The sequence below is a fragment of the Salarias fasciatus genome, chromosome 20, assembly GCF_902148845.1.
Source record: "Salarias fasciatus chromosome 20, fSalaFa1.1, whole genome shotgun sequence".
NCBI lineage: Eukaryota > Metazoa > Chordata > Actinopteri > Blenniiformes > Blenniidae > Salarias > Salarias fasciatus.
The window spans coordinates 11932953-12039621 of NC_043764.1; the positions used below are offsets into that span (position 1 = coordinate 11932953).

General features: G+C 41.7%; 2 protein-coding genes across 2 annotated transcripts; one reads left to right on the forward strand and one right to left on the reverse strand.

Annotated features, from left to right (window-relative positions):
• The first annotated feature begins 12860 nt into the window (after positions 1 to 12860).
• Positions 12861 to 20296, forward strand: olfml3a (olfactomedin-like 3a). The gene is made up of 3 exons (XM_030118713.1): positions 12861 to 13225; positions 16617 to 16926; positions 19483 to 20296. The coding sequence occupies exons 1-3, from the start codon at positions 13115 to 13117 to the stop codon at positions 20265 to 20267; spliced, it is 1206 nt and encodes a 401-aa protein (XP_029974573.1). The 5' UTR covers positions 12861 to 13114; the 3' UTR covers positions 20268 to 20296.
• Positions 20297 to 27278: 6982 nt separating this feature from the next.
• On the reverse strand, positions 27279 to 74122 carry syt6a (synaptotagmin VIa). Its single transcript, XM_030119562.1, has 8 exons — positions 74056 to 74122; positions 71885 to 71971; positions 46227 to 46617; positions 44718 to 45279; positions 32872 to 32992; positions 31822 to 31993; positions 29006 to 29156; positions 27279 to 27603 (listed from the first exon to the last, which is right to left on the reverse strand). Exons 1-8 carry the CDS (start codon positions 74120 to 74122, stop codon positions 27532 to 27534), a joined length of 1623 nt encoding a protein of 540 aa, XP_029975422.1. The 3' UTR covers positions 27279 to 27531.
• Between the last annotated feature and the right edge of the window lie 32547 nt (positions 74123 to 106669).

Below are 106669 nucleotides of genomic sequence, written 5' to 3' on the forward strand. Positions count from 1 at the left end.
TGAGCATTCAAGTTGAGAGACACTTTTCATTATGAAGCACCTCAGATATCATGCTGGAAAAAAAAAGAAGAAGAAAAAAAAAAGACATGTTTGCCAAGAAGCCCTCTTCTGTATGCAACAAATTAAAAGCAGACACACCTGTGTACAGTGTGTACACAATGCATACCTGCTTGAAATGTGGCCTGGATACACCTCACACCTCGGATCGTTTCACAATTCCCGGTAGCGCCGTGACTCACTGATGCTCTGTGGATCTTCCCGAAGTCGGTTTATAGTCACACTAAGCTGTTAACTTTCCGAGATTATGAAGCCAATAACACAAACACAGAATTCTGGCCCCGCATTGAGTTTATACAGACGAAACTTTGAAGGAAAAAAAAAAAAAAAATAACAACCTTCTTTGCAAAAGGCGAAGAAATGATTGAGAATAAGCACGGGCAAGCAAACAAACACAACCTATTAATCACAACAAATGAAGCGTGAGCCAAGTCACATTAAAGGGCAACACTTCAGTTTCTAAAGCGCCCAAAGAGAGCATCAAAAAGCTGATTGGGGGAAATGAGAGGCTTCGATAATGGCAACCACGAGAGCTTTTACAAACACTTTATCTGAGCAGTCAGCTAATGACAATGTGCAGGATGCTACATGACTGTCGTGTAAAGAAGAAGCCAGTTAATCACAGAGTCCTAAAAAACATAACAGAGAGCAAAAACACTCCTCACAGACAGAAAATAGCACGAAAAGATGGAAAGAGTGTCAAATAAGGTAATTAAATCCAACCCGAAAATGAAAAATAAATTCCTCTAGTCTGTATTTTGCATCCAAGGTGTAATTATTGTGTGTGATTTGCTAACTAATTATGACTCGTGTATTTCAACTTCAAATCCTGCCATTTTATCTTCCTGGAAAACAGCGTCAAACGCCTGATTACTCAGCAGCGAGCGTCTGCAACTCAAGAGCAGCATGACTGGCTACTGAAGATGTCAATCACATCCAAGACACACAAACAAACACACATTCAAAGTATTTTGAAAGGAAATATTAATTATGTTGTAGTTAGTCTTTATGTGACTTAAAAGTACATTTTTTTAATTTAAGCTTCATTTTTTTTTAAAATATACTTTTGTTAAGTCCTTCAAAATAACCTGCAGCGTCTAGTTTGATCTCTGGCAACAAGAACACAAGACACAGCACAAATAAATGGAACTGAATAACAACTACAATGAATAAACTGTGAGACGGACAGACTAGACGCCACACTGAAGCATCATAGACACCATTATTGCGGTATCAGTAGCACGTACTGCAATTCAAAATGTGTAGAAGCTAAGAGGAAAGAAATGGTGGAAATAAGTCAGCGTGTCGTCGGGCCTCTGGATGCTTTGGAAAGAACTTGAAGTAGAAGCATTTGACAGATACAACACTGGTGACTAGCTGCAGGTATCAACAAAGATTGATGAAAGAATAAATAACATAATGCGTCACGCTTTCGACACCTACAAAGTAAAAAATAAGTGCCCTGACTGTGAGAGCTGAAACTCGGACAGACTAGAAGCTACAGTGGCTTCTAATCATCCATTAGTTTCACATATCGTTCTTTCAAAATGCAATGAAGCTAAGTGAATTGTAACAGTGTAACATTAGTAGTGAGTTTATGGAGCGTCTAGTCTGTCAAAACAGATAAATGCAACGATTACTAAAGTTTGTGTAATTGCAATAATACAGAATAACAGAGAGCTGGACCTACAGTAGGACAGACTACTGAAAATCTACGTTCTCAATTCTTTCAGCAGCTTTTGTATGAAATGTAATCAATCTCTAAATACTCGGAAAATCTGAGAGTTAAATACAGATGGTTTAATTTTCAAAACAGATGTGTTTTTATTACACCTAATGTGCTGATTACCCATTATCCATTTGGGCATAAATAGAAACAACTGTAAAGTAAAAAAAAAACATTTCATTTATTTGTTCTCACTACATATGGAAAAAACAATAGTCTTCATTTACAAGATGTACACCGCTATAAAAACATTCTGTTATTATTCCCAAAGTTCCACTTTATTCACAGCTATTATGTTAGCAGTTACTCTGAAACTCATGTTTGCGTGATGCAGATCTTTGTTTTTGCTTAACAAGCAACACGTTTCACATATAAACAGTTTTTATCAGGGCGCTCCGCTGGAGGACAATCTTCACTCATTCTCCTCAAATCCAAAAAGCCTTTTTTGCACCTCTGTAAAACGGCTGAAGTCACCTCCCCTGAGCATTAGTCTGATCCTTGTGACTTACTGCAGATAAACAGAAGGGCTGGGATCGCAGGATTGTGCGTCGTCGGATCCCAGCTTGGAGCCGAGGCAGAGCAAGTGTGTCACTAATAAGGCCTTGACCATTACCTGGATTGACAGGCAGAGAATGGGAGGAGAAGGGCTGGCTCCACACTGCTCAGTCAGCCAGAAAGCCCCCGAACGGCGGGGCTAACGCAGGTCAAGTGATTTGGCGCCTCGGGTGTATTAAAGCTATTTACAAGGGACTAAAGGATTTACGTTGCTTCACCCATTCGGTCTGCGCTTTTATACGACCTGGCACCGGGCTGCTGCGCGTTTCTGACCCTCTCAATCAATACCGAAGAGCAGTAAAGAACGCTGCCTTTACGGGTGTTTGGCTTTTTGTTTAGTTGCAGAGGAAAGGAGGTTTTTACGGCCGGCTCCTGAAGCCTGGTGTGAAGCGGAGCGCGCAGACAGATTATATGAGATTGGCTGTGTTCTGTCACTAATACATAAACAGAAAAGAAGACTTGAAACTATGATCGGTCACTCTTACAGCACATTTGTACACAACAACAATAACAACAACAACAACAAGGAGGCAAGTTTTCTTCCTCTGGAAATGAATAAGTTAGATTCCACATTGATATCACATTTCATAGCTCGATGGGAGCCACATGTCCTTTTTTCACTGCCTAGAATTCATAGCTATACTTCTTTAGACCAAAAAAATTAAGGTAACAGTGATCTAAAAAGAAAAAGAATCCTCATTAGCTGATGCCATAGTGCCACAGAAAAGCACAGAAAACATGAAAAAGTTTACACAAAATTACTAAAGTTAAAAGAGCATGAGAAAGAGCACATGATCAGAAAAAGATAGAGCTAAAACAGAGAAAAAACACATTTTATCAATATGATCCACAAAATTGAACAAAAACAGATACATCAGATTGAAATGCCACTCAGGCACCTTAAGTTTCATCAGAGGATGGAGGTTTGCACGTTCTCCCTGTGCGTTTGTGCATTAGTTCTCTACACTGAATCCTTTTTCTGTTCGATTGAGGCGAACATGATTGCAGTCTTGTTGTGACGCATTAGTGGAGCCGTCATTACTGATCAGATCAGACTGATTCACTACAGTCAAAGTTTTATCTCTTACCGGGATGAAGATACTCTCTAACCTGTTTGTCAGTGTTTTCTCAAAGAAACGGACTGGGATCGGGATTATTTGCTTAAAGGCTGCTAATCCATCACAGGCACTGTGGATAAAGGCTACTGCTAATATCATGCGTGCATGTGCAGTTCTAGTTAATTAGTCAACCTATAGTTATTTGCTAACTGGCTCCATCCTTGCTGTAGTCACAGCCATTGCAGCCACCAGAGATCACAATGGACATTTTTTATTTTGAGCCTGACAAACGGACAGCTTTGCTCCGTTGTTTAACTGTTTTTAAGAAAAGATGCTTCAAAATGAGAGAAATAATGTGAACATCACTCTGCACATCAGTACTTCACTGCTTTTGTTCGTTTTGGGTTTTAATGAGTTCATAACAAGTCACAAAAAGGCTTTCAAGAAAATCACTTTAATGTGTGAGTTTGTGCAACTCTGAATCACTGGGACTTAAATGTCAGCCACCGACCAACATAAAGTTTAATATCCAGTCGTGGAAAATAGTGAAAACATTTACCGTAAGTCCTGTAATTAGTTATAAATCAGATGTACTTTTAATGCATCTTTGTGCTCCACTCTGACATTTTGGGGCAGCAATTTAACAAGCTCTGCAGGAGGGGAAAAATATTCATTATTTCACAATATTTATTTCAAAGCAGAGATTTCTTTATGCAGTTTTTTTTTCTCTCTCTCTCTCAAATGTACCCTGTTAGTCCTGCTGGGACGACATGAGTAGCTATAGAAGACCGAACCATAAGTTTCACTAAATTAGTTTTAAGAATGATCAGTTATTAAACAGCTTTATGATCCTATTTATGTCTTGATAACTGCTGCACATCCTCATTTCTTTATTAATTGCCCTCATCCAGAAGTTTTGCATCAACCTTCTCTGCTGAGCCACTGACCTGAACAGCCCTGCATATGGATGCCAACATCGCCACGCCTCCTCTCAACAGCGCTGCGATTGGTCTGCTTTCTGGGTAAAATATTGAATCCTTAGGAAAAAGTAATTTATTTTGGATGAGGGAACCAATAAAAATGTAGTAACTGATGTAAAAACACACAATGAATAAAGGGTAAGGTTGAGGAGAGAAGAACTGAATGCGATTTATTAGCCATTTGACACAAGTAATCATGGTTAAATGGATTGAAAGAATAATTAGAATAATATTGAAGGATAAATAATAAAAAAAAAACATAATGTATCCTGCACAGATTTTTATTTCTTAATGACCATTTACAGGATATAAGCAGATAATCTACATTAATAGCTTCAAACTCACACATGAAAATGGACAATTCAATCTCAAATAGAATCTTTCATTAATTTTGTATTTTTCTCAGATTTGAATACAGCAATTCCATAAGCGAGAAAAGTAAGGAAAAAATGTAAATGAAAGAGCACAAGAGAATAAAATTATATAACTTAAGGTAATAAAAATTGTGACTGAACAAACAGAAGGACTTATGCTAACTGATATAAAGAAAGAGACTAAAAACATGTATTTTTTAATTGGATGCATGAATTGGATGTTTTTCAACAGTGATTTATTGAAACTTTCATTTGTTACCAGTTCAAATGTGAAAATTGTCACCATATCTCCGTTACCTGTGCTCATTATGCAATATGATACGATACGATACTGGACTAGTTTTTGGAAAATGACTCATGGTCAAGCTGTTGTCCATTTTTGTTTTACCTGAATACAACAAAACCAACTATACACAGAGAAAACACCCTGAACTGTGTACATAGACTACATAACAGTATAAAACACTTGTAATAATTAATTTGGTAACACTTTACTTGAAGCACCCCTGTATAACACATTATAAGTACATTGTAGCTCTGTTTAACTATAGTTATAAACACTCATAAATGATCACAATGCTTTATAACATCAGGACCTAACCCTAATCCTATGCTGTAGAGTGGGTTATAAAGCATTATGATCATTTATGACTGTTTATAACTACTTATAATGTGTGTTATACTGGGTGCTTCAAGTGTTAGCAATAATTTTAAAATATACTCATAGGGTTCTGCTATTTCATTTTAGTCGAGGGGCCTCAGACAGCTCAGTTTGATCTCGAATTGGTCGGAAATGTAAAAATGCATTCTGGAAATGTTCACATTCAATTTAAATCCTACTTAAATACTGTGATATTCTGTATTTTCTTATCTTGCAATGCCTTCTGGTACAAAATCAAAATAACGTGATCTTAATGCCAATACTACGGCCATCCTGCAGACAGAATTGGACTATCTGGTGTGCCAGTGTTGGCCCCTGCTCCATATGTTTAGCACCCTTGTGTTAGAGCTCAGAGTATTTCTCCTTCCAGGAGGCTTTTTTTCCTACATGAAGACAAATGCTGCCATCTTGTGGATCCATCTGCAAAGTAACCATGCATGGCGGGGTGTGAGGTGAAGCTCGCCATAGGACACATCTGTCTTCTTTCCTTTGAATAAATCACATTAACACGACCCACCCTAAACAAACGTCTGAGCTGCAGATGCAGCCTTTCATCGCACAGCAGCCCCGAGCTAAAAAGGTTACGAGCCTGAGCTTAGGAGGACTTAATGAATCCTGAACGATGTTTCGCCCTTTGATCACATCACAGCACTCAATGGTGCAATTAAGCTGGTAATTAATAATAATGAAAAATCCTGACTGAGTGGCAGGAGCCATGAGAGGCAAGCCTCCAATCCATTCAGCACAATGGGAGCAAAAATTAGAAAAAAAAGGTTAAAACTGTAATTACTTTCACCGATCAGAAAAGTATGATTGAACAGAAACCCTGGGGCTTGAACACACACACACACACAAACACACACACAAACACACAGGGGCGATGTATTGCAGATTAGATCAAACTCCTTTCGTACCATGACAGCATTTTCTGTCTGGTCTTCTGTGTCCTGGAATAAAAATAGACATAAGGAGGGGTTGTGGTTCGTTTCAGGACTTGGTGGAGATGATGGCGGGCGGCAGACCAATCAAACCAAATGGAGATTAGACAGAAGTCGTGCTGCCGGAGGATCTGGCCGCGGCTCCTAATCCAACTTTGATGATGCAGCAACAAGCTGCAACAACTTTGCGGTCTGTTTCCTGAAGTGCACACAGCGGGCTTCACGGTTCACGGCTCAGGCTGCTGCTGCCGCTGCTGCGGAGGGAGGACCAGGGCCAACGCCTGCAGGGGCGGCCATGACACTGCACAGTGAGCGGACTCCCCCTGTGCCCGCCACCAGCAACCGCCGAGAAATGCAAAACAACAACAAAAAGGTCCAAAATGATCAGAGATGCACAAAGTGAGAGTCAGAACAAATGCAAATAAGTGCAAAACAATGCTACAGAGACAAAAGCCACTGAGAACAGAATAACTTGCTTGGACTGCTAAGTATTCTATTGATGCACTTTCCTAGGTTTCAAGGTTTGTTATTTAAAATCAGGTTCAAGACTAAAAATGTTCAGGTATACTTATTTTCATTCTCATGATTACTGTTTCATATTCCATTCTTGTTTATCATTTGTTGTCATTTCGGTTTTTAACACGTCTGAGGTGAAGAGGAATCTTGAAATTGGGCATAAATGTATGTAAATCTGCCATGTAGACAGACAAAATGAATAGAAGAAAAAAAAAGAACATGGAATATGAACATATTTCACACATAATTCCAATAAATGTAAAACACCTCAGGGAAGAGACATGGAATAACAAAGAAAGAAAAGGAGATAAAACAAGTTCAGAGCAACAGAAAACAACGCCAAGAGGCAAAAAAATAAAGGCAAGCAAAAATATACACAAAAATTACAATAAGAAAATACAAATTTAAAGCAGAAAAACAAAACAGAAAGACCAGCAATAGCTTCACACTTTACAAGAATCACAGACATAAAAACAAGAGCAAAGTACTGAAAAACAAGACAGTCAGAGAACTTCAAACCATCAACAATAAATAAAGATTAAGATGCAAAACCACAGAACCCATATACAACAGTGACATGTCTCTGCAATTATTAAAAAAGAAAACGTTAAAGCTTCTGTGAAGGATCACATAGTTAAAGTAAAGACAGTGAAAACTTCAAAGAAGTAAAACAACAAAAACGTAAAATGATGGATGGTGTAACTGCAAAACAACCGAACAGCCAAGCTGAAGCTAAGAGGCAAATATCAAGTGAAATAAGACTCAAATTATAACAAATGTATTGAAAAAATGCAGCAAGAAGACAATATAGACTAAATTAAATGAATACGGTGACACAAATGAGATGAAGCTGAAATCCCCCAAATAATCCAAAATAAATGCAAAATATTAAGTAGAGAAAAAAGATTCCGTCCAATACCGAAAGACACAGAGTGACTACAAGACAATGCAAAGCAACCGAGCATCAATCATTAAAATGACCAAAATGACAGTCAAAACAACTGCAAAGGGAAAAAACCAAAAGGAACCAAAGCCAACTAAAAACTAGGCATACATTATCATGACAACAAGGAAAATCTTCCCAAGCTGTTCCAAAATACAGCTAAAGACGCAAAAACACAAAATTACTTGCATTATTTAGCACAAGATGCACAAAACAACAAAAAATCTGCAATATAAATATTAAAAAAAAAACAGCAGGAATAACAACAAGCATAATTACCTCCAAAGAGAAATAAAATATCACCAAAAAATGGAAAATAATATAAAATAAATACAAAAAAGAACACGAGACAGAGCGACATCATGAAGAGTCAAATACCAAATAACTAAAACAGATAAAAGACAGTAACAGAGTATTTAAGGGATCGACACCTTCAAAGAAAAGCAAAACTGGAATCAGCACAAAAAGCACAAAAAGACAGGGAGTGAATCTGTTTATCTGCACGTCTCAGTTACCAACAATATTCATCAGAATGAGGTGTTCGCTCCATTTTTCCTATTTTATTTATTTTTGCTGAAAGTCTGGAATGCCACACATTTGTGACAAATTCAAAAGTCTTGAAGCCGACCGCGGGGGTCAAAGGTCACATGTTGCCAGTCAGTCAGTGTGTAATCAGCCCGTCATGCACTGCTGCTCCTGCAGTGAGGATAATCTATGATATACACGCTGTTTACTCACATCAGAGGAGCGCCGCCTCTCGCCGCGCAGCAGCGATGTGGGATCGACTTTCTGTCAGACTGGGAGGGGACCGCCGTGCTCGCACCGCCACGCCAAATCAAGCATGAACCACTGGAGCCGTAAATGTTTTAATCTTATTTCAGGGAGCAAATGCACCGCTGCAAATGTTTTTTTTTTTCTTTTCTTTTTTTCCTTTTAAAGCGTTACACTTTGGTACAAGCTCAGGGGGATTGCTTTAATATCTTAACGTTAGGTCTGATGGCAGAGTTGTTGTTGATGCACATTACCTGGAGCTCTTTCAGTCCATGGCTGAGGTGAAAACAGCCCATTTCAGTGCATTTAACCATTTACATGAAAACACACCCATTCATCCATCTTCTGTAATGCTCCATCCGCCGTGAGGTCCGGGGCTCCGGAGAGGATCCCAGCGGAGCGGGACTGAAGGCAGATTACATTCTGGACACGTAGCCAGTCTCTCATAGGACTTTTCATATTTTTATTTCATCGCACGGCCATCGATCGACCCATCTTAATCACCATCTTATCCAAACACCAACACTGCAGTTTCCACATGTTGGAGACGCTCACGTTTGGTCTTCCAGCAACTCTAAAATGTAAACCTCCTTTTGCATTTCCCAATATCACTGTAGTTTGCACGGTGTTTTCATGGTCTTGTGTATGTGTGTGTGTGTGTGTGTGTGTGTGTGTGTGTGTGTGTGTGTGTGTGTGTGTGTGTTACACCATAACCATACCTGTTAACCTGAAACCAATAAAATATGACTGTTTTGCTACTACATGGTATCAAAGAAAAAATAAAAACCACCTCGTAAGCACTTTTTTAATCTCTTATTTAACTGCACAGTGCAGATGGCAGAGCGACACACTCCCCCCTTTGGCGGAACAATATTTTTGCCATGAAAAGTACAACATGTGGCATTTTTAGCTAATGTGTTGAATTTGATGGGGACATACCCAAAGGCAGAAAATCTGGCCCAAAATGCCAGAAAACACCATAAACTTTGTTTCCGTGTTAAACTACGTTACTGAACATGTGACTGAATACAAACACTCGTCTCAGATTGTCGTTAACATCTGTTTGGATCCTCGCATTTATCTTCAGCTCTCGCTAAACTGCTGTTCATGGTATTTCATCACCATTATAAAAAAAAAAAAACAAAAACCCACTAGTGATGGCAGAAAGACTTAACTTCTCCAGACAGGCCTGATTTAACCCTGGACTATCAATATTAAGCATTTTTCACATGTTGGTTGTTTGTGGTGATGTGCAACATGTTTTAAATTCTTGTTTAATAATTCATCTCCTGGAAGTCTGCAGGTCAGCTTAGAGGCGAACAGCGAATGTGTGAACAGCAGTGCAACTGGACTTGATCTTTCACGTACGGATGCATGTGTGAAAGAAAATCAGACAGACTCGATTCATAATGCCATTACCAAAAAACAAAAGGCTTCATTCTTTAATTCTTCATTACTGTAATTGCAATACATGTCTGTGGTTTCATTTAAAGATTTGTTTTTCCATTATATTCAGTTGGACTTGGGGTAGCTACGGTTTTATACTTTGGTATCCGATATATTGTTGACTTTTAGTTATATTTTAACTGACATAGAAAATGAATGTCTTCAAGAAAAACACCCAGTCGTTTCATCCACAGGTCTTCTTAAAATACAAGACATTCCAGAATAATTGAAACTACAAAATAATACCATGAAGAAAACACTCACAAACAGAAGTGCCTTATTGTTAAGATAACATCCAAAAGGTGACTTGAAATATACATCATGTTGTACTTTATTAAGGCAAATTAGTCCCAAGGAGAATCAAAAATAGTATGCTTACAAGTATACTCCCAGTATTGATGTTAGCATACTTGTACATACGTGTTACTTAATAAAATGAACTTAGGGAATACTTATTTAGGTAAAGGTAATCTTGTTCTAACAAAACTCTTCCAGTGAAGCAGTAAAGCAGTCATCCGTGTCCATCAGCACACCTGATGTCAATTTTTGTTGCTCTTTGACTCCGTTCTGTTCCTATCCTGTAACTTTAACCCATTACAGCAGAGATGCTGCCACGTCTGAGTCTGGATCTGCAAAAGTTACTTCTTGGGGACTTTTTCCTCCCACCGTCCGCTGCTGGCTCGGGTGGGATTATGGGGTTTTATTTCGTAAAAGTGAGATTGCTGTGTTGTACTTGCTGCTCCGTAAATAGAGCTGAATTGCTTTGCACTGTCAGACAGTCTGTATATAGATTTTTTCCAACAGTTGTTCATATTGTCTGTTTTTTTCTTCTGTTTTTATGTTAGATTTCAGTTTCAAAGTTTGTGTTTTTGAGGTGAACGGATCCAACGATTCAAATTAAAGGACAAACTTGATAATTGTAACGATTTTCTTTCAGCAAAGTTCAGCTAAGCTTCGTATTTTCATCTCGTTTATTTCCTGGTATGCAGAAGTCACCGAGCGCCGGATCTGAATGCTGCGTCGCGTCTGCCTCCACTCTCACACAACCTCATATGTGAATGTCACTGATAAGAGAAAGTGATGGAAAAGCTCCTCTGAGATTCCGCTCCATGATTACATCCTATCTGCAGATTTGTCAGCTGTGCATTCAAGCTTCAAATCTTTCACGTCCTAAAGACGCTCCCGTGAACGTCCCGGGAGGTCAGATAAAACCTAGTCTGAGACCACTTCTCCTTTGAGATATTCGACGTTGTCCGGCTGGTCGCGGATGTTGAAGATGATTAATAGGGACGCTCGTGGTCGGCAAGGACGCTCGCAAAGGCCGGGGCAAAGATAACATGCTGATGTGCCACCGACAGCTGCCCTGGGTTCTGACGTCGGGCAGATAAGGCTCACGGTTTTCCTCCTGCCGATGCCACTTTCAGACTCCAACATCTGCAGCCTCAGCAGAAGCACAGACTCATTAGCAAAGGCCCTCCGCTGCTCAGTCTAGGTTGTTAGTTTGGTCCACTGAAGCCACAGAAAGCTGCTCGTTTTCTTGTCCGCCTCTCGTTTGGGCGTGCTGTTGACTCGGAGGTACTTTCCTGCTCTGACCCAACTGTAAAGAGAGCTTTTGTCCTCGCTTCTGTCTGTTTTCGTCCAGCCTCCTGACATCTGTCAACAAGGTATTTCTGTCCACAGGAAAACCCTCGCCCACTGTTTTCTCCTCCCAACATTCAACCCTATACAGTATATAAAGGGCTGTCCTCCACGGCCACCACATAACATTACTAATAGCTGCCTGATCTCATTTGCAATTAGATCTCAAAAGGACTGCAACTGTAGGTTTTAGTGCCTGAAAAAAATGTTTTTGAGTGAGTTATTAAAGGCTTCTGTTCTGTATGAGGGATCTTTACCCCACTGGTAGCTAATTACTATTCTCTAAGGAATTAACTCTTGATAGAACTCAAAAGAAAAAAACGCGACTCCATATTTATCATAGTTTTCATAAAACACGTGATTAGAATATAAGACACATTGAGGGAAATAACACTTTACATTAGAAGACACTACACTAAAAGTTTATCCCATTTTAATTCATTGTTAAACTATAAATCATTACAGTAATTATGATCCTCCTATTTAGAGATTTCTGAGAAAACTGTACAATCCTGTCAGTTTGGTGGATTTGATTTTTGTTTTAACATAGTTTACTTATACTGAAGATGTACAAACACGTGATGATGAGCTCGGTTTTCATGTTTCTATTGATCGCTGTGTTCTGTGTATGACAGCTGCACTGGGTGTGCATTGTAGGATTGTCAATAAGCATATTATTTGCATTATTGCACACTGATATGTTTTTGTTCAAAACCATATGAATAAACTGTCTCTATATTTAGAATACTGCTGCGTCACATCTAAATGCATCAATTATACCATCATCATAAACAGTAGCTCACCTTCACAACATCTGTCGTATTTCATTTCAGCTTTTTTTCTTCTTGCTTCTTTTCAGATTCAGTTGTTACACAAAAGAAGACTATGAAGATTTGACACAATTTGATACAAATTTTTGTAATGTTGTGCTCTTGTTTTCCTGTGATTAGAAGATGGTCATTCTCCGGTATGATTTTAGATATATTTGAACAAGGTCAAGCCCGGAGTGCTGCGAACATGTGTCCGATCCTCCAAATGGGCGTTTGGGGACGATCTGTTTGTGCAATAGCAGAAACGGTGTGTCTGGCAACATGTGCACCAAGCACACACACTCGCACAAAGTGAGCACAGCACATTTTGAGGACAGAGAGGGGTTAGAGGCACAAGGCTCCTCCCTGAGAGTTTGTGAAAACATTCCAGCAAAGTGAGAGCGGTCAAAGAATTGGAAACTCTCAGAGCGGCCTCTTAACTCTCTCTGTCCTTCACACACTTTTTTTTTTTTTTTTTTTTTTTTCTTGCATGTTTGGATTCAGCACAGTCGTCCACTGCACAGCGCTGGTCTGCAGGCTGAGGACGGTCCTGCTGAGGGACGCATCAGAAACAGTAACCTGAGGAGTCCTCTGAAGTCCGGACGGACAAAGAAACCCGACTGTCTCATTGATCGGCTCACAATGAAGCCGCTGTTTGTCCTACTCCTTTCCACTGCTTGGACTCTCAGCGCAGCTCAGCATTACTACCAGGGGCTGATGGATTATTTGGAGAACAGATTGTTGGCTATTGAGGTAAGAAGCGACCCTCTAAATGCGCTTTAAAAGCAGAGAAGATGTCTTGGTAGTTTGCTGGGCATTAGGGATAGCACTTGATTACCTCCTCCTCCTCCTTTTATTTGAATTTAATGTCTTAACGAAACAATTAATGCAATCTCTGCCCAGCTCATCAACTTTGCTGGGGCCTCTGGGGGAATGTCAGCTGATGCATGCCGAGCTCCTCGCACGGCTTCTGGTTCACAACACCGCAGTTTCAGAAGACAGTGACACACCAGTAATGAGTACAAGATTAACCTTTGCTGCAGCAGCATCAGACATCCAAACTCAGCCAGGAAAGATATGTTCTGCAAAGGTAGCGTGAAGGTGCGTTACAACAACAAGGCCTCAACGAAGACATCGAATTATGTTGTGTTTTTTGGATGGGGTTTGTAAGACATTATGCTGAATCAGTGTGATGCCAGACAGCGAATAAAGTGACACTTTTTCTTGGGGAATGAAATGGAAGAAGATTATACATCCACTCACCTCGGGGAGTCTTTAAAATAATTCTTTTAATGTTTTCTTTTGGAGTGAATTTACAGCGCTTGGATTTTGCGTTTTCATCCGCTGTGGCTGAGATGCAAAAGTGACGTTATTAAAAGTGTTACAAGCATGAAATGAATCGTGTGTTTACAGCTGAATCCCGCTCACTCGGACCCCCCGTGGCTTACCTCCAATCTCAGCCCCAATATGCTGCCTCGACACCTTGCAAGCGATATGAACGCGGCAATTCATCAGCAAGCTTTCATTGAACTTTCATTTCCATTTGACCACAGGCTCCCTCAGCAAGCAGAGAGGGAAAATGAAACTGAAGCCGAAGAGCCGTCGGTTATTACACCTCGCTCCGTATAATTCACCTGTCATCCTCGCCCTGTCAGTCACTTCGCTGGGAATCACGCCGCTGTTTCTTTGATTGAAAAAGGGGACATTTAGTCTTGTGATATTTGCTGGAGTAGGAGATGAGGTGATCGGCGTGGCCTGCAGCTCTTTCAGGAAAATTTACGCTAACAAGGCAAGATGACAACATGTTGACGTTTGACTTGTCAAAGACACAAGTGGGTGAGAAATGAAGGAAAAAAATGGTTTGAGTTTGTCTTAGAGTGGCGTTATGCTACCATGAGCCAACAAGATGTTGTGCATATACTGCAGGACCTGCCTCCCCACGACTTTTATTAGCAGACTTCATTAAGAGAGTTTCTGTGCTGAACCGAACTCTGTGACTTTGTGACCGACCACCTTCCATACCGTGTGAATCGCATGTTCAGTTTGTCTGCTGTGGCAGCAGTTCAGTACAATTAAAAACCTGATTATGTGTGCTAATTTTATCGACTAATACAGTAAGCAGAAACAGCACTGTTTTCAGATGATTGCTCTCATGTAAACAGAAAACCCTCCTTTGACTATTTATTGTACGTGAGCTTAGTTAAGCAGTTTATTCTACCAGCAAAAGACATGCAAACTAAAAGTGTAGTCTGTGTTCTGCAGATTAGCATTTTGTGTGAACAATGTTCATATTCTGGAGCTCAGTTGGATACACAACCAGTTTCTCCCAAAAGAACCCCCCAAAAACATTAAGATCACAGGGTTGTGCGGTCTGCTGCTCTGGAGCCACATCAGGCTCTTCAGCAGCGCCCCCCTGCAGCTCTGACAGGATTACATACGAATACAAATTATTTTTGAAGGTTTATTAGAAGTTTTGGCATGGTTAAATAAGTGATAAGATGTTTTAATAAAACATGCATTACCTCTGGTTACATTTTTAGACCTCGGAAAGCTAACTTTGAATGAAAGAAGAAAAAAGTCTCAAAGCTTTTTATTTAGTCATCTCAGGCTACACATTTAATTTTTTTAAAGGAATACTTCTTGTTTACCCATCTGTTTTTATCACTATTGTTATCATTATTGAAAAAAAAAGATTTATACAGTTTCGAATAGGCTTCCCTGAATAATTTATCTCATTGTATTGTTTTTATCTCACATGTAAAACAGCACAACATCTTCATACTTGTCATATCTTTCAGTGCGTTCAGTTCATAAATTATCATATCAGTATTTTTCTTTGATACTTTGTTGAGGCTGGATTCAGAGGGTTGGATTTGCACTGAAAAGAAAACGACTCAGCAGGTTAAAGTTAAAGTTTTTACTCAAGGATCACAGCAAGTATGATCTCACTGAATTTACAACATGAGCTACCACCTTTAACTTTTCAACCCAGATACTGCTGAACACCCCACGGGTTGTGATTGTTCAAATGAAAGAATCTAAGTCACATTCAGCAGAAAAAAACAGAAAATTCTCTATTTCCTCTCTGATGAAATTTTGTGAAGTAGGTAACTGGCATCTCTGTTTTTCACCATTGACGCTTTTCACAGATTAAATCTGCTTCATCTCTGCTTTTTGAGGGCTCAGTTGATAGCATGTAAGGATGTGTGCATATAAAGCTAATTAACAACTTAAAGTGCCCTCTTTTAGCATGATAATAACATTTGTGAACTCAGTTATCAACATTTCTTCACCAAGAACTAGAATGATTATCATAGATTGGCAAATGTTCACGGAAATGAAACCTACTGAATTTATGATTGGAAGATCTCTGCTTTGAGGATAAAAAATTATAACAGTTCAAACTTTCATTACTGAAGATCACTGTTGCACTGACCTGAACACTATAAATATAAATATTTAACTACTATAAAGCACTTAGATTCCAGGGAGACACTTGGGCTTGCGTCTCTGTTTTGAGAGTTTTTTGATTGTCAAGGTGATTTTATGCGGCGTGTGCCAGGTTGGGTCAAACCATCATGGTGGTGGAGGCACTTTTCTTTTTTTAGAATAATGAAACTGAATAACCTACTGACTATAAAGATCATTTTATGACCTGACACTTTTAATATTTGATAACTTACAATTGGAATATCTAAATGATTATTGTGGAGGATTTTTGAATGAAAGGTTTATTAATACATATATATTTTTAAATCTCAAGTGCCTCCTGGAGTGCCTTCAAGTACCCCCAGGGGACAGTGTATTCCCATTTGAGAACCAGTCTCATGTAAGACTCATGTTTAGGCTGGAGTCTTCATTTATGTCGATGACAATCATCATGTCACAATAGAGCACGAAGGAGGCGATCGGCCAGCCCCGCATCTAATTGATTGATTAAAACTGACAACAGATGAGATGTTGGAATCTTGTTAATCGAATTAACATGGCAGTCCGCATCAAGTTAAATAAGAATACTGCGAAAGCTGCTCTGGAGTCGCTGAGTGTCAGAGACACAGAGGAAACTGAAGTGTCTTTCCTGGTGAGGCAGTTCGAGGAAACTCATTTCACAGGCTTTTGTAACGTCTCTCCCTGGATTTCACAGGATCGCATGCTGCTGTGGCACGACGAGTCTCACCGCCATCACACGGAGATGAAGGACCTGAGAAAGCTGGCCGCCGAGGCTGTGGACACGCTGAAGAACCACCACGGCTCCCTGGCCAAAAACCTGGAGGGCGCCGCGGCGCGAGTGGACCGCATCGAGCGGGAGATGGACTTTGTGGAGAGCCAGACGTCCCCCCGGGCCTGTGCGAACACCGCCGACAAGGTGGTGGAGCAGGGGGCCTGGGGGCTGCAGGAGAGCCGAGGGGAGGCCGAGGATGAGGAGTGGGAGGAGATTTCCTCCACCGTCTCTGGTGAGCTACAAGGAAGTGCACGCACACTTGAGCCAAACGCTCCAGGCTGACTTTGATCTTTCAGTTTCATTCACGGCTGAGGCTTGGCACAGTCAGAAGCTATAGGATCCATAGTACGTATGATCCGAGCAGTTACTGTGACACATCCCTCCGACTCCCCTCCCTTTCTGCCCAACTGCTGTCTTGGAACGGCCGCGGCACTGGAAAATGGGAAACAAACGCGTCGCTGTTACAAGTCATTTAACGGAGCGCTTCGACTCAGTGTGCAGTCATGTTTTCCAGCAGCCATGTGGCTTCATGCAACTCATTTCTTTCTGCAGAGCGTCAACCCACCCCATTCCCCCCGAGCAGCTCCAGCTCAGCATTTGTCACAATAATCTCCGCATCCCAAGGCGAACCGCTGCAAACAATGCCGAGATGCATTTTGCAGCTCTGAGTCATTTACTCAGGTAACACAGAGACTTGCCAAGGCGCTGATAGGAAAACTTGTGAACTTGTGTTAATTCCTCACTGGCATATTTCACCGGATGATGTACATAAGCATCTAATTTTAACTTTTTGTCTACAAAAAAATATATTCATCATGGTAGATTGTTAACCATTTATTGGATTGAACATGATTTATTATGAACTTTGTTTGTGATTCCACTTCACATACATTTTGCAGGTGATTTACTCAGAATTGCACCACCAGGTGTTTAAATACAAATGATCTGCTGGAAAGCTAACAAAAAAAGAAAGGTAGGAGATGATCTGTCACAAAGTTAACATCTGAGCAAAGGCAAAGGGGATTTTAGGGTAAAATTCAGTGAATAAAAGTCATGGGGAGCCAGATGAGGAAATGTCTCTTACCACACTAACTCCAGCATCTCAGACACAATCAGAAACTATAGAAATGTTTTCAGAGGTTTCAAGTCATAGAATAAAACTCCCCACAGTACTGTGATCTGAAACGCATGTCCATTGTTCCATACACATGACAACAAATCTGCTAAACTGATGTGTGCTATTTGTACATCTTCCATCTGTTGATCGGCTTCGTATGGTAAGTTGCTCATTTCTGCCAAACAAACACTTAGATTAACAATCACTAGGCTTAAATTGTTGTTTCTCAGCCCTTCTGTAATTTGCCTGCTTTGTGTTTCTTGTGCCAGCTGTTTATAATGGGTTTTTTATTCCATTAATGTTATATCATATTGCACCATTGACTATAGTTTACTGCTGGGCCTGGGAGAGATTGTATTAAGAGATTTGTATTTTTGACATTTGTGAATGGCAATAACACCTCTTGAATCAAATTGTTACCCGCTCAAAACTAAAGTGCCGTTCAAGCACAAGATCGTCTGGTGTGTCAAATACAAAGAGAGCGGCCCTCGGTTGGCTTTTCATGTGTAATCTGTGCTTCTTCGTGGAGGAGGGACAGGAAACTGGCCTGAGGTCAGCGACTTAACTCTCCCAGCTCATGTTCTGCCTGCACAAAGTGCTCCATTGTGAATGTCCATGAAATGACCCAGAACGAAGTTCAGCGCATTGTAGGGACTCAATTCATATCTGTGTGCACAATGCTAATTTAGCTCCTGGGCACATTCGTGTGTGCATGTATGAGAGGAAGGAGGAGGAGACGGAAGGGATGCATGAGATTAGTTTTTTCTTTATTAATTTATTTTTGTTACAGAAGCATCTTCATGTTGCGCTCATGCTTCCTCTCATTATGACTGTGTCCAATTTCCTCCTGAATGGTTTGAATATTCTCTGAATTTGGAGCGCCGGGCAGCAGGCAGCTACGTTTTCCTCAGAGTCTCTTTTCATCCGAGCCCAGGCAGCTCACTGAAACCTGCAAATGGAACTAATTGTGACACGAGCTGGAAATCTCATTCAATTACTATAATCAACTTCTCATTTGTGAAACACTGCAGTCATAAATCTATAATTTTCCAGGTGATATGAAGTAATGGGGTGTTGGATGCAGCTTTTTGTCAGCAGCTTTCAGCCCCTAATTATGCAGTTTCTTCTATTGTTTTCTTCATATTTCTGAGGGGTTTTCCCACCTGGATTTAATACTTTCACATATTGAAGTCCAATAATGAGTATCAGTATAATTCAGGACATCAAACCATTAAAATATTAAAATTTGTAATAATACATTATATTCATTATCATTCCCTGGCAGGAGTAAAAATAAAAACCTTCATTTTTTTCATACATTTAATGTGTTTTCACTCTGAATCTTGACATACACATCCTTAGTTTCGGTCTTTCCACCTTTTTTTGTCCATTGTGTCTTGATGTGTTGTGTATTTTTCATGTCTAGGTCAATTCCCTCCTGTTTATTGATTCATCTTGTGCGCCGCTATCCTGTCAAATTTCTGTGAATTTCATTCCTTTTTTTCCTCTTGTTGTTGAATGTCCATATTTGAGTGTAATTTAAGGTCAGCAGTCCGGAAAGAAGAGTTTTTATTTGCTGCTTTCTGCAAAAACAATCATGTGCCATGTGAGAAGAGACATTTTCTCTCTTAGCATATAAATGCTCACATTTCCCCTTTTTTCCCCCTTTAGACTGTGTGGAAATCATCTCTGGCATCAGATCAGTGAAAATCCTGAAGCGAGTGGGCAGTCCCAAAGGAATGTGGACCAGAGACCCCAGATCGTCCAAGGTCTACGTCTTTAACGGCACATCGGGAGACACCGTCTACCAGTTCAGCTCTGTTCGGGACTTTTCGGGCTCTCCTGGTGTGGAAGGCAGCAAACCCTTCAGGCTCCCCTCTGAGTGGGCCGGGCCCGGCAGTGCCGTCTATAACGACTATCTGTACTATGTGAAGCAAGAGGCCGATACGGACGTTCAGGTGGTCAAATATGACCTGCTGGCTGGCGAGGAGACAGAAACGGCCATATTCCCCGTGGAGAGCCGGGCCACGGTTTACGACCTCAACCCGGAGACGGTCGCGGACCTCGCAGCTGATGATGAGGGTCTCTGGCTCCTGTATGCCCCCAGTGACAGCGAACCAAGCATCAGCCTGGCAAAGATGGACGCTGCCACGCTGGATATAGAGCAGATCTGGGACACCCGCTGCCCGCGGGAGAACGCAGAGGCCGCTTTTGTAGTGTGCGGGACCGTCTACGTGGTCTACAACACTCGCCTGGCCAGCCGCTCCCGGGTCCAGTGCGTGTTTGACGTCAACGACATGGTGGTCAGCGAGGAGGCTCCGCTCCTCTACTTCCCCAGGAGGTACGGCGCCCACGCCAGCCTGAAATACAACCCCGAGGAGAAGCAGCTCTACGGGTGGGACGACGGCTACCAAATCATCTACAGACTGACCATGAAGAGGAAACTCCTGGCTTAACAGCAGTGAAGCAGTGACACATTTTCTAAGGCAAGGATTAAAGAATAGAAACAGTTCAGTTTTCCAACATGTACCTTCACTTATTCAAACCAGTGTGTGCAGCAGTTGGTTAGGAAAACATCAAAACGGATATATGTACAGTTCTGCATGTGTCTTTATGATATTATTTGCTTGTTGTCATGTGAATACAAAACATACAGGTCAGTGGTTGGTCTACCTATTTTCCATCTATCTTCCACATTGCTTTATTCAACTTAAGGTAACACGAGGTGGGGCGAACGCTATTGAGCAAAACCACGGTGCATTATGGACAACTTTTCACCCTTACATGCATAAGGAGAGTGCAATTTCCAGATAGAAAGGCCTCTAAGTTCAGGATCAAACCGATGCAAGGATATGCTTTTCTGTTTGACATTCAGCCCTCATTCATCAATCCATTGATCTTCTGCACCTCCAGGCCTCAGTGGAGCGAATCCCACCCGTCGGTGAGTTAAGATGAAAAGACAGACAGTCATTCTCACACACATCAGCAGCTGAGAGCCGGCAGTTTATCGAACAGGCGTGTCTTTGGACTGTGGCAGGATACAGTGCATCCTGAAAAAATGCAACAGCAGGGAGAACGGAAATGCCTCGACCGGGGATTCAGACCAGGGCTTTCTTTCTTCTTACGATATATTCCAGCGGGCCTGACGCTGCAGCTTGTTATTGCTCCACTTTCCAGTATCTCTCTGAAACAAGTACCCTCATGTTTACATAATTACAGCTTCCAGTTCGTCCCAAAGCATAAAGCTCTCGAAGCAATCGAGCCGCAGAGGACAGAGGGTGACCTGTGGAATTGGCTTTGGAAAGCCGCAATAAATGAAGTCAGCTCAGAGTCAGATGATTTGGGGACGTGCGCCTTCGGAGTCAGTGCTATTTTTGCTTTGCGATAAAACAGGGTTTATGTTTCACCTGCTTCAATAAGATGTACTCGTTGTGTTTACTGTGCAGGCAGGCAGGCATGACTTCGAAGATGTAGCATCAACTGATACTCCTTTTCACCACGAGCTCATAAAACAAATAGATGTGACTGCTGGTTTCAGCTTCAGATGGTAATGGGTCATGTTTTCTGTTTCAGTAATCTGCACCAAACTGTAAAATCTTTAAAATAACATCAAGGTTCACCTGCATCCTCATCAACACTGGTGTCTGTTTTGTTGTGAATAAACATGAAAAATGTAAGCTTGAAATTCATGCTTTGTTAAAACACACCGTTCTAGAACTGAATAGGATAAATGTGTGTTTGCAGGGGCGTTTGTAGACACTGGGGGCTCCAGACTTGAGGCACTCCATAACGAAGGAGCAACTATTTATAATCATTATGTTCAACGATTTTTATTTTCAAAGATAAAGAGAAGCAGAAGCCACTTGTTCAGACCCGTTGCCAGACATTCGTCTCAGGGGATGCCCCTCTTGCTCCTACATAGACCCGGCCCTGCACTTGATATCAAAAGACAAAGCAGTTTTTGTTAAAATCAGACAAAAAACAACTTCATGACTTCATCGTAACTCCTCATAAAGCAGGGGGGCTCCATGACTGAGAGTCTGAAGATGTTGTCAGAATGAAGGGACTCCAGCGCTGACGATCTCTGGGTGCCTCCTTTTTTGTCTCTATTGGCATGTGATCATTTTTCTTTGGATCAATGTTGACGTTTAGGTGAGAGAACGGTTCACAATCCTCTCACCATAACATCAATGTTGATATTTGAAGGTTGTTTAAAGAGGGCTATTCAAATTTGTTGCCTTGTGCACATTTTATTGAAATATAGTTCTACCATGTTTGCTAAATGAAATAATTAAAAGTTAAAATCATAGGGTCAGGTTTTTTTTAAATTATTGTTTATAGCTCTCACTTCAGTCAATGTATATTTACAAATCTTCCAATTGAATCCTTTCCTCCTACTCACACTCTGATCACAGCCAAACAGAGTTGTTGTTTTTTTAAACCTGAAAATAGCATCATTATCCTGCCGATGCTTCGGCTTCTGTCAGCCTCAGCTGGTCTTGGAGGGTCAGTAGTGATTAGTAAATGTGACACTCAGGATGCAATTAGCTGAGAAGGATGGATGTCTGTCAAGCCTCCCGCCGGTTGACACATCCTCCCTCTGCTGGATTATCTTCATCACAAGGTGGGATGAAATCTATCTCACTCCTTTGATTAAAACTTCTTTAAGCATACAAATGAGCAGAGTTGTTAACATTGACATCCCAATGCTAACACAAAAGAGCTGAGAGAGAAGATACACAATCATCGACAAATCATCAGCAAACAAGTAAATCGGGAGTGAAAATAGGAAGGAAACTAATGGGGAGGCAACCAGCCAGCGAAGCTCCCTGCTCCTCTCCTTCCTCCTGAACTGCTGTAGCTTCCGAGGGATTTTAGAAAACCTTCAGTCGGTCTGATACCGAGCAGCTGTCACACAGCTCCATGGCCCCACCGATCAGCTGTCTGGTTCTGCAGTGAGGAAGTAATCTCCTACCACTGCTACAATGACGACTCTCCAATTGACTTAAACACGACCCTCGTCTATCTCTGCGGCTTCCTCTGCTGCCTCATCCCCACCTTCACTCTGCACTCATCCTCTGCTGGGAGGAGATAAAAAAAAAAAAAAAAGAATGAACTGTAACTTCAGCTTAAAGTGGAGTGATATTTGTTGGTGCCTCATCCAATCTGGTCAACCAAACCCACCGTAACCTCACCAAACCTCAGTGTGCAGTTAATCCCAAACTCTCCTGCCTCTCCCACATTAAAGTACACTGCTAAACATAATTTTGTAGATATAATAAGCATTGGAAGTCCCCATTTATCACTTGACCATGGCCGGGTGGTGCAATTCAAGTTTGATTCCATTCAGAAGAGTGCTGCCAGACTAATTACAAAAACTGAGAAACACGACCGCATAACACCAGTGCTGGGTTATTGGAAAACACTATTATATCTGCCCTTCCTCCAACCTGTGCATCCACGGTAACACCCCTCCCACCACAACACACTCCTACGTCTCCACAGCTGCCGACCAAACTCACCATGATGGCAGATCTGCTCCCGTCCAGAGCACCTGAAAGCACCACAGACCTTGATGATGATTGAAATTCATCATAGTTCTTGTTGGTATTTTGAAGCACTCTGAGATTTCTGAATATAAAGCGCACTACAAATAGCATCTGTCAGTAAGTTTTTATTCACGTCACAGCTTCATATATGCTAAAATCAGCACAGGGAAAACACGTGATGTCACACTTTTTTAAGGAAAATAAACTATACTCTGAGCTCAGACTTATTAATTCTTTCTTTCCTATGCTTTGTGTGAACTAAAACACAACATAGAAAAACACCAGGATGCCACCAGGTTATTAGAGCCTGTCGGGTTTCCTGCTTTAATTTGACCATTTCACTCCAAACTAAATCTCATTCTCTTCCTTTGTGGCCGTCCCCGCTTGTTAAGCCACAGGCTGTGCTGTCATTATCTGGTGCGCCGCCACAAAACTCAGAGCCAATTTAGCATAAGTCTTTAATCAAAGGAAAGAAGAAGAAATAAAGCATGTCACAGAACGGATAACACATCACGTTCTATGGTAGAGAAGACAACAAGCATTGTTTTTTTTTTTTTCAGATTCTTTGAAACAAAATAACGACAATTCCTGGTGGAAATACTGTGAGCCGTTTACTTTATTACACACGGGGTCACTCCGGGCTTGAGGCTCGGTAATGATCTAGAATCTAAAAGGAAGCAATAATAGAGGTTTCTTTCTTTTGTTTTGTTTTTTTCACAATTTTTTTTTTTTTTTTTTTTTTTTTACAAATACAAAATGCTCAATAAAAAAATTGGAAATTCAGTGCTATTGGAACAGTTGGAAGGAAAACAAGATCATATCAAGAAACATTACAATATGAGGCAAAGCCAGAAGGTCGTGAAACAGTCCATAAACAGAGGCAATTGATTCAACAGGTTTCATCAACTATGAAAACACACACACACACACACACACACACACACACACACACACACACACACACACACACATACACACACACACACACCACACTGTCATTAGAATATATGACCATCATAAAGCACATGTTTTCAAAAAAGAATGAACAGAAACTACATAATAATAACAGGAAGTATTATTATTATTCAACCACTTGTTTCAAATTGCACACTTAAATAAGATATTATAAAATCATCGAGTGAGCGGCTACGGAGGGAGTTCACCATGAAAACGACGGCATGTGTGTGAGAAGCGTGTTGATGCTGTGATGAGCTACGTCAAGCGTGGAACAATAACGCGCCGACCCATTCTCGCTATAACGAAAGTGCCAATTAGAGAAATGCCACCGCTCCGTCCACCCAGCAGCCTCTCTTTTTCACACGCAAACACACGCCCAGGCACTGAACTGCTCACTCCAGCCACCCGAGGAGGAAATGGCTAAACCAGACCGGGGCTGAGGGGTCTGCTGGATGCATCTGCTCCTGACTTCACGTCTGGCCTCGATTCATCAGTGACATTTTCACCAAACGCCGTGACAGATGGCGTGCTCATTGTGCAGACGTCTGCACCTGAAGTCTGCCGTTACTCGTCTGGAGGAGTCTGGACTGGCTGACGGCAGCTGCATCAGGATGAAGACGCTTTTGTTGGGATGCTATAAAAGAATGATTCACCGTTTCTCGAAAATAAATTATTTGTATACTACCGAGTGTAGTCTGTCGATGTTTTCAAGACGTTTTCCTGCTGTGTATCAGCTTTTAAAGTGGAGCCTGAATGAACTGATGCTGTCCGCCGTTTCCCATTACAGCTGAAAACACGGAAAATCTGAAATAAAGCAAAACAGAACCTATGCAATATATCCATTTATCTACATACAGGGGCTTTGTCATGTAAAAACAACTGAAGAGGAAGAACTTAGGGGTAGAAAATCACAGAATGTCATATTTAAATCAACTGTAAGTGAAAATAATTTGCAATATACCAGTGGATTGTTCAATGAGTCAAATTTCTTTTCCTCATTTTCCAGCGTTGTTATCTTTCAAGCTAAAATCACATCTTTCCTCTTTGAAAGTAAATTCAATATTATTGCTAACAGCAATTTCTTAATCAGTTTTACAAACTGAAAGGAGCTAAAAGCTTTTTTTTCCCCAAAACTGAACCAAGTAATTTATACTAAACTTCATCAAACTCAATTGTGAGGCAGAAATTGCATTTCCATTTTCACTTTCATTCTCCGATCTGATTGAGTTACTTAGAAGCCAACCAGGCCTTTGTTTCCCTTTTTCTTTTCTCCGAAGGCAGCTGGATTTGTTCAAGACATCAGGATTAGAGTTTAAATGTCTTCAAAACCTCAAACAAGCCCTGTCGCAGACAGGAAATGGAGAAAACATTATCTGGTTGTCTAGATTGAAAAACCATCGATATCTCCTTGGTCTTAAAGCAACATCTGAAGAGACTGTTGGATAAGTGTATTTAATCAATATGTCACCTTATATAACTTTTCGACATCCTTATATGTCATGATTATCAACAATACTGGTGATTTTAATCATCCAATCAGAAAGACATCTGTCATTTTCTACCCCTGTGCATGTCGGAAATCAGTTTTTAGATTTACACAGTAAGCTTAAACAAAAGGAAAAGAAAATACGCTTTACATCAAAAGCAACTCTGTTACATGAATCAAGGCCATAACTGGGATTTTTAAAAATTTTTTTAAAACCAAAACTTGTATCCTCTGCTTCTTTTTCTCTCGTCATTATTCATACATCGACATGTTGTTGATCAAGCGTCATGGGTGGATAAATCAAAGTACACATCATCCCTGTACAAAGTGACAACAGCATAATCAGTGTCGGGAAAAACACAGAGAGGGTCAGATGTTTCTAAATGAGGAATAACGTCACTTTTTCATCTGTCGTTTTTCTCGATCATCACAACCGACGAGGCTACATAAGATCAAAAATATTTAGTTTTTTCAAGCTCTATTCCTATCATTATATCTTTTATATCTTTTCTACTTTTTAATTTTCAAAAAAAGACAAAATATACATACAGTATCCAGTGGACACCCACGGAAAGCTTTGCACATCTGCTGAACTCAAACAAAGAAACAAAAGGGAGGAGGAGGCAGACAGTGCTTCCGAAGAGAGTTTTTCTGGAAGGAAAACATGAGCGTTGGTGTTTGAGTCTTCACTCGGAAGAGGCGGTGAGGATGCTCAAAAGCAATCATCAAGCACAGAAAGAGGTAAGGGTGTGTAAGATGTGCTCGCCGTTTCCCTGTTTACAGCATTCACAGCTCACTTTCAGAGACGTCTGGCAGATCCGATAACCTCTCTGCTGTTTGGGATGATTTTTTTTCCCTTCTTTTTGGCAAATGAAAGCATTTAATTCTTCCAGTGACAGATTAAAAAACTACACCGCTCCCTTGTGAATCCCCATCGTCCTGCTGTTTTCTTTACTTTGCTACTTGAAGAAACCACAATTTATCAAGTTGAGAATAAATCCGCCTCAGCCTCTCTTCGATAAACTCAATCGGATAATTATGTTGTCGATGGAACTGGAAGTACAGTAAACTCAGCCGGAGCGTCACAAAAGTTAACAAACGATAGAGCGCCTTTACAGCTAATATCCAAAATGCTACAGTTCAGTGTTGCGTTTATGCAAATACAGCACTGTAAAATTCAACGCCAGCGAACTGGAGAGACTCGAAAATTGCTTCAGATCCTCTTTGAGACGCTCTCCTCATCCTCGGCGCGGCTCTTGTTGAGACCCTCTGCTGCTTTCAGGGAGCGATTTCTGACTGAGTTCCTCCATCAAAAGAGTCTCAGCGCCGCAAATCTTCTCTTGCCCCGGGGAGATCAGTTCGCCTCAGCTCGCGCTGCTCGGCAACAAGCGTCTGCAGACTGGATGTCCGGCCCATCTTTTCTGAGGACAGCAAAAAGCCGACACCGGGTCATCGCCACACCCACATTTTTTAGAATCTGAAATTTTTTTTTTGAACCCGAAAAGACTGCGCTTCACACAACTAAACTGACTGACAACGGTCCGGGACCAGTTCTCGGGAGTGCTCCGGGACGAGAGAGGGACGGCGGTGGGGGGGGGGGACGGGACGAAGACAGGGGGACGGGGAGACACGGCGGGGTTGTGTTTCTCCTCAATCAGACAGACAGGAAGTGGATCAGCAGGAGGGAGGAAACCCCCTTCTGGGCTGCCGGGTCACAGGTGGCTCAGCTCAGGGGCTAGCGGGGGGCCGGGGTGAGGGGCAGGAGCCCTGGCTGTCAAAGCTGGCTGTCCTCGCCTTCCACTGCAGGACACACAAACACAAGGCAGTGATTCATAGGGCATATGCTGCTCTGGTTGAATGTCTGTTAAAAGCAGAGTCTTCCAGGAAGAGACCTGGCGCTTCCACACAGGGAGGATTCACTGAGTCCCTCCCAAAACACAACATTACATATGTGCTTCACATTATGTTAGAAAAACAAAGCCTATTGCTTTCTTATAGCATAATATTTCATTTTATGATCATTATGCATCCTCCTCATCATAATCACAATGCACTTTGGCAATATTATCCTAATTATAGTGGAAATGGAGAAAAGTGAGCACACGAGCAGAAGAAATAAATCTATTTTTCAGCAATTTCTAATTCTCTCTAACTGTGCAATAACTTCAGGGCCGGAAAATTCCTGCGATATTTTTTCATGCGTGGAAAAGCTGGGATCAAATGGTGCAATCGGCTTTTGATCACATGCAAAAGAAAGACAGTCTTCAACTGTGTCATGCAAATTACTGAACATTTGATTATACCGGGACTTCTTTATACAAAAAAAAAAAAAATCAGTGATAGCAATTAACACTTCTGTCTTTGAAAACCAGTGGAGTAACTTTTCTAGTTACTGGAGATAATCTGTTTTTCAGAAAATAAATGGATTGCTTTAACAATGTCTTTTTAATGTGCACACAGCTGTATAATTGTATTGTTGGCAAAACACAGCAGGTATGACTGTAATAAATGATTTACTCTTGAAGTTCAGCTGAAAGTGCTCTAAAATCTGCAGGTAAGCACTTTTTAAAATAAGTGATGCATGAGCCCGATGAGACAAACGACTAAAATGATCTACTGATGTGAATTCAGCGACCACGGATATAAACTAATGCTAATGTTACTCACAGTCTGATTCCATTCGAGGAGCCGGCCTTGTTCCAAAAAAACAGTGAGTCAATACAAACGACATGACTTTAAAACTGAGGAAGTTTGGTTTGAAAAACAATCCTAACCCTAAGTTCACCTTGTGTTCAAACTAACAAGGACAAAACAGCCAAATGGGCCAATTTTAAAAGAACAGCGGTCCGAAGTTGGACCACAGGCCATAGCTTAGACACACCTGCACCACAGGACAATCCAGTCTTTTATTACAAATGTTGGAAATATGGTCATCTGTAGACATTAATGGATTTTATTGGGAAAGCATATTTTCCTCCAGAGATTTGCAATCGCACTCAAAAGGTTTATGGATTGTATCGAGCGGGTTCATAAAACCAGCATGCTGCTGACCTTTTGACCCCGCATTTGTTGGTGCTGGACCATATCTGTGTGGTGTCCACAGTGTGAAACTGGCTGTTCTGTTTAGGCAGGCTGACAGTTACTACCTGAGAATTTCGGAGACGACACGAACGCGACGGATGATCCTTCACAAGATACTTACTTCCTTCTCAGACTTCTTGGACTCCATCAGGGGGTGCCAGTGTGCGATTGGCTTCCGCGGATAAGCCAGCATTTCGTTCCAGTGGTCCCTGCCAAGCCCCTCCGCGCTGCATCCAAGCCTCATCACGCCAATGATCTCGTTATGACCTACCCTGTGGACACACACACACACACAAACACACACACACACACACACAAACACACATACACACTTACATGAACACATCTTATTTAACCCGACATGACATCTCATACATCACATTGCTTATAATTGCATGAAGACCGTTCTCTAATGAAAGAAGACGCCACTCTAAGCGCGGACGTCTTCTCCGTGATCCGCTGAGTCTGCAGCCGATTGTTTTTGTGACACTTGAACTGACTCGCTTTGGAGAAACGTTTTAAAGCCGACCTCTGCTCCGTGAACAATGTGCAAAGCATAACTTCCCATAATGCCTGGATTATTTGCGCAACCTGATTTAATCCTCAGACTGAACAGAGAATACACGGGGTTTGGCTTCTAGTGCTGGAAATAGCTGTTTCTTGAAACACGGTTAAAAAAAAAAAGTCTGACCTTTAACATGTACACTCTCATTCTGTCAGCTGGCTGCACTGCCTCCACTCTGCCTCTTTCTTTTAATAGGCTCACATACTGTAAGAAGAAAGAAATCATGTTGCAGTCTTTTTTTCTTCTTGGGCAGTATCAAATGTTTTTTTTTTTTTCAACTTTATTTCTCACCAAGCGATCTTAAAATGACACCTTTGTTTCCCAGAATTTCTGCATCCTTTATGCAGCTTTATACAAATGAGGATTGTTGAGGGTTTGAGCAAATTCCAGCTGACTTTAGAGACACGGTAAACGTGAACCTGAGCTAAAACTAGAGCAACATGAAACATGGCGAAACCTGGGACCACGAGGAATAGCAAACAAAAACAGCAGAACAATGATATCTGACGGCCTTAGCATCTGAGAATGATGTCTGTTTTTGAACAGTTTTTCCTTAAAATCCCAAAGTCAAGCATAAAAACAAACACTTTTCCCTTTTTCATGTTGCCACAAATGATCAAACTCCATATTATCTCAGTTTAGTGTCTGTTAGAGTTATTGAGAATACATGAAACAGGCTGATCAAAGTTCACACATAAAAGCGGTGAAGGGGCAGCTGAGGAAATGCTTCTCAGCACAACAACAGCAGCTAAAGGCTGTGAAGGCTTGCACCTTCTTTACAAATGCACTGAAAATAGAGGCAATCAAATAAATACATAATAAATCACATTATGGGTTGTACATTTATATATCAGCAGCAGGATTTTGTGCAGTAAAAGCATGAAAATCAAACTTAATTTGCTGAAAATCTGTTTGAGTCTGTAGAAATAAATGAGATTAATGTAACACTCCTGGCTGAATATCTCCAGGAAGCAAACTCCCGTGGACAAACGCATACCCTCATTTGTACCAATTACTAACACTTTCAGATCCAGCGGAGGTTCACACACTTTATTTAGTTCTGTTTGAGGTAATCAGTTCAGTATCTTCAACGTCATGTTTCTTCATGAGGAACCCTGGTCAGTGTTTCCGGATGCCGCCATGCGGCGTCATCACAGCTCGCAGCTGAAAATCAATTCTGGAAAATTAGACAGAGTGCAAGCGTTCTGGAACAATAGACACTTGGTGATGGCGAGCAGGTCCTGTCTGGCCCACAGCTCTCTGAGTTTCACACTGCTCTGCTCCTGCGGGTGCAGATGTGACAATTTGTGAATGTGCAGCAGTGCAGGGGCTGAAACTGCCCGGACCTCTCCTCTCTACAGACTGACTGCTACAGATACTTCACAATCCAGTAGTCCTCCTCTAAAGACTCTGACGGCACATTTGCAAGACTGATATGACCGATCTTTAAAATTTAATTTAGTTTAATTCAGTCATCCAGAGTAGCTGGAGCCATTTCCAGGAGACGCTGGGTGAGCGGCAGGGCAGAGGATGGATTTTCTAGTTCATTATAGGGTGAAAACTGAGAGATAATCATCAATACAGAAATATACTCCTATGACTGACACCAGAAAGTTTCAGAGGGATGGCTTCCAACTGTGGAAAATAGTTATTAGACTGTTTAAACCTATTTTTTTTTTTTGGTTTGATCAAAACCACTTTGCTGCCTCAATCAACTTTGATTTTGTTTGTTTCAACTTGATTTATAGAACTGTTCTGTAAAAATGTAGATTTTCTCTTCTAAATTGGTTAAAATGTGCCCAGTAGTACCAGATACCTAGGATGCCATATATAGCAAGTTTGAGGGAAGTTTTCTCTATTATTGGAATCAAACTGAGGGTTCGTTCCTGGAACTCTCCATTCGGAAGTGTTAATGTTTACTAAGACTGACCACGTTCCCTTCAAGAGCTCTATAGATCTTTACTTGGTTATGACACAGAACTGCATGTACAGCTGTTGCCACAGGTGTGCGACAAAAGATGAACACTTAACGCCTCTTCTGATGTCTGGATATATTTATCTGTGATGCTGGATTCTGGGTGAGTCTGTCGAAGCTGAGAGGTGACGGAGAGAGGACTGCACCTCAGAACTCAGACATGGTTTGCATCTTGCCTTAAATGCACCATCATTGCCTTGTTTGATTGTAAATATAACTTGATTCTCTGTGATAAACACCGACCAAAATCACAACATGGCAGAAAACAGAACTTCTTGTGAACTATTCAATACAAAATATCGATCTGTTACATGTAATCTAAACTGTGAAATGGAGCAAATTTTGCTCTGTGATTTAATTGACTTTACTTATTTTGACAGTATAAATTGTTACTCACAAGTCATAGTCCATGACGGAGATGTGCAGGCTGACGTGGTCCATGCTGTCCGGCGGGATGTCGAAGATGATGGCCTCGTTGTAGGTGGGATTCAGGGTATTCTTTTTGATGCTCGTCTTCTTCTTTTTCAAACGCCTCCCGTCGCAGATGAGCGACACTTTGACGTAGGGATCTGATGGAAAGAACAAGGACCGGGACCATGCCTTTAGAATTAATCATCGCGCTCGGGCTGTAATCATCATGAGGATCAGGCCTCTGGGATCTACACAAGACAGAGCGCCAGTGTTCCCTTCGACTGCCAGAACATCTTCAAAGATGAAACCATCAGCGTCTTATTTCATCAGGGAGAGAGTGTGTGTATGTGTGTGTTTTTGGTTACTACTTAAGCATGAAAGCCACCCTGGAGGACCTGGCACCGGTAATGTTCATAAAAGTAGATGAGTCGATGCCTTGTGTGAAGAAAAAGGAACGGCAGGTCCACAGACGGCTGCTAAATGGCGCGACTGAGAGAAGCTTCCGGATAAATACTGATTTCTGTCTTCATCTACGCGAGATAAATCGCTCTGTGTGATTCATTATGCCGTGTTTTAGTCCGACGTTAGCGCCCCTTAATCTATAAACAACAAACCACCCCGTATGCTTGCAGGCTCGGCTCAATAGACGGAGGTTTATGATGCAGATTGAAGTGTTAGCGGGGAGCCCAGGCCCTGAAGAAACAACATATCGGAATTATGAGTCACGTAAACAATGGTTGAAATGTCTTGGAATTTGCTCAGAATTACACCGAAAACCCAACATTTAATGCTCCGTGTACACTCCGCCACACTTTTACGGTAATTTTTGCATTGTGCAATAAAGATAAACCGACCGCCTGCAACTGTTTGCTGACAGAGTCTTAATATTGCATTTTCGGAGTATTAATAACTGCTGAAGTCAACAGAATGCCGCAGTCGCAGCCTTTCCCCTCCCCTGTTTGTTCATTTCATCCGACACGCTTCTCGAGGAGGTGAGTCAAAGCCGCCACGCGTGAGTCACACCGGCACAACACACCCGAGTATCCCGTGATGTCCATGGCCTTGAGGTTCCTGCACTTGATGACAGTGAGTGTGAGTCTGCCTGCGGTGGGCAGGTAGCACAGCGAGAACATGATCTCCCCAAGGTCGACGCTCTCCTGTCGGAAGAGAAACACACACAGAGAAAATTCTCTTTCAGCTTCAAATTTGCATTCAGAAGCGTCGCTTCGATCGCAAGTGATGCGCAGTCAGTGTCGGGTCTCTTCCTGAAGGTCTCTTTCTGGGATCAGTGCCGATATTTTGTTTGTAGTCGGCTCTTTGTGACCGCCACAGCAGGCGGGGAATATCTAATGGATTATTGAGTTAGCTGCTGAGACTTTCTGCTTCTGCTTCAACTTTGAAAAATGTACAGTGTCCCGGTGAAGTGACTCCCTGCAGCCTTCACAAAATTATACGTTAAGGAACTTTTTGAGAAATTTGATCTTATCTGCTCACCAGAATGCGTCTCAGAGGAAATTTTTATGTACAAGGTAATAAAAAAAAAAACAAATTAAAATAGCTGAAATCAGGACAAAGGATATACAGCAAAACAAAGAGCTGATGTGTCTAAAAGAATAAAAATTCCAAATGGTTTCACAGCAAAAATAAAAAAAAAAAATGGGTGAAATCGCTCCAATGAAAATGGATAAAAATGGAGAAATAGCTAAAAAAAAAAAAGAAAGAAAAAGTTGTGAAATGGCTAAGTCTGCAAAAATGTAAAAAAAAAAAATAAATAAAAAAAAATAAAATAAAACAGTCCAAAGCTGTGAAAACTGTTAAAGCAACTAACCTGGCTTTGGCAGCAAAAATCAGTTAAGGGAAAACCTGCCAGCACCATGCAACATTATTCTGAGACAAGGTGTGGTGAGAAATACTTGAAAATGATGATTTCTGCTTCAGGACACAACATCAGCGAGGAACTGATGACCAGAACCATATCTATAATAGCATCTGAAAAAAGAAAGAAAGAATTGCATCCTGGGTATGTAACAGCTAACCATTTCAGATAAGGTAGAAGAATAAGGAAGGTTAAAATAATGTTGTTGTTTTTTGTTAGCATTTTGAAGATAACACGACACAGGGATACAGTCAGGTCGGCACCAATCCAAGTCGGTCCTGTGTAACTCGGCACTGCCTAATCCCACGACACAGGACCAGAATAGAACTGACAGCCAGATACAAACCAGAACCAAACCCAGATCCACCTGATGACCTGATATAAACTGGAACAGCTCATTCGGACCAATGTAAAGATTCATGGAGTCTTTAAATGGTAAATGGATTTCTCTAATATAGCACTTTTCCACTGCTCGAGCCTTATCCAGAGTGTTTTGCACAGTTAATCACTTTCAGCCATTACACACTCTCGCACCACATTTGGTGTTTTGCTCAAAGACACTTCAACAGAGAGGGCAATATGAGGAATTGAGCCTGCATAAAGATCAGATTATCTCGTTTACATGGATCCTGAATGACGGGTTTAATCAGTGTTTAATCAGATTTTAATCACGGCTAGTGACATAAACCCTGTTTAGCTGGATTTCATTAGTTCTCAGGTTTTCGCAGCAACAAACTCTTAACAACAACAATGATGTCTGCATTTATCACGGACAGCTTCAAGTCAGCGCTGCCACTCTGCAAACTCTGGTTGTTTAAACTGTCAGTGTCCATTTCCATAGGTCTCTCTGTTTTGGTGAGTGTTGATGTCTCATTTTTCTTTGGTTTTTAGACAGAAGATGTGACTTGATCAGCTCACATAATAGGACACAAATTAGACAGACACAGAAAGATGTGCTTAGCTTTGGGTTTCTCCCCTGATGGCCAGGTTTGATGTGTTGGCAGGGGAACAGAACGTCTCACTGCCAGTAACTTTAAACACAGGGAAGAAACTGTGGAGTTTCACTCATAGTCCTTGAGGCTCTTCAGTTGGAACGATTATAAAATGAGGGCAAAAATCCAAAATCAGCTCCTGGGAGCTCCTGCCAAGCAGTGATTTCCCATAATTATTCTTCTCATCACATTATCGTAAAGATTTTCATTGGAGTTAAGCAATTTAGTTGTGTTAACAAATGAGCATTATCACCTAAAGCAGAAGAGAGTTCACTGAATTCAGGGACGTCTGGTTCAAAGTTTTTCCACCGCTGAGATTCTTCATACGGGGTTGTTTTAAATCATTTAAACTCCTCTCCAGACAGAAACTTTCCAGACACAACCTGCATAATCCCTAAAATTTCATTTCTACTCATCCGCTGAGCAGCTCTGTGTGACTGCCTGCCGAGCTAATAGCCCGGGCTGGAATGAGCGCCCCGTTATCTGCCCCGTGTGAGTTCTTAGCCCCGTTTTATAAACAGTATTAAGGTCTCACGGACCCCTAATCACCCTGAATGAGCCTGGTGAGAACCCGGCTGATTGGCAAATCCCAACATGTGTGTCTTGAGTGCCGCCGTCTTAACGTCTCCTCGCGCACGCCGTCGCCATTTGGCTTTCTCTCCGCGGCGGAAGTGAGGGATTTTGTCTGAAGGGTGCGAGGGTTCAGCCAGTAATGTGAGAGCGCAGCAGAAATGTCAAGTGTTGTAAAAGCATGAAGTGACACTTTGATTGTCCTTGTAGAAACACAAGCTGTTTCTGTGCCAGTCAGTGTCATCTGGGCAGCATTAATCATTTTTTTTTTTTTTTTTTTGTGGCCAATATAGGGTTCAGTCGCCAGGAGGACGAAATGCATCCACAGCTTCAGGATAGGCTGCTGCCAAGACTTCAACATTTTACTATATCTGACTGTTTCCTAGTGCAAACTGAAAAAGAAAACAAAAAAAAAACCCCTGCAGGTTACAATAAAAATATGATTAAAATATGAACAGGTGTATTGAAGTGAGTGTCTCTACATGATCCGCTGGACATCTTTCCCTTGTTGTTCTCTGAGGAGCGATTGGACGGAGCGATGAGCCGCCACACGCACAAAATCAAATGTGATATCTGGGATGTGTTGGTAGATTAAATCATCAAACATATCAAAGCGTTACGACGCATTAATTTTTGTTGCGCTGGCCATGGATGATGATATTGGATGAAGCGCTGAGCCCACATGAGTGCAAATGAAATGTGATATGATGAAGGCGAACGTGCTGATGGAGGGATTGATCAAACATAACGGAGTGTTGCAGCAGATGAATCTGAATTTGGCTTAAAAAAAAGAAAAAAGCGCAAAAGAAGAGATTCAGGAAAGATTTGACATGGGTGCATAAAAATGGGTGCAACACAAATAAATAGTAAAGTCTGAAAATGAAACAGAGAACTGAGAAGAGCCGATGAATTCGTATCACCTGTCACTATAAAAGCAGCTTCTCTCAAAGTTAAGTCGGTTTGCAACTCTTTTTTAAACACAATAAAAGTGTCTTTCGACATGGAGGATCACATTGTGGATCGTAAAATGAATCATGTCAGAGTAGAAACTCATCCCAGTCAGACACGACCATCAGGTTGTCAGCAAACCACCTTCTCCATGTGGCACAATATTACGTTTGCAGACTTTTTGTTTTTCTTTTAGCAGAGCTCGGTGATTCTGGCTCATGGAGGTCACGGCGCCGTACATAACAAGTTTTCACATAATTGTGTTTGCTACAGTTATAAATATAGAGATTCACGTTTTCACGTTCAAGAAATGATCAGAACTGATCAGAAGAATGATTCAATTCGCATCATTCTTCATTTGTTTGACCTTTGTTTCACTCAGTTTTGTATTGAAGTTACTTTTCCAGGGGATGGATGGGTTCCGTTTGACTTTACACTGCATCTTGTTCTGAATGGGAAGCAGATTTCAACCCAGCACTGGGCGTGGAGGTCTTAAAGCTAAATGAGATGAAAGTGTGGAGCGTACTTCTTTCTAGATGTCTGCGGCGGATGCTGTGAAACCACAGACCCGAGATACCGGCGTTTCCTAGTCGGTGCTCAACAGGACACTGATTGCACATCGTTTCTTGCATGTGCTGCTTGAAAAGCTTTGAAAAAGTGACTGAGATCTTGTTTATGTTCATGCTATTCAATCAGGGTGGAGGTGTCGCTGTTCGGGTTTAAGTTTGGATTTGGCTGCTGTAGTGGTTCAGGTCCAAAGTTTCCACTTCTCCACATTCTTATTTAACCAATAAAGAGAAAATGAGAAAGTCGCATTAAATTATAAATTAAACAAATGAGATTTAAATCAATAAATAAACACCTGAATAGTTATTCAAGAAGTTATTCACTCATGGTCTTTCTGTTTTACCCGCATGAAAAGTTTTTTTTTCATAAATTTGATCATGTCTTTGGTTTTTGTTGCTCTAATTGTTTGGGAAAAAAACAGATTTGAATGTTCTTAATGAGCCGTAGTAGCGTTTGGATTCACACCGCAGAAGAAACTGGTACTTCTTTGCCAAAATCAGGAGAAAGAAAATACCAGGAATTAAAAATTCATCGCTTCATTTATAAAGGATTAAAAAGAATTAGATTTTCAGTCACAAACACAGCTGATGCATAAAGTCTGTAAAATCTTCCCTGAGCAGCTCATTTGGATGAATTAGGCTGAAGTTACAAACTACCTGCTGTCCTTCAGACGTCTAATAATGCGAACACCTGTAGGTTGATGTTACAGATCAGTATTGATCACTGGCTTCAGGAGCAGTGTTGATTTTTTGTCCTTCCTGTTTGCTTAATATCAGTTTTTTTTTTGTCAGTAATTAAGCTGCAGTCTCACAGAGATTAAACATTTGTTCATTGTATCAAGTTGAGCTCTCCACCATCTGCATCTTTTTTATGCTGCCAATCCCGACTTTCATGTGAGAGAGGGGATCTGTCATAAAATCATTCGCCGGTTCGATTCTGTTTGCGTGCCAAGAGAGAAGACGGCCTCGTTTTCTGCCCACAGAGCAATAATGTTGAGATTATCGAACAGATGCCGTAGAAGTTCAACAACTTCTTGAAAAGAAGGCGGGCTGCTGGATTTAAGGAGCTGATGGAGACATGCTGGGCGCGAGAAACACTCCTGGAGTTGAGAGCGATTGACGAAGAAACAGAGACGTGTGTGCAAACGCATATAACCACACGCAGATTCTCTAAATGGCTTTACAACCACAAATAAACTGAAACAAGTGTTTAAATGTGTGGTGAAATCTGCCAGAGGGGAACGTCCTCTGGTCTACGTGTTCCCGCTCCGACTGAATTATGCTCACTGTCAGGAGGGATGAAATATATCTCCACATCCAGCAAATGACCCGATGTGATAACTTCAGCGTTCTTCTAACAATTAGACTTTTATGGTAACTGTATATTACATGAATAGAGTATTAGAATAAACACTGTAAATAAAGCCGCAAGCGGCGTTGGACGGGTCCTCGCCCTCTGGCAAGGTGGCCCCACTGAGGCCGTCCTTGTACATTGATGACTGAAGTCCATGTCACTGGGAACCTTGCTCCTCCATAGACTTCCAGCACCCTCTCACCCACTAACATGGAGTTGTTAGCATCTCCTATCCGCTGACATAGAGTTGTTAGCATCTCTCATCCGCTGGCATGTAACTGTTAGCATCTCCCATCCACTCAAATGTAGCTGTTAGCATCTCCCATCCGCTAACATGTAGCTGTTAGCATCTCCCATCCACTAACATGTAGCTGTTAGCATCTCCCATCCACTAACATGTAGCTGTTAGCATCTGTCATCCGCTAACATGTAGCTCTTAGCACTGAAGTTTAAGTAATCGGGAACCTTGTCAGTACATAAACATTCATTTTCAAGACTTGACCTCATTTTCTGTTGTAAATGGGCTTTTAATTTAAAGGAATTTTGGGCTTTTATTTTGTAAAGGTAGTATACGCTGTCATAATCACCGGCTAACACATCGTACTCCATCAACATCCATTTTCATGACTGTACTTCATTTTCTGTTGTGAACGGGCCTTTCTTTTGCAGGAATTCTTTGCTTTTATTTTGGAAAGGTAGTACATGCAACTCCGGTTTTTTTGACACCTGGACATTATTTATAGGTGTGTACATGCTCATTTATTCACTCAGACAAACATCATGCAGCTCAGAGTCCTTCAGAAGTTATTCAGATCCAAGTGATTCAGCGGGGGCCACGGCAATGGAGCTGCAGTGCGGGAAGCTCCATTGCTGTGGCCCCCGCTGAATCAGTTGGATCTGAATAACTTCTGAAGGACTCCGACAGGGACTTTTTACACCGCTGAAACTCTGAAAGAAGGATGAATTTGTTGTAAACAAGCTTGAATACTATGTTTTAGGCCTTCAGAGATATATATGACATGACTGAAAAATAGCATCATATGTACACTTTAATGACAGCTGCTGTCGACTGCACTGCATGCCCATATATGGTCAGTAGTGGGCTTCCTGTTGGATTTAGGTTATTGGTGTCAATGGGTGATTTTTAGATCTCGATGAGATGAACACATGAGCAATTGGTTTTATCTCTCTACGACATTCCTACGGGCTGTAGTGGCCATTTTTTCCAAAAATGTGACTTTTATTTTGAAGGGCTGATAAAATCCACACCGTGTGACTTTTGACAAAGTTTGAAACATCGTTTGTAGAGAAGCTTCTCCTCTATCAGGCCGCATTACTTTGACGTCTCTACGACAAACGGTCTCGGACAAGATAATTTTTAAATGAGGAGTGATTTTTACTTTGAAAGGGAAATAGCGGACTTCCTGTTAGATTTAGGTAATGCATGTCAATGGATGATTTTTAGATCTTCATAAGACAAACATATGAGCAATTGGTTTGATCTCTCTACGACATTCCTACGGGCAGTAGCGACCGCTTTATTAAAAATGTGACTTTTATTTTTAAAGGGAAATAACGGACTTCCTGTTGGATTTTGGTTTTCGGTGTCAATTGGTCATTTATAGATCTCTGTAAGACTAACGCATGACCATTGGTTTTATCTCTCTGCGGCTTTTCTTTGGGCCGTAGCGACCATTGTAGTGTTTGAAGTGGATTTTAAGACTTTTAGCTTTAAGGGTTAACAGCATCCACACCATGAGACTTTTGAAAAAGTTTTTAACAATATCGGAAGAGAAACTTGTCCTCTATTATTTCACGCCACTCTGACGTCTCTACGACAAACGGTCTCGGAGCAGATAATTTTTAAATGAGGAGTGATTTTTACTTTGAAAGGGAAATAGCGGACTTCCTGTTGGATTTAGGTCTTTTTTGTCAATGAGAGATTTGTAGACCTCGACGAGACGAATGTGTGAATAATTGGTTTGATCTCTCTACAACATTCCTATTGGCCATAGCGACCCTTTTTGCAAAAATGTGAGTTTTATTTTGAAGGGCTAATAAAATGTAAACCGTGTGACTATTGAAAAAGTTGTTTACACCTCTTGTAGAGACACTTCTTCTCTATCAGAGCGCACTACTCTGACATCTCTACCATAAATGGTGTTGTAAAACAGCTGCGTGAAGCTTTTACTTTGAAAGGTAATTGGCGGACTTCCTGTTAGATTTAGGCCAAGGGTGTCAATGGATGATTTTTAGATCTTAATGAGTTGAACATGTCAGCAATTGGTTTTATCTCTCTACGACATTCCTACTTGACAGGGGTGCAGAATTTACTGTGTCTCGGTTGTGCTAGTTGAAGGTGCTAGTTTGTAGGTGGCGCTAGAGAGCAGATGGGGTTAATTTTTTTATATTATAAAATTTTTCGCGAGTCTGGATGTGCCTGCCAAATTTTGGGAGTTTTTGTGCATGTTTAGGGGGTCAAAATTGCGTTGAAAGACGCCAGGAGTATAATAATAATAATAATAAGAAAAAACGAACGAAGAACAATAGAGTCCTTGCCCTCCGGGCAAGGTGGCCTCAGTTGAGGCCACCTCGCCCTCGGGCTCGGACCCTAAATATGTGCAGCAGCTGGCATTGAAAAAACATCGTAAAATATTAAGAATAAACTACTGACAAAAAACTGTTTTACACAAGTTTTTTAAATATATGCCAAGGACTTCAGCAGAAAACACGATATAGGGAGTGTGGTGTTTAATAACATGCAGTTGGTCTTTTGCAGAGACTCGGTGAGAAATATTTCCAGTTTCTGCACTGTTGCTGCTCATATTTGATGCATATGATTCTGGTCATAATTATTCTTTTCACAATATTTTATCATGTGGAAATGACATTTAAGGGTGTTTGCAACTAACTCTAAAGGGCTTCCGTTTCTTTAGATAACACACCGGTCCGTGACATTTCAATGAATACAGGATTAAAGGTAATTCATCAGCAGATCAGACCAAAAAAAAAAAAAAAAAAAAGCATGTGAAAATGAAAAACTAAAGCAAAGTCCAAACACAAGAGCCTGTTATTTTTTGTAAATTATCTTTTTTTTTTTTTTTTTTCCAATATCCATCTTCTGTTCCACTTTATCCAATTCAGGGTTACTGGAGCTGATCCCACCTAACAATGGTTGACATATTCTCATTTTCACATATATGGGCATATATGTGAATCTTTGTAAAAAGAATTAAAACAATCTACTTTGTATTCTGCTGATTTTGTCTTTTTTTTAAAGACATATTATAGTTTTTATGTTCAGTTTCAATCATCATTTTCAAATTTCCAAGGAAGTAAAGATTGACTGAGTTATTGATGAGTGTGTCGGGGAGCGTGTCGTATTTTAGTCCAGCTCAACCTAACATCACTGCGAACTGAGCGTGGAGAGAAATTAGAACCTCTCTCATCAACGTTATTAGATTTTCAAATGGAGAATTTATAGTTGAGCTGCACCATATTAGATCAGCGGTTTCCAGTCTTGACCTTAAAAGGCCTATAAAACGTCTTCCTCCTCCAGCATACCCGATCCTAGAGATCGACTCCTTATCGTTGTCTCAGCAGAGCTTCTTGATTGATTTGATTAAAGTGTATTTCAGCTTGACTGTTTAAAACGTGCGGGGCGGCGTCCCTCCACGGCCAGGACCGGACGTCACTGCATTAGACGCTACAAATGCCGCTCATTAAGAAGCTGATGGGTGTGTGTTCGGATCGGAGGTCACTCGTCCCGGGTCCTGGAGGGAATCTGCCCTGCCTGTTTTTCACCGTCTTTCCACCTGAATTCAATTAAAAAGTCATCACCACGCCGTGCAGGAAGCCTGCTAATGAGCCACTTATCACGATTAAAAGTGTTGGAGCAGAATAAAGTCAAAAGCGTGCAGGACTGAGGACCTGAACGCAGGATTCAACACAATCGAGACGGAGCAACCGGGCACCAAAACCTAGCTTCAACTCCACCCGGTAGCTCTGGTGCCGAAATCTAATCGACCCAAAGACATCCTGTGCTGCGCGTCACCAAGACTGTTGACTTTAATAAATTGGCAGTCTTTGGCTATTTGGAGCAAGAACAGGAGATTGCTTTTTTTTCTTCTTCTTCTTTCCAGGAAACTGAGAGCGGGCCAAGTCGTTAACGCCTGTGTGGAGCAGCAGAGACAGGTCTCTGGTCTCATGGCTGAAGTTTTGGCACAACGTGGGTCGAACTGATGACATTAGCAATGACTGATTCAGTGTCTTTGAGGTGATTCCAGGATCCTGCAAGTAGATCCCTGCAAGTGAGCATAATTCATATCCAACGGCCTCCAGTCACATTTTCTTAGCTGTTTGGGGTTTTTTTTAGGTGTTAATTCCTTTTTAAATTTTTTTTGTTTTGTTTTGTTTTTTTTTTTTTTGTGGTATTTTAGCTTTTTTAGTTGTACCCTTTTTTCTTGTCTTTTAGACATTTATACTTTTTTGGGGTCATTCACAGCTATTTTTTTCATCCAATCTAACTTTTCTTCTTCTTTTTTTAATCTAAGAATTATGTTACTTAAAAAAAACCTTTCAGCCCAAGCTGAAAAAATGGGAACTTTATTAATAAAATAGATAAATGAAGAAAAAAAGAAAAAAAATCATCACTGAAAGACACTTTTGGGAAAGACAGCAGCCATTGGCCTGAAATGAGGTGCTGGAGGCTACGCAATAAAACTTTTCTGGGTCTTTTTTTAGCAGCACTAAAATCTATTTTAAACGTCAAATACCCACAATTCAGTTTTAGCTGCTTCATTTGAATAAACCTCACATTAATATACCTGCTGCATGCTGCGCGCCAAAATGCGACAATAACTTCCTTAACAGCAATCTCAGCGTCTCAAAATAATGGGAAACGCTAATTGAGGCACTCGTTGCGCCAACATGGAGAGGTTTAGTCCAAATAAAATGGAATCGGCACGTAGAATCCCCATGTAACACCCAGCATGTTTCCATTTTAATTAGAGAACGTGAGCTGTGTGTTCTTTTAACAATCTTGGCGCTGCGACTGTTTTAAGCAGTTGTTAATGCACCCAGAACTCCTGAACCAATCAAAACAGCTCAAAGACTCTGCATGCTTATCGAGTAGTTACTTCTGTCCATTGTGATTTACTTTACTGCACCATTTCCTGAACAATTTTAAAGTGCTGAAGAAATCTGCAGGCATTTTCTTGAAAAATCAGGGATTATGTAGCAAACTTATATCTCGTATTTAAAGCCCACGGCAGATTTAGCTGCAACACGTAAAATACCGAGCCAGTAATAACTAAATAAGCTCACTGGTTTGTAACATTTTTTTGACAGGGGTTATTAAGGACACCGAAAAATGGAACTGCTTAAGCTGCAGAAAGCCGGCTGCATTTACTGACGCGCCAGAAATACGATCAAGCGTCCGGCAAGAGGGCCCAACGTCCACAGACCTGAAAAGTGTTTCCAATATGCAGTGATAAATAATTAAACCATTAAAATCAGCACTATAATGTAGAGTATCACCCTTCAGTACCAGTCTGCTGAGCTCTCACAGGGAGCATCCACCCATCTGCCCGCTACAGCACTTTACCCTAGATCAGAGTCAGGAGGTCCTGGAGACGATCCAGGCAGGATATGATGGACAGCAGGTCACCAGTTCATCGCAGAGAAAACCACACACTCACCGTTTATAATCGCTGATGAATCGTGAAAGCACAGAAGCCGACCACTGTGCGGCTCATTGCATCAGGCTCGCAGTGACTCATTTAATGACTACAGTGCATCTCAGAAAATTACAATATGATCAAAAAGGTGATCATTTTGTCATTAATTTTCTCCATAACAGCATCTAAATTACATATATTTTCAAGTTCAATTATGATCATAAAAGCCTCCCGTTGGAATAGAAAAACATCTGATCTTATGAAACTGATCATCTTTTATGGCTCACAAGCTAAACTGCAATCATACAGTGGTGTAGAGTCTGAGCTCGATCGTTCTCCTTGTTGGTGAGACTCTCCAAAGTTTCCTTCAACAGACTTCAGATGTGTTTGCGATTAACTGGAGACAATAAATTTCCTGATAATGGGTCCATATGTGAGAACGTAGGATGGAGTGGTGACCTGCTCGGTGCCTTTGCCGATACTCACCTTTGTGGCTTTACGTAAGATAAAGAAGTAGAGATGGAGGGATGGAAAAGCTATAAACTTTAAATTTTTAGGAATACAAGCAGAAACGGAGAGCGAGAGAAGCTGAAAACATTAAATTTTAATTATATTCTAATGCTTGGACTCTTGAGTGTCGCACACAAGCTCCCTCTAGAGGTAGGTGAACAAAAAGTGGCACTGTGCCATGTTTGGCAAATTTCTGTGACTCGGTCATACTTGACCATTTCAGAATGATCTCAGGTGGGTACATCCTATATAAAGACACGCAGCTACATTGCAGACCCAAAGTATAGATTAAAATGTCTGCTATTGCTCCATTTCAGCTGCACTTCATTTCAACAAGTAATTTCAAATTAAAGCATCTTTAGGAGGAAAAACAGGAAAAGCTTCTTACACTGGTGGCGTACTGGATGTCCCTCCATATGTTGGTCTCCCTGGAAAGGTCCGACGTCTCGAACAGGTTCTCCAGCACCACCTCCCCGATCATGTCGTGCCGTGAGAATCGGTCAAAGTCAAAGACGCTCATGTGGAGCTTCCTGGCGGCCAGCTCATCGTAAGGCACAGGGAACTGGAAGCTCTCGCTGAAGATGGGGTTGAGCGTTTTCCGGTGGACGCGGGTCTGGAACTTCTTGCGGTCGGGCAGCAGGTAAATCTTCACGTACGGGTCAGAGGTGCCGCATAAGTCCTTGGCAGGTAGGTCCACCGCTTTGAGGATGTTGACGAGGAGGGCCTCGTTCTCGTAGTCGTACTTGAGGGAGAAGTTGATCCTGCCACAGTTTTTGTTGCTGCCGTTCTTGGACGAGTCCTCTGAATCCAGGGCCTTCTGCTGGTAGAGCTCCGGCTGGATGCGGCCGATGCTGGTGGGCTTTTCGTCTTTGTCCACCACGTAATCGTTTCCGAGGTCCAGACTGCCCACCTGCATCTGCCGGGGCAGGTGTCTCTTAAATGAATTGTGCCTGCAGAGACAGAGGAGGCAGCAACGAAGACGGATGAGCGGAGAATGGTCTGGACTGGAGCCACTGTGAGGCTGAGCAGAGGCTTCGAACTGCAGAAAACCAAGAAAACCTCACAGAAGCAGTGACCACAAGGTTCAGCTGATTACTGAACTTATTAACTTGTCTTTACTGAATCAGTCAGGAATCAAAGAGTGGCCTTCATCCTGTTCTGACACTTTTAAAAGTGAGCATGAGAATAATTGTTGATCTAAAGACTAAAAATGCCTAACATCAAATATGAAACTTTTGCGGTTTTTTTTTAATCATATTTCCTTTTGTGCTGTAAAAATCAGACATCAGTTGAAACATTTATCTGTTTTTGTTTTCCTCTCGGTTAATTTAACCTCCCCTGAACCTGTTTTCAGCCCTTCTGGAGTGACTGACCTTCCACTATTTAAGCATCCTAGATGGTGGAAACAAATGAATAAAATCCAAATCAAGGTAAAACTGCTTTGGATCGGTTAACTGAATATCAGGAAAAACCTCCATTGAAGGCTTTGAACTTTAGCTGCTTCGGTTAATTCATTAATAGATGTACTTTCAAAACATACGGAGATAATCGGCACAATGATCATGAAAATACAACTTTCCCAGTGAAGCAACACTAAATATTTTTCCCTCTGTTCCATTAAGTCGAATGAAAACACATGACATGTAATTATAATAAATATTGCAGATGTTAAACTCTGTCTGCACTCATTTCAGCAAAGATAATTAAATCTGTAGGAACCAATTTGCCTCATTAGACGTATATGAAGGGTATTTGGTGCTTCCCCTTATGAGACGATGCAGCTGTGAGGTTATTCCTAGTTCACGTCAACTTGAATTAATGGAGCTTCAACACCAGGCCTTCATATTCTGCATGCACGATTTTGCATAGTGGATTTCTGCGGCGGCGTGCGACTGACCGGGTGGAGGAGGCCGGCTCGGTGGTCTGCCTCTGCATGCGCTGCGTGCGGCGCAGGAAGTGCTCCCTCATGGAGAGCTGCACGTCGGTGGGGATGTCGGGGGAAGTGTGGCTTATCTTCACCGCGGCCTCCAGGAAGCCCACCGAGCCCATGGGGTCCTTCACCTTCTCTGTCGCCATGGTGACGGGAGACTGCTGGGGACTGGGCAGCAGGGGGGGCGGCTGGAGAGGGCAGATCTGCGGGCCGCAGGCCGGGCTGAGGGGCGGGCTGGGGAAGTGGGCCTTCGTCCGCCAAGGCACCCAGCACAGCTTCCAGGAGACGAAGGAGAGGAGGCCGAGCAGAGCCAGGCCGCAGACCACAAACACACCGAGCAGGACGCCAAAAGTAGCGTCTGGTGGCGAGCCGCAGGGACCAGAAACAGAGGATCACACAATATGGACAAACAGATGGCGAATACAAGGGTGAGAGAGGACAGACAAAGAGAGAGAGAGACAGAGTCTATTAGGACACATTATTTTCCCCAGTCTGGTGCTATATCTGTAGTTTCTGTAAAACATGAAGGATACACTCGGAGACACGCTTCATAAATATTTAAGTAACCTCCATTAGTCCTCAGTTCAGTCAAGGGATGAAGAAGGCATGCTAATCTAAACAAAATTCGAATGCGGGGATCGTATAAGCTGGCGCACACATACATGAATAATTTCCTGTGGCATTGCACCCGCTGTGGGGGCAAAAGTAATTACGACGTGATGAATTACGAAAACAGAAAAGAAACAGTGTAAACAGTCTGAATTCAGAAAAAAAGTCTCTCGAGGAGCGAGATGTCGCAATCGGAAGTCCTCCTGGTATTTCCACGGTGAAGCAGATAAAAGGCACGGGGCACAATCAACCTCATTTATTTTCCGGTATAGGAAAAAGCTTCCTGGGGAACAAGCAGCATATAAAGAGCTGGAGTCGTACCAAGAATGCTGACGAGCACTCTGCAAGGATTCACAGAGACCGAAGGGGGGGGAGTACAGGAAACGTACACTTCTGCATCTCTGTGTATTGGGACACGTTTCTTAAAGTAATTATATTCCACCACCTGCTTAAAGTGTCTTCCTCACTCTTCAGGCAATATTGAATCCAGTTCTTTATTTATTTTTTCCTTCATGTACATCATGATTGCCTGGATTTATCTACAATAACTTGCGCTTGAGGAGCTTCCCGTGGCCTCTCGGAGAATCCCTGAATTACCCCTCCTGCACATAATGCCACAGAAAGCGGGGAGCTGCTCCGAGGCGCGCTGGATTTACTCTTTTCTAATATTTACTCAGCTTGACCTTTTCTCACTGCAGCAAAATGTGAGCATCAACAAATCTCTGAGACCTGCAGGTGCTCTCAGATTTATTCGAGGCATACTTTATAGAATCTATATGCATTTACTAATCATAACAGAAGGCAGATAACTTGTGAAATCTGACAGGGATTAATGTATTTGCAGCGGTGATGGGATGTGACACTTTAAATTACCCCGAGGTGTGCTTGTGTGTGTGGGTGATTGTCTGTCTCTTCCTGTCAGCACTGTGATGGACTGATAACCCTGCCTTTTGCCCACTGTCAGCTGGGATAGACGGTAGCCTTCGCCACAGGGGCGGATGGATGGATGGATGAAACAATTCGGGGGTCAGGGAGTTGCTTTTTGTTGCCATGCTTGTATTTTTCCTGAACAAAAACTGCGAAAATGAATTAATTGGAGGGTAAAACACTAATTCTGTGACTTAAGTACATAGCATTAGTAGAGGATTTATGCTTATTCCAAAAAGTAATTTAAAATGATATCTTATGATAAAATAAAGTCCAACTTTCAACCAAAGATCCTTACATGTTGTGGGACGAAGCTTCCGAGGTGTTGAGAAAGAGGTACACAAGGAACAAAGTCTAGTTTGAGCTCTGATGGCTTGACTGCAGAAAACCCTCCTATATATAACTGATGAAATCAAGTAACCACTCAATCGTTTAAAAAATTTATATCAAGTGATTTACAGGAAAGTAGTAATGACAGAAACAATGACATTTTCCATAAATGTCTGCGATTAGTGTTCCAGACCTACCGACACAGCTCCCCAGGCAGACTTGACAAATAAAAGATATTAAAAGCTCAGGAACTACTGACTGCATTGCTTGTAATTATCATGTTTGTTTCTCTGTAGAGTTTGGTAATTTTTTTTTACTGAAGTCATATTTGTTCTTTTATTTTCCAAATCACGGTAAAAGCGACTGCCGTAAAAAAATGTAAAACAAATTTAAAACATTTTGTCCACATCTTTACATCAGTAACAAACAAAAGTAATTCTATCAGTAAAACAGTTTGAGTGTAAAGTCTCAGCCTTTAAGAACAGTTGTAAAAAAATATTTTAAGTCTAGGTCTATTGTGAAGTCCAGCATCTTTTTTCAGAGTTGCTCTTTAAAGGTAAATAATCTTGAAAATGACTCACTTAATAAGAAAAATCACTGCTTTTATGTGCAACAGAAGATGCAGCCTCTTTCTGTTTTTTGAATTTCAGACCTAATGGAGTGTCTGTCCGCTCAGGAGAATTTAAAGCTGAGCCAGGCGGTGGACAGGATCTGGAGTCTGGGGGATTTATCCCTGAGGAGGATTTCTCGGCTGTCCAAGGCCCCGGCCTCTCCATGTCATCTGAGATTTCACAGAGCTCCCCGCAAACCTTCATCTCCACCGGACTGTCGCTTACAGAGACTTCATCCCCCGTCACAGCAAATCGAAGCTGACCTCGCTCCGTGCACAGAAATATGCCACCGCACGCTCTTGGTGACAATCTCTCAAGACAAAATGTGTTGACAGGTCAGAAATTTGTATCTGAGCTTGTAACTGACTTCTTTTACTGTTTTTTTTTTTTCGTTTTTTTTTTCAAGCAACATGTCAAACTGTTAAAACTTCAGTAGAGGACTGAGGGGAGTGTCCACTGAAGTTCTTAGAGTCTTGTCAGTGAGGCTAACCTCAGATGAAGAGGAGATAATATCCACCATTTGCAAACATTCTGACTTGTCACCCCTTTGAGATGCTTTTTGCGTTTTAGTTACACGGACAAAGTGGGGTGTTCGTCAGCGAAAGAACATTCTGCTGCCGAAGTCAATGTGTTGGAAACAGGGAAAATGTGCAAGTGTAATTATTTTAGCATGCTTGAATAGAGCAAGTCGACTCAGTCAAAGCCGTAGCTGCAGAAAAAGTTATGAACTTTCTTGGACTGATTTCTTTCTTTCTAGGATTGTTGATGCTAAAATCAATTAGGAAGTCTTTCTCACTGCTGATGGGTTCCCTGAGAAAGTCTTTTCACCCAGCAGTCCACTGCTCCCAGTGTTTTTACTTACTGGTTACTAACTTTCTTATAATAAAGCTCTGATGAAAATGAGTATTCATTCTGAGAAGAGACACACAGATAAAAAAGCAGAAGATATCTGGGTAAAGCTGCGTTTGCAGAGCTCTAACTCACGGTTTACCTACAGCCAGATGGGGCTGATCTGACCTCTGGCGCAGTGGAGATTAAAATAAAAATTAACTAACCACTTCTCCACGGCGCTAGGAGAGTTAGGAGGGCTCTAAACACTTTAAGAACCCCTGCAGTTATAATTACCAGTCTGAGGTTATTTTCTGCCGGCCGTTTTGAGCTTTCGAACAGCTACATTTGAAGCATCTTCAGGCGACCGAACCTCCTTATTCAACAGCAAAAAACACGCAGGAAAGATTTTAAGACTGAAGTTTTAATGTTTTTAAAGTCTTGATTTATATGCTGGCGAAGTTGCGATAACCCTGTACACAATACTTGATACATCTTAAAGCTGTGCCTCCAGTTGCTGACCAGGGTCTTGCAGTGTCCTCTGGTGAGTCTGACGGTTCTCAAACCTGCACATCCTACCTGGACGACAGTGTGTGGGCAGACGGGCTGATCTGAGATCCTCTTTAGCGCTCTACACCAGGTTCACGCTTTCACACACAATACTCTGAACTTTTCAACTTTGGAGTCGTTATCAGATCTGTAGACTCCAAAGATCAGAAAGGCTACTTGTAATTGGAACAATGTTTTTTTCTCTCTCTCTTCACACTGTACTGTACTTTATTCTAAGGTTCATAAAGTAACTTTCTATAGATGAAAGAAAGAACTAAAGATGCCAGACTTCTGTCAATGAAGCTTCAGTGGGGCTTCAGGCTCTTTCTGTTCTTTTTTTGCTGATCCACACTTTAGGTTAAACCCTTTTCTTCACATGAAACACAACTTCTGTTTAATGGGACAGCCACTGATTATATTCAATATGTCGGGAACAAAGAAACGTAGTACTTATTATAACAGAAATACGAAATGTTTTGTGTCTAAATGTAACCAAAGTGCAAGAGCTGCACCAGAGTCGATACGCCCACTTTGCTGTGGATGTGTCTAAATCTGCACTGAGACAAATCAGAGGAAACAATTGATGTTTAACCTCTCGCTCCGTATTTTGTCCACAACGTAGCACCACGCACAAACAGGAGACTTTTTGCTAGATCCTGTTGGCGCGACAGCGGGCTGCCACATTCAGGCGATGACTGATCACAAAGTCAAGGTTTCAGGGGCAAAATATTAAAAATGTCACAGAATGCTTCTCCCTACAGTAACAGCAGCACCTCGGTTAAAGGCTGAGCTGATTTGCATCTAAATGTTCAAATGCGTTACAAACGGTAATCATAAACATCTTCAGATGCGATAAATCACACTGCAGTTTAATGAATCTATCAGCATAACGTCCACCCAGTATCTTCAACAATCTGGAACACTCTTCTCATGTTCTGTATTCATGAAGGGAAACACTGTGTGTTATTTTACGTGTCTGTGTCAGTGCACCAGCTTCCGTGTGTGTGTGTGTGTGTGTGTGTGTGCAATATGAAGTTTGCATCTGTTTTTAATACATGCAAACTTTGAGGAGATCAAGGCCTGGAGGTCGCAGGTTGCTGAATCTAATCTCAGCTGACTGAAACTGTTTGCACCACAGGTCACCAGTCCATCACAGACGGCCTCGCATGTTAACATTCACACCTGCAGCCAATGTAGCGTGATCACATAAACCTCAAATGCATGTCTGGAGAATCCAGAGGGAGAACATGGAAACTCTGCACAGGTAGTCCCAGGCTCTGTGTTGTGAGTACAAACCACTACACCGCCGTGCAGCTCTTCCTGGACCGCTGCAAAAGTTTCTTTAACGAATGAATAAAACACATCTATTTATATTTGAATGAGGTATCCAGCAATCACCCTGTGGCAGGTGGGTTTGCACATGGAAATGTAACTGAATGGGATGAATCATTCATAAGCAAATATCTTTAAATACATAAATATTATAGGCATCATACAAATCACTCTGCAGTACACCGCTACGTGAGAATGAATTTTAAATGGTGGACTAGGGGGGGGATTGTTACAGCTGGAAGAGTGTGCATGCTCAGCATGATCAATCACCATCCTCACACACATTCACACACTGAAGGCAACAGCTGCATTCTAAGCTACGTACACTCTATTGGAAGAAACTGGGATTCGATGTCTTGCCCAATGACACCCACAAACATATTGACAGGGGGATCAAACTCTCAGTCGCTGGAACTGAAAATGACCAATAGAGTTCTCACAGCTGCCCCAGAATAACAGTAACTACATCATCTGCATCAATCCGTGTCGAAATATTGAACAAGAAACATCACAGTGAAAAAAAACTATTCCGATTATTTACATCAGGAAAATACAGAGGAAGTGAGAATATACACAAAAACTGCAACACAAACCTGAAAAAGAAGACCTTAACAAGTGGAAAACTATGAAATGTAAATAATGTAGGATCATAATATAACAATCTTTATGACAATATTACATGTCATGTGGTGATCTAACAATTTACCATGAAACCTCATCACATTACAAATTCAAATCATTGCACACAATATTAAGACATCAATATTTATCACAATAGCTGTGTCCCATAAAGGTTTTGCAGCCGCACTTAATTAAAAAAAAAAATGCACCTTTTATTTATATATAATAGAATTTTTTTTTTCTTTCTTTCCACTTTTGATAAGTCTTGCTAAAACTGAAAAAAATGACGTGAGGGTTTCAGCTTTCAGCCATAAATACTTTGAAATTCTAGGACTTTAAATTCTGCATGCAAGCTGGGGCCTGCAGTCTGTGTGATAAAAATACAAACAAGCTCAAAAACCCAAAGGGAAAATGCAAACGGAGGGAAATCCTGGAATGAGTCACATTGTTTGTTTAATCATCTTTTCTTCACATTACAGCTTTATCATCGCCTCTTCAACTTTTGTACTTCTCATGATAGACACCACACCTGACTGAAGAGGAGGAATAAACTTTTTTTTTTTTCAGTGCTTGTGATAAGTTTTATATTAATCTGAAATCACCGGCAGGCAGATGTGAGTCGTGCGCTTGCCGACAGCAGCTGTTCAGCATAATGAGACTAATGAGTAGACTCCCGTTCTGTAAGTCATTTCTGTCATAACGAGAGCAGAAATAGACGTGTTGAAGTTGAAATGCTTATTTTCTTGCTCCCCGTGTTGCGTTCGAGTGTCGAGGAGTCCGACCGCGTACAGTCGGCTAATGATGGCGCGAGAGCGAGACGGGGCGCGGGCGTGAACGGAGGAGTCACGGAGAAGCCATTGTTCTGGCTCGGCAGACAGACGGGTAATGGAGCGGAGCTGTGTGAACACATCACTCCCTCCGGACCGAGCCTCCCTCTGACAGCGTGAGACCAGACTGACCTCCGGGTTTAGCACACTATTAATGATCCAACCCACGCCACGGAGGAGTGGACTATCACTGTCCCACAGTCAGTCAAAAGGGTCTTTTCCAGCTCTTTCGTGCTGAAAAAAAAAACACCTTACACAATCGATGCTGCAAAGGCGGAATCAATCTGGCCGCGGAACTTCTGAGCAGGGCTTTGGGGCAGGTGCACGGGGTGAAGCGGTGAAGCGCACAAGAGGGGTATTTAAGGTTTTTGTTGTTTTTTTTTTTTCCACTAAAAGAAACATTGAAGTTCAGACCTGCGGGCTGGGTTGACCCGCGTGAATGCAGCTGCAGCTCCGGTCGCTCTAAAATCATTGTGGCATTCTTAACCTTTCCGAAAAGCTGAACCACGTGGAGCTAGCAGGCGGCCGGTGGCTGCTCTCCCCTCTGACACCTTTTTTTTTTTGGTTCAGCAAAATCTCCAATTCCAGCCACGAGGTCGAGCAGAAATGAGTTTTGCCCATCAGATTCTTTTTTTTTTTTAATGAAGGTGTGCACATTCAATTGAGGTTTGTTTTGAAGTGGAGTCAGAGAGCAAAGTGAAGCCCGCTTCCCCGTCTAACCTGGTTGCCATAGTGACCTGGTCATTAGAGAGAGAAAGCATCTCCTCTGTTTGCTCTTATGAATTGATTCACCTCGAGCAGGAAGTCCACCATCGCCGGTGTTGGCAGTGACTTGCTACATTAAACCCTGCTGCCTTGGCGATAGATGACTGTTTAGAAATGAATAAATGAGTCAAAACCAAGACCAGGATATTCCAAGACAAGACTTTAAGGGGCCGAGATAGAGTCAAGAGCAAGACCATGATGGGTCTTGGTGAAATGCCTGAATACAGAAAAGCTGTCAGCTGCTGCAGTGTTCCTGTTTCTTCTCTCTTTGACTATCCAATCCAATAATAAATTAACCAATAAAGTTGCATCAGTACTTTTCAAAAGAAGTCATGAAACACAAAATGATCAAAACTGGCACGTTTGTTTTAGTGTGAGTAAACTTAAGGCTTTAACGTCATTTCAACTGATTGTATAAAGTCATCCCGCATAACTTATTCTGTCTCATCTTAGTGAGGACACTGTTTGAAAAAGGGGGAAATAGGTGTAAATGATGGCTTCATTGTGAGCTATAAAAGTGCACTCAGCTTCAACAAACATCTCTCTGTTTGCACAATCAATGAGGACAATACATCCGTCTTTGTAAAAACAGAACGCACTTGATCTTTATGGACAACTATTAAAAACTAATGGCTCATATAAAGAGCTAGAATCACCATCTGATGATCACATGATCCTGTGCCAACCAGTGAAGTTGGAGCCGGCGTTGATATCTGTCCCGGGTTTATAGATTTGTAGTGGCAACCATTTAGGACTGCAATAAAAAGACAATAAAAAGTATTTTCTATTTTCCTGGTGGAAAAGAAAGTGCTAAAATGTAGATTTTAGCTGTAAAAGAAACTCTGTGTACCTCTGGTTTCAGCGATTTTATCAAACTGTGTGGAACAATAAGCTTTTGACCAAATGAAAATACAGACATCTGCCTTATGTATAGATATTTCTATGAAACAACATCCAGCAACAGAAGCATTCACAAACCCGAATAATTTACTAACCCTGACATATTTTTTGTTCTGTTTTTCACTAACTTAACTCGAAGATTTCGACTGGCCAAAACAAAAGACCCTTCTTTGGTGCAAGTAACAAATGCTTGAGTTGAATTTGACTGTACTTTGTTCCAGTGGACTCATCGTATGGCAGTCAGTGGAGGTGGTGTGCTGTTTGATGTTGGTTAGCTCTAATCAGTTAAGTTAAACGGATAAAACACTAAACAGCTAATATTTAGTGCTGACTAACAGTTGCATCCCACTGCACTGACACTGAGTTATATGCACATCTCAATCAGATAAAAAAAAAACAACATACAAGGTGCAAAGAAAGGGAGATGAGATGTTATTCATCCATAAAATCAACTAAAAAGAATAGGTTGTGGCTTTTTGTTTTGGCCAATCTATTGATTTTCCATTGCAACACAGTGCACATTGGTTTCACTGAATAACAAAGTTTAGAAGTAGTTTGAAGAGGATTATGTGCAGTGAGTTTGTTATTTATGGTTACAATTTCCAGAGAAAATGTAATTGGTTCAGGGAAAGTGTACCATGTTACAATAGGCAGCATCAATTGGTGGGATTGGAAAAGTGCATCGACATTACACAAGTGATTGCAGCATCCAAACAGGCTTTGTAGTCTGTAATCTCCTCTAAATTGTAACTGTTTCATAAACACTCTTGTTTCAGAGCAGTCACTGATGGCCTCCATGTTTTCTTCTCCTCTGGGATGAAATAATACGCTCTAATCTTGATGTGGGTACCCCAGCCATTTTTGGATTTCTGTATCCCGGGGTGTCTTTTTTTCAGAGCAATCAGAAAATCCCATAATCCCCCCCTCGATCCTCAAATCCTACAGCCCCATGTGAGGAGGAGTTTAGACCCGAGCAGACGGGCAGGAAGGCGCGAAGAGGAAACTGAGACTGTGAAGAGGAAGAAAAATTCTCATTTTTACACTTCATCAAGGTGGAGAAAGATGTGATAGAAAGAAAACTCACTAAATCAGCCAGAATGACACCAGGCGAGGAAAAATAAGAGGATAGCAGCAACATTTCTGGCATTTCTGTCAATATATATCGCTGACGATGTTCATAATGACTTTGAAATTTGCTCTTTGCGGGTGACCGAGGAACTTAAAGATTTTCAATTACTCCAATTTCCCCCACTTCTAGAATGTGTTACTCAGTGTTTTGTTAAAGTAGGGTGGATTTTGAGGGAAGTCCATATTTGTGAAGACAAAAAGCAGACAGACTCTTTAAGCCACAACACATAACTTTGATTTTCCAATGCGGGAACTCAACAGCCTTAAGAGAAAAAAGAAGCTAAATATTGGGTTCTACATCACATACAAGACTACCGACAAAAGATCTGAGGCCGAGCACCTTATCTGGTAAAACCACTTAAAACCACCGGCCCTGGTTTGTCAGTCCAGTCTGCTTTCCTCTGGTTTAGAACTCCGACCTGCGCGGCCAAGATATGCTGTGAGCTGGGAGTATGTTGACAACATTTCAAAGCTGTCTGTCGGAGCAGGTGGTGCTTTTTTCTTCTTCTTCTTTTTTTTTTTAACTTTGTTTTTTTTTTTTTCTTCTTTTCCTGTCTGTTTTGCCAAAGTATGCCACTGAGATGTCTTGTCCAGGAAACTGTCAGGGTGAAATACTGAAACTCTCCGACAGCTCAAGGATGTTCAGGGCCCTTCAGGACGGATTCCGCTGCTGGAGTCCAACAAACAAACTTCTTTTTTCCCCTTAATTGTGCATAAACTCAGATTGAGCTCTCATATTTTACAAACACATCGAAAGAGGATTAAAGTTCTTTCATATGTTGCTATTATTTAGTTTTTGTAACAGTACTTCTAGTGCCACATTTGGAATTTGTGGGATGAGCAGTAGAGTTGAGTGTGTGGTTTTTTTTAAAATTTGCCACATCTCCTCTGCCAAACTGTTTCCTATGTACTTTCGGATATTTCCAGTATTTCGTTTCCTGTCCAGCAGGTGGCAGTCGGCAGGCCTATTTGCTCTAAAAGACCATATTGAGAAGATCAATCAATTTAGCGGCAGCTGCTGCTAAAACTGTGAGAAATATTTGAGTAATTCACAAAAGATGGATAAAATTCTCACAGTATGTAATAAAAAGCCACAGTGAGTGTCATGACTTTTATAACGGACATGGATTTTATTGTTAAACGGGGACAGAGGGACCAGCATGGGGGAGCTCAATGGGTTTAATGGTTTCCTGTCAAAACACTGCTAATCAGTTTCACTCTGAAACACATGGGGGGGGGGGGAAAGGATTCATACAGTATAGCATGTCATATTTATAAAATAACTTTTATCCCATTAATTCCTCTGTTCTGAACTGTAGGTATGGTTAAAGTCAGCGAGCTCATCAACTAGCATCAATCTGTCTAGACTTGTAACTCCATCGTCTGGTCAGTATTGAGTGCAATCAGAAAAACAAATTAAACAATGAAGATAACAGAAATAAAAGGCAGATTTTTCATATTTACTCAATGAACTGTTAAAAGCGCTGGAGTACTGTTACCTAATGATCGAAGGCAGTGACTGAATAACTTAGAAATTAAGCATGTGCGTATGAAATCATGTGTTAATTTTATGCATATAAGTAGTTACTTTTCATCGTGTAGCTTATACATTACCACCTTTTGACACAGTAACAAGCAACTGTAATAAAGTGCTGCTTACAAGGTAACTAAAGGGGTGCATAAATGAACTGTTTACTGTTATGAATGATTAGCATTCATAACTATTAAGAAAATTAATTAGCTGATTCATGAGGGAAGATTTTTAATGCGACCTGTGACATATTTAAAAAAAACAAATCAATTATTTCTTCAATTAAATCAGCAATGCATTGTTAGCTTTGTTATGTGTTTTTTTTTCTTTCCTTGTAAAGCTCTACTAATTGCCTCATGGTACGATATAAATCAACCTGCCTTGCCTTTAGATCAGAGGTTTGCAAACTGTGACCTGTGGGCCATTTGTGGCCCTTGAACTGTATTTAATTGGAATTTGAGCTGTCGTTGTGGGAAGAGGCAACATTGATGAGTTCAGTTTTGGATGAGTGTCATGACGGACGATACTTTTTCCCAATTTCTGACACGTCTGTGTTTATCTCTGAATATATACTTCAACATGTGCTTAAAGAAAATACAGGAAGGAGAGGTTCAGGTCAGAATGTGGGAGGACTCTGTGAGGTGTGATGATGATGATTATAATGGCAGCTTATAAAGCACTAAGACTTTTATAGAGACACTGTGACAAAAATGAACGTCATTCATGAAACTCTTTTCATGCAAATATGAGACATAATATACCTGAAGTCAATAAGTCATGTATGACTTCACATGAGATCCACAGTTTATATTACTGAGTATTGAAATCAGCTCTTTGTGCATTTGGCTAAATAACGCCGGGTGAGTGAACACAATATCCAGTCAAGGCTGGTCTTTAGAAAACACATTCAAACGTGCTCAACGTGCTCAGACTGAAAATTGTGAATATTTTACTCTTTAGTACTGCAGTTTCAGAGTCGTGGATCGCTGAAAGGAGGACTCAAAGGCCAGTCGATGATGAGATTAGTGCTCATTTTATTTGAAGGATTGGCGAAAGGGGAGGTGGAGCAAGCTGCTGCCAGGTGAAGACTATCACACACTCACACACTCACACACAGATGAAACACATCGTGGCGGGGAATGACAATCAGGCCCCGGGGAGAGGAAATCAAGGAGCCTGAAACTAATATGACGGTTGAAAATAACACAAGAAACAAAAAACGTTTCCAGTGTAGACAAATCACATTATGGATGTCAAGAAAACTGTGGATTATAGTTCTAGTCATAAAGTTGAAGGTCATTGTTGGTGTTGTGTCTGATGGAAGAATGCTGTTGTCCCAATCACCTGCTCCCAAAGTATTTTATTTCAAACTATAACTTTTAAAAAGACAACATGGCAATCAATATTCTTGGTTATGTTCTATCTGAGCTTCAAATATGACTGTGCTCAATTATCATCTGAACACACGCCATCTTGAGGTGAATTTATTCTGCTGTATTACCATTACTTATCACGCCAAGAGGAAAACGAAGCTGTGCCAACCAGCATGAAAACAAACATAAATCACATCATGAAATTTGTAATTACAGTGACGATAAATTGTGTATCTGATGTATCCAAAACAGGTTTGTTGTATGATGCTGGCGATCTGACTTGAACTTCGTCCAGCTCATTTCATCTTGCAGTACACACCCCAACCACCAGGTGGTGTATGGAGTCACACCAAGAAACAGCAGGAAGACAAGTTAACAGTGACTGAGGCTCTTGGCTGTATGTGAAAAGCAGCTAAATACCATAGCCTGACTGAACAATTATTAACCGAAAAGTACATTTGAAACAGTGAAGGGCAGACAAAGGACGGGCTGGAACTACAGTAACTCAGTGCTGCCACCTACTGTGAAATAGTGCTATGGCATAAAAATGACGACAGGACTGAAGGTAAGTGAAAATTCCACTTTGATTAACCATCAAAGTGGCATGGCATTAAATTTAAGTGAATTTCTAATCTATTAAAATATCGAGCATCTGCGCTCGTCTTTCTACTGCCTCACTTCTTAATACACTCGAGTTTGCTAATGGACTTTGGAGGGTTCATACAATGTGTCTTCTCTCAGACTCAATAATCCACCTGGGAGGAACCCTCAAAAAGCCGTTATCTCCTTCACTACTGTGAAGTTAATCAAAGCGCAGTCTCTCATCTCCCTCACATCTTCTAATCTTCCAAACGGCTGAGAAACTGCTGTCATCTATCCGGGAAACTCAAACTCATTTGGAGTCCAATGTATTTTGGGCAGCGCACATTCGTCAGAGTGTCAAGTGTTAGTTGATTGCTGTGTTGTGGGGCCAATCAGAAGCCGCCGAGGGGAGCGTCCCGCGGGGGCCGAGAGAGTCGAGTTCAGTCCTGTACGAGCATCTGGTCCTATCACACAATTAACCTGCTTGTTGACCAGGAGCCCCCTATCTCTGTCACGGCGCTCTCAGTGTGCCAGGCTGGCTTTACTCATGGGGCCCATTTGCACTGAGCAAATATTGAAGCTGACTGCAGAGCTTCACAGGAAATGTTTTTTAAAATAGAAAGCAGAAAAGCAGCTCTGAGTAGTAGATGTGAGGCCTGAGCTGCAAAATGTGTTCATTAACCATCAGAAGACATTGTGGCTTTCCGGAGGCACACTGCGAATTAACATTGATTTACTTCATTACATACAAACTGAACTGTGTCTTTGGTAATGCATCTCATTTCAGGAGCATTAACATTAAAGATTATTCTACTGGGGAGAGATTCCTTTGCTGTTTAAAGACGAGATGCATAGACACTTGTAAACCGTTGAATTTGGCATATTAGTTTGAAAAGTTGGGGAAATGGCTCGTTGGCCATAACGACTGACACCTGGAACTGACTACTTTTAACTTGCCCTGTGTGATCCTTTCTCTGAGCCAGGATGTGTCAGCAGAGTGACATGCACTCACGATCCGACACTGAGTTGAAGCCAGAAGCCAGTTTGTATGGAAGAGGAAGTTGTAAGCTGTGAGCAGCTGTGGCTCAGTCGGTAGAGCGGGCTATCTTCTAATCTTAAGGTCGAAGGTTAATTCTTCCCTTTTCCAAATGTCGGAATGTCCTTTAGCGAGACACCAAACCCCAAACTGCCTTTCAGCTATTGTAAAGTCTTTTAATAGGTTAAAGAGCCAAACTACGTAGCAGACATGCGTGCGGAGCTTCGACATCGATCCGATCATAAACGGGGTCAGGCCACCTCTTTTGATCGGATCACGATTTCCATTTCAAATGGCACAAATCTAATCAGACAGAAGTGTTTACATGGGGTGGTTTTCATCGGATTGGCATTTAATTTGACATTATTTATGGTTCATGCAACTGGGCTAATGAAGGTCATGAGAGCAACAGCCATGACCTTCACTTCTTTCACCTGATATTCCACAATGTTTTTTTGTAAAATATAAGAAATGTAACTGAAACCTTCTCCGTTTCCGTATGGTATGACTTAAAACAAACACCTCAGACTTCTAACAGCCCTTCATCTTCACGCTGTGGACAGAAATAACCCAGCCTTTTACTTCCTGTTGACACGCTTGGCCTCAGACTCTGGAGGGACGCCCCTCGTGTCACTTCTCCATTGATTTAAGACGCAAAGGCACAAGAAACAAACAGAAAGCAAACTGATTGACGGCTTTTCGACTCTGCTACGTAGGTGTTAAAAGTGGGTGTTTACAGTAAACAACTCACCTGCATTTGCATACAAATAAAACGGTATCTCCACAATGATGAGTGGAGTCATTTTGCTCAGGTAGTGAAGTGCTTTTCTTGAGTGTGGGGCAAAAAAAAAAAAAAAAAAAAAAAAAAATCTAGGCAACCAGAGATGAGGATTTAAATGATATGCTCACGGAAAGCTTCAAGCACTTGACAGGAAGACAGTGTGTTATTTTCCCACATAAAAGGCACAATATTTCCATACTGATGCTGAACTGTGGCACTGCACATAAATCATGCACGATCTTCCAATATAGAAGTCATTTCTGGGGAGATATTCCACCTGGCCAGCGTCAGTCTTCCTTCCCTTGGGCTATTTGTTGGGTCTTGTCAATCTTTTCCCTTTGCTCGTGTGTTCTGAGCCCCCCGACCTGCAGCCGCCTCATCGCTGCCCTTGTTGTCAGGCCTCTGCACACCATTCCCCAGCAACAAACCTGCGGTACATCTGCATCCTGAGGGATCCATCAGCCGCCACGGCCGCGTCTCGGCGACCCTCCCCGTCTCTCGCTGGCTAATGAATTTTTACCGTACGGGAGAGCTATAAATATTCTCCCCAATATGAAGTCCTATGATTTGTTTTATATGAGGTGTGGAGCAAAGCGATATCATGAACCAGCTGGAGATGAAACAATAAGCTCATGAGACCGGCGGACCAGGTGGACTGCGGGTTGCCATCAAATAATAAAAGCTGGCGATTTACGACATTACGAGGCTGGAGAGCCTTTATTGATTCGGTACATGCTTGCTGCATGCCGCTGTATGGATGTTTTAATTTCTGGAGGTGTGGCAATAAAGCTAACAGGCTGCAATCCGGCCTAGTAAAAATAGCTTAAGCTCATTTTCAGTCTCAGTAATTTTCATCGCTGGGGATTTTAAATGGATGTGCTTCATCCATTACAGAAGGACGTTGTAAGTGCCTGGTATTGGGAGATGAAAGCTTTTGCTCCGCTCAGAACGCCTCATTGCTCTGAAATATTGCATTGTTAATCATAACGAATAAATAGGACCTGCAGCAAGCCCTGACGTGTGTATGGAGGGTGTGACTGATGGGACCACGCTATATGGCGTCTTAATGTCTCTGATTATGTTTAGGAGGAACATGTGGGAGAAACCGAATTGAAATGCTAATGTTTTGTCAGATTCCTAAGAGCCTATTAAAACGTCTGATTGTTTATCGGAGGCTGCAAGGGCAATGGGTGTTTAACAGTTTGTTTAAAAGACAGGGTGAGGTAATAAATGAGTGTGTTTCACAGTATTAATCTGAATAATGTATGCGGGTGTCATTGTTGGACATTTTCATCAACAGGAAGGGTTTAGCTTTTGAGAAATGTCTTTACATAGCTTGGGTGCTTCATTTGTTTCCAGCCTTGCTCAACCTGGCTTGCAAAGTGAATTCAAGCTGGCCGGAGCTTCGTATTTTGGGTTTCACTTGTTGGGACAATAATAAACATTCTGATTTCTATATTTTGAACGCTTAGCCACTTCAGCGAAACTCAATTCTCAGAAATGCTTTAAAGCCTCCTCTTTCCTCTGATGTGAAATTGTGTTTTCAATTTACATTGATAAACTTTACTTCTTCCAGCATCAAATCAATTTGATTAGCATGTCTGGGGATTTCACTGCAAAAAAAAAAAAAAAAAAAATATATATATATATATATATATATATATATATATATATATATATATATATTTCTGTGTTCAAAAGACTTTTAAGAGTTTTGGGCCTTCATGGTTTAATGAAGTAGGTTTCTAAGTGTGAAAAAGATCGATCAGATCATTTCAGAGAAGTTGTGTCAAAATAAAATGTTATTTAAAAATGTCTTGAAAAACAACACATAAAGATACAATCTGACTTTTTGGGGTGTTTTTTGGGGGGTGAGTAATTGTCAATGTAATGTAATGTAATAATGTAAATCATTTTACTTTTCAGACTTTCCCATCTGGCTTATAATTGCAACTTGTCTTTATGATAGAATAATTGTTGCAATTCTCGACAACTCAAAAACAAACTTTGCAGAACTCCACAACAGAGGGAAATGATGGCAGACACACAGTCTCCATTGCCAAAACAGAAACAACACAACACAATCATATTTAACTAGTTGTATGTTGAGTGAACAAAGGCCAAACAGCTGCTGTCTGGGGCCCTCTGCTCGCTGTTGGTTTAAATCCAAAAGGGCCGCCAGGATTCCTGTCACCCGAGACAAACGTCACTCCATGAATCTCTCCCTTCACCCTGCTCAGTTCTGATGTTCGTATACATTAGCGTCACCTCGGGTCTCTTAGTCCATTGTTGTTGAAAAGAAATCCTCAGTGGATGCAGCCACCATCCACTCTCGCTCGTTTTTTTTAGGAATGGCAAAAGTAAAGTGGTCCATGAAGCAAACTTGCTAACTAGCAGCTACTAGAAAGCGCCGCCAAAAGGTCAAATCTCACATGCCATCTGTGAGCAAACCAGCCAATCAGAGTTCAAGGGTCATCATCATTTAAAAAAACTTTATAAACAATATTATTTCTTGTTACATGTCATTGTTACAGTATGAACAGCAAAGACGTTATATATATTGCGTGACATAGTTTTATTTCCTTAAATTTTTTCACTTTCTTCCCCCGTCCTACTCTTCAAGGACAGAAAACCTCATTTAACAAAAAATGCCACCTCATCAGATTTCTTTTGAGGGGTTGGAGGACCTTCGTTTGACCTGACCTTTGGCCTCGGGGCCCTGAATAACGGCGGCAAATAACAAGTCAGCACAAGGAAATGATGCATCCATCACTCAGAAACCGTTGAATCAACCGGGCTTTGACATTTTGGACCCACGTGCTTCGGAGCCCGTAGCTTCATGATGCATTATCGCTCAGCTGATAACAAGAAAAATGGCAGACACAAAGCGTTTTATCACGAGGGGGGAGGGACTGTGAGGAGCTACAGAGCTGCTCACAGACGCAGCAGCTGGATCCACTCATTTCTCCTCTCCATGCCGTCATTGATCTCACAGATCGTGACAAATGATTATTGACTGTGCGGCGCCAACGCAGCTGAGAGGCTTTAGATCCCGCACTCGTATAGTATTGTTTATATTATTTCTCTGATGTCTTTGAAATGTTTAGTCTCACCTGTGCAGCACTTTTCTCTTTAAGAACGCCTTCTGTGATATAATTAGATTTAAAATGTCAGCATTGATTAACCGAGCCCGAGTCACCCCTCCCCCAATGAGACTGAGCAGCGTGCGCTGTTGTACTCGGTGCACGTGCATGAGCATTAGGGCTGCAGAATATATTGCAAATACATCCTCATCGCACATCAACATGCACAGTGTACTGACTGCAAAATGATGTGACTGTGCTTGATGTTCTGTGTTCTCTGCAAAATATAACATTTTAATTGTGAAAGAAAAGTTTAATTAACTGGGATTAATTTACACAAACTGCTGATTAAGTCATTTTAACTTGTTGATTGACTGCCAGGGCTCCATTTGCACGTTTCAAGTGAAAATGCACCATTTTTGCATTTTTGTGTAACAAAGGTTTTGCGTTCATACTGCAAAATTTTGAAAATGATCTGCAGAAGAACTATTTGCTAGGTGGTGGTGTGCATGCGCAGGAGCAGGATTCCCGCCGTCTACACCGGACTGAGGCCAAGCGTTTCCAGTAATATTCTAGCTCTGTCCCTTGTTGGCTCCCCGCCCTTAATGTTTGCTTTTCGTTCCCACACTGATGTCTTTCACCTGTGCCTGAGTGTGTGACGGTCGTCACCTGGCGCCTCTGGTATAAAGAGCGTGGGCGTGTTCTGGTTGTTGGTCTGTGTTGCTGCCGCAGTGTGGCTGCGTCGCTGCCCTCCAGGGTTGCAGTTTCTCAGAGCCCATTGTGGACTTTTGATTTCTTATGAACAATGAAATGAGCTTTGCTTGCAGCTACAGTGGTGCATGGCATTATGGGTCCTCCTCGCCTCTCCACATAACAGAATTGGTGCTGTCATATGTAGGTCATGAAGCCATTCTTGATGTTCAGGAACCATTGAGATCAAGCAGGGCTGTATGTGACTTCTTACACGGGTTTCACACCCCGATTCCAAAGGAACATTATCTTAGAGTTAAATACGACCAGTATTGTGTTTTTGGTGGCAGCGCCGAGTCCCTTATCATTCACTTTACTCCTCAGGGAGCTTCGTTCATTTAATGTGGCAGTTCTGCACAGTTTCATTCACTTGTGTGAATGTATGTTAGCATTTACTGTACTTTTTCCACTGAAAACGAAGTAACTTTTGACACCATCTTGTGGTTTTGCAGTAGCATCGCAATGGTCAAGCAGCATCTGGATGGACCAGTGTCAGACCACAGAGATTTTTAAGGCACATATAGAAACATCTTTATTACATTGTGTTGTTTTTGAAGCCGAATAAACTCAACAGGAAAAAATATATATTTTAAGTTGATACTACCATCATCATGTGTGCCAAAGACATAGGCTACTGAACAATATCCTAATCAAGCTACACACAAGCACACCACCTGGAAACAACACACATCAGTGAAGCAGCAGTGAAAGAAAGCTGCCTTATTGCTAGGAAATCGGCATGAGCCTCAAAACCATAAAATGAGTAAAGGAAATATGCAACGGCTGCAAAAACCTTCCTTTTTGGAAGCAAACAGGGTTTTTCTGTATGTTATAGAGTTGCTTTATTGATCGAATTGTGATCAAACTGCCATGTGTGTGGCTCCTGAATGAGCACTATTGCTTTGAGCTGTTTGGAGAATATCTGTGCCGTGGTACTTATGGAGGACATCAGCGTTCAACAACATTTACTTGTGCTGAAAGCTTTAATACACCGCCGCAGCGTGAGTTACCGTAAGAAGCCATTCCTGAACCTTAATGAGATGAAGGCTTTTCAGCTTGCTGAAGCTCTTGGCTGCAGTGGATTTCATAACATTTCTATTTGTGAAAGTGAAAGTGCAGCACTGAAGCAATGCTGTCAGTAGGATGCTGTTGATGGTGGAGCTTCGAAGAATTCACATATAAAATATTAGGAGCACTTTCAGTTGCTCGTACATTGTCAAGACAGACAAGGAAATCTGCAAAACACTTGATAAACAGTCACTTTTACACTTTCGAATGCATATTGTAGAGCATTTTTGAACGACCAGCTTTTTACAGTGAGTAAAACTGGTGTTTACAACTTGTGGGTCAAGACGTCTCCTGACTGACATTCAAGGAATCTTTAGAACAAACATTTTAAAATAAAAATAAAAAAAACCTTAACGTTTCACATTTGACAGTTTTTGAGTAAACAGTTTGTTTCTTTGATTTAAATTATGATTTTTTTTTTTTTTTAATTGAGGCTTTGTGAGGAATTTAGGTCTCTATACTTTTTCCCATTTTAAATAGCAAAACTACAAGCAGAGTGTTGTACAAGGCTAGAATTTTTGAGAAAGTCAATGTTTTGGTAGAGATTGGGTACACCGCGTGTCTCCCAATCATTCCCTTCCCCGGTTGCCCAGGCGTTGCCAAAATATGCAACACAATAGAGCCCAGGAGGGTAAAAAGGCCTTCTGACAAAAAGCCAAATACCAACAACAGTCTGTTTTCCTACCTTTCAACCTTCAGCTGCTGGGAGGCAAATCTCGTGTTTGTCTGGGTCTGCACTCCAGACCGGTCTGCTTTGGGTGACTCTACCAGGGGCGTTTTGATCCCAGTGGGATTGCTGTGGAACTCACTGGAAGACATTAAACCGTCTGTCACGACTCCCACATTGTAACAGCTAATCAGTCTTACACTTCCTAAATCATACAGTCTCTGGGCACTGTTAACATGTGATTATCTCTCTGTATTTGCCCGGTAATGGACTTAAGATTCACCCTTAATTAGGTTTGTCACTTTTCCCAAGGGAAGAATAAATCCTAGCTTTCGATTGGCCCTATTTGGAATGATTCCAGAAGATGGACGGATGATCCAATTTGACGAATAATTGCCATCATCAAAGTTTGAAGGTGTGGATCTTAAAAATGAGCATATCAGTGGCTAAAAGTTACCATTCAGTCTGGATTATTGGATAATGAATAAATAAACAGATCTAAAACTGAGGGATGTTGCATTGCTTTAAGGGACAAGGCCTCTAACCATATACGTATATACTCTGTGACTTTTATTAACTTTCTGAGGGTTTTTCTCTGTATTTCTTTGCTTTTCCTTTTCTCTATGAGTTAAAGCCTGGTTTGCTCCTCACTGGGGGGCTGTGCTGCTGCTGCACTGCAAAAACAACTCAGCATAAATCTAATTTATTCTCACCTTATTATCAACTGATCACCAGATGCCTAAAGAACGTAACTTTTTTTGTTTTTCAAGGCGTCACCTGCTGTTGCGTACAGCCTTGTGTTCAGACTGAGACTGTAGATGGCGATGCCAGCACTGATGCCAGCAATCAGTTAGGGGGCATTTTACCACGTCTGTAAAGGCTGAATCTGGTCAGTCCCACATCGGCTCCTGAGCAGCAGCATATCGCCTCACATGAGGGAGAAAACTCGAAGTTTGGGAGAGTATTTTAGGACTGACCCCCACAGTCTGTCAAAGTAATGTTACACAGATTTAATAAAGTCTGACTCGCTCTTTCTCACTGACAAAGAGCAGTGCGCGACCCCTTCAAGCTGCTGCTAATTAAAGTTAATTCCATGGAAATCATGATTAAAAAAAAAAATTAGACTTGTCTGACTGAGCGGTGCAGTGCGTCTTCTCTGGCAAGTTGTGTTCATTTCAAGGGTCACAAACTCTACTTAAACTTTCCTTCAAATCATTTCTTTTCTGTTCCCTGTTTCTTTTTTTTTTTAACAATGTTAAAATTAAGCAAATTAGTTTGATGGCTTTGAATGAAGACCTAGTAGTTTGGGATAAGTGAAGGGAGTCAGATTGAGGTCCTGCTTGTAGGAGAATGATCAGCTGGAGACAGCAACGTTTTTGTGTTTTGGTGTCAGAAAAATTGAAAATACAAACATAGAAAAGAAGTTTTCATGCAAGGGCTCTAGTTGGTACTGTATTTCTGTAATACAGCAGCAAAGACATACACACAAACAACAGTGTAACGTACGTGTGCAAGCTCCTTGTCTTTCTGAGTACCTCAGTGTCTGGTGTTTGTCTCCACTGATCCAGATGATGGTCGAGTGAATATTCATAAGTAAATGTACATTACACTGATGGAGGGGTGCTGCTAAATCCAAAAGAGTGAGCAGAAGCTTTACGGTTGTTGATCTACTCATGGAGTATTAACAGTGATGGACACAGTGCTTTAGGAACACGTTGCACTGTCTTCAGTGGATCACAACGTCGTACAAACAACGAAAATAAAACAAACGTTGACAGTTTCCACTTGAATGGATTTTTAGCCTATCTGGACTGAAGTATGTCATTTTTAGGAACTTTTTAGTTTTACTGCCTGCATTTCAAAATAAATATTTGTATTTATGATTTTGATTTTTGAATCAGTCCAGTAATTTCTTGCCTACCTTGACATGTTTCAGCTGCCGATAATCAAAGCCATTAATACACAAGAAAGGCCTAATGAATCTGATCAGACTATAAATATTTGTACTTTGTACTCTTTTCCAATTATTTTCTTGAAGCCGTCTCTTTTAACTTCTAAAGAGGTTGATTAATGGAAAAGATGGAGAATCCATCCATCCATCCATACATCCATCTGCTTTAAGACTTCATCCCGCTGCGACTCATCTGAATTAACTGGACTGCAAACAGGATATATATACCTGGAACAGCCACGAGTTCACCGCACACACACACACACACACACACACACACACTCTCTCTCTCTCTCTCTCTCTCTCTCTCTCTCTCTCTCTCTCGCTCACATTCACACCTGGGTGAATTTCAGGTCACCACATAACCTCATATGCATGTTTATTTGTTTGTGTTATTCAACAGAGAGAACATGCAAACTCCAGTTCATTGTGAGGTAAGAGTGCTAACCACTATCCCGCAGTACACAGCAGGAACACGGGTGAAATCAATGTTTTAGAAAAAAAGATATTGATATTAACTGAATCTGAAAATCTCAAGACATCTAAAACTACTTTACGGTGGGTTTCACTTCAGAAATATTGATTTTATTAAAAATAAAAAGATTCATACTGTTTTTATGGCTTATTATTGGCTCGCCTGTGATATGTGTGTTTTGTGTGTGTGTGTGCTTACATGTTTGCGCACAAAGTCTCACACAAAAAAGGTTCAAGATGCCTTCAGGGGGGTTTTTGTGTGTGATTAAAGTTAAAAATTCAGTATGATTTGTAACTATTCACTATTTCAGATCTTGTGACTGTTTTACTTTCACTTAAGAAGTACTCAATATTTTCCTTTTACAAGTACGCACTAAGAATCAATGTACTTTTACTGCCTCTGCAGACTTGTGCTAATTGTACGGATTTTATCTTTTTGTCCAAAACTTTTTCCAGCTTCGCTGTTTTATTCACCCGTTTGGTGACATTTTTCATGTTCTCTCATTGTCTTCTACCACTACTAATTCATTATAACTCAATTTTATCTCTCACTTCACTTTCTAATTCACTTTTGTTCATTATTAAATTACCTTGTCCGTTGTTGTTTTGCTGTCCTCCCTCGGTATAATCTACAAAGCTCTTCGAAAGCAGCATGAAAGGTGATAAACAAAATGGATTAAAAAAAAAACCAAAACATGTTGAACAATATTGCCTTATAAATACTGCGTTCAGTCTGATAGCGAGTGAATTGCATATCAATAAATTCCATTTCTCATTCGGTCTTTTTGTTTTACGGGAGCTGATTGTGAGGCTATCTCCAACAAACTGTGGAATAAGGAAAGTCAATAAAAGAACTGATGGCTCCGAAGATTAACAAATGAAGGTAATTTACCGAACAGGGTCCAGCGATCAGAAGCCATTCTACTTGCCACATCGCCGATTTCTGTTTCAGCTTTTTCTTGGAGGTGTGTCATTTGGCCGCGTCCTCAGCGTTCAGGGATTCTGCCTTCGGCCCCTCAGGTGGCTCATTTCACATCGCTACCTCGCTCCCATTAAATCACGGTGATAATCGTCAGCATCGCCTTTTCCTTTGTTTACAAGAGCAATATTGTTTCCCCTCATGGGCGGCCGAGGGGGTATTGATCCAGGCCGCGGGCCGTCAAAATTCAGGCCAATTTTACGCCGGATTGAAACAAATTGTTCCTGGAAGAGGCGTCATCCCACCCATCCCGCAGCCGTGCGCCTCCAGCTGCGTGCCTTATTGGGTTTGTCCCAGCAGCGTGCGCTGTTGTTCGGACGCTAAGCTCCTGCGTGGGGGACAGTTTTTGAAAATCCAGCCTGTGGTGAGTGGCATATTAACAGGAAGTCATAAAACATGTCGGGGGAGAGCAGGAATGAGACAAAACGCCAGAATCCCTCTCGCAAAGAGAAGCAAGCCACCCCTGCGGCTACTCTGATCACACACGATCATGTCAGCGCTGCTCACTATACACACACACACACACACACACACACACACACACACACACACACACACACACACACACACACGCATGCACTCAGTCACATGCTCTTTGTAACCATGCATGTCTGCACACACACACACACACATACACACAAACACACACACACACAGGCTGCCAGGAAGGCCACCAGGGTCCAGTCATGGCAGGAGCCACAGAAAACTGATAAGGCTGGCTGGATTGGTTTTATTCAGCTTCTCCCCGAAGCTGCTGCTGCTGCTGCTGCTGCTGCTGCTGCTGCTGCTACTTGGGGGCAGGAAAGAAAAAAACCCATAACTGGGCTGCAGGAACAGGTGACAGGACGCGGGGGACCTCAGTGAACCGCAGAGACGAACATAAATAGGATTAATGTCCGGCTCCACAGAACAAGTTGTGCATCTCTGCGGCGCAAGTCGATACATTCAAAGCAGGAATCTTAGCTTTTCATCTCATCGGAAGTACTTTAAATCCAAAGTGACAACATGGCAGACAGTGATCAGAATAACACAGTTTGCCCTTACTCGGGCTGACAGGAGGCGCAGGCTATCCTGCTGTATCTCTCCCCTATTAGCCCCACAGCTCTGGTGCTTCATCAAAGTGTCATGATGATCAAACCCGGCATGAACGGGAAGGGAGAAGAAGAGGGGGAAGGAAGGAAAAGTGACATGAGCGTGTGCAAACAGAGGCACACAAACAGACGGCATGCAGCGACGCACGCATGCGGCGGAAAGTAGTGACCTGACTTCACATTTTACGCTATGCAGCTCGGGTAAGTGAGTGTCTTCACCTCTGCCTTACAGGTGGAGCCGCCTACGTGAAGCATTAGTTGCTCAATTATTGATAAAAGCTGTGGAAGGCACAAGTCAATATCTCAATGATTTCACCGGGTTCAGGCAGCGGTGTAATGTGCAGAGGTGTGTAAGATAGAAGCGGAAAGTGCAGCTGCAGACATCCACTCTAATCAAATATTAAAACTGTGCTTCATAAATGATACAGAGGAGTATGATATAGTCAGATAGACTGCCAAAAAGGGGAGAAGTAGTTTTATGTCAGCATGCATTATTCAGAAGTAAACATGCACGCAGCGTCTGAAAGGTTAAAACAGGATTAAAGACTGATTAACAAATTTAAAAGAAAGAAAGAAGAAAAAAAAAAAAGCAAATGCTGCTGCTTTGGCTTCTCTTGCATCTGAGCGCAAAGCTCGGCGAGTCTCACCCTCTCCATCCCTCCCCTCACCCCAACGCACTGACAACCTGCAACCTGTTTCACAGCACCTCGGCAACACTCAACGCCAGCCGGAGAAATCAATCGTCAAAAAGCGAACAAGGAGGAGAAAAAGGCGCTCAAAGCGTCAGATTTGAAACCACTGATTGAATCTGCTGTGACAGCGAGGTACTCACCAGTGACAGCGTCTCTCACTTTTCCCTCTTTTGATCCTCCACTCTCTCTCTCCCCCTCTCTCTGGCTTACTTCTCGCTCTTCTCCCTCTGTGTCTCTTCCTTCTCTCTGCTTCACTCCTTTTGCTCCCCCCCTCCTCCTCTCTCTTTCTCAGTCTCTCCTCCTGATCCTCTCCCTCGCTTGCTCCTGAACAGAATGAGCCTCCACTGCACTCAGGAACCCTGTTTCTATGGCAGTGTGAGCAAGCAAGCAAGTCAGCAGGATACTGTAGTGCAAATGTCTAGGGGCAGATCCTTCACTCAGCCCAGTCAAACAAGCTCAATAGCCTCGCACTTCAGTCCCGCTGTGCCGAAACGCCCGTGAGCCACTTTAACTTCTGTTTTGGAAAAGCAACAAGGTGAAGGAACACAGCGAGGAAACGTGCTCCGTTGAAGCAGAGGCAATGCAGCAAAAGCAGAAAGTAGACGTGCACAAGTTTAGTCACATGCATATTGATAAGGGGATCCTCATAAATATCAAAGCTTTTCTTTGAATAGATGTCCAGATAACACATTCGGAGAGTTGTTTTATTCCTACATGGAATGAGATTAGGCAAATGCGTCATGAAGGATCAAAAGGGAGTCTTTCTCTCGCTCTTTTTTTTTTTTTTTTTATGAGAAACACATGCAAGCTATTGCTTTGTTCAGTGTCAAGAGAGCCTGCGGTAAGCTGCTGTGATGAGCACATGTACATCCACACTCTGCTTCAAGAGGCACACACCACTGATTTAATAAGCATGGGAGAAATTGCGCCCCAGTCTGCAGTTCTGACCACGGTCATGCGACATATTGCAGCACAATCAGTACAATCTTCAACACACAGAGAGAGAGAGAGATAGAGAGAGGGAGAGAGAGAGAGGGAGGAGGGTAGGGAGGGGAAAAGTGCAACCTCCAGTCTTCCCTCTATCTAGATTAGCATCAGTATCTCACCAGCCTGTGGTCCGAGAGCGGCTCCGACTGCAGGAGCGCCTCGAAATCAATTGGCTTCGCAACACTGGCACAATAAATGGAAATTAATTGCCTTTGAGGTGCACCACACATGCATGAAACGCTGCGGCTTGCAGGCTTTCAAAACTGCGATCTTATACGTTGTGTTCGGAGTAATACGAACACCACAGCGCTATCAAGGGACAGGGCTTCTTTTCCAACTGTTACTGTAGCTAATGCATTATGCATAAGCCTGAGATACTCCTGCAGAATGTCTTAAAACTCCAGCGCGCTTGTGCAACGCGCCGTCCTTGATTCATATTTTATCTTGTGAAAAATCAACGCGGCAGGTTTCCAGACCGTCCGTCCACGAAGACCAACCGTATCAGCAGTCCACAAGACTGATTTACATTTTCCAAATGTAAAGCGTGCGGCTGTAAACATGGCGAGGAAGTCGGGTGATGCCGATGTGGAGATAAGTCTAAAGGACTGGGTGAATAAGTTGGATGAATACATGTCGGAGTTACTGTTTGACTCCACTTTTCAACCATGGGTGGTCAAAAAAAAAGGAAAAAAAAAAGCCCAGATGTGGAGGTTAGGGTCACAAACAAAACTAAACTAAACTAAACTGCCTCCTTTGGCGTGTGTGAACGGCATTCTTCGCTTAAGCAGTGAAAATAGAGCTAACTAAGTGAAATCCATTCACCATTTACTCTAAAAATGTTTGCTCTCATCCACACGTGATACGTTCAATGATCAGGTCGTAACAACCTCTACGTAAGCGGTGATTTATGAGGTGTTCAACATTCAAAATGTGTTATCCTTGCAAATTTCACTCCTGTGGAAGAATTTAAGGAAATATATTCAACATGATGAGTCCATCCTTCACATTTTGAAGGAACATTTTGTGTCTTATAACAACATTTAATTTGGAAATCAGTGAAATATTACACAAAATGCATTAATTCGAAGGACAGTCCAGAGGACGAATCTTGAAATAGAGAGGATTATCTACTCTGTACTCCAAATCGTCCAGAGATGGTTCTTCAATAAGTAATGGACCAAACAAAGGTTACTCTGGCCTGCTTCCATCAGAAGGAAGGACTGTGAATAACCCGACCAGGAGCTGCAGATGGACTGCAGGCAGGCACCGAAAGTGTTCTCAGCGCTCAATGGAACAGGTCACTTCATCCTTGAAAAGGCTTGACCTGTTTCATTGAGCATGGTGAGGAGCTGCGATGCCTGCAGGTGCACTTTCAGCCAGCCCATCTGCATCTTCCAGCTGAGTTACGTCAGTCCACTGCTCTAAACGCAGCAGCCAGTTGTGATGAGATTGTGTCTTGCTCCTTTCTTATTGAGGCAACATCTTCAGAGGGTTTGGAGACTTCCGATTGCAATAACTGAATGAAGATTATTTTGAGTCAAGTCTTTCTGCAGAGCTCGCAGGTTCTTCCTGTTCATGTTTCGTCTGGTTATTCTAGTTTCCTCTCAGTGGTTGTGAGCGTGACCCTGTGTTTGCCCTGTGACGAGCCGGCTTGTATCATCTCCAACACCCTGCAAATCTGAAAAAGCAAGTATAGAAGATGGATGGATGGAAATCTTTCCGATTAAAATCTATGTAAATGGACTTTTGCTAAATGCATTTCACTGGCAGAATAGTCTGTAGACCATCTGTCACATCAATCAAACTTTATTTGCGTTGCACTTTTCATGCAGAATATAATGCAACATGCTTTTCACAAAATAATAACAATAATGAATATATTTTTTAATCCAGTATGAAACTCCTTAAAAATACATAGACCTAAAGAGCATACATGTACAGACAAGTATTCACATGAACCTTCTCTCATACAAACACATGCTGAGGAAAACCCGTTCACACTCAGACTCACAAACCAAATGCGATGACCGCCATGCAAGGTCCCAGTAAAAACACCTGGGTGAGATATGCCAAGATCCCTCAAGTGTCCATCAAGTTTTTGACCTGTTTGTCATTTACTGTTGTTTTTTTTTTTTGTTTTTTTTGTCTTACATGTGTCTTACTGTGTCTCCGTCCACTCATTGTTTCCAATGTGCTTGATTGACAATGATTGTTTGATGATTCTGTCCACTTCTGTCCTCTCTTCCTTCTGAACTCTATTACTAATTCCGCAATGAGTCCCACTACCACACATGACAAGATACTGGATTAAAGTCATAGCCTTGTTATTGGAAATCAACCAACTCCCCCAACTGAGCCACAGCAGTCATACACAGCCAAGCACACACACACGTACAGTGGAGAACAGAAAGGACCTGCAGCAGGTGGCGAGGGGGGCAGAGCACATAATTAAAGGATGCCATCCTCCCCTTAGAGACATTTACACTGACCAATGATGATGTCCTCAACACCCCCTCCACAAACACTCACATAAACACACACACTCTACTTTTCTCTGTTCTGATTGATACCATTAACTCATTATATTTTCTAATTTTTTTTTCACTGCCAGCAAGAGTTGCTAAATGTTTTCCCATTTTTCTCAAAACACTCATGACAGCATTTTATATTATTCCGTTCCTGCTCTTCCTGTATAAGCTCGTACGCTTTGTGCTCTTATCGCCTTGTTGGTATGCACGGCAAACACATCTTAACTGCTGTTTCGCCTCCTTTCAACATTTTATGACAGATTGTAAGTTCTCTGCCGGTGAAAACACAAATACATTCATCCCATGAGAGCATTTCGCCCCACACGCACAGGATTGCTGTGCAACCACTGAAAGCGGTTTTTCATCTGAAAGTGTCAGTAACGCCGTCTCTTCACATCTCTTGGTTTGATGTGAAAAATGCATTGCAAAGCAGACTGCACAACAATGCAACCCTCTCTTTTTTACTTTTGCTTTGGTCAAGACCAGTGAGCAGCACCACAAGTGTGAGCAAAGTACTTGTTAATGGTCCTTCGTCTGAAGCCAGCCAGCTCATTCTCATTCTGTGATGGGTTTGAAGAATGAGTGATGTGTATTAGGACTTGTACATCTTCGGTGCTTACGCCAAGGTTTTTAATCCACGCACTGCACCTGTGTGAATAAGTAGCGTTGAGAACATGGCATGCCTCGCATCAGCTTTAGTAAAACCTGCACCATGTGCACAATTCAGTCAAACACTGGTTCATCTTGGATATTTCATCACAACACAGCTCATCCTGAAAGAGGATTACTGTCATGTTGACTTACAGCTCTGTCATTGCATTTATTATGAAAATGTAAATCAAATGAAGTACAATCAAGCTGAACAACCAAAAACATTTACTATCAAGGAAAGCAATGCATTCCTAATCTTATGAGCCTCGATCCAGTTGAATCATTGGCCGCGTCGTAATATAGATGCCGCAAACAGCACACACAACAACATTCCCTGGACATTAACAGTGCATGACAGATTGGTTTATAAGAAGCAAACAGCATGACAATCGGTTGACGGCAGCTGGACGGGACCTTGATGGGGCATTGACACGGGGAAGCGAAGGGTTAGTGATGCCTCAGCTGAAGGTAAACTGCTGATGAGCGTTAGCCAAACAAATGCCAGCATGTGAGCGCATGAAGCGTGAGTGTCAGGTGAAAGAGAAGTGCTGTCTCGAACGCGATTTATCTCCTGCCAAGGGATCACGTGTTCTCCATTCAGCGTGATGTAATTAACTCTGGGACAACTTTGCGGGCACAAGCAGCGTGATTTTGATTAAATTTCGACTCACATTTTTACTCTGTTGTGGATATAAAATTACAGCTTAGCGCCTCTCGGGAACTCCGATAATTAAAAGTGGAGTATAACTTTGACAGGCCAATACTGTAAGTCCAGCTGGTGCACAAAAATTCCCACCCACATGTACTTATGCTCCCAGATCTCATTCATCTGAATGATTACAGTGGTTTAATTACATTCACTTAAGCCCAGGTTTGTATAAGTAATTTTTTTTCCTTTTCTTTTCTTTGTTTGGTGGGAGCAAGAACAATGTGTGGAATTAAATAGTCTTGCTCCTGGTCGTATATTCTGGTTCCTGTCTTTTCCTAAGTTTTAATGAGTTGTTTTGACAGTTTGTTACCTACATAGTTTCCCTGTTATAGTTAAATGTACCTTCATCCAAACATGGCTGCCACCTGAAGTTATTGAGCTCATAGCATAACAGCAGCGAACGAGCGTTCATTTAGTCAACGTCATCTGAGAGGAAATGTGCAGAGAAATAATTGTTCCAAACAAGCCAGGTTCCTTGGCTGCACTGTTGCAGCTCGATCAGAGGTGGCGATTCAAAGCGGAATTACTTCTGTGATTTTCAGATTCTTAATTGCACAAATTTCCTGAACCCTCAGGAAAATGAGCCGTTTATACCACTTTCACTCTGAAACTGACACGCTAAGCTGATTTTTGAAGCGGGACAGAATCTTTGAGGCATTGGCTTTTGTCAGATTTCATATTAAACGCCAAAGATTTGCATACGTTTCTGGGTCAGTGTGGAGTTATAGAGTTAATGATAAAAGTGGATCCTCTCCAGCCGACTCAGTTAGTTTTGGAACTTGATGATTTAAGTTTTAGCCTCCTGGTTCAAAAAAAAAAAAAAAAAAAAAAAAAAGCATGTTTTGTTGTTTCTCCTTTGTATTGTGAAGCTGCAGCTGGATCATTGTTTACAGTCACCATGGTGAGGAGTGTTGATCTCATCTGTCAAGAGGTTAATGGAAAAGGTTCAGTGTCCCCGTCCCTCTGCTCTGCAGCAACACAACAGACACACTCCTCTCAGTAAATCCACTCAATTTTATTGTTTCCAAGTGTGTGTGTGTGTGTGTGTGTGTGTGTGTGTGTGTGTGTGTGTGCGTTTGTAGGAGTGAGTGAGTGAGTGAGTTAGTGTCCCATTTCTATAAACACTGAATAAAGTGATCAGATTGATGTGTGGGTTTATATTCTCCAAAATATAATCTGATTCAGTCAGTCGATCTATCCCATAATGATATTTCTTCGAACATCTGTGAAATGAACTCAAGATCCTTCATCGAGCTTTACCCAGAATCCCACATGTATTGAGAATTTTAGTACTGCATTGCCAAAGAAACACTCACATTCTTCAAAGTCTGATCAGGAAGAGACGAGCACAAGCTTGATGTAATCATGTTGTTTCCTGCATCAACAGCTCCTGCACTGCCACAAGTTTAGGAGTCAGTGCAACGATGAGGCCCATCTCTGCAGTGAACAGTTCTCCCACATTCCCCTCATGCTGCTGTGGTTGTTGAGCAATTGAGATTAAAGGTGCTGTAGGCAGGATTTCGCATCTCCGCCATCTTGCTTAGGTTTACCCAAGCAAGATGGAGATTTGACCCATCTAAGATGGCCATTTGAAACCCAGCACAGCCAATCCTGTCCTGTTTTCTCTGACATCACGCCCTTATGCAAGTTAAGCCCCTCCCACAAGAACATGCGACGAACGCGACTCGACCAATCACGGTTAGAGCCTCATGGGCTCTTCTGATTGGTCAAAGATACCTGGAGCTGTGGAGATTCCTTTTCAGCTCAGAACAGAGACAGATGGAAACGCTGCGCCCTCACAGTAGTGCAATTATGCTACACTCCTAAAGGATTATCAATGGATACTCTAACATTTAATCCAAAGAAAACACAGAAAAATAAGCATTGACTAGTAAAATCCTGCCTACAGCACCTTTAACAGAACATTACCTGTTTTTATTATTTTATAGCTTGTTTGTTTTTTTGTTCCAATGTCAAGTATGTGCTTGTATGGACATTTGTAAAGTTTCTCTTCAAGCAAAGCTGCTGTTTCTGTTGTTTTCCACGTTCTGTTGTCTTCCTTGCTTTACTAGCTGGTTGTACATGAGCTATGCTACACTACACTGCCCCCACTGGTTATAAGCGGTATTGCTATGTAACACATCCTCAAACTCACTGGAAATGTTCTCAATTAGCAGAGGTGTGCTAGATTTTAACGTGCGCTACATTCAACTGGATCAGCATTTAATCAAATTCCTTATGGTCCTTGTAACAGAAACTCAGTCATTTACTCACTGACTGATTTATATACAATCAGAAAAACATGAATAACTTCTGAATGTCAGGACTTATAAAAACCTTTCTCGTTTCAGCTGAATGTTGGTTCGGATCATCTCCTGAAGAACATTTCTGACTCTTTGGCTGCAAAATGTTTCACTGCATTATGAGAACAGTGAGAATGAGATTCAAACAGTTCGAGCCAAGCACTCGGGCTGTGCTCACACCGCTGTGGTTCTCCGATCTGGACGGAAGCAGAACAAGTTACAGTCTAGTCTAGTTAACTTTCTAAACACAGCTACATTTTAATTATCGGCCAGTCCAATTGTTTTTTTTTTTGTTGGTTTTTTTTTTCTAAATCTATATGTAAAAGAAGGAGCTTCCTGACTTATAACACAGTTGTGTGCTGTGATGAATGTATTCATAGGAAGGTGGTATTTTAATCAGCCGTGGTTTCATAATTGCTCATGTATATATGCATGGTGTCAACAGTAGCCACAATTTTCTAATTCTATATCAAAGAAGGTATGCTGCTAGGAGACAAGGGCTCAGATGCTTCTCACATACATTACGTCGGATTGTTCAACACATCTTTGTTACTTGGCGTGTGCTTTAATCAAACTGCGCCAAAGCTGATTAAAACAGGAGCTGACACCCGCTCCGACGTCTCGGAGATCAGACGGCGCTGCTTAACCTTGACTTGAAGGACATCAACAAAACATTTGCACCATGGCGTGATTTAGTTAAACCAGGGAAACCTTTTTTTGTCTGACTTTTGAGCGAATACTTTAGTGTGATTAGGTTAAAAGCACATCTGTTTGTCTTCCCGAAGTGCTCAAACACTGCTCAAAAAGCAGAAGACAGTCTCAACAGGCTGCATAATGCTGCTAATGCACCAATTCTTTTGTTTTAATGTGCGCTTTGCTTGGTTTGTTTTCGAATGTTTTCACTCCTGGGTCTTTGTTTCTTTTTTAGTTCATGTTCATGGGTGGGAATCGACAACTGGTGCAGAAATACAATCAGCTCCCATTGTTGTGATCCACTATAATCGTATATCTCTGACATTTATTGATTGCTGTAACCATTTTTTCTTCCTCATCCAGACATTTTTCAGTGTTGCACATCATTGCGTCACAAATTCTGAAGCAACAGGAGGCATCATGAAGCTGAAGAAATAATAAAGGCTGTGGTTGCATATTGCAAGGAAAGCTGACTGTGTCTATAAGGGAGGTATTGGTAACTTAAGCCATATGTAAACACTTGAGCTCTCAACACACCATATTTACTCAGAAATAAATGAATGTGTTTGAGCTTTAGCTACTTGATCTCCAAAGATGAATGTACTTTTCAAAATCACTTCATGCCAAATTCATTTCAAATGCAGGTTATTTTGGACCAAAGGAAACACAAACTGCTAGTTCAGGAGTGATGAGCGCCCAGACAGCGGCGCGCTGAGGAGAGTGAGCGAGAGCTGTGAGACGGTTTGTGGTGAGGTGTTTACACCCTTTCGCCCCAGCGGAGAATAAAGGTTTTCAGTCTGTAAAGAAATGCTGTCACAGCAGTTTGTATTTCATGTCAGTTCATATTTTGTTGTTGCTGGCTGACAAAACAGCTTCTCTTGCTGCTGGACTGATGTTTCTCTAGAGTTCTTTTTGAAACGTCTCTAATCAGGTCTAATTATCCAAACACAAAATGGATGTATTGAAGGATTTTAATGGGTAAAGTTTAGGTCAGTTGGTCTTTTATTGGCTGGTCATTTGCATTGCAACACCATTTCCTATTTACTCCCCTGCACAACAAGAGGGTGACACATTGATCAGTGACACATTGATCGGGTATTGAAAATCCAATCGATGAAGGATCGGATTGAAAGTCGGACTTTATGTGTTTGTTGACGTAGGTTCATGTTATCTAGTCTGTCCTGTGTTTCTTTTTTTTGTCTTGTATTCTGAACTTTCTCATCCTGTATCCTCCCGAGCTGTGTCCCATTCACCCTCTCTGTCTGTGTGTGTATGTGTGTGTGTATCAGACTCTGTTCTGTCTTTTTTATCTGGTTCAGCATATCTTCACTTTTTTATTTATCTTCATCACTTTACTATTTTTCTGCTGGTTGATTTTCTTTGCTTGTGGTATTCGTTTTCGAAGGGGTGACTATTCACATTCTGGGTCCTTTGTCCGCGCGTACGTGGTTTCCCATGAGTGCAGACGACAACGCGAGCACATTGTCAGTCACCAATTAACCTGACAAGCATTTCTTGTTCTCTTTTCCTGCTTGTCAGAACATAGGAACAAAGAGAGACCCTGTCAGCCTGCAGATTTAAACCATAAACTCTCAATGCCTGAAATGAATTATTAGGCTCCTGCATGAAGTGTGCTGAAAGTGCACACACACACACACACACACACACACAAATAGATTATGCACACACATGTAGTTTGACAGGTTGTTGGAGGAAGTTAACAAAGGTATCAGTGTTACAGAAAAAAAAATTTGAGGAAATGATCAATCACTAAATCCAGATTTTCGACACAATAACAGAAAATATCTCATAGAAAAGTCTGCGGACAAGTTGTTGTGATCCACAATCATTTTCAGAAGTTAGAACTCACATCGCTCATTGCACATTCATCAGTTAGCATAAACTAATCCCAGGATCCGGCTTAATCTGGGAGACACGCTGGATATTCCATATTCATGAAGTCACATGTGCCACAGTGTTGTGTAGTGAGTCTGTCCGACCTGATCTTCACTGTGTGGATGCAATATCATGATTGGCCCCAGTTTTAAAGGAGCAAACCCTCCGTGATCCGATCTCTGTCTGTCGAGAGACACTCTGAACATCACATTGGCATTATGAATTAAACCAATAAAACTGAATCAAATGTTCTCACTTGAGAAGTATTTCATCTATTTCCTGCACCACTTGTCAAGCCAAAACATGCTTATGCCCAAAATAAATGTTTTCCAAAAGGAGATGATGCATTAATTAGATATTTCATTTTGAAAAAGATTCACCGTACTCCACACTACTTGTGTTTTGGTGTCGCTCAAAGGTAATAGTGTGTTTTGTTTACCAGTAACGGTGTTAAAAAGGCTCCATCTGTTTGCTGTTTTTGGAGGAATACTTGGCTTTCAGATGTGTAACCTGCACTCCTCAGGAGCCCGGATCCAATCACACCTGCCGCTGAGTTTATCTGGATGCTTAGTATCTGCCTCCTGGAAATACGCATCAGTCTGTGTGCCTTTGTGTGTTAGTCAGAGCGCATGGTGACGAATGGGACAAACTGGAGATAGACCCCTTCTGCTGTCACGCCTTGCTTTGTTGATGTTTAGGGCGCCATTTGTAAAGGCGAATTCCCACCTCACTGATGGAACACAGCATCACGATGCTAATCCTGACCAACACACCAAAGACTTTTTTCTGAATTCACAGCCAGTGTTGGCTCACATCGTGTGATTTTGGGTTGGTGTTTTGATGAGGTTTAAAACAAAGTGGTGTTTTCAATGCAATCGGCATGGTGCAACATTAATACCTCTGACAGTGTCAGAAATTTAGGGCTGTCATCTAACTGGATCTGCTGCTACAGCATGGAAAAAAATACAGGAAAAGACGTGAGACTCAACACAACACTGGAGCAAACCGAGAATGATCTGCAGATTCTTGTAGAGCTCAAAAAAACAAACTGATGCTATTATGACGTGAGCTCCAACTCTCTCTGCAGAATGATCATTCCAGGGCTGCTATATTTTATTCACTTTGGAGACATCTACATTTTCTACAAGACAAGCTGACATTTTGTTGGAAAGGACACCATCGGAACCATCCAGACCAGAGAGAGAGAGCTGATATTGAGCAGCTTCAAGATAAAGCCATAATGGCCAGGTTGAGATGATTTGGACATGTGCTGAGGAGAGATAGTGGACTTATTGGGCAAAGGATGTTGGAGATGGAGCTGTCATTCGGGAGGAGAACGGGAAGCCCTCAGAGAAGATTGATGGACGTAATGAAAGAGGACAAAGAGATGGATATTCCAACAATAGAGGACTCGGAAGACACGGTGAGTGAGACGGAGGCAGGAGACCCACTCTGACAACATGCTGACAGAAGCAGGTGAAACAAAGAAGAAGAAAACATCCACCCTGTCTGTCTTTGTCTCTTTGAAAGCCACATTAAGGAAATTACCATCGTCTGCCATTCAGCCTTCATTCATTTATGTCTGAACTGTACGTGGGTGATGTTCAAGACACATATTATGAAGCCAAATCTTCCAGGAGGTTTGTTCATACTAATATGGGCACAGATTCGATATCACGTGCACGCATGGAAGCTGATATACTAGCAGAACCCACTGAGGAATGCATCTCACACATTATCCATTTATCCTGTTTACGTTCATGAATATGGAATGTGTAAGATGGGCAATGTGATTTCCAAAGACAGGAAATGTCTTTGTCGTTTATCATTGCATCTGTTTTTTTGACTCCTCTGAAATGGAGGTACAAATTAGTTCAGCCTGTAGCGGAAATGCTGATAAGGTTGGCGAGAGGCGTTTACTTATGTCTGCCTCAACATGACATTTGTTGAGGAATTTATTATGAGATATTTTCTCTGCAATCTTCTCTGAACCTCCCAGCCTAAAGCTTTGACTTTATGATAAATCACCTCCCATTTCACACATTTTTTTCCTTCCTAATTCCAATTCATTTTCGGTAAATTTTCTATGTTTGATAACTTCCTCCAGCCAACGTGCCCATCCACCACATGAGGAGCAGAGGCAAGCAAACGGAGAAACTAAACCATTTCCAGCAGATCATTCTCATGTCAACAGGGCATCATTCATACGAAACCCTTTAAAATTTTCACTCATGGAGTAATTCCTAATTGATCAACCCCGAAATACATGAAAAATGAGATCAAAATCTGTTTGCATGAGCGTGGAATTCAGCACGCTTCATGCAGGGTCCTGGTGAACCAGGCACATAGTGTCATCCCATATCAAACACTGTCGCAGCCAAGTTTTTGAGACGAGTGTGACACAGCGTAGGAGGCAATAAACTTGTAAAATTGCTAGTATCACAAGTTTCTCTGAAGGTGAGGATATGCTTAAAGACAAAATCCTATTTGTTGCGACTTCCTTTTGCCTTTATTACAGTAGCATTGATGGAGGAGTTGGAAGCTATTTTTCTGTTGAATTTCTGGGAACACGCCACAGTTGTGCTGTTGATTTATTCTCTCAGAGTCTTCTGTGTCTTTGTGTAATCCCACAGTAACTCCACGATGTTGAGATCAGGCCTCCACGGAGCCATACCATCTGCTGCAAGACCCTTTTTTTTATAATTGTGGCTGAATATAGCTCTTTATGACTCTTGCTGTATGTCTGACTTCGTTGTCAGGCTGCAGAATGGATGTCTGGTAATTACCTTGCCCCTTCCCGAGTTTTACACATATTGCACAACAATCTAAACAGGTTGTGTCTCACCCTTTCTCACAGCACCGTATGTGAAGGAAAACATACAAACCTCCAGCAGATCCACAGAGTCTATCACCCTCCTGTGGTGCAGCATTAATGAGCAGGGCAGGAGTGCACGAGTCTGGATGTGACACAAGGTTCCTGTTTGGCTCGGCTCTGCAGGGCAGCCAGTGGACAATCTTGGTGACTACATAACTTTTCCAAGATCTGTTTTTTTCTTGATGTGTCAGACTGCAGATGAGGCGATGGTTCCAGAGAAATGAGGGGTCAAATGAACCAAAGCACAACCATTTCCTAATATTGTTGGTTCACAACAGTCACAGAGAGAATACATGGATAAGCAATTGTGTTGCATTGAGAAATATAAAACTTTGAAATCCATTTAACTATTTTTACATGTAATTTGAAATCTGAGAAAGTCGATCTTTATATGCTGATGTGACCAACAAATAGTGATGAATGATATTGCCTTCTATGTTCAGTTAGCTGCATTCTAATTAAAAATGTTTCGCTTGAGTAATCTCATACTCAACAAACATTTGCTGTCAAAAAATGAAAGATAATTAATGATGAAATTAAATAACTGTTAGCGCTCATATTTGCTACAAACACATTTTTTTAATTGTCAGTATTTAATAGATTTTGTCCCGACAAAAGTGAAACTGTTGGTGTTTCTGAAGGCAATGAGATTTTCACCATTTGGTTTAGTTTTATGTTGCTGTTTTTTGTTTTTTTTTTTTTGTTTTTTTTACACACATTCAGTTCAGTGACAAAAATTAAGCTAATATCAGCACAATTCTTTATTCTCATGCATTCAGACACCTGTTTTCAGGTTTCTCAAAATACTGGATGTCTGCAGGCTGACAAGTTTAAAGCCGATCACTGATATTAAAACGTATCACATACAGTATATTTATTCAAACTTTGGAATCCTCTACTTTAGAAGTGAAGATTATTCTGAGGCTATAACCACAGACAGCTGCTATACAGTATATGGTAATTCTGTCTCAATCGTGTAAACAAAGTGGTTTATCTTTACTGAATTTAAATCGGCAAGAAAAAAATAGGCTCCAATAACACCCTGAACATTTCGTTCTGTCTGCATTCCATTGAGAGCCCTATAAAGGGTTGAGCTATATAATAGAAGTCCTGCTGGGGTCTTTAAGGCTCTCGTTTTGGAAAAAAAATTGTCCTTCTGCAGCTCTTCAATATGTTCACGCAATCAATGCAACCATTTGTTTTGGCCTCATGGAGAGAAAGCACATGTGTCGAGCCCATCGAGGCGTAAGAGGAGCCTTGAACTTTCTCAATTTCCTCCCTCCAACATAACCGATTACAAGCTTGAGCCACAGGCAGTAAATTATCCTCTCGGTTAATGATGATGATGTGGAAGATGGCCCAGAGGGCTTTTCAAAGAGCCAGGAGAAATACTACTGGGGCCAAGAGAGGAATTTATTTCTCGTCTTTGTCGGTTTTTTCGCGGAGGAAAAGATCACCGCGGCGCTACGTTTTACGAGCATATGCTACAAAAGAGAGGCCGCCGTGATAAATAACTGAAAGCAGCAGGATGAAAATTGTTGATAAACAGCAACAACCACAAACACCATGGTGGTTTGGGAGCGTTATGTCACCCGAGCGAACCAGGAGAGCTGGTGTCGATGTGGAGGAGCTTTCACCTCAGATGGATGGATGGATGGATGGATGGACAGGGTTGGGGAGTAACGGATTATACAGCACTTTATGGCACAAACCGCCATATTGTAGATCTATAAACAGTAGACACCGTAGATATATAAATGATGGACACCGCATCGACCGCTGTCTTGGACCAGCCTCCCATTCTACTGATATGTTTAACCGTGAATAAACAACCCGCGCTGCCATGGATTTTACCACCTGCTGCTGGAGTCATGGCTGCTCCAGGGAGAGAAACTCATTCTTTGGCTGGAAACGTAGACATTTTGTATTTAAGTCAGATGAGGCCTAGAACTTCTCTGTACAATGTAAATTCTGCCTCCCAGCTGTGAAAATGCTCTCAACATCCAGGAACTCATCAAACCTGAAGACACATCTACAGGTATGAAACACACCTGAACTCACAGTGAAGCTAAAGTGTTATTAGCCTGCTAACCTGTCAGTAACCTGCTGCTGAGAACCACAGCCTCACCAGACTGAACTCAGAAGACTCTGATGGAGGCAATAATATCTTCAGCCTGTATGGAGGATTTATTGGAGACTGCATGTTTCCTTCTGTCACTGAGGAATGAATCAACTCTGAACTCTTGAAAAAATACTTTGCATGGCCGACCTGAACACAAAGCACTGCTCCTCACTACAGCAGTACAGCTACACAGCAGACTGAGTATATAATATAAATGTGTGTTAACACTGTCAATGTGACTCCTGGTGCTGCTGCTGGACTGTAGAGCTACTAGAGGAACACAGTCTGAACGGATGGTTCTGATCCTGAGTCAGAAAGACAGTCAGATTCTCAGTAGGTTTGGAGGTTAAAGGTCATGTTGTTGGTATTAATTGGAGCTGAACACACAGAGTTCAGCAGAGTTCATAACACTCAGAGCATTTAGTGTTTACCGTGTAGAGTCATCAATACACTATGAGGACGACACAGTGTATTTGTCTTTATTTTTTAGGTTTGCTGGTGAAGTAATCTAAAAGTAACTAAAAGTAATCTGGTACGTTGCTTTTTAATTGAAGTAATTAGAGTAAGTTACTGATTACATTTTTTGGCAAGTAACTTGTATTTGTACCGGATTACAATTTAAAAGTAACCCTTCCAACCCTGTGGATGGAGGATGGATGGATGGATGGATTTAGATTTCCCATCTGGAGCAGTAACCTGAGTGTGCAGCTGAGTAGCATAAGTACATTAAAGCCTACAGAGCAACAAGGGTTGATTTGTACCTCAGGAGCACAGAGATACTTCACAGTCGGAGAAATGCAGCCCGATAACAGACCAGGAGTAAAGAAAGTGGGAATACTAGATAAATGTAGAATAAATATTAGCATTTTTTTGACCATCCACATCTCCTGCTCCTGCTCTCCTGGAGCCGAGATATTGTTCTTTTTACTGTGCAGACCTTAAACTGAACTAGATATACAGCATCATGAGCTTCAGATGAAGATGAGAGGGAGATGAAGGAGCACCAGAAAGCAAAAAAAGGCAAAGTTTAAGTGAAAAGCTGTTGCGTTATTGTTCAAACTAATGAATGTTCCTGTAAATAACACTGTGGTCTCCCAAATCCTTTTTCTACAACAGGAGCAGAAGGTACTTAATGTGTGAAACATGAAAATGGTCGCAGAGCTGCTGTCTCTCTATTTTCTGTTCACCAAAGCCACTGCTAGGTTTTTGCATTGTCGTTTGCATAAAGTTACTTTTGGCCTAGTCCACTTCAGCCTGTCACATGTAAAAAAGAAAAACCTTTGTAAATATGACATTGTGCACACATGAGTGAAAGTCACACTTAACAACAGGACAGCATGAGACAGGTTGCTTCTGACAGACGAGCCAGAAGAACACTTAATCCGCTTAATCCTGTGCAGGTTCGTGGGGCGCTGGAGCCGATCCCAGTTTACTATGAGCCAGTGCAGGATACACCCTGGACAAGTCACCAGACAAACACAGACAACCTCACACACTCATATTGACGACGTAGGGTCACCAGTGCATGCATGCTTTTGGACTGTGGGAAGAAATCCACACGATTAGCCTTTAGCGGAGATGTTGTTGTAATTCGGAAAAGACATTTCCTGATATGCGCCTCCATGACTTTTATGGGACGCGGTCAAAACCAAACCGTCTTCTTCTGAATGAAGCTGTCTGGAGGTCAGGGTTCACTAAATACATGTTTTATTGTGCTTGTTCCAGTTAACCTGCATGCACAGTGGCAGAATATGAAATCTTTATTTCATCTTGTGCTGTTTGTATGTTGGTACTTTTTTCAGTATTTCCAGTGCTGCTTCCTCTCAGTGACATTAAATGCACATGTTATCATCATTAATATCCATTCAAAGCATCATCCTCCCACTAACTGATGTAACTTTAGCTAGATTTGAGTGAATCAGACACATTAAAACAATCCTGAAATGTAATGTTTTACTATTGTTTTTGTGTGGATCAGACTAGAGTAATGCATTTCGCTGTTGGATCAGGCAGTTTCACTTATCTTTTAATAAACCTGTAGATCCCGGAAGCGCTTTAGTAAGGAAGAGCAAATCAACTAAAGATAAAAGGTAGATTTCACTTAAACATTAAAGGCAAGTCTGATGACTCGGAGTTGTTACTGATTAGGCAGCCAGGAGGCTCTGTTTGTTGTGATTCATGGGCTGAAGGAATAATCGACACCAGGTAGAAATCAGGGACGCTGCAATTCCCACCCAATTTATCTGGCAAGATTCAACAGGAGCTTTATGTGAAGACTGGTCTTTGATGAGAGTGCAGGCAGGGAATAGACACAAATAGACGCAGGGGCAAGGAGAGACATGAGCAGACCGTAATAGTTAGACACCCACCAGGGATCCAGTCTGGCTTTTTTTTACAGATGTTTCTAAATGTTAAAAATTTCTCTTTATTTTAGTTTATGACCTACTTGATTCCTCAATCTGTGCACGTCTGAAGAGGAGGGAATATTTCTGCTCCTGAGCCGTTCCGATTGCAGGCTTTCTCGACATTTTCCACCGCAGACGGACATAACATAGCCTAAATATTCCCTTTGGGGAAGCTGCTGTAGCTCATCCTGTACTTATTGGTCTCCTCAGCCTGAAAATGTCAAGGTGTCATGTCACAATGTGCTCGGATTTAAAAAGAGGAGGGAAAAAAATCCCCCTGGTTAAAAATATGCCTTTCTTTCTGTGTATAATTGTTGCTTTCACCACAGAATTACCAAAATGATAATCTTATCAGTCTTTTGCAAGTTTTTATCCAACTTTAAATGTTTTGTGGGATTGTTTGTGGAGGCTAAAGCCTTTAATCTTTGTTTGGAGTGGAGATCGCCGGATCCCTCTGTGAGTTGTAACTAAACCTGGATTCGTTCGATTTGCACATAAAGTACCGCGAGACAGACTTCGACAAAACTAAACAGGCGTAGGACTGTTTACTCTGGACTTGTGTTTAAATCTTCTAAACAGGCGTTGAATCTCAAATGTTCTCATCTCTCCTCTGCGAACAGTTGATTCCCTTCCTGCTTGTGAATGTGGAGACAGAGATGGACGGAATACAAGAGGAACTTAAAAAAAAAAAGAAGAAGAACCCACCCCTTCATATCCATGAGGGTCAATCCTCACCGGGGAGGCTCTCCACGCGATTCATCTTTCTAATGAAGCATAAATCAGGAGCCACCTGTCTTCTAAGACCTGAAAAACACATTGGATCCGCCCGCGGCCGTCAACCCGGCCAGAAAATCCGAGAGGAGTTCAAAGGGAAGTGGGCTCAGGCTGGAGGAGCGTGTGCCGCTCCTGGGAGCGATGCCACGAGAATGAAATGAAATCTCAATCCACTCCGGTATTCACCTGAGGAGATTTAATGTGGCTGCCACGAAATCCCTGCATGCATCGGAGAGCTGGGCCTGTTAGATTGGAGAAGACGAGAGAAAACCTGGAGGAGGAGAGCCGCCCTCCTGAGGCGAGGAGCACGGAGGGCATGTAAAAGGCTGACGGACCTCGACTGCCGATTCAAGGTAATAAAAGAGACAATATTGTCTTTGTCTCTGTTATCACATCAGCACAGCTGCTAGCTTGTTTTTCAAGGCAGATAGAAAGTTGCAAATAGTCAAAGTCTATTTCATTCACAGATATCAAATCATGAGGCAAAGGTACAAAATCCAAAGGTGGAAAGAAAGGCTGGGTTGGTCGAGCGGGCCGTCTCTCAGTCAGAAGGTTACTGGTCCGCTTCTCTATCCGTCCACATGTTGACGTGTCCTTGAGCAAGACGCTGAATGCCAAACTGCTCCCAGTGGATGGACTGAGTGCCTTGCATGGCAGCGGCCGCCATTGTTGTGGAGGATTAACAATGTAAAATACTTTAGGGACTGTTCAGGCACTAGAAAGAGAAGATTGTAAACTATGCCAAGCCCACAGAGACGCTGACTGTTTATGAGCCAGCGTGTCTGCTGAAATCCTTGTCCAGAACCTTTTCTGGCCATTCCAAAGTAAAGAATCACAAACTGAGCATAGCACTGCTATGAGGGTCCTTTATTTACATCAATTTCATATTAAAATAGTGTTTTATTTGATCTGAGAGGCTTGCGTCTTGTTTTCCACTCATCACGTTGAGCTGAGTTGAGCACAGTGCTGAAAGCTGAGCGGCTCCCCATGGAGGCTGATCAGCCTGCATTGACTCTGCTGAGTCAGTGAGAATGCATCATAGAAGGGAAGTCTATTCACTATTTGCATGTCTTCTACAGGGAGGGACCATCCTCTCACAGTGATGCAGCGTTTTGTGCAAATGGAACTTTCTGCCTTGTTTTAAACCAAGAGAGTCTGAATTATTTAAACTGAACCAAAGCTTAATTAGCTACAGATAACAATCTTTATGAGTCCTGCTTTTGTTTCCTCCTTATTGTTGTAGAAACATCCCTGATCATTTCCGGTTGTAAATCTGCCTCTGTTATCACTGTAAACTACACTGTGCGGCGTGAGAGAACTGTAAATAAGGCTCCCGGGCTTTCACAAACGCTCAATTCATTTAAAAAGAAAAAAAAAAAACCCAGGAGACCAATTGTTTTTTTTTTTTCTTCCTTAGTCTAGCACTGATAAAAGTTAAGCACACGGGGCGTTCGCTGAGCCACAGAAGGCTCTATCAGCTCCTCATCAGGCGAGGCAGTGGCCGGATATTACAGGACTTCTCCTTCTAGTGGAGGGAGCGGTCCACGGAGAGCGTTTCCATTTCCTCTCCCAGACTGACCTGCTCCACTCTGAATGCAGGGCGGCTCTCCAGCCCTGACACATTCTCACTCCAGTCCTGGCCAAATGCCACAGGAGCTGAGGCTATAGGAGCGCCTTCCTGCTGAATGTCGAATCTTTTCTATTGTATATGTTGAAGACAGACTCATTACCATGGAGAACCTGTTGGTATGCAGAACCCGCTTCCTTTGAGGGGTATTTTTAGAGGTATGGACCCGCAGTCAATTTACGTGGAGAGTGTACTTGAAAGAGGCTTCAGTGCCTTTCAGCTGTATAATAACAGGAAAAAAAAAAACAACAGCTTAAGACGGAGAATGGTGCATTGTGTGGAGCACGTTGGGGACTGCAGAGCAGTGAAAGGTAAATACGTAAGCTGAGTAACACGGCTTTAATGGTGTATGCTGTGTTTGCGTACACTGCATGTTTTAATCAGCCATTAACCTCACAACCTGTGTATTCAGTTATTTCCTCAAACTGTGCTCGTCCACATTAACAGAAGCCAGTTTAATGCACAAGCCAAGCGCCTTCACGCTGTTCAGTAAGTCAGATAGTGGAGCACTCAGAGTGTGCTGGATGATGTGCGAGCAACAGAAAATTGAGTTTGAATCACAGGACACCACTTAGGTGTAATGATCCATACCTCGTACAATACAAATAGGAGCTCAGTGTCCATCAATCTTGTATACCTGCTTTGACTGGAAGTCTTAATAGAGCTGGGATCTCTGGAAGTGGGGATTTGTGGTACAACGAATATCCTTTTCGATCCTTTATCAAGTAAAAACCAGAGCTCATATCGCCAGTGTGATTGCTATGCCAATACAAAAACCTAAACTGTGTGGGTAACCTTAGACCAGGGGCATCTAAATAACGTGCACATAACAACAAGAGAAGGAGAGAAAATGATTCTATCATCCATTTGTTCACCTTCAGTTCCCACATAGGACCACAGGGAGCCGATTCCATATTACACAGGGCAAAAGGCAATGGACCAGACAGGCTGCCAACCCATCAAGGGGCAAGCACACAGAGACCGACAATAAAACACACATTTACACGTGCGCCCAAATCAGTGTTAGTGATTAACAAAGGGGTGCCAAACTCATTCCATTCTATCACAAGCGGTCCGGATCATGACATGTTAACAATCTTTGAATCCAAACTTTGAGTGAAATTCAAATGTTTTCCTTTGTTTAGATGCAAAGATGTGTGAAAGAGTTAGATTGGATTTGATTTTTTTTCCATCTATCATCTGTCCTGTTGAGTCTACATTAGGTTGTGGAGGCAATATGAAAAAGTGGAAACGTGCAAACAAAACAAGTGCCAATCCAATATTATTAGGACATTTTTTTAAACAACAGTTTGATGCAAAATATATTGAAATGTCACACATCAAAGCCCTCATTCATCAGCCGTTTGCAGCCCTCACGAATACCATCATATCTTTAACACTGTTGTTTCAACGGTGATGACCCTTCCACTGGAAATAAGTTAGTTTGCTTTCAGTTGCATCACTCGTCTCTCATCCCAGGCATCAGTGCTGTGCCATGTCTACAAATGTTACTAAAACACCAATATCACATAAATTCCTTTTTGTTATTTTTTGGTACAATTCCAGTCAATGTTTTCTTTTTCTGATTGAAACCACAGATATTCTCGTTGTGATGCATGAATACTAACCATGGTGCCAAAGTGCAGTTAATTCTTAATAAATCATCTCCTCTGATGTCTGCCAAGAAATGACAAGCAAGAACAGTACTATCAGAACTGATGGACACAGATGTAATAATAAATATGGAGTCAATATCAATACAAATCTCTCTCTCTCTCTCTCTCTCTGTGTTCATGCAGGATCTCTAACAGTCGAATTGGAAGTTTGTGGTCTGAGGCTCCGCCCTCATCCATCTGCAGCCAGTGGACTGTCTGTCTGTCTGCAGAACTGATTGGAGAATCCCAAACCCCGGAACCAGGGTTTGAATCCCTCCACACAGTCTGTTTGTCCGTGTGATCTTTTTCTCTCCTTCCATCCGCTCACCTCAACCGGAACAGCAGAAAGAGTCCATTTCCGAGCCTGGTTCTGCAAAACGCTCCTCCAAGTTAAAAGGGATATTGTCCTTTCCAGTGTCGACTGTGCTTCCCCATGTGAAGTAATTGTTTTCTCTGTCAAATTTAACTAAAACGACTGTGTAGTATTTGCCATTATGCAAATATAATAGAACTGAATTGATTTGTGAGGCAAAAAATGCACCCCAAGAATTCACGGTGCCTCATCATGCCCTACACATAAAAATAGTAAATGGATTCCACACAGCACTTTGTCAGTGCTTTTAGCAGTCTTAAAGCACTTCAGATGGTGACACATACGTATCTCACACACTTCCACTCTAATAGAAAGGTGTTAACCCTCGGCGGCAGCAACTTCACAGATGAATACTGTGCCACAGGACGGAGACTGAACCTTCAAATTGGTACTAATCTTCAACCCGATTTGCCATCCGGGCCGCAGCTGAACCTGATTTATTCTATATATTATAACAGGCCGATTGTGGCACAACTACTACAACTGTGAATAAATCTTTCTTTCTGTACTGCTTAGTGGACTGGTTGTGAGCTGCTGGAGCCAATCTCAGCCGACTGTGGGTGAAAGCGGGCTGCAGCCTGGACAGGTCACGTCTGTCACTGAGCAAACACAGAGCGAAAGAGAGAGATTCACACACACACTCGTATCCACACAGACGGATGACCCAAATGCAAAACAAAAGAACCAGGCCGGAAAGAGGAGTAGAGCAACTCCGAACACACCAAGCGAAAACACATGAAATGTCCCATGAACAGGAACGAAGCAGACAGACCATCAAAGAACCGAAGGACAGATCGCCACAGTCTGTTTTACAACGACAATGTTGCTCAGAGCCACTGACAATACAACTTTGAGAAAACTTCTCTAAAGGGCAAAAAAATGGCAACGACGGTGTGTGCGATCCTTGAAAACCCGATGCACAAATTTTGAAATCAGCAAAGTTACACGCAGCTATTTCTGCTCAAACACAGACCATACCACACATGGTAACTTTGCCAAAAAAAAAATAACTGTTTATCTCCAGCAAAACGCACGCAAGCTGTCTTTTCAGTGGTGCTTTTTCCGCTACTGGGAAATCAGTCATGTGATTGATTGGTGAATATTGGTGAAACCAGCAGTAGTTTTACTCGGCACTGGAGTGGAAAAAGAATCACACATATCAGAAATCACTGGTGAATGCTCACAATGAACACTTCACTTGAATTTCATAGAAGAGATCCATTATTTTAGTTTTACTCTCTTTTCAGTATCAGTAATTCCATTGAAGTAAAGAGTGAATATATGAGGTGCCAACTCAGCCGGAATTAAACACAAGGAAAGCTCAACACAGATGATAATGATAAACATAGAAAGCAAGCGCAGTCAGTCTAGCATTCGCATAAGTAGGTGTTTTGAATTCTGTATGCAAGCGGAGGATTTGAAGGATTTCCACTGTGACCTGCTGCCACTTTGGTCGAGTCGATGAGAGGTGATCTGGTCAGGGATGGAGGGATTAATGAAAATATGCTCACACAGGATGAGAAATCCAAAAAAAATGAAGGTAAACAGTTGGATAGCAGGATGTCTACAGGTACAGTCCCAGTGAAGTTCAGACTTTAAGTACCAAGACCCCCGTCTCCCCTGAGGCCTGCTCCACTCACACCTCCTCTGTGAGCTGATGCTCAAAACAAACAACCACTCCATTCCCGGAGTTTTCCTACTGCAGTCCACACAAAAGACTCACAGCAAGTCTTACCAGCACTTCACAGCTGTGTGATAAACTATAGGTTGCATCCATTTGTACAAGAACACTGCAGCTTATTCTTAAACTTATGAACATATAACGTATAAATAAATATGACAATCAAGCGCCATAAAGCTGGTCACCAGCTGGCTAAAGGTACACGGCGGCACATCATCTGGGACTTCAACGCATTGATTTCAGTTAATTAACTAGTGTAAAAATAACACGTTTGAACTCAGAACTTTTCTCCGCACACCTGAGAAAATTCAGTTGAGTACCTGACATAGTGATCGTACCAACGCAGCAACAAGTCTGACAGCCGACGTGGACACATCTCAGCAGACACTTTGCTACCTGCCTCCAGGGCTTTCACATTTATTGAGGAACAAGCTCTTTACATGATTCAAACCCACTGAGTTTACAGCATATTTGTCTATTTTTGGTTTGGTTTACCTCATTTGTTTGTTTTGTTTGTTTTTATTTTGGTTGGTGGAGTTAATTTCCTGCCAAAATTCCTAAGTAAAAGATTTTGTGTGTAATGCCTTTACATCTATGCACATGGATCTCATTTGCATCTGTCAACTGATTTTTAACAACATGCATATTGAGCGTTCCAGCGTTCGCACCAATGCCTGAGGTGACTTACTCCTGATATGAAACAGTAATATTCAACATAATATGTTGAACCAGAGAGGAGGATCTGGTTTAAACTGAGGTCCATCCTGAGCAGTGTCTCTCACCCCTCCATGATGCCCCGACAACATCAGGAACACCTTCAGCAGACAGACTGATTCCACCGAAGTGCACTATATTTACTTATTTAACTCTTTACTCTTCCTACTTATTTTACTTTTTAATATTTTATTAATACTCTATTCTGTGTGGAGCGATTCTCCCCTGAAATTAATAAAGTATGTTCTCTCTTCTCTAGCCTCTCTCTATTCTTGCCTCACAGTGAAAATAACAAGCTTTTTCTATCAGGCGCTCTTGGCTTTAACTCTGCAGGCTTCATAAGTGAAGCAGCACTTCACTTATGAAGTGCGACTCTTCTCTGCTTTCACCCACAGTCAGCTGGGATCAGCTCCAACTCCACACAAACATACATTGGATGAAACAGTATAGACGATCGATTAATAGATCGATGTCTTACTTTGTTTACCAACACAGTGGAGCTGACTTTTCCACCAGTGGACCCATAACAGGGACTGGCACCTTCGATCACTGTGAGGACGGCGAATGTTTCCAGCAGAAGTTAAACTGCGACCTAGCATCAAGCACAAGGGCTTATGGGTCAAATCCGGGCTACTCTAATGAAAAAATTACTGATTATAAATCGGTAAATTTAGCTAAAAAAAAAAGTTTTTAATCCTAAGATAATACAGTAATAATATAGTAATTAGAATTATTGATGAGTTTGAGTGCAAACCACTACATAACCACACTGTCCAGTCCTGAAAATCCTCTGACACTTTATTCATATTTGTGCTGAAGCTTATCAAGTGATGTTATTCTATCAGGTCTGTAGGAGGTGTAAGTTTTCAGGAATTTGGCATTAAAGGAAGTTCCTCATTTCAATGTGAGAGTAGTGGTGGTTATTGCTCTCGTTTCAAAGTCATCTACTCACATGTGTAGTTCTTCGATTGGCAATGCAAGTTTGGATATTTTCTGATTGTTAGACTCAATGATTATAACTTTTGTTATAAATTTGAGATGATTCAGGATGCAAGTCCCATTGGATGACAATCACTGGATATTATTACTGTCAAACTATAGAGAAAAACTGCAGTTTAGACTTAGCCATGATTTCATTCACCCGAAAGTCATATTTCTGTAAAAATTTCCAACTTTTTAAAACTTCGTTCACCCATCAGCCGACACGCGATGTTCTTTGAAGCCCTCCCCCAACGTGCAGTACTAATAAGAATGAAACACACTGACCCCTCCAACCCCGCCCATGGTCAGTGGATGAGAAAGCAATTCCAACGTATCACATTATCACTGAGGACTGGAAATAGGCTAAAATATTAATGGGGGATAATGTTCACTGACTGCACTGGGTGTGAAACCGTAGCGCTGCTGTGCCAGCTCTGCTGCAGTGAGCTGATTATGACATGATATGGATTCTGCACTATAAAGGCCGATTTCTGCCCGAGGCTCCAAACCTGCACTATTCCCCTCGGCCTCACTGGAACGCTTTGAAATACATAAACCGTCATTTGTCGCAGTCTCATGCAGATGGAACATCTCGTCTATACGAGATGCCCGTTTCCCGTCAGGGGTTGAAAAAAAAAAAAAAATAAGTGACAGCGGCGCTCTGTTCGTCACTTAGTAACGCTCCTCTTCCTCACCTTCATCCAAACCTTCACATTACTGGCTGTGTTTGGTCAGGACAAGCCGGCGACGGCTGATTAGACCGCCGCTGCACGGCGATTCCACCGGACGCCCGCTCGGCTGTCATGTCACACGCGTGCGATGCATTGCGGGCGGACCCGGCTCTGTTCTTAATTACACGCTTGGCTGGGGATTAGCTTGTCAAACGGCGCTGCGATTTATCAGGGGATGAATTACCATCTGCAAAACTTATTTACATGAAGATATTTCCAGGAGCGACCCCTCCTTCCCCCAGGTCAAACATGACGGCTGGTAAATTGTCGTCTCATTTCCTCAACACTCAGTATTTATCACCTGTTATATCATTAATGCGTAACAAAAACCCAGCATGCATTAAAGCGCTGAGATACCAACACGTGTATATAATTACCTTGTAAGAAAAACTCATGTGTAACCGCCAGATTTCACACGACAGGGGACGCATTTCTCTAGCGGATGGATCCTGTTGTTGCATCAGTGTTGGTTGTGCACGTTAAAGGATACAACGAAGACACCTTATGGAATCTGGGAAACTGCCGAGCACTTTTATTTCCAGGGCTCCATACATTCACAGGAGTGGGCGTGCATTGTAATGACTCAGAAATCTCAGAGGAGCGAGTGCAGCTCTAACTGCTGATCCCAATGCAAATCATGTTTTAGACGTGATTAAACGGTTGAATTATTAGACAAAATTAAAACAGTTCTGAGAGCTTTTCTCTGTGGAGTTTGCATGTTATTTCCATCCAAGGGTGTTTTTTTTTTTTTTTTATACTTTCCTGAGTTTCTTAGGTTTCTCAGGTGTGAGTGATTGTTGTGTCACTGGGTGCATCCACTTGTAGGCGTCACCACCCTGTGACAGTTGAACTGTTGCTCAGATATTAGCATCTGACAACATTACAAAACCACCAGAATGACTAATGTTTGTGTTTTTTGGAGCCCCATCCCCCACCCTGTGTTGTCATAATCGCTCAGCATCTAAATAACAACATAATTTCTGGTAGGTTCTCGGTACAGGTGGGATGTCTCTCACATACTCACTGGAGTTGAATTAAATTCCAGCTGAGTATGAATGAAGATCCGGATGCCTGGTTGATAATCATACACACTCATTCACATTTAAGCGGCAGTTAGCCTCAGCTGGAGACGAGAGTCGAATTGGAAATGGTCTTGCTGTGACACCAGAGAACTAATCGCTATACCACCATGCGGCTCCCGAAAGCATTTGTAATTCTTTACTTCAGCCCTATATGTTCCTGGTTTAATCTATATTCATGTGTCCTATGCAGGCCTTAATGCGTTTCAGAAAGTTTGGCTCTTTGCGTGTCACGTCAGCCGTCCCTTTGTCTTTAGAACTTTCACCTCTGCCTCAGGATTAATGGATTTCCAGTAATTTTGTCATAGATTGCAGTCTATACGAGGATATTTATTACTGCTAGTAAATGAAATATGTAAATGTAATGGATGCTCCTGCTGAATAATGGATCATGGCTGCTGGTGTGTGCATGTGTTCAAGGTTGTCTAAAAAAGTCAATCAGCTTTGTGTTTTGCTGGATATCACACACAAGATCTGCTTGATAAACACTTACCAATAACTTTTTTGATTGTTCTTTTTTTTTTTTTTTTACACCTCCTATTGTTGTATGATTAATTTTTTTTTAAAATTCTACACGCCGGTTCTCACACCGCCGGTGTTTCACCGTTAAAACCGTGGATCAATTTTGCGCCGGTGGACCAGCTTGTAAGGTCATCCTATCAATTCTTGTCAGCTTAGGTAACATCATTTCAGAGCGGCTGCTTTGCAGAGGGCGCTAATGTAATCACAGGATGAAATGTCACAACAAACCTCAAATTGCACCTCTATTTCCACCTGTTCTGTGCAGGGAAGGAACGACGGGCGGCGGCTTTATGTCAGTCTTTTTTCGCCGTAATGAAACATGATCACCCCCGGTGCTCTGGAGCCGCATGTTCTGCCGACTGCATGACCCTACTTACCCACGAAACAACTGCACATTTACACACACACGTATTGACATGGACACAAATCTGAAAGCACACACACATACGCACACACAGACACAATTCTCTGTGCCTCGCAGTCTTTTGTCATGAGGTTGTTATTCAATTTGTCCTCCCCTTCCTCAGCTCCCTGATTGTGCTTCTTGTGGGTCATGTTTCCTCGGGGGGGTTGTTAATGGCAGTATAAGTGAAGACGCAAAATATAGGAAGCAGCAGAGATTCCAGGAAATGGGAAAAGATACAGTCTGAGCTGATGGAGGGCCTAAGGCACCATATGTTCTAGGTGCTCTGTGACTAATACGTTTTCTGGCAGCTCGCGAGACGAGGATTTGTATGCAGACGCACACGGCGGAGGCTATCCTGCGCGCGGTATAATGGACTGCTAAATAAATTGCTGCCCTTCCCCTTTGGCTGAACCTTAAAGAGAATAAAGAAAAACATCTTCAGTCAATGTCATAATTTATAATGGCGTCTGGTATAAAACACTGCTGGCCTACGTGCTTATTACACCCTTGGTTTGTCCCTTAAGCATTGGTATTTGTATTTAATTTAGTCTCCCATGCATAAAACGTCTCTAATTAGTGAGTAAAGTTTTAATGTCGTGGTCCTCCTCCTCATTATCTTGCCGTAGCCTGTGGGTGGTTACAGTTATAGTTGAAAGAAAAATTCTCACGTCCCTCAACCGCAGGCTACAGAATACAAGTATTCACACCCTGCCGCCGCTGACTGGGCCTCTTCTGGTCAAACACGATACGTGTCGGAGTGACGATTTGATTTAGATGACGCCTAACAGCAGTGTTGGGAATCACACAGCTTTTTTTTTAAGCACACCTATAACTTTGCAACAGGTTACAAATCACTGTATATAATTCGTAACCATCTCATTACTGCTTCTTCTTCATTTCATCATTATTGGTTCATATAAATGAATAAGTGCTCACATCTTGATTTTGGAGTATCTCTTCTCCTTCATACTTACCGATGTTACTTCAGTTTAACCTAATGCTGATACGTTGCTTTTTTTGTTTATTGTGTGCTTTAAAAGTTCCAGATGAGTTGAATTTCATGTTTGAAAGATGCTGCGAAAATAAAGTTATTGCTAAACAGTTTATAGGGTTGAAATATTTTCTTGTAACTACCATTTTGCACTTAAATGAACCTTAACTACATTATGTGAGCTGATTACGACGTTCTTGTGTGCAATCCAGCTTCATCCTCATCCTTTGTGAAGCAACAAGAAGAACACAAATAACGAATCTAATCAATATGCAACACGCAGATAAGAGCCATGATTATTCATTAATTAAAGTAGGAACATTGCTTGATAGTAATTACCAGGAACGTTGTGTATGATAATATTGTATAGAACAATATGGTTGAGGAGTGATGTGGGCGGCAGTGGAGCTTCGGAGTTCTGGAGCTGCAGTTTCACTCATAATCCAGATGTTTCGCACGTCACTGACTGATTTCATGCTGTTTATGATGTCTGGCAGCGCTATCTGGCTGAGATGAATTAAGGTGAGCATGACTTGATTTTTACAAAGATTCTCTGTTAAGTCTGCTAAATGGCATGCTCACACACTCATACGAATTCTTTATTGTCTTAGTCTTAACATGGCTCCATAAGGAAGGATGCTATACTGTCGAAACGTTGCACAAAGCGTAAATATGCCAAACATGGTTCTTTCTGTTGTCAAAAACTGCAACAAGCTACAACACCTGCAGAATGTATTTACACTTCTTGATGCAGTTTGGATTATTTTGCTGTCACTCAGGTGATGTGGCTCAACGGAGCTCAAACAGCTGACTTTGGCGCCCCTCCCAGCCATAGGTTGAGGTCAAGTGATTATAGAGGAGGAAGGTTGAAGGCAGTCAGCACTTCTTGGTCTTCTTTGCTCCTCAAAGCCTTGAGGGCTGTTTGGACTCATTATCCAGCTGCTCGCCACAGTTTCAAACCCCGAGAGCGTGTGGAATTTGTAAAGAAGGGAGTGCGACTTCAGTCGGCGGAGATCTGAATCCCTGCAGGTGTCTGGATGTGGAATCGAACATTCATTACATCGCTCCAATTTCCTGTGCCACTCCGTCTCTGTGGATCTCTTCAGTGATTTTAATGCTTCCCCAAAACCATCCAGTATTTTTAGTGTTCAGCCATTTAGTGAGAGCGGTGTGTAAGTGCGCACAGTAACGTGCGTGATGATGTGTTCAGACCCCATGTCTGATTCAACACCATCAACTCTGTGAGCGTGACATGAGTGTCGGCCCCAGAGGCCTGAAGCCTCCGTGAGAGACAGCTCAACAGCCATCATGGCACAACGAGCCACATAAAACGAACCAGTCGTGAAGCTCCGACACAGACAGGAGAGCGCGGCGCTCTGTTAGGAAAGAAGGCAAGTCTTTGACAAGGGGGACACAAATAAGAAGTTATTAACAAAAATCAATGCTTTCCTGATTTTAAATAAAAAAAAATTATTTTCTTCCTTTTTGCTGCAACTGTGCTTGTGTGTCGGACTCCAGGAGGATTAGCAGCAGCTAATGGGGATCCCGATCCCAACAGACTAAACTAAATAAAAGACTACTTCCACACAATGTTGTATCCCTCACTCATTTTCTTTCCTGATTCGTCCACATGGGGTCTCTGTGGCAATGTACAGAGCAAAGGAGCACTTGCATGTCTTTCTTTGAACCTGTACAGTACATTTGACTGCCTGAGCAGTCTCAGCATGACGTACATGAACTGTCACATTCACACATTTCACTCACACGTTCACACAACAAAGGCAAAGGCTGTGACGCAAGGCAATCACTCACCGATGGGAACGTTCGGAGCCTTGCTCAAGGGAATGTTGACACATGGATCGAGTGATTTGAGGAATCATAATTTGTTCTTTTCTCTTTCTATTCCTCCAAGTCATCTGGGGACTCTGATCTATCTCTAACTCAACTGAAAGATATAATCTTCCCACCTAGTGCCTGGGACAGTGGTCCCATCAGCCATGCCTGGCACACCTCCAACAGGATGACCCCAAGAAATCCTGATTAGACGCCCAGGCCTCTCTGTCATTATTGCTGCCTCCTGCCATTGCTGCTGTCATTTTTTTCCTTTTCTTTGAAAAACTGGTGGCTTCCTGGTGGATTTCTCATCATCTGCTCATTCCACATCATTGGGTGCATGGACGTATAAAGGCACAGTTTAAAAACCATATATCTGTTTTCATGCATGTGGATGACCTTTGAGGATCTGATAAAGTTGACCTGGCAACTTTATTTGCACACTATGAGAACTCAGAAGGATTTCTTCTTTTGGTTCTGTCAATTTCTTGTTCAGTGTTACCATTTTGTAAAAAGTCACACTCACTCTAAACAACACTGGTCTGCTGCAAAAGCCTGAATGTCGTACAGTGACCTTAGGTGTCCTGAAAGGCATTAAAGGATAAATTAACTATTATCTCTAAGTTTTAAAGATCTAAAGTTGACCGATCACAACAAACTGCTCATAACAGCTATTGTGAGTGTCTGGAGGTGATGGACGGCTAACCTGTCCAGGGTTCACCCTGCTGTGGATGAAGCAATAGAAAACGGCTGGATCGATAATGAGCCGTCCCACTTGATAGATTTTTAAGCAAAGCTTTTTTTATGGGTCTTTTCTTTGTTGTTGACTTTCTTTCCCACGGTGCATTGTTCCAGCTTTGGTGTCAGTGAAGTTTCATGCTAAACTAAGGATTTGCAGACCCCCAACAAGCAGTCAGAATTCCAAATTATTTCTCCTGTTCACACTAAAATTTCATTATTTTCATCTTTTCCAGTTCTAAAGCTTCTCCATGCTCTGCCTCGACCACCTGTTTAAACTGTTCAGCCTGTTTAGAGATGAAGGGATGGTGCAGAGAAACACATTAGCTTTTGCGACAGTTGTGAAATAGGATGGGAAATCGATGGTTCACCAGCTCCAGATGAAAAACCTTCGTTTTCTCATCCTCCGTTTGAAATAAGAGACGAATTACTAAAGAGATAAACATAGATTCTGATGGCGAATTCTCACAGTTTTAAGGATACAGAGGACGTAGCTCAGTCACAGGCTTCAGCACACGAAATTTAGCACAGGCAGAGCAAATGGAAAGGAATATATGATTTTCTCAGGCTCTATTGTGCGTCTCCTCCTGCTGCGAGACTCTCGGCTCTCTGCTCTCCCGGGGCCTGATTCTTTAATCAATAAACCAATGTTACTGCTCAATAGCCCAGCAGAGGCCCTGCCCAGCGTTCCGGCCTCGGTAACACACAGCAGGTTTCTATTTTACCAATCCTGCAAGCACTTTCACTGATCGTGACACTGATACATTCTGTCAGAGAAAATGCCACCGCCTTCTGAAAAGGCAGCATCTGTTTGCACGGCGAAGCCTTCGCCATTAAGTCCAGGAGGATGCTTTTTCTTTCTTTTTTTTTTTTTTTTTTTTGTATATAGATAATTTATTCATGGAGATGGATTGGCATTCATGGTAGTTTTGCAACTGGGGAGCAGACAACATCACTTGAAATTAGCACCTTCGGGGACGTCCCAGTTGCTATTGAGCTTCTGAAATCAAAACATGGCGGCAGGGAGGGGAGGGGAGGGGAGGGGAGGGGAGGGCCTGGAGGAGCCTTCAGGAGGAAGAGATGAAGGCGTTCCCGTTTGAGATGTTGTTCACACAGTTTAGCACAAAAGAGCTAAATTTGTATTCAGGCCACTGCCGGACTTTTGTCTTTAGTGCATTAATTTTAATGAAAAACGTGTTCCACTCTGACGCTCATTATTTCCTCCTCATCCTGAGCCGGCTCTCTGACCCCAGGCCAGGGATGTGCCATGTTTCCTTGAACTTACTGATCATCAGCAAAAAAACACTGGTACATTTACAATCTTGTATCTTCACAGTCAACCCTTCAATTAAAAACCTGTTGAAATATTAAAAAGGTGATTAAAAATTTAAAATAAAAAAAAATCAAAGTTCATACAATTGATGGCAGGAATCAAATATTGGAGGTGAAGTACATCTCAGAAAACATATTTCATGAAGAAATCAGCAAATGTATACTGATAGAGAGGCCAGTTGAGGATAAATATATATTACTGCAAATAACCATCAGACTTGGAGAGTAACGGACTGCATGTAACAGTGTTACACAATTAGGACACAAATCAATGTAATCCATTATAGTACAGAGTAAAAAAATGAGAAAAAACAAACCAGAGGTTACTTGACAGAATTACATTTCAAAATCCAAATTCATCCTTAACAGACAAATCCACATGTTTGCATGCATTGCCACACGTGACGGCACACAAGCACAATTCTGCACGTGACAGAAACACCCAGGGAGCCTCCATCATCTGCGCCGCCTCGATCAGTGTTGAGACGCTAACACATCTACAGCTGGCTAATAAACTGACATGACGATGACTGGAAATGTGTAAATGGGCTCAGAATCACAGTGAAGGTCTGCCTCTCAGAAGAGAACCTGCTGTCAACATCATGGGAATCCAACTTAAAGACAGCAGGTGTCTTTACATTGGACTTTTAATTCCAAAGAAACGTTAATTCTGCTTCAAAATGACCTTGTAAACATTTAATTCCAAATTAAATATTTATTCTGAATTAAGTTTCATTGCAAATAAACCAACTCATTCCTGAGCACTATTATTAGTAAATTCAACATATAAACCTTTTATTCCACCTTGACTTGATTCCAGTTGTTCTGCACCTGCTAGCTCCCTCGCTATGACGCAATAATAGAAGATGGTGAACCGCAGCAAGCATTCGACTCATCTGGAGACAATTTATTTCGCTGAAGTTTTGGAAGAAATTGTTAAAATTAAAAGAGTAGGTGGATGGGACATTTTTAAAGATGTGGCACCAAGGCCCTCGTCGTACTTGGCAATGAGTGCCTCAGGTAATGCTAGCACAGTTGTCGGCCAAGACGCGACGCCCGTCTTAACATTGAATTATTACGTGGGCGGGACAAGCAGTTTCCGATCGGTAAACAGAAACCTGTAGGTCAAGTCAGAGGGCGTGGCGTACAGCGGTGACGTCAGTTTCCTGCTGTTATCCAGCTTAGCACACAAGCTAACAAAACCGACGCGAGCTTCCAAGACCAACTCTGGCTTTTCAGACTGCTCCAAGTTTTCAAAATGACTGGAAGCGGTCACTTTTGACGCAGTACGACGCTGGAAAAGACAGAGGGATTGCTGTGTGTTTTTCTGCATACATGCACCCGCCAACGCCGGTGATTAAAAGACTGACGCATGGCGCGCGTTGATGGCGTTGACGTATAACGTGTGGCGTATTTTCCAGCTGCGTCGCTGTCTGGGACATATGCAGGCAACTGCGTGTCATAACAGGGCAAGTTAACCAAGAAAGAAAGAAAAATCTTCACCACCTGTTTATGTCTTTTCGACGTAAGTACGTAACTTTCGTTGGCTGTCCATTCAGAACGCTTCGCAACCCTCAGATTTAAAAGCAGATTTAATCCTCGTTTTTCTCATGTAAAAGCAAAGCTAATGAATGAAATTCTTAACTACTTAGTTTGTGATAAACTAATTCCGAATTAAAAACCCAATGTAACAATGGCCGTTGAGAACAGGATCGTCAGACACATTTTAGTTCAGGGTCACATGCTGTCCTCATTCATCTTGAGTGGGCTGCAACTGTTTTTTCCTCTGCTGTGGTACAGAGTATGCATTATAAAAATGACTATATTTTCACAAAACCAAACAACTAGTATGAAAATTTTGTGCAATTTCAACATAGAGTAAATTTCTGAGTATACCTTCTGCTGAAAAACTGTGAAATGTCAAAAAAAAAAAACTTCTCCTATAGCTGTTGCATTATGAGTGTTTTTTTTTTTTTTTTTTTACTCAACCTAGCTTTGAGGCTAGTTTGCATTAGCCAGTTTTCGTGGCAGCATCACCGAAATCTCAGTCTCAGTGGTGTGTTGTGTTTGCTGCTTATAAGACATTTTATTAAAAAAAAAATGTTTTAAGATTTTCCTGTTTGATGGAGGCTTAGTGGACTGACATAGAGCCCCTTGCAGGCTGGTTTTGGCCCAAGGGGCCATGTTTGACATCCCTGTTAAAGAGGTAAGAGGGCAACTGATTTATGCGTTTGTCACATGTTGTGTCAAGAACTCAAACTCAGGTAAAAGAAGACCCTTTTGGTTGTTTTATCTCAGTCCCTCTGCTTGAGTATTTAT

What these genes read in the sequence shown, in the direction of transcription:
- olfml3a (XM_030118713.1), top strand. Translation starts at nt 13,115, where the DNA reads ATGAAGCCGCTGTTTGTCCTACTCCTTTCCACTGCTTGGACTCTCAGC. An exon ending in ACAGATTGTTGGCTATTGAG is followed by an intron (nt 13,226 to 16,616) that starts GTAAGAAGCGAC and finishes TGGATTTCACAG; the next exon opens with GATCGCATGCTGCTGTGGCA. An exon ending in GATTTCCTCCACCGTCTCTG is followed by an intron (nt 16,927 to 19,482) that starts GTGAGCTACAAG and finishes TTCCCCCTTTAG; the next exon opens with ACTGTGTGGAAATCATCTCT.
- syt6a (XM_030119562.1), bottom strand. Translation starts at nt 74,122, where the DNA reads ATGCAGATGGGCTGGCTGAAAGTGCACCTGCAGGCATCGCAGCTCCTC. An exon ending in AGTGAGAGACGCTGTCACTG is followed by an intron (nt 46,618 to 71,884) that starts GTGAGTACCTCG and finishes GCTCGCCACCAG; the next exon opens with ACGCTACTTTTGGCGTCCTG. An exon ending in ACATCCAGTACGCCACCAGT is followed by an intron (nt 32,993 to 44,717) that starts GTAAGAAGCTTT and finishes CTCTTCCGACAG; the next exon opens with GAGAGCGTCGACCTTGGGGA.